Raw genomic sequence first — 144,179 nt, 5'->3', positions numbered from 1 at the left:
GCACTAATGAGAGAAGGGACCTGTGCTGCCGTGACAGAGCGGGTGGATTAATGCTTATGCAGCTGCGAGGGAAGTGGGGAAATAGTTCATTATGGCAGATATATGACATTTAACACTGATTCTCTCTCTAATAATGTGGCATAATAACAAACACTCGAGACCATGGAGGCACCACCTGAGGGACCGCTCGCCTGTGGGGACCGTGGTTTTTTCCTTCAGAGGTATGTGTGCGTTTAAAACTGTGTTCTCTTTTTTTATAAATAGATAAAGGAACATGTTTGTGGCACCTTGTGCATGCTGTTGAATAATATGTTTGGAGCTTCAGACCTAAGGGGTAAAAATGTTTCATGCGGGATACTTATAGTACCCTTTTTTTGGTTCAGCTTAGATTCACACTCATTGATTTTGCAATGCAAACACATGGGTTGGTTATTATGAGGACTTATTTGAATTCCGTTGATCATCCTTCACTAATGCTGTTATTTGTGGCAACATTGCAGTTTAGGGAAAAGTTATATCGTATCACTATTGAGTCTACCTTCATTTGGCTGCCTATCGTACGAAAAAGACGAAAAAAAATCCAGTCAGCAAAACAGACCCCAGCACTACGAAATGACTTTGTAATGTATTTGGGGATAAAATATGCAGTGGGTTCCGCAGAAATATTTATTAAATGTCAAATTGATGATGTCAACCACTCCAGCCCACAGCCTCCCAACGCCACCAGTGCTGACGACGCACAGCCATCCCTCAAAAAGGGCCCCGTAGTTACGCGTGAAGACAAATTATCCTTTCATTTGAAACGGAGTGTTTCCTTAAATACCTACTGTGCTAACTAGGCCCTCATGTTGTGTTTGAGTCTCACTCGTCGCTCTATTAGCGTCCGGGGCCTGGGCGCGGGACTGATCTCACTGAGTGATTAACTAAACCTCGGGGCTGACAGGCCTGCGAGCCTCTGCGGAGGTAGAAGCCGGACTAATGTGGAGCTCTGTTTAACAAGCCCGGTGCAGATAGGAAAGATAAGAATGAGGGAATGCAGACGGGAGGAGGGTGTTACAGAATGATGGTGTGATGTCTGGTTGACTCCACGGGAGAGACTTCTGGGCTGACAGTAGTCAGGCAGACTAATGAGGAGGTCCGGTCTGCTACACGAAAGCTGGAGGAATGTAGCGGTAAACGCTCTGAAGGTTTGAATAGGTTTCAATAATTGGGTTTGAGCAGCCATAGGCAGCACATGTCCAAACTTTTGCAGACTGTTTGAGGGTGCTATTACAGCTTGCAATCTGGCTTGCAAAAATAGACAAGCTCAAACTGTATCTCAACCTATAATAATTCAACCAATTATAAACAAATCAAGCCCAATTCATTATAAAGTATGTTTTGCTACAGTATACAGAGAAAGTGAAATCTTTGCAATGTGCATCAGTTTTCTTGCAGAAAGGTGAAAAGTTGTCTTTTCTTTTTGAAGCTGAAGGAAGATGACAGACTTGGTGCTGAACAATAGCTTCAGACGGCGTGATTATAGTTATTATGGTGGAAGTAAACTGACAGCTATGCTGATGTCCTGGAGGTATTGCAAATGGCTGAAAGTGATATGCAGTAGACAGTCTCTCATGAGGATATCAAATTGTTTGAAAACAGCTTAATTAGCAGCCAGATCTGCTCTCTGGTGTCGACTTCGACGTTCAGGTTTCAAAACATCATGGTCAGGAGAAAAAGTGAGTGTTGTACAGTTGTACAGTTGAATGTAATTCCAATTAGAGCATAAAATGTCTAAATAACTACACTAATAACCTTTGGTTGAAAGTGACGACATATTTCACCTATGTTTTACACCGTCATCTCGATTCTCCGAAAACAGGCTCCATGAAGTCCCTCCTTCCGAAACACTCTGATTGGTCAAGCTGAGCCAGTCTTTTGTGATTGGTCTACAGCTTGGGGGCCATTCAGACGGAACGCATTTTTCCATTCCAATGCGCTACTTTCTAGGGCTGCAACTAACGATTATTTTGATAATTGATTAGTTGGCCGATTATTTTTTCGATTAATCGATTAATCGGATAAATGTAATTACATCTTTTGCTTATAATAAGTAAATCAGATATGGGAAACGTATACACAGCTGAACTCATTAGTCTTCTCCCAAAATGTTGTGAATATCTCCATAATTAATACACCTGGTGAGTTGATTCAGGTGTGTCATATTAGAAGCAACTGACAATAGTCTCTCCCAAACGTGGGAGCGAGGGGAGGGTCGGCCAAGGAAATAAATTTTTTGTGCCATGAAAAGTGAGATATTTGTCATTCAAATGTAGTGAAGTACAGTAAAAAGTAAACAGGAAAAGTAATACTTAAGTACAAATAGTCAAAAAGTGTACTTAAGTACAGTACTCAAGTAAATGTAGGGCTGTGCCGATAAACGATATCATATCGAATCGAGATAGAATGTATTTCAAAAACAATGATAAGCTATTGGCATTTTGACTCGATATGGATTAATCTTACAGTCTAACAGAACGCAGAAATAAACACAACAACAGTCAGTCAGCATGCAGCTTTTAAAATGTGCGTCAAAGTACAAAGTCCATTTCATACTGCACTTGGCAAAGAAAACTCAACATGAGGAGGAAAACATTACTGGAAGCGGAAACAAAGGTGAAACTAACCTCGAGTTGTCATCACGCGGTTTATCAAGTGTCTAATTTTTTTTCGCAATTGCCGGTTAAACAAAACAAACTTGAGGAGCAATTGCAAGCAAGTTACTTCGAAACTCAAGCACAAACGTTTTTATATCCATCGTTAACATATCTGCTAACATGAGCTGGTGCTTATGAAACAAACCAGTGCTGCCCTGTACAGATTAGAGATGTAATGAAGTGAGTTTGTGTGCACATTAAAATATTGAACCTTGTATGTAAGATGCTTGCATGATTAAAGAAATGTACTATAGTTTATGTGAGATGTATTTAAGGTTCACTGAATGCATTGAATGAATCCCACTACTCGAGCAAGACATTATTGCAGCGTTATGCATGTGCGCAGGTGCTGAGCCAATAGCGTTCGAATGTACCAGTAACGGAGCCCTTTCATTGGTTGAATGTACTGAATGAACACTCCCTTTACTTAACGAGTCAACTGAGTCAAAATGAGACTGAATGAACTGGTACATGTTGTTTATGGCCTAATATCCTCTGTGTTGCAGCAGTGCATTAATTTAATTGAATTTTAACTGGTTAAAGGTTAACTTTTGTTAAAAAACTGTATTTAAAACAATCTATTAAATATATATCGAAATAAATATAGTTATCGATCAATATAGGAAAAAACTATCGAGTTTACTTTTTTGCCATATCGCCCAGCCCTAAGTAAATGTACTTCGTTACCCACATAATCTTTAATTTTGTCATTTAAAACACCTCTCCCCTTTAAACTTTAAAACTGCGCAGCTTGAAGAGATGCATGCAGAACACGTCTGACTTTAAAACTGAACAACTTGTGCCGCACGGAGACGCATCCACAGAGAGACACGTCTGACTTTAAAACTGCGTATCTCGCGCTGCACGGAGAGACACGTCTGACTTCAAAACTGAACAACTTGTGCCGCACGGAGACGCATCCACAGAGAGACACGTCTGACTTTAAAACTGCGTACCTCGCGCTGCACGGAGAGACACGTCTGACTTTAAAACTGCGTACCTCGCGCTGCACGGAGAGACACGTGTGACTTTAAAACTGTGCATCTCGCGCTGCACGAAGAGCCGCATCCACGGAGAACCACATCTGACTTTAAAACTGCGCAGCTCATGCTGCACGGAGAGACACATCTAAAACGGTAATTTTAAAAGGGAAGAAGACGCGCTTGATTTGTAACTGCGCAGCTCGCAAGTGACGTCACAGACCAACTAATCGATAATGAAATTCGTTGACAACGAATTTCATTATCGATTATTATCGATTTTATCGATTAGTTGTTGCAGCCCTACTACTTTCCCATTGTATTTCTATGTAAACATGCGTTTGTTTCTATGTAAATCGTTTTTAAGACGCTGTGTCAAGTTGAAAAAAATTCAACTTTTACATGCAGCGCTGCTCATCAATGTCAGTTCCAAAACCAGTGAACCAATCAGAAGAATTTGGAGGCGGGGAAAGCGTTGCAAGCTTCTGTTTACAGTAGTAAGTTGGCATGACAACTATTTAATTTGACGGCAACATGGCAGAGGAGGCGTTCTAGGCTGCGCTTTTTAAAAAAACATATGAGCGCTGTGTCTCGCGTTTTTAGACGCAAAGACGAGTTTTGTCTGAATGGCCCCTTAGTTAAGATATCCCGCCCATTACCCTATCCATGTTCCAGGGGGCAGGGTCAATGTCAATTTTGGGATTCATGATGTTACTAACCCAGGAAAAAGTTTGTTGTAGTCCCAGCGAGCTATTCAATGTTGGTTTTAAAAAGTGATTTTGTGGTAAGGAAAATATATTTTTTATGAACTTTGAGCGTTGCGACTTGGCAGATGTTTGTTTATGCTCAAACAGCTATACTACTCACTAACTAAATTTAAAGAAGTGAAATTCCATCAGACCTCCCCTTTAAAGCAATAAGCCCCAAGAAGTCGTGGTTTACAGTGTTTTTAAGAGTTTTACAACAGATTAGAACAAGACACAACCAATCAGAATCAAGGACCTTACTGTTTTATAAAAAAGGTTCATTTTATCATTTTAATGCTCTCCTTACATTTTGCAATTGTAAGATTATAATACTGATTTATAATTTGAGCTATCGGATCAGATTGTGCTGGAAATATCATTTTGATGTAATTTGACTTTAACAAACGTAAATATAAGTATGTAAACCTTCATCCTGCAATTTAATGTGTCAAACAGAGATGGCGATACGCAAAAGTTACAGATTGCAGTTTTAACTCGGAAAATAAGACACATTGTCAAAAATCTGACGAGAATTCGGCCATAGAAAGTTCTGAGAGTTTCTCATTATCCCATAAAAAAGTTAAAATATAGCGAAGAAACGTAGCAAATGTTAAAATCTATAGCAGAGACCAGTCTCCGTCTGTCAGCTTTGCACTACGAAAACCACTGCAGTGTCTTTGTATGCTCAAGTCAGCATTTTATCAGCCTATTAAAACTACTCCGAGCTGTCACGGCGGAATGCACAGAGTCCCCTTTTTTTCCATTTCTTTGTGGCATGTTCAAGAGATTGCTGGGTACCCTTTTTGTAGGTATGAAGCTATGTCAGAATACTGCGGAAATAAGAGGACTTTGTGCCTTTAAGACGTGCCCGAGATCCTCATTATCCATTGCTAAATTCTGAATTAATAATCTATGAGGCGTTCCATTTCTGACACTCCACTGTCAAAGCGTGCAGCACAGGACAGGTTTTTCCCTGTATTTTTATGATTTCTGAGTTCAGTTTGAGGGCTCGGAGTAAATGAAGAGTGAATTCAGTGTTTTGTTTCTAATATTAGTTTAGCATGAGTTGGCCAAATTAAGACGACTTACCAAGAACATTAACAATGCAAAAAAACAGCGCAAAATGCATTGCAGGGTGTCAAAATGTGTGGAACTGTGTGACCACACCACATTTATTTTCTAACATTTAGAACACGTTTGTTACTTTTAACTGATATTGTTTCTTATACAATTTAGAATTTTTATCATTATATGTAAAGTGGCAATTGTTCCAGAAATTTACTTTTCAACTAAAAACAATCAATACCGTGAAGAAAAATACATTCACCAAGTAGCTTCCTATCTCTTTCTTTTAGACACCAGAGCTTGCTTGCCTTCCCTACATTTTGACAGTTTGGGGGGCAGTTATAAAGAAACTTTCTCTCAAAGGGACATAGCAAATAATTTTTTATACAGTACATGAAACCCAGATCAAGGTTATTTACCAAGGTCATTTAAGAAGAGTCAAATCATTTGTGTTCATTCAATGTCATTTTTTAATGAGAAACCATGACTTGCAAGTAAAAATGACTCACAGAATTTTCCAGATATCTCAATGAACCTATTTAAGTGCTCCTCTATGGTACACATATCCTTGGCTTGGGTAGGCTACACGTATCATTGCAACAGACTATTCCTGTTGAAGCAGCCACTTTTACAGTAGCATACTTTATAAACACATACACATTTCAGAATTTAAATACTAACCAAAAAGGGAAAATCTGTCAGTTTCAGTCACCACGCAATGTAAAAAAATATGATGTGAATTATAAACAGTAAATCATGGCAACATGTTTTACACATCAAAATAATTTAATATTTATTTATTTTTAAAGTTGCAGAAATTCACTAGTCAAGATTTAAAACGGTAACATGAAATTATTTTTTTACATTCACTTTTATTGTATTGAAAAAGAGGAACATGAAAAGACATGTTAAAGTCATATAGGTTTGATGAAGGCCAGATTATTTGTACTTTCATTTGCTTAAAGCGGCAGTCCACAAGTTTTTTGGAGTAAAAATGAGCTAAAACCAATTATTGAGCAAGTACATGAAAGAACGGTGTTTAAAACTGTGTCACTACCCTTGCTGGATTCACCACGGAAAGCTAGTAATAATGGTTTGTAATTTGCCCTGTCGGGTCGACTTTTCCGGAGATCCTTATTTGGTGTCTTTCGTCTGTGCGTCATTTCGTCACATTCGTACACAGAACGAAGAGGATCCGGCTGCTAGCGCGCGCGTGGATGGTGTGAGTGACAGGCGATTTGTAGCGAGTACTCACAACTGTTGGGTAGGAATCGGATTTCATACAACGTTCAGTATTATTTATGGCGGCGTTTAGTACTTTTACTTTTAAACGCCAAGCAGTGTTGACATCTGGGGATTCATCATTTGTGAAAAACAAGAAAGAACGAACTGAATACGGTTTACAAAGAAACAGGGAATGTGATCGGAGTCGTGCGAAAATTAATATTGGCAAGGCATTTCAAAGGTGGCGGGAACTCCATGATCTGAAAGGATTGTAAACGGATGCAGACATGGCTTTATTTCTTCTGAACAGGTAAGACAAATGTTTCATATTTCAATAGATAACACAAAAACCGTAGCGCACTTGTTGTGTTAATATAGACGGGTACAGTTTAATCGGTTGTTCTTTCTCTCTTTATGTTCATTATGATAAATGTAATTTAAACCCTATTCGCCCAGGATTAGTATTATCTGGGGACCTCGTGTGATTTAGAAATTACCTCCCCGCATTTCATTAGCACGGGCAAGTGAAGCCTGTGATTTTACTCAAATTTACGGACTTATATCCCGGATATGATGGCAAGGCTTTGCATATAGTATATATAGTTGTATGATGTACAATGATTTATGACCGTGCCTGTCAGCATTTGAGAGCCGCGTTTGGGGATCTTCTGTCCGGTTCGCGTAACGGGAGTTTCCATGAAATAACAAAATGACCCAGCACCCGAAATAATATCAAAACACTTCAACACAGCCTCCATTTGCGCTATTTGTGTCTGTTTATGTTCTTATTTGTTTCGTGTTATATCATCTGCCATGTTATATGTGTTTATTATGCGCTACTGATGTACAGTGAAGATTCTCACCGCTGCACTGTCACAGGCCACGACTCAAAACATCAGACTCATCCGCGCAGTTGAGCAGTGCCGAATCACAACTCACGTAAAGAAATATCTCCGCACATCACCTGCAGTAGCAATTTACAAACTGAGATGGCGACAAAGAGGCCAAACCTACGGACTGCCTGACTTCAGAAAAGTCACTACCTACACAAAATCCTTTTGGACTTCAGATTGTGGCCAGCAGGAATTAAAATCATGCAACCTGCCACTTTCTTGTCTCAGAACTTGCTGTACCTGGAGCTTTGAAGTTTCCTCAGAAGTGTTAAAGCACAGTTAATTAGCATAATAGAAGCGTTAACAGAGGAAAGCACACAAATCACAACATGCAAACAGGGACAGCCACCAGGGGGAAAAGTTGCAGGTGTAGGCGTAGAAAAAGTAGATCTTTCACCCAAGTTTCGGCAATGTCTCACGCTGTAGGTGAATGTCGAGACATTAAATATGGATGCATACTTTATCAACGCATTGAAAGTTCAAAAGGGAGTCTTCTTCCATGTCTCTTTCATGTCGTCGTGTACATCACCGGTGTATCGCTATCAGACCTGACACGTAAACCTCGCACAATGCAGCCAATTATTTCTTCTCCCTCCGAGAAATATGCTGCAATATTGATGCTGAAGCAGACAAAGACTCCCAGGCTGGCTTTGAAGAACGCTTACGTTTTCCTGTCAGGAGGACCTAAATTAGCAGTTGTTTCCCTAACTTCAGATGAGTGTTCCCGCAGCAAGAAATTTTCCACTCCCACGTCTTTTTGATTTGATTTACTGTGTTCTTTGATAGTGTGTTGAGTTACCCTCACTTGCAAAAAATCCAAATTTGGAGGGATGTTTGCCGCCGTCCCTTGCCTCCTGGTTCATCCTCAACCATCTTCGAGACAAGGAAAGTGGAATATGCAAGAAATTAAGTTCAAAGGTCACTTGAAATGACAAAATATACTGACGGGGCTGCATAATACAGTATGTTTGCATAATATATCCCCAGGGCCTCAATGTGAATTGGTTTCTAAAGCAGGACTATCAATGAGACTCCTTCACCTTTCATTCCATAGCCGTCACTTTGCTCGATGGAAGAGGTTACGTGAGAAATGTTTATTTATTTTTGACTATTCAAAAGTGGCTGTCTTCATTAGGTGATTTGCTCACGTTGAAAGACATCAGTGCAACCTCAGGAGGTCTAAGTACATCTGAAAGACATTCTCTGCCTTCTCATCCCCCTTTGTTGCCCTGCAGGCTTTTGATGAAACTAACATCACACGCACTGTTGTTTTTACTCAAGGAGCACATTGTGGCAGTCATGTCTCTGTACAAACAGGTGCCTTGCTATATATCTTTTATTAGACCTCCAGCTACAGTACACAAATATATAGCGGATTGGGATTTCATGAAGCAATATTGTGACTTTAAAGAGGTTCAGTGAATTTCTAAAGGAGCAACTAGTTTAGTTGCATTTAGACATGAAATAGCACTGAGTTTTGTTTTAGGTTATTTTACTGTAAAAGTACAAGCTTGAGTAAGTGTTTCCAGCATGGGACAGGCAGAATAATTAGAGGGTAAAATACAGTACATGATAATATTGCTCTGTTTGCCCCACCCAACATGAATCATTCAGTAACAGGTTGAGACAAAATGTAAAATGTTCGGGGAGTGAGGATTTAGGCCCTGCTGAGGTGTTTAAGAACAAGCAGGTCTTAATCATGACAATGTCTGGGATGTTAAAAGGAACTCACTGAATATGTAGGGTTTTGTATTAAAACACTGAAAGAGAAAAACATGTAGTGTACAGGTGAATTGTAATAATATTTGTATGTGGAGGGGCTATACTTATTGCCAAAATAAAAAAAGAGAGAAATTATAAAAAATATAGCCAATTTTACTGAACCAATATTTTTATTTTTTTATGTACACTCAGAAATTATGTTTAAAGGTGCTGTGTAATTTTTACCGGCACCTAACGCTGAGGTTGCTTATCGCATCCAACCACTCACTCCACCCCTCCGCCTTCCTTTTCGAAGGACTACGGAAGCCGAGAGAGGATTAAGATGTCGTCACGTTTTTTTTTTTCAAAAGAGATAACGTATTTACGAAACGCGTTCTGTAGAGCAGTTCGTCCGTTTAGGGCTACTGTAGAAACAACATGGCGACAACATTCCTCCAAAAAACTACACGCTGGTCCTTTAAAATAATAGTATGTGCGTGCATGTTATGGAATTTTAACACATTACGAAACATTTTGTGTTCATTTACACAAGGTTGCACAAGGCTGAGTTAAAAGTAACACAAAATGTGTTGACCTTAACTTGACATAGAGATGTGTTTATTATTATTTATTATTGTAATACAAATAAATTAAAATAAGATTTATTTAACAAGATTCAAAGTTTGCATTATTTGTTGTGTATATATATATACATATTATAATATATACTGTGTATATATATATATATATATATATAAAGACATTATTGATATTTTTAATGTATTTGAGATGAAGAGATAAAATATTTATAAAGAAGATATATATTCTGGTAGGATTTGTTGTATTCTAAGATGGTTTACTTATAACACTATTAATCATTTTTATAGTTGAAATATTGTAATAAAATGTTCTGGAAGGGTGATTTACATAAAAACAATGCAATGCAAAACTCTTTGTGGCACAGTTTTGTTTCCCCTGTGAGAGAGTCAACCATTGCTTTAAGCTTTCCAATTTTTCCAGTGTCCCATCAGATTTGGAAATGATAGATGGTCATTAACATACATCTGAGAATCCTAATATCTAACAAAATAAAGCAAATGTGGAAAGCCAAAAGTACAGACAGGTGAGAGGAATCTCAGTAAAACTTCAGATTTGAGAAGGTTCTTATGCCAGCACAGTGAACATGAAAAAATAATTCTGTGAATGTAAAAAGTGCAATAACAAAGACCTGGGCTCATACGTATATGAACTTTATTCACTTTCATGTTTCTTTGTGGGTGTCAGAGGGTTCTCGTTCTCAGCTGTGAAGAATTGACTAAAGTTATATGCTGGATGCAACATGACCCTATTGCTGCTCAGACAGTATTCCTTTCACAAATTAACCCTATCGAGTTTTGTATTCTCAAGAATGTACCAAATCAAGAAAATTAGTCAAAATCTGAAGTGTATTTCTGACAAAGATTGAATGCAGAATGACAATAACCAACTCTGATAGCGCACCAGGAATCATATTGGTGCAGACCATGCCTACGCTATATCACGAGATGATTCAAAAGTCTCAGGAGAGTTAGCTACAGATTGTATCACAGACCATCTCTCCTGCGACCCGTCACAAGCATACCCAGAATATCAAGAGAAATAGCACAGATGATTGCTGGAGATTGTGGCGTGCCTCCTTTGATGGTTTGGAAGCAATGGCTTTAAACCATTTCTATTTCTCATTGCCAAGTATTTTCTGTCGCATTTGTCATGTGAAAACATCTTAGCTCAGGGAATTATATATACAGTATGTATAAAGCAATATCATATGAGAAGCAGTGATGTCAGACTCTGTGTCAGTATGGCTGTGATTCAGCCATAGGCTTTTATACAACAATTCTACCAATTAAAAAAGAAAACCAAGTAGCCTACATTCAGACAAAATTATTTCAGATTTGACCTAGCTCTCGTATGAATGTATGAACATAAATACATGAATACTGTACTGTTCATTGGCTCCAATGCTATTTATTTACATTTGTATGCAGAGATTGTAAACCTACATAATTTATCCATGTCATTCCACACAGGCTTAGAAAATTCATCATTTTAATATTGCAATAACCTCTAACAAGATAAAAATGTGTGTGAGAATTCCCATGTACATTAATCATTTAAGTATTTATTTGTAAAGAATGCCATTAGATAACTAGTGTAAACACTTGAAATGCAAGATGATACTGAAGCCCTGTCTGTGTTAGGAATGCATTTCCAAGTAAGCTCCTCACTACAATACTGTATAAATGTTGTATAGAACCCATAATGAAAGCCATTTAGTTTTTTTTCTGCTTGAATCTCATGGGTATAAAGAAGAGGACAGTTCAGTTCAGTAGCTTATAAACTGTCTTTCAAAAAGTACAGGTCAGAGAAGATATTTGTCCGTCAGTCCCACACTGTAAATTTCAATCATCTCATAGGTATACTTCACATTTCAACCATACTTTGTTTTTGATTAATGCGCCATAACATCTATTAAACCCAATCAATACCATTAATCATGTGACCAAACTATGTATAGATTACGTCTCCTCAGAAGTGTTTTGTCATCTTGAGAATTTTGACTTTTTATACCTGGTACAGACAGCCAATCTGTCAATTATCCATCAGGGAGAAGCAACGGCCTTTGAGGGAATTGTATTGTTTCAAAGATGGATGAGACGTCTGGAGTAGGTACATATGAGCTTTTAAGCACACACAGAGAGAGAGAGAGAGAGAGAGAGAGAGAGAGTATTGAATATTTTTCCTTAGCACATGGTAATTGATCTTCCTAGAGGCCTGATTTATGTACACAAACCATATCGTGTTTACACACCTAAAATACCTCTTGTGCTAGATGGATCTATATAGCTGAATGATATATGACTTGTTAAAACAGGGAGTCAATAAAGTCTGACAAATAAACACACTGATGAATATAGGCAGCAAAAATGAAATGTTAAACAATTCAATCAATCTCAGAACTCAGAAGTCCAAGATACCACCATCATTTTCAATATACCATGTGGAGTAATTGATACCGTGTTGTATGAGATTAGGACCACAGGGAAGAGTTGACAGTCAAATAAAATATCTGACAGCTTGTCTCATTTCATTTTCCTCTCTGTTTTATTTGGTGTAATGAGAACCCCAAAATTCAGACTAGATTGAAATAATCATTTTTTTTCCCACTGGTGGAGGATGCCAGTATTTGGCTGTATTTTTCTTGACAGACACAGCTAGCCTGAAAAGGCAATCTTTTTTTGTTTAACAAAGATAAGTCACTCGAAATCAATTAGGCATGCAAACCTGAGGAAAAACAAAAGCTCCCGTCACTCTCAGTCATGTGCAAACACAATCCATTTTTGAATCAAAGCCTAGTTCTAGGCAGTAAATGTTTTGGGAAATATGTGAATTTCATATGAATGAAATATATTCATATGAATATAAGGATTTGAGTTTGAGTGCATTGCATCAATTTTTTAGAGCTGCACTTCGGTGTGTGTTATGAGCAGATGTAAGGGCAGCATTTCAGGGAAAGGTCAAGCAGATGGGGAAGGTCAAGCACATGAGGACAGCCTGCACACCAATGTACGACACAATTCTGACCACGCTGTGAATCCAGGATAGAGAATATTCACAGCACACTAACTTACACTAACTTACTTTGTGAGCTTCTTGAACATTTTTTAATAAGTTCTCAAATACTTTCTTAAGAACATCTTTTTCGTAAGAATAAGATTACATATCGTCTCTGTCCTTCTGAAACCTTGTATGTGAAAATTCGCTGTTTTTCAGAGAATGGAAAAAAACACTGCTTTTTAAATGATTAAAGTGTTGTCAAAGTTGACAAGCACTTTTTAATACTTTTTATTGGTTAGATATTTGCAAGATGCAAAAAATTCCAAACTGGGTGTGGGAATGACAATAATAATAATCAAGAAAAATGGAGATTTGAGGTTTCAGAAGGACAACAGCGATATACTTGGTCAATGCCTGCTTGTGAAGTAACATTATATGAATCTGTTCAATAAACTTTATTTGTAAAACAAGCGCCTCGCATTCTCATGTTTTCACATTTTAGCATGTAATGTGTTAAACGGCATTAGCCTAACGATCGCATGTTAGCTAAAATGTTCATGTCTAATATATTTATTATAATACTTTTTTGTGTCCTGATGTCATAATATTTGTAATCCTCTCTGTTTCGAGTCACTTTGTTCCAGAATAAATGTAAAAATCAGTTTTTTTTATAATGAAAGCAAAAGAACGATAAACCGTAAAACCTCATTATATATCAATATAAGAAATCCTCAATGAAAAGTAAACAAAAGTAAAATTATGATTCTGGATCAATACGGTATGCATCATTGTATTGTATTGTTTTGTGCTGTAAAAAAAACAAATAATACAAGTAAAAACAACTTAACTTTTGATATTTAAGACAACTGTGAGGCTATCCAATAAGGTGATATTTACCTTGGATTCTTCTTATTTATTTTTAAGTTCTATCTTGAAAAAACATTAAGAACTGTCTTAAGAGTTTTTTTCAATAATACAAAATATTTCTAACTTTGTTTTTAATTAGACTTTACGAAAAAAATATGGCAGTTAAGAAAAATTTTCTTCATAAGAATGTTTTAGGAATCTGGATGAGAATGCTTGAGACCACATTGTTTTGTATCTTTCTTACATTAAAACAAAACTATTTTCAGCGGACATCACCACAGATGGACGCAGTCACACATGCTCATTCGTACCCTCTCCCTGTGACTCTCTCACATACATGTCCTACATCCTTGTTACTCCAGTAACTTCTCAGAAACAAGCCAAGCTGTCATAGTTCACATCACTTTTTTTCTTTTTTATCAGAGAATTTTGAACCAGCACTGTCAGATCCCTAATCCATCACCACACGTTGTTCCACCCCATAGAGGATTTTGGGAACACTTCTTGTTTTTCATTACTTATTTTACACACATCTATTGTATACAGTATAAAAAATGGCACTCAGATGTACTGTACTATATTTAATAAATTACCTCCATGTTTTTATATTTGAAATCGGTCACACTTTTTGAACACAAAAGCGTATTTGAACATGGTTACACTCTATGCAGCAAAAATGTTGAAATGTAAAAAAAATCTGCAAAACAATTTTTAATCTTACATATTAGTCTAAGTGCTTTTTAACGTCTTGATTTAAGGAGGTTTTAAATCAAGTCAAGCCACAACCGTGATTAATGATCATCTCTTTGGTTATGACTGACATATTGAATTTTTTACTCAGCATCATTACTCATGTCTCAAGATATCAAAACAGAAAAAAAACAAAGCCGTTCAAGAAAGACATTTGTATACGATATTAAAAATAAGGACTCATTAAATACTACTTACTTACTTTTGTTGCAGACAGCGAACTTTGTTTTAGGTTAAACTTGCTCTGCATTCACCTTTTCATTACATACATTCCAAGTTTGTATCTTACGGCTGCTCGCTAGCTCATTTGGAAATCAGGACATCATGCATATTTCCATCTCTTTATGCGATGAAAAAAATGTGGATGAGGTAAAATGATATTTGCCTGTGCAGAAATCCCAAGAGATCCTTGCTTGGCTGTAACGCCTGTAAAACATTCCCTTCAAGAGAACGAGGTCCCAGGAGATGTAAGGTATAAACTTCCCTTTGTTCCAGCAAATGTTTCTTTTTGGTTAGGTGAATGTAGTTATATCTCTTTGAATAAAATGGCTTCACACTCCTGCTATAGATGTACTGTTACCTTTTCAACCTGCAGATATACTTCACATTAAAGAACAAAAATTCATGATCCACATCAAGGGAAAGAATAACAACATGTTGTAAGGTGCATTTTTCCTTGGTAGGCGTACCTTACCTTTCATTATATTGAGATATATGAATCTGTTTAATGGTGTCAGCCATTCATGGCCTTTAGATGTCATTTAAAGCCACTCAGTGTCACACATATTTTGTAAGTAATGTGAATGTCATTATTGAATGCTTGAGGGCTGAGTTGTATTTGAGCAGTGGTTTGTGTTTCAGATGGTGACAGATCGGAGCAATCAAATAGCCAATCGGTGCTTTGTTTGTTTATTAAAGCACGGTACTTGCAGTACTGTCACGATGATTTATTTTATTCAGCATGTTAGCATTTTAGCACTTCCGGTTTCATCGCCCAAAAGTTAATGGATTTTGGATGAAATGTCTGAAATAAGGTTAACAAAGCCTCTAAAAAATGTTCATGTTTTATTATATGACATAAAACACACCACTTTTAACCAAGTTGTGAATTTTAACAGCCTTTTTATGTGTTTTAAAAATGACAGTTGCTAACAATGTTGGTAACAACATTGTCAGGGACGTTCAACATCATCACAAGTAAAAAACTCAAAAAGATGGGAATTCATTTATGGAGTAATGGGCTATATGTATGCGTGACTTCCGCGTTTCACGTTCAGAACCCTCAGCAGTTTCTGGTTGGGGAGCCTTAAAGGGGTGATATGACACGGCTAAAACGAATATTATCATTTGTTTTAGATGTAATGCAATGTATATAAGCGATTTAAGGTTCAAAAACGCTGTATTTTCCACATACCGTGCATGTTTGTATCTCCTCTTTGCCCCACCTCTCTGAAACGCGCTGATTTTTTACAAAGCTCATAGCTCTAAAAAAGCGAGGTGTGCTATGATTGGCCAGTTCACCAGTGCGTAGTGATTGGTCAAATACTGCAAGCGTGTGACGGAAATGTAACGCCATATTTGGCGCATCAGGTTCCAAAGCAATTGTACTGACTAGGGATGCTCATATTGACCGTTTAACATTTAACTGATCGTTAAAATTTTGACCGGTTAATACTATCAGGTAAACTATTTAAAAGGTATGTTTATTTTAAGTTTAATAATACGCTATTAAATCGTATTTGTTTTTAGTTTTCTCTATGGTGAAAGAAAAACATGCTAAGCATTAACTCACGGAGCGTGCAGATGCGTGCGAGACTATGTGTAAATGCCCTCCGAAACGTTTTCGAGACGGATTAAAATCCGATCACGCAAGTCACTTGACGAAACAGGACACGTGTAATTCATCTGATTGTTGAGGCTACCTTTGTCAGGGCTTTACTCCTCCAAACGGAGTGCCACTGGCAGCCTTGCTCAAGTTCTTTGTTTTAAATGTAGACACGGGACAATCGCGTTCACAATGAGCTGTGACGTTCTCTGTCTTCCCGGCGTGTCTACGGCTCAGCAAAGCTAATAGCGGAGCTACTGCAAGGGAATTTCGGTGCTAGCCATCAATTTATCCTTTACATAAACTTATCTCATGGATGCTTAGCATCGGCTGCCTGTGCGCTTTGGAGAAGAAATCGGCACGACCAGTGGTTTCCCTGCCTTCTTTTAGACGTGACGTAAAAATACGAATGTGAACTATGAATAAGTAAAAAATAATGTTTGTATTTTGGGTGGTATAGCACATCGGATTGGCTGGTTGGAAGCAAATATGACACGCTTCTCTCTACATTCCCGGGACATCCGTGCCATCTGAAAGGGTGTTTTCTGCCACGGGTCTAATTGTCAACAAGCTCCAGACTGTCACCACAACACGTAAACGTTACTTTATTAAATAAAAACTCCAAGCTTTGGATTGAGGTTGGCCTGCTATTTTTATTTGATGAAAAAACTTTCTGATGGATATAAACTTTGCCGATTCTTCGGTGTTTTCGTTTTGTCATATTTTGTTAATTAATTCATTTTTTTCTTGCCTGTTTATTTTATGCTTTGGATTTATATATTATTTTAGATTTTCTCCATTGTCCAAAACGCCGCAGGTTTGTGAAAATGTGATAATATGTGAATGCAGGTGCTGTTGTTGATGTATTCGTTATGCTGCTGTTTGCATGTTAAAATAAATCTGTGAAAAAAATGTTTGTATATTTAACGTGTCACAGACCCTCCTCAACTGTAGCTGTGTCTCATTTCGAAGTCTGCGTCCTCCGGATGTCGCATGCGAAGGCGTATGCGGTGGACAAACGCGACCTCCGGAGGACACAGCCTTCGAAATGAGACGCAGCATGTATTTTTTTATTTCCAGTTTATTATTAGAATCTTATCGGTTAACGGTTAATGTTCGGATAACGAGTGTCGGTTCTTGGTTAGGGAAATTAACCGAAATGAGCATCTCTATTACTGACAGTACTGACTTGCATATACATTTGGGCGGACTTATTCAACTCATACCACGAACTGACATGGATTTGTGGGGGTGTGGTTACACGAGGCATTTCAGGCAGGTCTGGGTGAGCATTCACTTTTAGACAGAATGCATCTTTTGTTCCGACACTTAAATTTTTTTAATTTTACGTGTCTAATACATTTATGGGCAACTTATAACACACCAAAAACACAGAAAAACATGTTCGCGCCATATGACCCCTTTAACTTTTTTCTCATTTTTCCAATTCTCTCTGCTTTAAGTCTCCCCAACCGGAAACTGAAGAGGGTTCTGAACGTGAAACGCGGAAGTCACGCATGCATAGAGCCCATTACTTATGAGGGAACATGTTTTTAATAATCTTGTTAATAAAGAAGAGTTGTCTGAGGCTTTTTAGTAGTGACGTTTATATAAGTGACCGTAGTGGTCTGTATATAGCCTCATGTTAGCTTTTTACTCCTGTCGATTGTATTAGGTTTCAAAAATAAAAAATATTGTGTTCATTTGTAAAGATTATCTTGAAAAATCGTAAAATTACCTAAAGAAATCCATAGACGTTTAGTTGAGGAAACCAGTGTGACGCTAACTTCCGGGTTAGCCTACAAAAATACATCTTCCCTGCAGCACTCTATAGAGATACAGTCTGCTTTAAATAACATGTTCAAAGTGTAGTTGCTATTTAAAAAAATAAAATAAAATACATCAATTAAATGGGTTAAATTATTCCATATGGAGTGTTCTAAATACAGTTTAATTATTGATGTTTCAACAGTGAATTGAATGATTTTGTTGTGTTATTATTAAAAATAAATGTAATTAAAATATAAAACATTGATATACTGATTTAATTTGTCATGTTAAGTATAAACACTTGTCAACTAATGGCAGTGTTTAGAACTTTAAAGGTGCCAGTGTTGCTATTGTATTTATTGATGATAGTGTCTCGAATCTCTGTTTTGGTCTTTCTCTCCCTCTTTTTTTTTTTAAACGTCCACCCTTTTTTCTCCAGAAGATGCCAATCAATCATTTTACCATTACGCCAGTCAATCTCTGTGTTCAATATTGCAGTGGACCATGTAGGAGCAGCCCAGTCTTTTATTATCACACTCGCTTTGTGTTCAGAGTGCTTTGATACAAAAGCAGAGCTTTGCTCCAATTATATGAAAAAGACCAGAGGACAAACATAAGTGTTCACTTTTCAAACAAGGCAACCGAAAGAGCTTTGAACACTAAATTTGGCAACACTCTTATTTTGTATACTGTATATAGTGGCCATATACACTCACCTAAAGGATTATTAGGAACACCATACTAATACGGTGTTTGACCCCCTTTCGCCTTCAGAACTGCCTTAATTCTACGTGGCATTGATTCAACAAGGTGCTGAAAGCATTCTTTAGAAATGTTGGCCCATATTGATAGGATAGCATCTTGCAGTTGATGGAGATTTGTGGGATGCACATCCAGGGCACGAAGCTCCCGTTCCACCACATCCCAAAGATGTTCTATCGGGTTGAGATCTGGTGACTGTGGGGGCCATTCTAGTACAGTGAACTCATTGTCATGTTCAAGAAACCAATTTGAAATGATTCGAGCTTTGTGACATGGTGCATTATCCTGCTGGAAGTAGCCATTAGAGGATGGGTACATGGTGGTCATAAAGGGATGGACATGGTCAGAAACAATGCTCAGGTAGGCCGTGGCATTTAAACGATGCCCAATTGGCACTAAGGGGCCTAAAGTGTGCCAAGAAAACATCCCCCACACCATTACACCACCACCACCAGCCTGCACAGTGGTAACAAGGCATGATGGATCCATGTTCTCATTCTGTTTACGCCAAATTCTGACTCTACCATTTGAATGTCTCAACAGAAATCGAGACTCATCAGACCAGGCAACATTTTTCCAGTCTTCAACTGTCCAATTTTGGTGAGCTCGTGCAAATTGTAGCCTCTTTTTCCTATTTGTAGTGGAGATGAGTGGTACCCGGTGGGGTCTTCTGCTGTTGTAGCCCATCTGCCTCAAGGTTGTGCGTGTTGTGGCTTCACAAATGCTTTGCTGCATACCTCGGTTGTAACGAGTGGTTATTTCAGTCAAAGTTGCTCTTCTATCAGCTTGAATCAGTCGGCCCATTCTCCTCTGACCTCTAGCATCAACAAGGCATTTTCGCCCACAGGACTGCCGCATACTGGATGTTTTTCCCTTTTCACACCATTCTTTGTAAACCCTAGAAATGGTTGTGCGTGAAAATCCCAGTAACTGAGCAGATTGTGAAATACTCAGACCGGCCCGTCTGGCACCAACAACCATGCCACGCTCAAAATTGCTTAAATCACCTTTCTTTCCCATTCTGACATTCAGTTTGGAGTTCAGGAGATTGTCTTGACCAGGACCACACCCCTAAATGCATTGAAGCAACTGCCATGTGATTGGTTGATTAGATAATTGCATTAATGAGAAATTGAACAGGTGTTCCTAATAATCCTTTAGGTGAGTGTATATGCTATATTTAAAGAAATATATCAAATGCTTTAAATTAGCTGTCTGTTTAATTGGCTGTCTTCTGTTGAATTCCCTCATATAGGCTGTCGAAAGATACTGTGCTGTATGTGCTAAATGAAGATGCTCTACTGAAAATATCCGGTCTCTGAGCTATATATCAAAGCAAGCGAGTACGAGTCGAACAAGTTTTAAGATCAATGTTTGTTTGTTTTCTTATATTTTAAGCATGAACCCCTGAATACCTGATAGGGAGAAATATTTCAGCAACATATGTTGCAAGCGTTACGTTTTTTGATTCATGCCGCTGCTGAACAGCCCTGATGGTTGAAGTACTTATCCACAGGCCTTCGAGCTCTGTGACTCTTTCAGCAGAATTAAGGAACTTTATGTCCACAAAACAAATGGTGGCTTCACCCGGTGACTCCCATGAAAGATGGCAGCTCCAAAGGCATATTTCTTCCAGGCCGAACGTGGTGAATGATGAATGTTAGGCAACAGCGACTTCTGAGCACGTTCTTCCTCCCCGACCAGGGAGATTTTCAGCCGATACTCATCTCAGCCAAGGGGACGCTATGACCATCCGCAAAGGATGAAGATTGTCACCTTTTTGTGTCACCTGCAGGCTCAGGGTAATCCAAAGACAATAACACTCCGGCTGGGCTGTGCAAATAAAGCAGGGTATCAAAACAATGCGAGCATCTTCTTCCAATGTATTGCAGATGACCTTTTCATGGTTTTGTGACCGGATTGCTAGCAAATTATTTAAATGAAAACTGTCAGAAGCATCATACCGCGATTTACACCCGAAGGTCAAATTAGAAAATTAGCAACGTGGTTCTGTGACATCTATATATATATTTTTTTTTATTAAATTCAAAGTTTTCTCTAGCCATCTTCTTCAGGAATTCAAGGACTTCTCTTTTATCTGTATTTGCAAACATCGTGACAACTGTCAATTTGCATTTCAACTAGACATATGCCCGGTTAACCGAAAATATATATCACGTGATTTATGCACAACTTCTGAGTGAAGTATGGTAAAATGCTAAAAGCCAGAGGGCGCTCTCATGCAGAAACTCCAAATACACACTGCAGAAGAAGACCATAACACACGTAGTAGTAGGAAATGCCTAAGGACAAGTTTTTATCACCGATCCTCAATCCTCCTCAGCTATTTTTATGATAAAGTATATTTATAATGATCATGTTTGACGGGTGTTACTTTTTTAAATGCACGTTATAAGCGACTCAAACTTGCACTGCTTTTAGATCGAGCAGCATTTCTACTGATCCCAGAGCCGTGCTTCATGGACAAGCTACGCATCAATAAAATAAACGATACCTTGCATTATCGCAGCCAGCTCGGTTTCAGCAGGATTTGGTGGTAACCGCGGTTATCCGGGCACATGTCTAATTTCAACAGTAATGGTTGCACTAGTAGAATAGAGGGCAGTGACTTTAAATATAAATTATGAAAACAAAGATTTAATATTTTTGATGACAACAACCTAGAATTAAACATATTTAAATAGAAAAAAATAGACAGAATTAAACCTTCTTGGTTTTCAGGACTGTGCTTTAATAGATCGGATTGTTATAGATCCCAGCAGACCTCAGTGGTGAGTTTCGTTCCAAAGGGATCTGCAGGCAGTGACATGGAAGCAGAGGTCCCCTGTTCATGTTGTCATGACAACTCAGAAAGGTCGATATGGACTGGGTTTGCTCATCATGCTGTACTTGTAAAAGCAAGAAAAATAGATTTAAGATCCCTTGAACTGATAAACTTCCTCTAACAATGCAAACTATCTGCTTGAGAATTTGTCCAGTGACAATCTTTCTATGAAATCCCGGCCATTCATCGAGTTTGTGCTCAGATAAACTTCAATTACCTGAAAGCTGGGGAACATGCTGGTCCAGTTTAAAAATACAAAGCATTATCTTTTCTACAATCTATGATGTAGATAAAAGTCTCTGTTGAGTTTTAATTTCATATTTCTAAACGACATTTATTGTATAGACTGGAACTGATTCTGGACCAGTGTTGTTTACGTCTTGAGAAATGCACTGTAAAAAATGTAGTTTTACAGTTACGGTATTTTTGAAATACAGGGAAAAATGTCAAATTACAGAAAGTCAAGTGTAAAACAATATGTAATTTTACTTTACATAAAATGTTATTTTACAATATTTTCCCCAGCTATATTCTAGTTTTTTACAGGGTTTCTTTTACAGTGATGGTCTATACTGTAGCTATATAATGTCCACATTTTTTGAGTCTCATCATATTTTTCCTCTCTGAAAATCAAGCATGCAAAGATCAGGTCAAGTGCAAAATCGCTAAAGCACCTACATATCCAAAACAGCCATCCCTCGTGTTTGAGGCAAACACCAGGGACACATTTCCAGATGGCGGTTTTCACGGTAAACTGGGTTATCCCTTGTTCTTTGTACAACACATTAGTCATGTAACTACATGCTGAGGCAATGACGGACCTGTTATGCATGCATTTTATTCCAAGCACATCCGCTCCTTCAGAGTCCAGACTTTTCAGCGTGCAAGGACTTCATTACGCGCTCCTCTTTGAAGGGCTTCACATAAATCAAACGTCAGGGAGGACTTGAGTGCAAACGGCACGCCTGGGGACAGCTTTGGCTTTTAAATTTGTAGTTTTTGTGGTGACAAAAAGGAAAACAGTTCCACGGGTCAGCTCTTTGTCTCTTTTGGGACAATCAAGAAAGCAAAAACCTGCCATTGCGAAGACAATTTGATCAGTGAACCCGAGCCCCACTCCCTATTACCGACTGGAAATGGCCCGGGTCCCGAGAGACCCAAGGCTCATTGAGCAGCAGAGGTGGATGAAGTAATTATATCTCTAGCTAACCCCCAAATCACTCCTCATTAGCTTGGGCTAGACCTGTGCTTTAGACTCTCGATATGTCACTATTTGCTTTTAACCGTCATAATACTGCCATCCTTGCACTGCAATGCAATCTATTAATTGTGGGTTTTGATGTCGAGGTTGGCTGGTTTTGAGATGAACTGTCTATTTTCTGCAGAGATGTAAAAGGTCTGCTGGGATTTGCTTCGGTTTCCCATCTTGAGTTGTTGGGGACGTCATTGGAGGAGGCTGTGTATGCAGCCATCTGCTATGGCAGGAACCACGTCAAAAAAACATAAATGAGAATGTAAGTGGGTTGTACGAACATGAGGATGGAAGGGTCAGGTGTTTTCTTGCATGTGGAGCAGCCGTGCAGATCTTTTTATCACATCTGTGCTGTGGATTTTACAAGACACACCTGCAGTTCATAAGATGGGTAACCTAAGCCAAAGAGAGAGAAAGCTGAGTAATCGTTCTTAAAGAGATTCTTTCATCATTTACTCATCTTTCCAAATCTGTATGACTTTCTACCGCAGAACACAAGAGAAGATATTCTGAAGAATGTTGATAACCAAACAACATTGCCCCCCATTGACTTCCATTTCATACACACAAAACCACAGAGACATTTCTCAAAGTATCTTCTTTGTGTTCCACTGAAGAAAGATTTTTGAATGGCATGAGGGTAAATAAAAGATGATAGAAGTTTTATTTTTGGGTGAACTGTTCTTTTAGGAAGCCCTGTATACTTTCAATGGGTTTGGGCATTGTAAGTTGTAAAAACTTTGAGCAGTGTAATATGACATTTTCAGACAAACAGGGTTGTCACATTTTTTGTAGTGATCTAAATCCCTGCTATCTTCTAAAGAATCGAAAATAAACGATTTATTAGTGTTCGGTTTAACAGTTTGTGTGGTTGACATTCGTCGTGAAATACATAAATTCTGTTCTTTTTATCTCATCGATGTCATCGCAACACAGAGGAAACAAAACTTATTCTTAGATGTGTAAAGATATTTTGCAACATAAACCAATGTCGGATTAAAGAGTAGCTGCCTTTTAAGCATTAATAGCATTCGACAACATGTTAATACAGTATATAGCCTGTTGTTTCTCACAGTGTGTACGTTTGTTTGCATTTGTTGGCACAGTGAACACGAATGTTGTGATTCTCGGCATTGAAAATCCAGCTGTCAACTGAGAATGTCTGTGTGTGTTGGCATTTGTCAGATCAGTGTGAATTAGCCATGCATAAAAAAGTCTTTTCATGGCAAGATGTTACATTTTTACATCTACATGTAAAAAGGCAATTTACAAAACTCACTGCATGTCATTGGTTATTTAAGCATAAAATGTAATATTGTGGATGTAAATGCACCTACTCCTAAAAGACAAATGACACGTATAAATGTATAACGTGGTAAAAATATTCATCAGTTAAAAACCTAATGCGAGGTTATTGTTACAGGTAGCTATGTCATACTGTCCATTTTGATAGTAAACAGTCAGTTCAAGTCAATTTAAATGTAGAGTATCTGTCCTCTCATCTCACTCTCAAGACTCAATGTACGTCAGTCTGCGAGATGCAACCATCTAGCAAGCAGCTGTCACAGCAGTATGCAGACAACACATCAGAAGCGGAGCGTGTTCCACCTAGTCCTGCACACTAGAAAGCATCAAATCACCAAATAATCATATTTCAAGAGAACTTCACTTATCTCCCTTGACAACTCCTGCTCCGAAATAACATCTCAGTTTGACATATAAATATTCATACATCCCACTTTCTCCAGAAGCGGGAGGACGGTTTCGCACGCAGAACTTCAGTTCGTCGATGAAGACTGCTGTGGCTTCTATTGAAGAATAAAAAACGAGTATTTGTTTTATGTAAGTGCTTTTTGAAAAGTTCATTTACAGTACTGTCTTTTATCTACACAAAGTTTGTTTTATGCGTGGAATCTCAATGCTAAAAAAGATAAGCGCTCTCCTGAGAACGCGCTTCTGCTGATAGTGTACAACTTTCCATTTCTGTCTGCCTTTGCAAGGAGAGAGAAGATCAAGTCAAGGTCACTGTCAGTGTTTTTCATATACGAATAGATGATACATGGCCTCCGGGTTCTTCGGCTCTCTGAGCTGTGTCCGTTCAGAAAGATGAAGACCTGATTAATCGATTCCTCCTCTCAGATCGATACGGTGCAAGTCCTGCTCTTCATCAACGCTGAGGCAATCGTCCCTCAGCGATCATTCAGAGATGTAGAACGTCTTAGCAGCTCACTTCATCTCTCTTCCCGCCTGTCTATCGTTCTCAGAGAATAAAGCGCTTTCTTGCCCCAAACTACAATTAGTGCCTACATGTGTCTGGGCAGCTGCGGAGAGCAGCCAGAGCCCCAGCTGTGCTGATGGGACAGCAGGTGTCCTCCTGGCCTGAGTGAATTATTCAGAGTGCCGGCGCCGTGAGGGCAACCCTGCACATGGTCTCGAAAGTCCACAATTTTTCAAAGGAAGTGATAATATTGAACAGCGGTACTGGAGAACGTACTGTACTCTCTTGTGTAAAAATGAGGCGATCTTCACTTCCTCACAGAAGGACATGGGGAATCTATTGGACAGGGGTGTTATTGATGTTTTATTCATAGCAGAACAGTCTGGTGTCACTGGCTAATCTCAGTCCAGACGTAATGAAGTAGCCGGAATGTGGGAATTGTGATGAGCAGATGGCAGGCAGAGAAAGTTGAAGCCGGTCTGGGAAAATATAGCGCCAAACGAACAATGACATAAAAGAACGCTAATGTAGCTGAGTTAGATTGTGTTTACCTTGGAGAAGAGGGTTGTACAAACATTATGAATTTGGATTAAGACAAATTACATTAAAATATAAATACAATTAAGTGTGAAAACAGTGTAACTAGCAAGCTGATAAATACATGTTAATATAATTACCTCACACTCATGCCATCAGATGTAGCCTATACTATGACTTTTGTTCCTCAGCAAATGTAATATTACATTTAGAAATTCAAAGAATTTTTTTTCAATATAATCTACATAATATTTTAGCTGTATACTCTTAATGCATTTTGCAAAAAATGAATGCAAAAAGTGTGGTCCTTCCGAAACCTTGTATGTCCAAATCATAGACTGTAAAAAAGATAGATAGCGTGACGCCATTTCCTTCCATTGTAATGACTTGAGCGTGAAACATCCCACGATGTGCACTGACATGTTACGCAAAAACGTCAGTTTGGAGCCTGGGCATGCGCAGAAGGTCAGTGGAGCCAGAGTCTGCGCAGTAGTGAGCGTGAAGTGGAGCCCTGTATCAAGGTCCTGCCCATATTCCCTGACAAAGAAATCATGTTACCACACCACTTTTTATAACATCTTATAACTAACTAAAACCAAACTTATAAAAAAACAAACACTTGGACATCCATCAACGTGATAAAAACTAACTAAAATAACAGAAAACATCTTTGAAAAAAAATATTTGAGGTGTAAATGGATTTTATCGTTTGGCTCCTGTCCCATTTGTTTACATGGTGAGGGCGGAGTTTATGACCTGTACTGCAGCCAGCCACCAGGGGATGATCAAAGAGCCGGCAGCTTCGCTTTTCAGGAAGTGTAGGTACGCTGGTCCAAATATTCAGTTTTTCAGGAAATGGAAAAAACACTCTATTTTTAAAATAATTATATATTGTGCTTCAGAAGGACAGCGACAAAATGTAGCATTCACAAACTAAATCATTACCAACCACTAAAGTAGGATCTTGGTGCCAAGCGAAATCTTCTGGTCCATTTGTGCTGTAAATGTTCAACATTCTTAGAACGTTTCCTTCCATACTAATGCAAACCTCAAGGGCTCCACAGAAACGTTGAATGAATGCTGGAGTTGATTTTCTTCTTGCCCTTCACTTTAAGTGCCGTGAACGAACAGTGTTTTAATGAGACAATGTGCCGGGGTCAGGTGCTTATAGCTGTGTACATTCAAGAAGCTTTCATTTGTTGGTTCATTTTCACATAGGCCTAATGGATATTCTATCGAAGGTTAATCGACAGGTTTTGTTATTTATAAACCTGAAAATTAAATACAGTCCCACAAGTTTATTTGTTCTTTGTTACTATGGTAACAAAGGGTCTAACCCAGAGCCGTTGAAAACCTCGCCGCCGTGGTTCATGGAGCGGTCAATAGTTCCAAACAAATCCGTGCTGTCAACCTATTTTAATGGACTTTAGCGGGACAGACAACAGCAACTATATTTGCATAAATTTGGCTTAATATAATAGCAAATTGTATACACCGAATACTACATTGACTACCTTTATAGCAGCATTTTGTCTGGGGAGTAATATGAATATAAGATCTACAAATATGAGATCTATGAATATAAGATCTGTCCGCCAACTCGTTAAAATGTATAAACATGCCGCTATTTCACCAACTGTACAGTAAATGTGTTTGGGAGACATTGAAAAGAATGGGCTTCAGTGCAGTGTTTGGAACTATTGGTCACTCCATGACACAAGTTACTTCCGCATTCCATTCTTTCAACGGACGTCTATGCGAGTGTCGTAACTCTGTTTTTCAACGGCTCTGGTCTAACCAGAGAGTACGTGTGTGGGTGAATTATATTATGTGACATATACATGCAAAATGCATTTCTTTGTTTTAGGAGATTAAAAAGCACATTTGTAGAGTTGTTACCATGGACAATATCACATCATCTTTAAGGGTATAAATGTAATTTTTCTGAGAGTTCATTTAAAGTTATTTTTGGCACACAGAGGTGGTTTTAGTCCATTTCTAATGTATGTGAACAGTTATCATATGCCCACTGGTTATGCCCATGATGTGCATTAAATTAAACATATTTTGTGCCGTAAATGTATAAATCATTTGACGATGTAAAGAACAGACAAAGTAAAGAATAGAAATTCTTGATGGCAATAAATACGGCAGGAAAGAAAATATGTGCTTATTTTTCCAAGCCCACTTGTTTTTATTTTTCCCCCATACCGACCGTATATTTCTAAACTTCACCTCAGTGCAGTCATTCTGAATGAAAACTACTTGCCCGATAGCTTGGCAAAGCACTTTACAACTAGATAGGCACATTTTCTGAAGAATATGTGAGGGGTGATTGCTGTACAAAAATCACCATCACAGTATTGGAATTTTTCTCTGTACTGTGCTATGAGTCAATAGAGTCCACTCCCATGATGTTCCAGCCCAAGACATGTCTGGGACCCCAGGGGGCCTCCACATGGGGCCCTTGAGAAAAGATCTCCATCTTCTATGATATTCTGGTGCCATAAGGCAGAGAAATGCACCCCAGATGATCTGACCGCTTCTCAATGCAAATTAATGGTGGTTATTCATACATCATTAGATTGCTTAGAAAAGTTATGACACATCTCTTCTCAATAAGCTCCTTGATCAGAGGTGTGAATTGCACTGACCAAAATTATAAACGCAGCACTTTTGTTTTTTCCCCCATTTTTCATGAGGTGAACTCAAAGATCTAAGACTTTTTCTATGTACACAAAAGGCCTATTTCTCTCAAATATTGTTCACAAATCTGTCTAAGTCTGTGTTAGTGAGCACTTCTCATTTGCCGAGATAATCCATCCACCTCACAGGTGTGGCATATCAAGATGCTGATTAGACAGCATGATTATTGCACAGGTGTGCCTTAGGCTGGCCACAATAAAAGGCCACTCTAAAATGTGCAGTTTTATCACACAGCACAATGCCACAGATGTCGCAAGTTTTGAGGGAGCGTGCAATTGGCATGCTGACTGCAGGAATGTCCACCAGAGCTGTTGCCCGTGAATTGAATGTTCATTTCTCTACCATAAGCCGTCTCCAAAGGTGTTTCAGAGAATTTGGCAGTACATCCAACCGGCCTCACAACCGCAGACCACGTGTAACCACACCAGCCCAGGACCTCCACATCCAGCATCTTCACCTCCAAGAGAGTCTGAGACCAGCCAACCGGACAGCTGCTGCAACAATCGGTTTGCATAACCAAAGAATTTCTGCACAAACTGTTTGTGGGGCAGTCGTGGCCTAATGGTTAGAGAGTCGGACTCGTGACCAGAAGGTTGCTGGTTCGATTCTCAGAATACTTGCTCCCCGGGTGCTGCAGTGATAGCTGCCCACTGCACCGGGTGTATGTGTGTTCACGACTTGCTGTGCATGTGTTCACTACTCTCTCGGAATGGGTTAAATGCAGAGGTCACATTTCGGGTATGGGTCACCAAATAGGTCACTTTCACTTTCAGAAACCATCTCAGGGAAGCTCATCTGCATGCTCGTTGTCCTCATCGGGGTCTCGACCTGACTGCAGTTCGTCGTCGTAACCGAGCAAATGCTCACATTCGATGGCATCTGGCACTTTGGAGAGGTGTTCTTTTCACGGATGAATCCCGGTTTTCACTGTACAGGGCAGATGGCAGACAGCATGTATGGTGTCGTGTGGGTGAGCCATAACCCTAACCCAGCCATTGAAGAGGAGTGGACCAACATTCCACAGGCCACAATCAACAACCTGATATGCAAAGGAGATGTGTTGCACTGCATGAGGAAAATGGTAGCACACCAGATACTGACTGGTTTTCTGACCTCCCCGGATCCCCCCAATACAGTAAAACTGCACATTTTAGAGTGGCCTTTTATTGTGGCCAGCTTAAGGCACACCTGTGCAATAATCATGCTGTCTAATCAGCATCTTGATATGCCACACCTGTGAGGTGGATGGATTATCTCGGCAAAGGAGAAGTGCTCACTAACACAGAATTAGACAGATTTGTGAACAATATTTGAGAGAAATAGGCCTTTTGTGTACATAGAAAAAGTCTTAGATCTTTGAGTTCAGCTCATGAAAAATGGGGCCAAAAACAAAAGTGTTGCATTTATAATTTTGGTCAGTGTATTTTGTCTTGAAAATGTGAAATTATGAATATTAATAGTGATGTTGTGCAAGCACTACTAATACAGAATCAGGAAACTATGCTTGAATGCTTTTAATTTGACAGTCAATGGGCATTTCTTTAATTCAAGGAGCAATAATGAAAGGAGACATTACTATTAATACAAACAATTTAACATTAGTTTATTTTCCTGCATAATTATCTGACAATGATAAAATGTGAAAGGCAAATTCATTTCAGACAATACGTAATGATGTTTGAAGCTCAATTTGTGTAATGGATAAATTGGAAATATGAATCCGAAAAAATAAATAATTTAATGAATAAATAAATATTTCGAATCTCTTTTCAGTCATTAATAAAACATAACTGACCTTCAGCACACTAACGTTCAAAAGTTATTCATTTCTTATTCATATTTTTTCTAGATTGTAGAATAATAAAAACTCACAAAAAACAATAATGTAATGATGAGAATTATGTTGTGACAAAAAAACTACAACAGAACTTAAAGCTGTTTTATAAAACGGTCAGTTCTGCTCCTTGATTCTGATTGGTTGAGCAGAGTTCTAAGCAGTTATAAAATTCCCTGATTTATAACGGCTGACCGCATTACATAGCCTAAATATCACTTTATTTACTTTATTTTATGAAACCTTGCTACGCATATGGAATAACCGTTTTATAAAAGCAATAAGCCCCGCGAAGCAGTGGGTTACAGTGCATTTTGTAACAGCTAAGGGGGTTTTAGGCACTCCGCTTCGCGTCGTGCCGCAACGACCTTAGCCGTCTAACATATCATCTAACATAAATAGTTCTGCCATGAAACTCTAGACGGCGCAGTCTTAAAGTCTAAACCTATCCGACATAATAACTACTACACGGTGAAGTGATTGGTTCCCTCCGTATCAGCAACCAATGAGCTTGCTGCTCTACGTTTAAATCTCGGCTAGTGATTGTTGCAGCAGTGCAGCACGTTTTCAGAACCCTTACTCATTATTTACTCCAAATCATACATAATTTTTTTTTTTTATTAAATAAAATATTTGTTTTCTAATAAAATATATTGTAGCGAGGAAGCGAGATTATTGTTTATTTGTTTTGATTAGAGTTTATTATTGGAATGATGCCGGTTCCCGCCTCCTTCCTTCCCTACATTGAACTGTATTACATATATTATTTTTTCACAATTATATTTTTGTCTGCAAAAATAATTTAATAATATATAAGCAAATGCCTTCAGATCAAATGATGTTTAAGATCATCAAATACCTTCAAATAAGTCAAGTGATCCTAAACGCTTGAATGATGCAACAAAAATTACATCCAGCAGATGCCATTCTGTCTTAAAATACAAGTAAATATTTAAAGTGTCTCGTCTTGCCTACACAACTTATATAGAAAAAGTTGGGCATCATACACCCATAGCGCACCTGTTTTCTGAATCACTTACCCACACCGTGAGTCTCTCAATGTACATCACTGTGCCCAGTGCCACCTACTCAACATGTTTTGCTCTTTAAAAATGTTGGCCTCTTCTTTCATTCAACACATTTGTTTCCATTCACTCCTCCAACACATAGTTACATTTGCATATGTTCGACGCTGCTGTGAAATACCTGCAAGGGCAAATATGACAAATTAAACTGCAAACCATGATGAATGAACCTCACGGGCAAATACATGGAAAATCTTTCAAAGAGTAAAACGTCGTGGCTTTTTTGTACCTCATTCGTTCCACAGCGTGAGCAAACATGTCGTCTGTTTTTATTACTGTCTGCTGTTGTTTTCGATAGGTTTAGAAGTAGTTCATTTGTCACAGCAGTGTTGACAGTGTTTGTAAGTGACAAAGTGGAGACTAGTGACAAAGTTCAGGCGGGCGGTCGACTTGTAAATGTGACCTGTGATGATGTGCCCTTTCTGCTAGTCCAGGCCTGTCGAAGGTTGGACGTGATTTATTTGGTTCTAGGGGGACAGAAATCTGCCTAGATAACTGTCACTGTCTCTCCGAGAAAAATGCCTGCAGATGAACCAAAGCTATGACGGTCAATGGACTCTTCAGACTGGGTTCACCAGTCGCCTAGTCAGCCTGAAACGCCCGGAGCCTTGCCGTTACAACTGCTGGATTTGACAGAAGTGGTGGATGACAGGGAGGTAAGGATGCTGATCAAATGCTTCGGGTTAAGGTTGATGCCCCTTCAAGAGTGTAAGAAAAAAAGATCAGCTTGTTTATGAGCTCCAAGTATTTTGTTAAAATATTTTGACGGCATTCACTGAAACGGCTCTGTTGGATTACCATGAAAAATATGTACATACTGTATGTATGTTATGTTTACTTAGCATCATTTATTTGTGTTTTAGTTGCCCTGTTTATGTTTCTTAAACAAACACGATAAAAAAACTTTGTCATTTTACTGTTTTATTTGACATAATTTTCATGTATTATAGTATTTTACAAGATTACTTTACAGTGTAAAAGATTGACATTTTGAATTAGGTTCCCAACTCAAATGTTTTAGTTAATCTGACATAAAATGTTTATTTCTCCAAGATATTAAATTAAGTCAGCTCAACAGAAACTCAAGATTAAAACTGTAACCTGTAAATTTATTTTAGTTTTTAGAGTTGTAAATTTAAATATGCTTTTTGACATAAATAAAATGTATCTTCCTGAAAAAACAAAGATTCTTCATGCTTTACACAGATTGACATCCAATGAAATGCACCTACGTAATAAAAATGCCTCTCCCCCAATACAACCTGTTAGTAGTTTCATGAGATTTTTTTGTCTCACCCAAACTTTCGGTTTGAGTGTGTCAACACAGAATAAGAATTTGCACTTTCTAAGCTATTTTATACAGTCTTTCTATATCTAACCACCGTTGCTGAATTTAAGAGTCAGCAGTCCTAAAGAGACTTTAGAGAAGCTTTAACTTCGATTTAAGAAATCGGATGTTTTCTTCCGCAAATGAGTTTAGGGGGTTGCGCGCATCTACGGTTGTACATTCAAACTGCATGATGTGAGGTTTTCAAGAGGCGGGTCAATGGTTTACCACGGTGAATCTCAAGCATGACTGCTCCTCTAGCATGGCCTCCGTTTTCACTCTGCAGTCGGCTTTGGGCAGAAAATTAATTCTTGGCCAGCCTTTTTCCGGGGATGAAAGAGGATCTATCTGAGACTGCCAAGTCAGGCTGACTGGAGTCTTCCGCCCAACACAATAAATGTTTAAGCTGACATAAGCCATTACCTCCCTTAACCACTCGAATGTGCACCAAGCCATGAGGGATTGTGTCATCCACTGATTTGACAACTGGCACCAGAACGGTCCTGTTTTCCAATGATATTGTTGTTGTTCTCCATTGGATCGCCGTAGCCTTGGCATGTCGTGTCATCAAAAGGGATGTTTACAGTAGCCTGTGGGATTTCACCCTGGCTAAAAGTAAGACTCATTAAGCACATGACTCAGTTGAAACAGAACGCGTTTATTAGTCACTCTCTGCCTCTGTATGTCTATCAGCTGTCAAAAATGATGGACTCTAATAGTGGTGTTCACTTACTAAGAGAAACAAACAGAAGTCAGCCTTGAATTGGAAAAGAATATGATGAAGAAACTTCTATGATGGCCCTTTTGTACTACTAGCCTTTTGCAATGCTATTGGCAGTTAACATTTCAAGCTTGCAGAGAGTGAGTAAGACCTCCAATTATGAAGAAATGCATTGATCTTAAGTTGGATAGGACTCAATATTTTCCCCTCTTTATGACCTCCTCAAAACCCTTGAAGTCATTATCAGATTGAGACAAGTTAGTCAAGACTAAAGGGGTTGTGTTGGTATTGGTGTGTTGTGATTGGTGTGTGCCTGCTGTATATTGATTAGGTCTTATTGATCTAAGTGTCTAGTTTACAGCTAAGATGACACAAGTATCCCAAGCTCTGTTTACACCTTGTGTTAAGATCTGTCTCATGTGCTAATAACATGTAGTCAGGTGACATGACCGCTATTTTTAGGGCTGTAACAATATATTGTGGCACAGTAAACTCTTAAAGATAAACACAGCAATGGCATTGAAGAACGTTTTTGGTTCCCCAAAGAATCGTTTATTCAAAGGTTCTAATCAATTCTATATCTAATTTAATTTAAATATGTTTTTATTTTGTGCTTTTACTTCAAGATCTCTTAAAGGGATAGTTCACCCAAAAATGAACATTCTGTCATGAATTACTCATCCTCAAGTTATTCCAAACCTGAATAAATGCCTTTGCTTTGTTGTACACAAAGAAAGGTATTTGGAAAAATGTTAGCAGCTGAGATTTCTGGGGCACTATTGACTACCATAGTAGGAAATATTGTATAGTTGTTTTCTGTTCTGTTGAACACAAACAAAGATATTTTGAAGAATTTAAGAAAAAAAACAGTTCTGGGGCACATTTGACTACCCTTTTTTGAGTACATCAGAAATGTAGAAATATCTTTCTGTATCTTCAACAGAACAAATAAATTTATACAGGTTTGGAAAAACTTGAGTTTGGGTGGAGTATCCCTTTAAGGATTTGCTTTGTTTATTATAATTATTATTTTATACTTTTTATTTTAATTTTATGATAAAATTCAGCTTTATTTTTCAGTGACAGACCAATTTACTTTTTAAACATTTACATACAGAAGGTTTAATTAAAACCTTAAAAAAATTTACACAACAAAAATGTTTTTGAAAATAATTCATGTTATATTAATTTTTTTTGTATACTATAGTATCGTGATGCTAAAACAAATTGTGAGCTTAGTATATCATTGCACTCCTACTATTAACATTCATGACTAAAAGGTTCTCTTTGATCACTTTTGATTAGTCAAAAATATATGCATACTGGTTCTGATTGGATGAGGGGCTGTATGCACAATAATATATATATATATATATATATATATCTGAGATTCGACATAAAAATGTATATTAGATAACTCACAAGTATTGACTACTTTTAGATAATACTATTTTGAATCAAAGGGACTTTGTCTCATTAGACTGTGTTCTAATTTTATGTGAAGCTTGACTGACACAAACAAAAAACAGGATTATTTAAAACAAACAAAAGTGAAGCATCAGTGCATAAACAGCATTACATTATTTAACAAATAATTTTTTATAATGTTCAAATGTTTAGAAATAGCCAGTACTACTTTATAGCAACGTTGATCACATTACAACAATACAAAACTATAATGCTATAAGAAGAAAAAGTAATTCATTGTTTACCTGGGTCTTTAGTCTATGATTAGCTCACCACACCTCTTATTGACAAGTCTTCGGGTTTGAATCGTTCGTTCTTCTTGAATTCCAGTACAGGACCATAGAATGTTGCGCATGCGCGACTGAACGAATCACTCCCTAAGACGACTCGTTCTTCCGAGTACATTAAAGATTGAAGAATCGTTCAAGAACGACCATCACTAGTAAACAGAGCGAACATGAGAGCACCCGACTGCAGACGTCAATAATGCAGCGTAATGGAATAATCTCCCGATCAAACTCCGCTTCCCGAAAGTTATAAACTGCCTCCGGAACCCAGTTAAGGTACAAAAATCTATTCAACAAAAATAGTGATGCACGCAGTGAAGTCTTTTTTCGCTCAGCCGAGCCTTCTCTGTTGCTGTGTGGAGCAGCCTGTGTCAGTCACCTCTTTTACCCCCCACCCCCCCGACTCCTGGATGTCACTCACTCACTCACTCACTCACTCATGCGGGCATGCACTGCGGTCTGATGAGAAAACGCAGCTTTTTGATATAAAGTTTTTCTTGTTCCCGAATACAAATATTTTTTAAAGTATTTGTTCGAAATAAGTATTTGTAAAAAAACACGCTATTTGTGCCTTTCCGAATACCGTATTCGGGTTCGGCGCCACCCCTAATATATATATATATATATCATACTCACATACATTAAATTGACAAATTCACCCAAATCAACTTATGTCGTCTTTACACAGCAAAGGCGGCACAGAAACCGAATCTGAAGCGGCTTAAAACCACGAAAATGAGTATTTACACAGAGCGTTAATGCAGCTCTAAAGCGGCATAAATGCATTTACACAGGAATTAAAATAATGCGAAATAATGCTGAACATAACCACAAAAACACAGAGCGTTAATGCAGCTCTAAAGCGGCATAAATGCATTTACACAGGAATTAAAATAATGCGAAATAATGCTGAACATAACCACAAAAGCACATTTCTAACAATATGCTGATGAAATAATATCTTAAATTAAACAATATAAACTCAAAATATATATATACTGACACTAATAATAACAATGCATACTTTAGGATAAAAGCAATAATAGGCTATAAATGCAACATTTTAAATGATTTTCCTAGCTAACAAACACTCTCAGAAACCGCACCGCATATTGAAAGATGCCAAAAGTTGTTTTAAAGAGCCACAAAGTCACTGTCGACCAGCTAAATGAACAGTTCCGATGTTACAGCAAATGTTACCAGATCGTTTTCGTGTATGAAATACTGTCCTCAATGAGATGCGTCTGGAAATATAATGACAAAATCCTGCATTTCAATCCTAGCCTGACAAGACCCAAATAATTTACGCTCCTAGGGCCGGGCATCTGTGCACAAGCGCTACTGTCCTCACTTTACGATCTGGACCGAAGCACACTTACATTATTATGATTACATTATTATGCGACTGTTTTGAGGTAAACGGTAAGAAAAGCACAAACTCTCTCATCACAACACAATGTTAAGTTTGTGATTTATTAAGTGTTCGACTTCATGCGTGTGTTGCGGAGACCCATCTGCTTAAGTAACACGAGAGCTTTTCAAATAACTCTGCGACACTGCATAATGTCCGACAAACCTAATATTTGAAGCAGTTTGAGACGCACAGTAAAACATGTCTGCATGTGATCGTGTCACACGTACCGGAAGTTTTTTTCCACGAAGGAGAGGAGCTTAAGGAGGAATTTAAACAATGTCATGAGTTCAAATAACAAAATCTGTATGCCGGGCCTGAGTCACAAACAATCATACTCCAAACATTTTTCTAAATTAACTTTAAAATGAAAAGAAACAAAATAAATGTAATTTGCCATTAAAAACTAATCTAAACTATTTTAATGGCTGAAAACGGTCTCAAAATTTACATCCTGCATTCAAACTGTGCCACAACCTGCCTGAGTAAACAAAAATACTCAAAACATTTTTCCTCATTAAATCATTTTATGAAGAAATGAAACTAAAAATTTGTTTGAATTATTAAATAAACCTGTGTTGTTATTATTAGCCTAAAACCAGAGGTGTAAAGAGTACCTGAAAACCATACTTAAGTAAAAGTACAGATACCTTGCAGTGAAATTACTCCATTACAAGTTACAAGTAACCAATTCCAAAACGACTTCAGTAAAAGTCTTCGAGTATCTGATTTTAACAGTACTTGAGTATTTTACTCATACTGAATGTAGGCTCAAAGCAGCACTAGTCCTCAACACTTAAGAGACACGTCAGTGAAAAACTAGAAACAGTTGATTTGTGAGGAATTTATTTTCTTAAATCATAATAAGACTGAACACCTCAAAATTGCAACAAATCATGGTCGACACCATAACCTACGTCATTACAAACACCCTAAGTCTCATTTAAGCTCAAGTGTTCATAATAAACCAAACTCCTTTAAAATGGTCTCTTCAATATAACGGATAAATAGAATAATATTAAGTAGAATTAAAAAGTCAAAGCATTTTTGCACTGGACATGCTGGTTTGGGCCTCATCGCCAGCTGCAGTCAAGTCCTCATTTCACATACACTGTTAGCCCTTACCTGCCATTTCTACAGTAATATATTGGCAACACTGTTGCCTGCTAGTTACTGTAGGTGTTTTACAGTAAACTACTGCAATGGCTGTTTGAAGATACATTATTAAAGAATCTATTAATGCACTTAAGTCACACAGTCTTAGATGAACAAGTGTAAATAACAGAAGAACACAATAAATCTGTCAAGATTTCACCAGAGGAGAATTAAACACAAACATCAATAACATCTTCACATATTACAGACACCACTTTCACTTTATATCTGTCATCTGTGTAAGATCTTATTGAGATTGAACTCGAGTTCATAGTGGTTCAATTATGTTTTAAGTCACCATTATGGCGATCAGTGTTTGCTTTGGATGGACTCTTTGACTTTATTGACTTTCTTGTAGCTTTAAAATGTACATTTATACAATAACACTTAAAGGGACTTTACAGGAACTAAAACTTTATGTTTGCTTAGTAACTGAAGATACATCTGAAAGAATTCAATCATTAAATATTAATAATATAGCATTTAAGATTTATTAAGATATGTTTGGTAAAGTGATTACATGTTATAATGGAAAGATCTCTGTCAGAAAATCTTTCTTTGCAATTGAGACACAATTAGACACTTGACATACAAACCTCATCAATGGTGACAAACAATCATGAATGAATTTTGTACTATGTACCCAGCATGCATTGCAGCATGAAGCTGTTCAGTTGATTGTCACCATTGTTGAGATTCATATGTGGATTGTTCATTTATCTGTGTCCGACTCATTCTATAGGCTAATATTTTGTCTATATAGTGTGAGAGCACTTTTGAAATACTATACATTCTTTTTACTGATTTACATCACTTCATGGCAATAGTCCCACCATATGGTCAAATTTTGAGCAAACATGTTTAGAGCACATTTAGGAAGAGTTAGTTTTAAAAATAAGAGCTTTTGTAGATGTGTGACCTACAGTACCTAGCTGGCAACAGTGTTGCCAATATATTACTGTAGAAATAGGGGGTAAGGGCTAACCGTGTGTAAACCGCCAGCGATTGACATCTACCTGATACTGCACTCATATTCATATAAAGAAGCCATGTTGACAAGTTTTTGTAAGTTAGGGCAAAATCCAAAAGATTGTAGTACCTTCATTGCCCTGTAAGTGGCAATATTAATTATAAGATAGGTGCCATGCAAAATGTAATGTGTAATTGCATTAGTCATTACAAATGTAGTGGAGTAAAGAGTACATATACTTGTTCAAAAATGTAGTTAAGTAGAGAGTAAAAGTTGCTAATATCTTTAATACTCAGTACAACTACAAAGTAGCCAAAAAGATACTTAAGTAAAGTAACTAAGTACATTTACTCCAATACTTTACACCACTGCCTAAAACAAATGTGACTGTGTGTTTTTGGCTTCATCTTCACTCTCTCACTTTCTGCTGACATGACAATGACCTAGTTTAGAGCGGCATTAATGCGCCTTCATTTACACTAAACCTGAGCCGCATCAGAGTCGCCTTTGATACTAGGGTCTGAGGAGGGTCAGAGGCGGCATATTTTAGATCGGCTTTCGTGCGGCATTGCGTCTTTACACAGAAATTTAATCCGCCACAGAGACGCCTTAACTCGCCTGTGTAAAGACGCCTTTAGAGTACATGACGCAATACACCTTGGGTGCTGACGCAATGACTTTGACATTGTCCAAGCTAAACACTGGAAAGACACTCATACAATTCCAAAAGGTCATTGTTATGTTTTACCTACTCCTCCGGCACGCTCATAAACTCCTCTGGGGGTTAATGTGTTGTCCCCTAAGGGATAGTTTTATGATTCTAAAATTTTGAAATGGCTCAGCTTGCCCCTCCCCTGCAGTCCCATCGCTGTTCGCTTTATGCAAATTCTCCCCAAACAAAAATCCAATGAACTATGTCAGCGAGGTAAATCAAGCGGCAGTTTTTATCTCGCTGTCATTACAGATGTGGCAGATGTATAACGAGCCATTAGAATGATAAATTTGATGCAACGTCTCAACACCATTACACAAGCATTATCTTACTGGTGCGACCGTGCCGAGCCAGAAAGCTATTTTGATACAAAAACAGTAAGACTGTGGACTATACAAAGGACAGGGGGTGTGATGAATCAACCCAGTCACAATGCAGTTCGTAGCATAGGCACGAAATCCAGAATCTATTGATTCGTGGACTTTCAATACACAGACAGGATGTGTATCCTGTATTTATAACCTGCTATCAAAAGAAGTCGTACATATTTTAGAAGGTAACTAACCAACACCTTACCCCACCCCAAACCCTAAAATCACAGCCACAAAGGCTAATTTTGTTAAAACACAAGTTTCATGAAGTGGCAAAGCTATGATAAATGGCTACCCTAACCCCGCCCCTAAACCTAACGTCACAGGGGCAAAATCAAATCATAACATAACATACAAATGAGATCGTAGGAATTCACACGAATGAGCCATCTTGTAAAAGAGGTATGAAGTCCCATCAGATTGCGTTGATGTATATTTATACATACAAGATACCGCATATAAAATACGTTAGACAAAGTCATGCTGGGTGACACGAAAGGGGGAAATTCGTGTCCATAAACAAGAATTAATAGATTACAGTTTCCGTGAGACTGTGTTAGATGAATAGACAGCATGTTGTCAAAAGGAATAAAAAGACATTGGATGTTATTATGCCAGTCTAGATACAGTACCAACAGTCTCTGTATGTGTGCTTGTGTGTACATTATGCACTTAAAAGTATTACTTCTTTAGTGGAGACTGCCTATAAACTGTTCATGCTACAAATGCATAATCCATAGGATGTGCTAAAGTAAATTACATACATTAATCACACGACCAAGGGAAAACCAGTCATTTAGGAAATTTCACTTGCAGCAACAAGCTCTTTAGAATCAAAGCCATTACAATGCACCATTAAACTTCCTTCGTGCATAATGTAATTTGGTCTCAAACTTTAATTTTTGTAGTCTAATCTCAGATTATAGGAGTGTTTGAATTTTATCACAAAATACATGATTCGCTGATCAAAATGAATCATTCATCTTGGCTATGGTTCATTCTTACAGGTTCAAAGAAACTTATTAAATGACTTGTCATTGTGACAGATTTATTGAAAACATGCCTCATGTTTTTATGACTCAATAGCCTATGTTAAAGGTACAGTTCACCCAAAAATGAAAATTCTGTCGTTTTTACTTTTGTTTTGTTTTGTTTTGTTAAACACAAAAGATGATGTTTTGAAGAATGTGGAATATCAGAAGTTCTGGGGCACCATTGACTACCTTGGAGGGTTTTCCCCTACTATGGAAGTGAATAGTGCCCCAGAATTGTTTGGTTTCAAACATTCCTCCAAATACCATTATTTGTGTTCAGCAGAACAACAAACTTTATACAGGTTTGGCACAACTTGAGGGTGAGTAAGTGAAGACAGAATTTACATTTCTGGGTGAACTATCCCTTAAAAATAATGCAGTTTTCTTAACCTTTAAAGAATCTTATATAGCATTTTAGTTTAACATCAGTTTACAACCAGTAAACACACTGCATATGAAGCATTTCTGTTTATAATATCTGTTTATAATAAGTCTCATGCAAACATCTGCTAAAATAAAACACAAATGACATCAATGAACACAGTATATCAATAGGGAATATTATGCCCTTTTCATCAACAGACTTTACACAACCCTGGATGGAATTCAATGAATTGCCAGTCAATAATTTAAGAAAAAAAGTCACAAATTAGCAAGTATTGTGCTTACAAACACACTATAGCAGCAGATGGATATTCATGTTAGCCAATTTAAAGAACCAGCAATTACACGTTCATCTGCAAAACACACCAATAATAAGTATTCTATCTTCACACACAGAGTTTGGTGTTTAAGAACGGTCAACTGCTTTTCAGAATGTTAAACTATAATTTTCCCTTGAGGCAAAGAGAAATATTCCCAGCTCACTCCAAATAGCATGTGTAAATGGTTTATGTAATCGAAGCACAAATATTAGTAATATCCTCTCTGTATGCCTCGAGGAAGCGTTTATAGTTCCACAGCGTCAGCACGAGTTTTAATAAAAAATTTGCTCAATCATCAGCGTCCTTCAATACTAAACACATTTTCCTTTGAGCAATATCTCTACATTTCCAGTATATGCCACCCGTTCGCAAATGTATTCATCAAACAATTCATTTGACGCTAAAATACATCTCGTATTTCTTAAAGGCATGGGAAGATCGGATTTAAAGGCTGGTTCAATTATGAAGACTCCAGACGTCGAATGTTTCATCAGGGATGTGTGAAAACGGCCTGGGGAAAAATAGTATATTTTTGTAAAGCATTTAAGTTCTCTTTAAAGTGAATATATGATCAGGTCAATAAATTAAAATCAGTTTCACTGTGAATGAAATAGCATATTATTTGGCATATTACCTGGTATTAGTATACCAGAACAAAATGATTAAATGAAATTGACCCTCAACTAAATAAAACATGTAATGCATTGTTTGTAGTGCTCAACGCAACACACTTTCAGCAATGGACTGTTCAGTTCTTGTCCCTTTAGAGTTTATTTACAACTCTATTCACTGTTTGAAATAGCACCAAAAGGTATAAAAACTAATACATAGCAAGCCAAATTCTGTGCAGAAACATACAAAACACATAATAAGCTTAATTATTTCCACCTAATGACATGTGATATTAATGCACTACTGAGGTCCAGGCTTTGATATTTGGTTAAACACTTTGGCAGAGATCAGGCTCAACGCACAAACACACACATGCACACAGTTGGCGTGCTAAGACTGTACCCTGAAAGGCCATTGGTTGCCTTGGCAACTTGTTTCTTTTGATTTTATTTAGAAAATACTGGTTTGAAACTCTTTCATCAACTTAGAATCCAATGTTTAAAATGCCACCCTTTCCAACAGTACTACATATTTCAAGAAACCAGGGGCATGGCAAACTGGCAAATGCTGTTTGAGTGGATGTGGACTCAATTACCCCTGGGTTCACACAAGTGTGCTTGCAGAGGAACAACATGTGTATCAACATTTCGCCTTGAATTATAAATGTACAGTCAACCTACAGTATATATCCACTGGTTTATACAAACCCTAACAAACACCTATTTCTAGAATGTTATGCTTGTGTGCTGTAATGTTCCACAAATAAGAACTACTTGGTATGATGTTTTAAAAACACAAACATTTCATTTACACATTTGGCAAACGCTTTGGAAAAGCGACTTACATTGCATTATCCTATACATTTGTTTCTAAGTATGTGCAATCCACTGGGATCGAACCCACAACCTTGGCGTTGTTAGCACCATGCTCTTACCACTGAGCTACAGGAAAGCTAAAAACATGAAGGTTATAGCAATGGTTGCTGAGAGTGTTTCAGGCTGAGACTGTAAAGGTGCCCTTTTCTTTATGAAGTCTAAATGGCGTTGGAACAAGAATCTGTTGTATTTCATAGTGAACACAAAAACATTCTGAAGCCACATCATCCTTTCACCTTTTTACTAATCTCAAAGTTTACACTAAACAAACTTGTGACTCTTTTTAAAATGATCTTCAAAACCAAACAGAGCTCACAAAGATCACCACATCTCATTACTGGACCAAATGTGATGCAAATGAACGTTGCATTGATTAAATTATATTTTACTTAAAAGAGATAGATAAACCTGTAGAATCTAATGTTAACATTTGAAAAAAACTATTAAGCTAAATAGAGGACTACATTGAATTTGTGGGATACGTGTACTACAAAAGAGGTCATGAGCTTTGATATTCATACACATCTATTCTGATCAAAGGTCTGAATCATGACCCACACCCACTAAAGAGTCAAATAAAACTCCAATATACAGTACAAGACCAAGAATAAAAGAGGAAGATAAACAAAATGGTGAAATTATACCATTAACAGGGAGAAACAATATTAGCTATACCGTTCACTTATTCTCCTGTGACGTGACTGCGTGAGCGCGTTGTGACACTTTACAGCTGGTCATTATCAACAACAAGCAAACCCGACTTCTCTCTGGCCTTATTTTTTTAATTATGCTTGAAATACATATAAGAAACACTTTAATTTGTTTTGTTATATATCCGTGCAGAAATTTGGTCTAATTTTAAAGGTGTCATGAACTGGCCTTGTTTATTGTTTTACTGTTGTAAGAGGCTACTTATGACGTTCGCGTGGTTTTTACATTCAAACACATCAAAATCAATAAATAATAGGCTATTTTCTACTCTGGTTCTGAGGCCGGCTCGACAAATGCTCTGTTTTAATGGGCGTGCGGCATTGAAGACTTGGAAGTAAACACCCACTGCTATGATTGGATAGCAGTTTGCGTAGTCAACTTAGTTGGAGCCTTTTGTGAATTTGGTTAGACACGTAACGTTAGGTTACACATTAGCCCTATTCACACGGGATTAGTATTATCTGGGACCTCATGTGATTTAGACATGACCTCCCCACATCTGTATTTCATGTGGCGCATTTGCACGGGATAAGTGAAGCCTGTGATTTTACTCAAATTTACTGACTTATTTCTTAGATGTGATAGCAAAGCTTTGCGTATAGTTTGTATAGCCTATAGTTGTATGGTGTATAATGATAAATGACCGTACCTGTCAGCATTTGAGACCCGTGATCGCGAACCGGACAGAAGATCACCGCGATCGTGGGTCTCAAATGTTACAAGAGTTTCCATGATAAATAAACAAACTGGAGACTCCCGGCCAAAACGACAGTGTTTGCAGGTAATGTCATGAACGTGGGTGGTGAGGACAAGGACAGAGGACCCAGACGCAGACAGCGAGTAAGGGGTTAAACAAGGCTTTTTTAATAAATAATAAAACACACAAAACAAAAACCCACGAGGGGGAAAACAAGGGTATAATAAGAACAAAGACTAACTACACTAAACAAGACTAAAAATAACATTAACAAACATATTACACAGGACTAAGCTACACTTAACAGGACAAGAACTCACCCACACAAAACACGACAGAGTACAATGAACCAACACAAGACAGAGAACACAGGGGCATTAAATAAAGGGACAAATCAAAGGGGAACAGGTGTGGGGCATGAACTAATAAACAACCAGTAACGAGAGATACAAAAGGGCGGGAACACAGACAAGGACCGGAGAGAGTAAAAGGCCGACAGGGTCAAAATGACTCTCTCCACATAAAACAAGAGGTTCTATCATGGTTCTGCCACTAGGTCAAGAGAAGCAAGACAAGGTGGGGCAGAACCATGACAAGTAACTTATGGATATGACCCAGCACCCGAAATAATATCAAAACACTTTAAAACAGCCTCCATTATTCACAAATGGTGGATAAAACCTTGAAAATTATATATGAGCCCGCCAAATCACAGAGATGCCGATTCGCACGGGACTAATATTATCACAGGACCTCGGTGTTAGTCAAAATATGGTAGGTCATTTGTGGGGGAATTTTTACTTCACAAACTACAGACATGGCCGATTCGCACGGGATTAAGATCAAAGACAACCTCTGCAATTATTACAAATGACTAGAGGTCCCCAGGTAATACTATCAGGGCATATCAAGCGATCTCTAACAAAGCAATAGTGATGCATAGTACAAATATGTTTTACTCACATAAGATTGCTGCGCCATTCCTATCGGATCCAATATTGACGGCACAGCACAACTTTTTAATTTTAGTCTCTCTGCATATCCAGCGTCGACCTGTGCCTTGTTCACAAAGGAATCCACGGTGAAATGAAGCGAACAAACGCTCAATGTTTTACCCACGTGAGCTGGAACGTCTTTAAAAAAAATCCTATGTCGGAATCCGAAGGAAGGTTATGCAGCGACTGTGTTCATCCACAATCAGGCACTGCACAATAGTTTGCTATTTTGCTTTAACGGCGTGTTTTGCTTGCTCGCTCTATCTGGTTCTGCGCAACTTGTGTTACTTCAGTACTGTCATGTGCAAACCAGTGGGCGGGGATAGAGAAGTAGTTGTTGATATTCTTCTGTGGAGACGGTGTTCAACCTGTCATAAATAGATGTATTCCAGGACCTGGCGTTCACTGGGCCTGGTGTCAATAACAGTTGTAATTTCAGTAACAAGGGCGTTTTTAGTTCTGACACTTACAGGATGTTCGCTTGAATACGATTCCCTCTTATACAACAAAAGCTCGGGTCTTAATTCATGACTCCTTTAAATTCAGCTGTTTAGTAGATTGTGTTCCCTGCCTGTCTAGCAATGTGTGTTTATACATAAAATAAAAATGTTTGTCTTTACAAAAGTTCTGTCGCGTTTCATTAAGTTTATTAAGTTGGCTTGTGCAATTTCGGTTAAACGGATTACAAAAATGTGCACAGGAAGGATTTTGCGAATGAGACAGACTTTAAAATGTCCGACTCCCTGATCAGTGCCCTGACTACTGAACAAGGGAGATGATTGAGACGCACCCTTATATTCTGCCTTCACAGCTGCTAACAATAATTACTGGATTAATCTGTTTGGTGCAGAAAAATGGGCGTGTCAAGAGTAACTGGAGGTTAATCAGGTCTCCAACCTTTTAATGCGACCTTTTTACACTTACTACTGCCAATCAGACTCGTTCAAAATCTGGCGAGCACGTAACATTTGCGACGTACACTAATAAGTTTCACTAATAGGCATCAGAAAATGAGTTGAACAGTTAACAGTAACACTTTCAACCCTAATCCAACCCTAATCAATATTAACAGATTTTTCAGAGAAGCGCTCCTTCACTGTGAATCAAAGTGAACGACTGCATGTTTTACTCGGTTTGCTGAGTTTTGTAATAGACGTGCAGTAAAATCGATGGGGAGATAAGGAGCCAAATTAATTTATTTGGAGCACTTCAGGTTTAAGCGCAATTCAACTTCAAGCAAACAGTTACATGTTTCACAGATAATTTAAAATGACTTTCAATACAACCACTGTAGCGGTCTCTAGAATAACCTTGAGGTAAACAACTGTAGACTTTCTGAACACACCGTAAGTGCAATTATTTCCCGTGACCTTGTTTTTCTCTTTTAAACAACTATATTCTGATTACACGTAGCCGCAGACTGCATGTTGGCGATAGGCACCTGCGGACACATGAAAGCCGGCGTCTTTTCATGTGCAGAGTGGCGTGCAGGGGAATGGCATGGGCGGCGGATAGGATCAAAGGCAGCCGAGTGATTGGCAGAGTTTCCACGGGGCAGTGGCTGATTGAGTCAGTCACAGTCTGCCAATGTGGTGCATATGCCCCAGCTGGAACTCAGGTAAAATAAGCAATCAACAGTACAGGCCCCTCAAGAGCCTCAGGGCGGCAAGTAAGACCGTTTGTGTGTGTGTTTGTGCTTGGAGAGAAGAACAAACGATTGATTTGGTGTTGCTCTCCTAATGAGGAGACATAAACAGGCCAACGCCTGTCGTGTCCTTGCTTTTAACCTTTTCTTCTAAATAGATTATCAACTGCGTGACAGCACGGTGCAGACCGTGAGGTCCCCACCTGGATGTTCGCGGTGTCACAGGCTAGAGAGTTTGGGAGTGCCATGGGACAAAGGGTCTGCTGGTGCTCGGTGGTGCATGCTAGAAATGGACCTTGATGCACAAATGAGAAAGTTGTGGACAGCTTGCTGTGTCGCTATTACGTGGCAGGATTGGTATGTAAGGGACACGGTTCAGCCCTGGAGTTTGGATAGACCCTCAGATAAGCATGGATTGCCACCTCTTGGTTGAACAGTAGGATGCAAAATCAAATACTCTAAGTTCACACACAGAGAGAGAGAGAAAGAGAGAGAGAGAGAGAGAGAGAGAGAGAGAGAGAGAGAGAGAGAGCATGTGTCTGTATGTTTCCCAATTCCGCAAACAACCTTGTTTCCCCTCACCCAAATAAAGTCTATTTATACCATCTGAATAATTTTGACCTTTTACTGAATTGAAGTGTGACTTCCTGCTAAGCGTTGCGTTCCAAAGAAATATTCACGCCGCATGCTGATGAAGTATACCCCTGGCAGGAAGTTAAAAGTGGTTTCGTTCCTTCATGGTACAGTAAGACATGGCTATATCCTAATGTCTCCAGTGAGGATGAAATATTAAACCTCTCGAATTCGGCATGCTGCACCACACGGGACACTTCAGTGCGCTAATGCCCGAGGGATCCATTCATTCAACCAATGAGAGATTCTGTCATTCCACCCTCATTTGAATAATATTAGAGGATAAATTGCTACTATTATGAGCAGAAAACTTTAATAACGTTCTACAATCCAATCACAACTTTGCAGGAGTCGCGTTGGCCGAAAGATGGAAGGCCCATTAAAGAGTTTAAAGTCGGAAGTGTTTCCAACTAGCACGGTAACCTAAGCTGGTCTACCATGCAAATCCCAAAACAAATGGAATCAGGACACAATGTACCAATTAGAGAAGTCAGAAATGTCTTACTCCCCTTCCAATACCCTGAAGAGTTCTTCAAAACCTTATCAAGTGCATGAATAGGCAAATATAACAGATGGTGTAGATGATGCTAATGATGAGCTTGCTAAGTTTCACACATGTAGTTTTTAGGGCTGAGAAAGAACTTAACCTTCTGGGACCTTACACACACACACAAAATTAAGACATTTTATTTTGTGTCTTGTGTAAAAAAGACGGCAAAATATTACGACCAATAAAGCAGGTTTTTTACCATTTTTATTTAGTGCTAGCCCTTAGCCCTCAGTCGAGCCCTCTGTTAAACTGATAAACTGACTTCATAAAAATATACATATACATTGGCAATTTGGCAGTGCCGGCCTTTAATGACTTTAATAAGTTTATCACCAAATTTTTATAGCACAGAAACAAAAAGTTTAACTAAACATGAACCAAATATGAAATGTACTTATCTGAAATATGTGATGCTGGCCCACAAAATCATTCTTAAGTAGCATGGGTATACTTGTAGCAATAGCCAACAATACATTGTATGGTTCAAAATTTTCAATTTTTCTTTTATGCCAAAAATCATTAGGATATCAAGTAAAGATCATGTTCCATGACGATATTTTGTAAATTTCCTTGCGTGAATGATCCTGGAGTGGATCCAGCGAAATCGCTAACAAAAATGTCCGGAAACATGCCTACAAACTTCGCTCGGTGCTGCCCGCTATTTGGGAATTACCCACTCAAGGTATATGTAAAGCTTAGAATTTCCACTTCCAGGTTCATCTACTCTCCACGATGTCATTGCAGAGCTATGCCAATAGAGAGTGTTAAAACAAACCTGTTCTCCTTTGCAACGGCCTGCTACAGCGACTCTGATGGATAACTTTTCAATATTTAGATTTTTTGTACCCTCAGATTCCCGATTTTCAAACAGTTGTATCTCGTCCAAATATTGTCCTATCCTAACAAACCACACATCAATGGAAAACTTATTTATTCAGCTTTCATGTGATGTATAAATCTCAATTTAAAAAATTTGACCCTTATGACTGGTTTCATGGACCAGGGTCACATATATTACTGAATGATTTATTCATGTATTTACCTACTAATTTAATGTAATTTTTATGTAAAAATATATACTCTCTGACTTTGTATATGAGCATGTTTTTAGGGCAGCATAAAGCTATTGCAATATGTCTAAAAACCGAGGAGAGGCACTTGTCACGGCCAAACCCCCAAAACATTTGCTATCTCCTTAAAGATTGTCTCTATGTCCCAATATGTCCTTTTTATGGATGCACCGGGACATAAAACTGTGGCGCGCAAACAAATGTCCTCCACAGAGGACAAAAATAAAGTGCTTCAAAGGAGGTTAACACAGTTTATCAAAGTTTCCAGTATAGACACATGAGGCATCTGATTAATAGAGTTTTGCGTTACGTACGAACAGGTGGAACAGTTAGTGTTATTCATCCATTAGTGGAGGAACCATCCCTTGTGAAATTTGCAACACTGCCCTCACAAATGCTGTCACGTTGCCTGGATATGAAGTGTCGGGAGAATATCAACCACAAACGCTCCAATCTCGTTGGGTAAAACCTCCACCTGTTTCCCGCACCACACGAATGTCTACTCGCATTAAAATGTGCTGTCATGCTGAGGAGAGTAAGCCGGTGATTCTCTGGCATTTAAGAGTAAATAAGAAGAGGTAGAGGGGTGCGTCACCCAAGAACGCGTGGCCTGCTGGAAATTGGTGTCAGTTCCCCAAATTAGCGGCTACGCTGTGAATCCGAGTGGAGTCATTTGAGCTTGATCATTTGTGCCACATGATTTTGTCCTTGCATAATTTCCCGTATTCTGAGCATACGGTATAGAAAAGCAATTTGACATTTCTGGGTCAAAGCCTACTGCCAAAGCTTCTCTTCTTCTTCTTTTTTCCCCTAAAATTGGTACAAGGGGGCAGTGTGGCTCCTGGCACATAGTTATTCGCTTGCAGTGTGCACATGTGTAAGTACAAGCATAGATAAAATACAACATGAATGCCTCTGTGACTTTTTCTGGTGCCTTCAAATGGTCTAAGTGGATTTCATCCTCTGAATCTGGCCGTATCCCCGGCTTTACAGAAAAGCCTACTCAGGGCTGAAAGCCCAGCCTGACCTCTGGAGGCAGGTTGCACTCTGTTTCTGGTGCTAGGAGAATTGATGAAGGGCTTCCAATTTGACAGAGGTAGCATTACTGGACCAGAGCTGCACAGGAGGCTGGGAACCGAGGAAACAAAGAATAGAAGAAAAACAAACCAAATGGAATGTAAAAATGATTTTTAGCACAGATGTCAAAAATGATTTAAGGGCAAGGGGGCTGATTGTCTTATATTAAAAGGAATAGGTCACCAGAAACACTGAAATCTTTATGTTGTTCCAAACCTTTTCCATGCAATTAAAATTTTATAACGGTAAAAACACCTTTCAAACACTTACCTAAAAACACTGCGTTTCCCCTTACATGGATTTTAACATCTTGTTTCTACAGTAGCCCTGAACGGACAAACTGCTTTACAGAGCGTGTTCGTAAATGTGTTAACTCCTTCGGCAAAGAAGCAAAAAAAGTCATGATTCTGTCCTTGTCATGAGTTTTCTAGTCTGTGGACAGAGTTGTGACAGTACCATGTCTTTTGTGCTTGTGTTGTTATGTGTGGAGGACACGTGGCCATTGTGGTTACTGTGTGCTGTGTTACTCCTGTCTCGTGCTTTGGCCCCGCCCCCTCGTTTCCCGGTAATTTTCCCATCAGTGTTTCATTCCCATCACCTGCCTGCCACCTTCCCTTTGTAATTATCCCTTGTTAGTGTTCCCCTTTATTAAGCCCCAGTTCCCTCTGTCCCGTGCTTGTTCGATTTGATGTGTTCGCTGTCTCGTGTCTCCTATATTCCTGCCTAGCTCTAGTAAGTCTGTTAAGATCCTGTTTTTGTTCTTGTTTGCCCCCTTGTGGGAAGTATTTTGTTTTGTGTTTTGTTTCACTTAGTTTTTGCCCCATCGTGGGTTTTTTGTTTGTGTTTATTAATAAAAGTTTTTGTTAACCCTTTAAATACTGTCTGCGTCTGGGTTCAGTCTGCTCCCCCTGACAGATCGAACAAGCCACAAAATGAACCCAGCAGACAACACCTCATCAACAGCCGGGCGAGAGTTGGCTGACCACCAGCATTGGCAAGGGTCCTTTTCCACCACAAGGTGATCGGCCCCTTGAGGCCCGAGCCTCTGTTGCAAGGAGGGGTTTCATTCCAGAGGTCCTTATGGATACCTACTTCATAGCGGGCCTCAATGATCCTCCTCCTATGGCGATGTGGGAGAAGATGATCTGTGGGTCATTCCAGGGTCTGGTGAATGACCTTAGCCAGACCAGGAAGGACGACTCCAGGGCTCCTCCAGCTCTCTAAGGTTCCTGTCTGTCCCCTGTTCCTGAGGACTGTGTCCCGGCTGTCGTGTCCTTGGGGGGGGCTCAGTTCCATCCGTCTCAGGCTCCGCCGATCCTACCAGCCTCCTCGGAAAAAGAGGAGGGAGTCCTGGGGGACTGCATCGGACTCCTCTAATACGGAGCTCGCTGCATCCTCAACTGCATCTCCACTGCTTGCCATGACTCCTGTCCCCCGCTCGAGGAAGAAAAAGCGGAGGAAGGGGTTGCTGACGCCGCCAGCTCCAGGCCCGCCGGCATCAGCTCCAGCTGCGGGTGTCCAGTCCGGTCCAGCCGTGGGCATCCAGTCCAGCCGCAGGCATCTAGGCTGGTCCAGCAGCCGGCATAATGAAACATGACAACATCTTCGTTCTGTGTCAGCCACCATTGTGCTTCGAAAGAGAGTGGTGAGCGGTGGAGTGAGCCATTGGTTGCAATTCGCAACTTCACCACTAGATGCCACAAAATTTTATATACTTCACAGTATGTTTAACTCTTTCCCCGCCATTGACAAGTAATCTTGTCATTTAAAAAAAAACGTTCCCCGCCAAAGACGAGTTATTACGGCAATCGGTGTTTGTACTGTTGTACAGCAGGTGGCGCTATTACACACCTTTGGGTAAAAGTACAGAATCTCTGAACCTAGAACGTATATATCTTATCGGTTTTTAATCATTGTTCTGAGTCTAATCTGGGCGGAATCTTTGACAAAAAATTTTTTTTCATTTTTTCAATTTTTCATTTTTGAAGAAACTTACCCACATCTAAGGAGTGATAAAAAAAGAAAAAATGTAGATAGAAGAATAAGGTTTCTTTTGTTTAAAAGCAGAGACTCTGTTCTTTCATTGGACATATTGTTTGTCCATATATTCGGTACAGAAAATGTACTGTGAGCCATTAAATATTGGTGAAAATTAAAATAAAACGCTGGCGCTGGCTGGCAACTTAAAAAAAAAAAGGCTGGCGGGGAAAGAGTTAAAAGAGTCGGATATATAAACATAAGACAGTATTCTGTATACTGTAAATAATAATTAAGAGTCTTAAGATAAAGTGCTGAGATGACAATTAAAATCCTACCAACTTTACTAAATAGCACACTCATTTATAAATCCATTCGTTTCAATGCAGCATCTTTGAATTTATGTACACATCTAACCGTGTCTTGACTCTAAGTCTATGATCTGTTGAAGTACTGCAGCCGCCAAGTCAAAAGGCCTTGCCACGGCCCTCGTGTTTGGCCTATGATTCAATGCCAAATAAAAGAACGTCCCCAGCCATTCTATATCTGTCACTCGCCATCACTTTATCGCTGGATGCAGACCATGCCTTTTCCTTCATACAAAGGGGATGAAGGCATTAGGCGCTTCTTTTAGAGTTACTACCTTCTCTATCGGTTGCAGATCTATATAAAAAGTATCTCTTGACAAATTCAGGTTTCTCTTATCAGAAAATTGAGGCTGTATTGCTGGGAGCAGACGCAATTGAAGGGACAGCGGCACATTAAATAGGATGTGGTATGGTAAGGGATATAGTGCACATGTGTGTAGTATAATTGACTGACTGGCACCTTTCACAAATAGAGATATGAGGAATGTAGAAACAGGCTGCAATTCTTAGCCCGCTAGCTTCTTACTACCTTAAAGAGGAATATTTTACTGCTCAGATGATCTGAGACATCAGTATTAACTAGTCTTTTATTTTTCTCAATAGTTTCCATTTGCTCTAATTTTATTTTTATAGATTTCTATGAGAAATAATTGAAATTTTAAAGAGATATGTGATTTTTTTCTTTTCAGGATGGATTTAAAAAAAATTAATAGTATTGAAAACATGAATTTCCAGAGAAAGGTGTTTGAATTACTTCAAGAGTCAAATAACACAATTTGCATTCCCTGTTGAAATTCAATGACCCATAATTGATTTCATTGATTCAACATTTAATCAATGTTTTTTAAACAACAGATGCTGATCTAATTTATCTAATTCACAATTAATTGTGTTACATGTTTGCTCTATGATTATTTATTAGTTTAAGTTTTTTTATTGTTTTCTAGCTTATTATAAGGCTGCCAAAACTAATGTGTTAACTTATCTTTCAATAATGTTTAATGTTGTGACATTATTGACATCACTGACCATTTTTGCTATTGGTAATTGTTATCTAGTAGTGTTTTAATGAGGCAGGTTGTATGTTTTCAGTTGTTTTTGGTTTTACGATTGCAAAGATACTTACTCCACATCCTTCCATGGTCCAACAGATATATGGCAGAAGGTAATCCTGCACAGTAGCTGCTCTCCTCAGGAGCTTCCTTTTTAAACATCCTACACAGATCAGCACAAGGTTATTTTGTAGAATCGGCACGCTACATAGAACCCCTGAGTTGCAGCTAAAGATTTGCTGTCATGCATTTACCATACTGTTCACACTCTTTTCTTGCTCATAGGAGGTTATTTTCAAAGGGATAGTGCACCCAAAAATGAACATATTGCTTTTATTTACCCAACTTCATGTCGTTCCAAACCAATTATGTTTTATTTTTATTTTTTTCACAGAAGATAAAGCCAAGCATTTTTATTATGCCAAAGCTGTGAAATCACATTTGATAATTACGCATCATTGACACGTCAAGTTTGATGTCAATAATGTGAAAACATTATGGATTCTCACGTGTCATATTCACACATTAACGAACTAATAGAGAAAGCATTTAGATCGTTTCCATCATTCAGTAATGTTTAACAAAATTTTCAGGCTCCTTTTGATAACAACTCTGTAACTTGAAAGTTTTAGTACAACAAAACTTCTTTACAGTAACTATATTTCTTATAACTTTGAGATTCCCTCTGGAATAATCTGTCCAGTAAAGATTGGTCTGTGGCTTGTATGCATAGCTATCTGTTGCACCCTTGGCTAGCTGCGATAAGGCTTCACTTGCGCCTGTTCTATCTCATGTGTCTTTTATTCACAGTGGACAGCAGCACCTGCAGAAAATACGGTAGAAATCACAAGCCCCATCTCTCTTCAATTGGACTGTGTTTGCTAGAGCATAACCTCCATTAAAAATAACAAGAGAAGAATAGTAATAGCACACCGGCCAGAAACGCAGGAAAACACATGTTTGCGTGATGGGTCAAACTGTTTTACCTCGACAAACCAAATCTTTAGTTTTCACGACTAGAACACTGATTCAATGTCACAGATCTAAATTGTTTTTTTATTTCAGCAGATGTTAAGAGAGGAGGTTTTAAAATAGTACTTTAAAAATCTGTACATCAAACAGCTTTGATGTCTTTAAGATCTTCCTACTGTGCTGCTGTAGAAGCAATTAAATTTCAGGTTAGTCAGATACTTTATCTATAAACATCATTGCGAAATGCTTACACAGAGCTCATGTGTCATTAAAAATCATTTATTACATATTTGTCCAAGATAACTTGTATAAAATAACAGCCATTGAAAATCACAGACCAGGTGTAAATCTGGTACTTGCTGGTGCTATCAAACAGACTGTAAAAAATAAAAAAAACATTGTTGGAGAACTGGGATACTTGACACTGCCATAAAATGGTATCATGATATTTTTCATTATTGCCTATTTGGATAACTAAATGTTTGCAATTTTTCAAACAAAATTTAATATTGCACCGTAATAGAAGCTTTGCTAATCTCTGTGGAGGGATTCTGGCCCACGCTTTGCAGATCTGCTTTAACTCGGACAGATGAGTATTATAACTGCTTATGATTTAACTAAACCCAAAAATCAGTTATATAGTTTTTATATAGAAGGTAACCTACTGCATTAAAAAAAATCAGTTAACTCAACACAAACTCAACTTGAATGCAAAATTTAGCCTTTATATTTAGTAAGAAATATTTTAAGGACAGCATTTAAATATTCATCCATTTCCAGTTTCAAACTTCACAATATTTACACAAATCACGCCAAATTAAACAAAAACAAAAACAATGAGCAAACGTGCAATGTCCATGTAGGAATAAATAAGAATGCTTGTGTAAATAAGTTCTTAGCTGAATTCCAAATGAAGTTCAACAATGTATAGTATGAAGGTATTTCAGTAGCAAAACTTGAGAGCTTGTACATCTTAAATTGAAAACTTGTAAATTAAGTATTTGTACTTGTATGCTAAAATGTACACTCGCAGCCCCAATGTGAAAACCCCTAAAGTAAATATCTGAAGTTGAATGTCGAGATTTGCACCCGTAAACAATAATCACAAATCTGTGTTCTGAGTTTAAAGCTGCAGACAAATAGACCCAAATGTATAAAATGGCATTTGCAAAAATAAATCGACAGGCACACATATGTAGTGCACATTTGTACTTACTCATAGATTCAGATTTGAATTGCAACCACAAACAGGCATCTACAACCTCTCAAGCCTGTCACTGCAGTTTCAAATCTTCCCGCCTTGACTTTTGCTACTACTTTCGCGATAAACCCGTTGCAAAACTAACTTGTGCACTTGAAAGCTCAGAGGCGAGAGAAAGAACGGCATTTGATGACGTCAAGAGGCTGAGCCACACCGCCCCCTAATGGCTGGAAAAATCACAATGAAAGGATCTAGCAAATAATAGTTTAAATAATGTTTAAATAAAACAGTTTTCAACTAAAGCGAAACCATCACACTTATGTATACTATCATGTATAACTATTCCATGACTTATACTATCTTGTATATATATCATTTCGTAATGTATTTTAATGATATCATTCTGTATACTATCGATAATCCGTTGTGTACTATTGTTTGTTTTAAAATATAATGACAGGCTGACTACATTTTCCGTTATGTATACTATAATGTTCATTGATATACTGTATAAAAATGTACATTTACACAGTTCAACATGATTTTATAGCCTAACCCTTGAGAATTATTATTTCTTTAGTTATAATGTATTATTGACCATTATTGCACTTTTAAGCTATTTCTACTTTTTTATATTTTTTGTTATTTTCAATATGTAAAGACATTGAAAATGAACAGAAATTGTATGCAGGACTGTGCAATGCCACCATATACAGTATTGTGGTTGTGGGTTTACCTGGAAGTTTTTTTTCTCATAGAAGGTTTGGATTTTTAACAGATGAGCTTAAACATATCAATATTTAGTGTACAATTTTTTTCTCATGTGATAATTACTAGCCGGTTGTTGTTGCCGAATAAACCTCTTCAGTGTTATACAAGAACTGATTCTGATCATTCTGATATAGGAGCCTTACACAATGACAGGCTGACTGTACATTTTCTGTTTTTAATTTTGATCATTATCATCAGCGAACTTGCTTCAGCTAAGTTAGGTTGTTAATTAGGTTGCTAATTTATACACCACCCTTATCAGGTTCAATATCTTTATTGTCATTCAGTAGCCTATGTACCTGTAAAAAATATATATTTTGCAGATGGGGTAGAAAAGCAATAAATATATATTAAAGGACAAACATAGAACAAAGATATACTGCAGTAAATATAAAAGAGAATAAAATAGAAAAGTTAATTTATAGTCAAAAAGAGGCCGTAAGTAGTATTTCTGTTAAGGAAAATGTATTTATTGATTTAGAGTTTCATCTTAAATTAAGTACTGTATTAGTGATTTAAAAAACTCCTTTCATTGTGATTTTCCCAACCATTAGGGGGCGGTGTGGCTCAGCTACATGACGTCATCAAATGCCGTTCTTTCTCTCGCCTCTGAGCTTTCAAGTGCACAAGATAGTTTTGCAACGGGTTTATCGCAAAAGTAGTAGCAAAAGTCAAGGAGGGAAGATTTGAAACTGCAGTGACAGATTTGAGAAGTTGTAGATGCCTATTTGAGGTTGCACTGAGAATCTGAATCTATGAGTAAGTACAAATGTGCACTACATATGTGTGCCTGTCGATTTATTTTTGCAAATGCCATTTTATACATTTGGGTCTATTTGTCTGCAGCTTTAAACTCAGAACACAGGTTTGTGATTATTGTTTACGGGTGCAAATCTCGACATTCAACTTCAGATATTTACTTTACGGGTTTTCACATTGGGGCTGCGAGTGTACATTTTAGCATACAAGTACAAATACTTAATTTACAAGTTTTCAATTTAAGATGTACAAGCTCTCAAGTTTTGCTACTGAAATACCTTCATATATAGCAGTCACCATCAAAGTTTATGGCAGGTTGGAAGATCCATATGAGGGCAATTCCGTGAAAATGTCAACCTTACCGCGAAAAAATTAAGTTTTTACCAGCGGTTTTCACTATGGTAATAGCACAGATTTTAACATGTGGTGGTTCAAATACCCATGTGAGATCTCTCTTCAAATTTGTAAAGCACTTGTTTTATTTTTAGTGCATGATTTTTCATAGTCAGGTAAGTGCCATTTTCAGGATCGTCACATCCATAACGCTACATATTCCTCATAAATGGACACATGAAAATTAATATAAAGTAACTATTTTATGTTCTATAAAGAGGCATCCCTTCTCCATTCATTGGGTATTATTGCTTCAGGATTGTGCATTTTATTTTATAGAAATCCTACAAAGTTTATCGTCTCCCAAAAACCGCGTCCTTTTTTTGTCACATCCATAACGCATGTTTATTTCCCTTTTTTAAATGGAAATTTTTTTCATAGACTGACATTTTTTGATGTTTAGACTCTGTCAACAAGGGTTCAGTAAAATATAAACAGATGGTTCAATATATTCGTAACAAATTCATTCTCTGAGCATTTTTATGTCACGTCCATAACGCAAAATGTCACATCCATAACGTTGGAATTGCCCATGAGTATCTTTGAGAATAGTGTGTTGAAGAACTTGGTGGCACAAGGGAAATCATAAAATTCCTCCACGGTCTTCACTAATGTCCTAAAATGTGTGAGGTATGGTTTAGATTTGAATGACCTGTTCGTAAACGTGTAAAAATAACTTGTTCTCTTCTGCTTAAGTTATGAATTACTTTACTATTCTTTATGGTTCTTTGAATCTTGTAATATTGCTGACCTGTATGACATGAATCCCAACCTCTCTGCCATTTCTTATTCCATGCTTTTAAAATAAAATGTTTTCCGATATTTTTTCTTCTGATATACTGAGTGAAATATTTATACTTGGTTCATTCATCTTTATTGATTCTTTGGCTATTTTATCTGCTTCCTCATTACCTTGAATTCCCACATGGTACCCACATAAGTCAAATTATTATTCCCACCTGTCGTAGACTGTATAACCGAATCATGATTTCTGTTAAAATGTAATTTCTGTTTGTTTCCAATGAATGTAAACTCACAAGGACTGCCATTGAGTCTGAGAATATTATTATCTTCTCAGGTCTAACTTCATAAACCCACTCTAATGCCATTAGAATTGCTGTCATCTCAGCCGTATATATGGGCCTTCCAGCCTTCCTCACCTCAAGCTGTGTCTCAATCAGCTCCCTTGTTCAGTAGTCAGGGCACTGACCAGGGAGTCAACCATTTTAAGGGCTGTTTCATTCGCAAAATCCTTCCAGTGCATTGAAACGTTCGTTCCCTAAAAATTCCCACAATGCACCGCAAAAACCAAGGAGCATCGATGCTCCCTATGTTCCCTTACCGGAAATCACGTGACAAGTTTTGAAGACGATTAACCAAAATCTCAGGAGCCAACTCAATGAACTTCATGAAATGCGACAGAACTTTTGAAAAGAATGCTTATTTTATGTTATGTATAAACAAACGTTGCTAGACAGGCATGCAACAGTCTACTTGACAGTTAAATTTAATAATCGACCAAATTTGTGCACTGATATGTAACAGAATAATTAAAGTGTTTCTCATGTGTACTTTAACCAGTATTTAAAGGGGTGGTGCAATGGTGTGTCATGCATTCTGACTTCTTTACAATGTTAAACGTGCTGTCTTCTCATGCTTAACATGGTCAACTTGTCAAAAAATGAGTTGGGCGTATTACGTAGTATTTCTGTGCTCGATCGCCCAGCGATCGTACAGGTATCGGAAAGTTTTTTTCGAACATATAAAACTGTTTCGTAACAATTTTTCTTAGTCCCTTATTGGACAGTTCTTCCGGAAAAGAATGCAGCACGCCCACGCGGCAGCAAGGAGAAGGAGCATGCGCAGATGTCACTTTCACTTGTGTGCAGGAGAGAGAGAGAGAGAGAGAGAGCATACATTTGTGAAGTTCAGGTGTTTGTTCACTGCATTTGGGTGATGAATGTTATATAAACGGTGGATATAACGCTGGATTTGGAGATCGTTTGAAACTGATATATGGAGCTGTCCCAGTGCTAAAAGATGCCGGACAAGAACCGCATGCGGTGAGTGAAACTGATGTCTGTGTTTTGTTGGAAATGGGTGCGCACGTGCTTTAGTTCAGCCTAAACACCCCCCCCTCCCCGCTATGCTTTCGGAGAAAATCATACAGCTGTATCTATCTTTTATAAATGTGATCAAACTAAATACTCTTCGAAGATACGAAGTATGCAATACTACTCTATAGGTACTCAAGATTAATATGAGAAAATATGCGGCAGAAACCGCGTGTGTTAGGGCCGCTTTAAAAAGTAAAGTCAGAGAGACGGTTTTGCCCCTTGTTGATTAATAACAGCTGTGCTGTGAAGTATCTCAACACGCTTAAGCTGTCACGTCACAGGAGAATAAGTGAACAGTGTCCCATTGCCCAGACCCATGTACACGATATACTGATTCACGACCTCAGGAACAAGGGAGCTGATCAAGACACATGCTGTGTCCCAATTCGCCAACTATACTATGCACTAAATGTATGTACTGTTTTTGTAATGGAAAAGTATATACATTTTCGTGTGTAGCAAAACAATGTGTGTAATATTGGGACACACTAACAGGAAGCGGAAGTTGCCGTTGTTGCCTAGACAGCATTGTAGCATTAACTGTCATTGTCACACACATCAAAATACAGCCCTTATTTCCATTAAGGTATTTATTCATTCATTATTTCGTATGTAATGTTTACTGTATACTTACGTTGGTTAATCATTCTGCACTTCGAATTTCTACCAGATGTAGTAGACAATCCGGGAATCTTTGGAATGCTATTTTGACCATACTACGATTTGGGACATACTAATTCTACTTTCGAATACTATTAGGACGGATTGTCAGGGATGCGGGCGAGGTGGAAGAACCCAATTGCAGGCAGGCAGAGGTGAAGGGGTTAACAGAGTATTTATTTAAAATAAAGAAACAAAAACACCCACGATGGGAAAAATAGAACTAAGAGTATATATAAAAGGATAAACACAACAACTTCCCTCAAGGGGGGCAAAAACGAGAACTAAATAATAAAACAAACTCACGACACAACGTCCAGGGGCAGGGAAAGGAAAACCAAAAAAAAGCAAACAAGACAAGGTAAATACTCAACACGATAAACGCACAAGCACAAGGGACACGGGACACGTATACAATACAATCCACGAGCACAGGACAAAGAAACATGAGGGCATTTATAGGAGAGACAAACGAGGGATAATGACACAGGGCAGGTGAGAAACATTAGACACGGCAGGGAAGCAATACATGAAACGAGAGGGCGGGGCCAATGACGAGACACGAGAAAACACATGAGAAGTAAAAAACATAAACAACTCATGGCTTTCTCACATAAAACCTAAGGGCTCCGTCCCGATCCTGCCACATGACTAGAAATACAGAACCAAGAATGCAGGACCGTGACACGGATAGTATGCTGATTGGAACACAGGGATAGAATGCAGCCCGTTACCTACTTCTTCTACATCACAGGATGACTTATTCAGAACTTCTTACACCCCTAGTCCCTCTAGTGGTGAGGAAGTGACAGTTCAATCAATAGAAAAAAACTCAGCCTGCCAGGTTTGTGACTGTTATAGAATGAACTGCTCTTCAAAGGTCCTGTCGCCGTATTTTTATTCGATTCAAGTCAGGACTTTGACTGCCCCAACCTTTAATTTTGTTTGTTTTCAGATGACAAATTGATTCTGTGTTATGAATCATTACTAACTCATTACTAATGAATCATTATCACTAACTTAAGTTCTTACACAGTTCTTATATTTTAGAATTGCTCAATTCAATTTTATTTTCAGTTGTGCATTGTAAGGCAAAGCAATTTACACATTTTAGTAAAGCAATTTTTTAATTATTATTTAAATAATATAAAATAATAAATAACAATAATAAAATATTAGTAAAATAACAATAAAATAAATTAATCAATGTCAAAATATTTAATATAAAATAATATTTTAAAAATCCTATTACATTGTTACCACCATGTTTTATGTATTATGTTCTAACAGTACATTGTTTACAGTATATACATATCAATTATAAATACAGGAAGCTATAAAAAAAACTTGCATCCTTCAAAATGTTTCATTTTTGCTTATCTATCCATAAAAATTCTAAACATGCGATGAGCGGTGATGTTTCTCTTGGTAGGCAGTGGTTTCCACTTTACTACTCTTCCATGAAATCAATTTTTGCTCAGTCTTTTTTTTTATTACGTCTGCAGTTCTTTGGGAGTTTTTTTTCCAGGATCTTTTGAAACCTCCCAGATGGAATGCAGCTTTGAAATTTTGGCTGTTTGGCCAATGGCCACTTCTGGGAAAATGCACTTTTAGTCTAGAGTCCAAAAACAATAGAAATGGCTTTGGTACATTTTGTACCAAAGAAAATGTATTGCTCGGAGGTAACTCTTTCATAACTTGATGGGGTTACGAGTTGTGCTTCGTTTAGATATAAATTTCCTCCTTAAATTAGGAAATACAAAAAGTTATACAACTGCTGGCATGAGTATGGACATTTAAGAGCATGAGTTAAAATAAACAGATTCTTTAGCTACAAACATCTGGTTTTGAGAAATGTAATATCACCAATAAGCTTGAATTTTGATTGCAGACTTAATTTAGTCAAATCTGACCACAATGTTGAGATCTCATCTGAAAATTCAGTGGAGACATAGTCACAGTCAAAAGACAAGTCTTTTTGTCGGACAAAACAGTAAAGACGTAGGAGACATAAGCAAAAATGTTCATTTATTAGTGTTTAGAAAAAAATTAAGATATTACAAAGATCTCTAAACATTTTGTAGCCGTTTCAGAATGTTCTTTAACTGTGGCTCTGTTTCCTGTACCAGGCAACTTGTGGTGACAACCTCTTTTGAATATGACTCAATATGCAGTATATGCAATTTAAATACAACAGGACTGCTTGTGTTTAGTCTCATAAATCTAATTACCAAACTATATGTTTGCTGATTTAAAGTATTACAATATTTTCTGTTTTCTCAGGTTTCCCTTGTCTAATATAACATTTTATTTGATCATACACTGTATTGGTGTGAGCGTATGATCAAATATAAGACTGTACTTTTTAAGGTACAATAGCCATCACTGGGGCGGTAGCCTTTTAAAAGTTCCTTTCTGTACTTCTACAGGTACAAAACATAAAATACTGTATCTTTTTGGCTACATGTACCCCTAAACTATTGTGTACCTAAGGGTACATTTAAATATTTTGTTTCCCCTATATTTAACTTTAAAGGTACACAATAGGTCTTTGGGGTACAAAAGATACAACATTTTATGTTTTGTACAAAAAGAAACCCTTAAGGGTACCACCCCCTAGATAAGGTACAATTTTGTACTTTTCAATGACAGTGTACGAAATCATTTGGCAAGAGAATGATGTAATAAAAATGGAAATCATGAAGAAGCACTTTTTTGACACTATGATAATAATTTCATGCTACAAATTCCTTCCCTTTTTCAAAATAAGCAACATACTGAAGCTCCAAATATGTATTTGTACACTCTGTAATGAAATGCTCTTATTAATGTATTCATTTTTCTATGTTATATAACAAAAATTTGAGCCAAGTAGCATTTCAACTGATAAAACTTAGACTTAAATAAATAAATACATAAATTAATCAATAAAATAAGTAAAAGTTATTTGTGAGAAAATGTCTAGCATCCTCTTGCATTTTAATACACTTTTTAAAGCCACTGTAAGATTTACTCATGCATTATAACTTAGATAAAGCATCTGGGTTATGACAATTTGTGAGGACAGGAGTGAAAAAGATATGGAAGCTGTATACAGGATTTCTACAGCAATAAAGCACTTTTACTATTCTGCACACATTGTGTGATTGTTTACTTGCACAATATTTTAGAAGAAAAACATACCAAAAATGCTAAAAAAAAGTTTGATTAGCACTATATAATGCCACAATGTCCTTCTGCATTTATTGAGCGCATTCTCTGGTATGGAATGCAAAACCACATTTCGTTTTCATTCTTCTGGTTGTCATTAAATGATAACCTGTTTATTACTCAATTCAATCTCCTCTGATGCTTATGATAATTTTGCAAGGTTTTATGTGGCCTTGAGAAGTTATATATCACAGTCATTGTAACACACCCCTTCATTAGCGTTTACAGCTGTGGTACTATAAACGTGTGGCCCTATTCATCATTGTTATGATGACATGTCAGCAGGAGAGCACTGCTGATGCTGAAAGGCTCTTGTAAAAGATCGCTGGCTTTCAATGGCTACCGGTTATGGAACTTTAATTGCCTGATTGTCCATGGCAAGAATGGCCTGCTGTCTTCTGAATGGATAGCCAATAAGGCAAAGATGGTCCCCGGGGGCATAACAATACCTATTAGCACCTTTTTGTACCAGGCCTTATTGTCCCCTACCTTTTTTGCATTAGAGTTGTGAGCTCAAACTAAAATAAAAACTTTGTAAGTTTATGATAACAAAAGTTTGGCCATTGTTTAGTGAAAGCCGTGATGGAGACAGACATATTAGAACTCTTAATTGTTTTCGTCCTCCAATTATTTCCCTTCAAAGTCACTGTTGTCCTGGATTAAAAGATGTTTTCAAAGTTTATTGAATGGAATCTATAGAAGGTTTGCCAAACCTATTGTGAAATATGAATATTGGTCCATTTAAATTATTTAAGATGATCTGCATAACTGCCTAATTTCCAAAAATTGAAATCTGTCTTAAATCTACACGCTTGATAAAGTTTTTTCAGATATTTTTTAGGGAATTTCTGGAAGCAAATATCATGTTTGTTTCAATTTTGCTATTGTGGACATCATTCACCTCACATTATAGTCACTCACATTTATTGTCTTTGGGGTGGCGGTACTTGTCATAATTATTCAATATGAAGAATTAGTGTTTGATCTCATCGACAGTGAGGCACAGAGTGAACAGTAAGGCACCAAGTATACACTGGTATAAAAAACCTTCTATTTAAAGTATTTAAAAACTTCTTCATATTAATGTGAATGACAGTCAGGAATCAACATGCACTTTCATTATACGGAACGTTTTGAGATTTTTTTAAACAACTCCCTTTAGTGTTATTTGAAGCAATAGGAGTTTCAAAAGACTTGGGCGTGGGTAGATAATGAGAATCTTTTAGTTTAAAGCAGAAGGTGAAGGCGCGTCTTACATACTTGAGAATCACACTAAAACTTGTTTAAGATGCTACCTTACCTGTCTATATACCGTACTGTATTGTACGGCTTTTGCATCAGCCATTAAAGGTACAGTGCGGGATGTTTTGTATGATCTATTAACAGAAATGCAATATAACATACAAAACTGTGTCTTTAGATGTGTATAAAAACCTTACGTAATGAAAAGTTATGTTTTTATTACCTTAGAATAAACCAGTTGTATCTACATAGGAAGCGGGCCTATCTACATGGAATTTGTTATGTTGCGCAGCCATGTTTTGTACAGTAAGCTCTAACGGACAAACAGCTCTACAGAGCGCGTTTCGTATATGTTGGTCTTCGTGTGTGTTTTTAGACGCAGCTTGCGTCATCACTGAGTTGAAGACGCACATAGTAGTAAGTCGTAGTACGGAGAGGAGGAGGAGTTGTCGTCGTCTAGCTGAAGCAATTGATTGTTCTGTCTTAGAAGTTTTGATAAAATGGAGGACCATGCGTATTGTGCACAAGCGCCGACAGAGCGTGAATCTCCGTCGTCAAAGAAGCGCAAACGTGATGCTGCCAGACGAATTAGAGACAAACGGCGGCAGAAATCCAGGATAAACATCGGTGTATCTATTACCAGATGGAAGGCACTGTTGAAAGGCAAATGTTTTCAAGGCGACGCCGAAGTTGCCTGTTTTCTGCTAGACTGGTAAGATAATTCAACATTTTCAATGTTTCCACTTTTTCAATGTTTACCAAACAACTGTTTTGTTGAAACGGTAATGTTAGCATTTTATACAAATGGCCATATAACCTCCGAATAATAATGTTTTTCCATCCCTGCGGTACGAACTCCGGTTGTTACTGACTTTACAAAGGGGGAGACAAACGTCTACTAACTTACACCTAACTGCCTATGTCGCTGTCAGATCAAACGCTTTGAACAGCGTTGCTATTTAAGATTAGCTAACTTTAGTTACTTCACTACTCTCAGCGTGTACTAGATAGCACGCAAGAAATATATCTAATTATAGAATTGTAACAGTAACTTTCGCAATAGAATACATGTTAAATAAATAATTACGTTAATATATTGCCTTACCTGCTTGTATCACTGCTATCCGCTGTCTCGGTAGACGACATCTTTTTTTACTGTTGCGGCCTCCGTCGTAATTCGAAAGGGAGGGGTGGGCAAATGACTCAGAGATTCGTTGCAAAACTATAATACAAAGCTAGTGGCCGCTGATTTTCAAGAACTGCGCCTTTAAGAACCCATATCAGATACATGTAAATAAACACAAACAATGAAATAATTTACAGTCATTTTTACAGTCACATTCATTTGATATTTAACTTTAAAAATATCTAAATTAACAATCACAACATTCTTTTTCAACAAGACCTGGATTCAAGGACTGAAAACTGTAGAAGGGCCAAAAATATTAATTGAACTGGCCATAGCAAAGACAGACTAAAAATATGGCAATGAACTTTGATTTTAAGGTGTGATTATGGCATTATGAAGAGGAACTCCCCGCCTTCCTCAGTAATTAACTGAGTAATTGCCCTAATGATAAAATCAGTGTGGGGTTAATGTTGGATTCAGTACCTCTGGTCAGCAAACCAGATCCCATCACATTTCCTTTGAGAAACAAAAGACCGAAAAGAAAAGGGGCCCGTTCCAGTCAACTCACTGATGCTTTATTCCAATATCATGTGATTTCAGCATCAATAGCAATCTGGTCTTACACAAAGGACCTTGTCACAGAAATATATTTGCATAAAAATTACCGTTTGAGAAGAAGGTCAGACTAAGTCCAATTCGATGCTCAATTCAAGCCAATTTACTGCCTGACAAGATATGGAGATACATTAAACATTACTACAAAAATGACGAATGCAAGTTGTCACACTTTAAAAGCAAACACAAGCTACAAAACTACTAGAAACAAATATTTCCGCTGTTTACTGCCTGGAGAAAAAACTGCAGTTATAAGAGCAGGTTATCCTCTTGTAGTTGGGGCATGTTGTCACACTACAGTACATGGGATAAGTTGTCACAATACCTTTGTTTTGGCCATTAACTATTGCAATTGATATATTTTGTAAAAACAGGTGTGACAAGTGAAGAAAAACCCAACCCAACCCTAAACCCATATTAAGTATACAGGGTATGTGTAGCTACCAGTATTTTGCTGGGTACGTATGTAATTGCACATACTTTAAAATAAAGTGCCACAAAATGATCTACAATGATTAACTAATAGTAAACTCTGTTTACATTAGCTCAGAATCTCAGGTCACTCCATTCACCAATGAACTGCAGGAAAAGAGAGTCACGACGTGAGCAGTATTCAATGAGGACACTAGGCACTCAGACATCACTCACATATCTCACAGACGGCTGTGCAGCATTAGGACTGGCATACCAACTGATAGTGTGTGATGTCCCTCAGTCATCATTACAAAAGACAAATGACTACACAAGCTCTCAGCAAGTATCAAGAGAGACGAGATGTACCAGTATGCATCATCGTTTCTGACAATGAAATCAAAGGCACAGAGATTCAATGAAAGCGTGTTGTGGGGCACAGCAAAGATTGAAGTTGTAAAATGACGTGCTACTACAGTAGAATTTCAATAAAATGGCACCACATTGCATTTTTAAACCTCGTGATTATGCTAGCTCGCCCGCAACTCTATTTCGACAGCATATGCTTTGCATGGGATTCTGGCATATGTCGCATGATTAATGTTGTCCTTTCGGCGACAATGAAATTCGTCCCTATTTCCAATTCTTACATCAGACCGGGCTCGCCCTCCCGAGTCACTGCCACCCGAACATGCCAATTCTCCCATTAAAAGTGAAGTGCCAATGCACCAAAAGTACATCTAAATTGACAATGACTCGCCTCTAACTGCCGTTTGCCGTTTGATAAGTTTCACTTTCACAAACTTGTATGAAATTATTGACAAAAGATGAATACAGGTCTCAAAAAAACAGCAAGTATAATAAGACCCCTTAGGAGATCCAGTATTGTCCAATGCTCGTCTGTGTAGACTAACAACTAGGGGTAAGGCACAACACAATCCCAATGTTTTTCTCCAAGCGAACCCAATCACGCTCTTAGTGGAGAGAAAAAAATCACCACCAGCCATTGCCAAAGCTCGTAATTACAGAAGACAGTAAACACTGTCAGTCTGCATCCATCTGGGTTCAGCCAGTCCAACACCCAATGTGGTGCTAGACTTTAATTAATACGAATGTTTGCTACATTTTTTATGAAATCGACTGTTCTGAGAGAGCTCGACAGCATTGCGGGAAGGATTAGATGTTTGCCCTTGAGGGGAGATACTCTGGGTTGTTCTGATCTAGGTGAGGTGTGACACAACAGCCGATGGATCTGTTATCGGTGACCCAGCTTTGAAAACTCTCAGATGTATGTGGCGAGAGGTGGGGGAATACTTTAGCGTGAAGGCAGAGAGGGACAGCCGAGGGAGAGAGCAACCGTGATGCAATAAAAGGAGAAAAAGGGGTTGAGGAAGAGTAATAGAATAAAAGGCCAGATAGAGCAAAGCGATAGAAGGGCAAAAGAAAAGAGCTGTCTCGCTTGAACGAGGGAAAGCGAACAGGCAAAGCTACTAAAAAGGAGCATCGCAGAGGGCAGAGCCGGAAGCTCTGAGGAAAAGGGAGCAAATGGTTTTGGCTAAAGAGAACAGACATCAAAGGGGAGAGGAGCAGCCAAGGAGGCGAGCGAGCCCTGAAAGTTAGTTAGATTGTAGGCCGACGCGGCAGAGATATGGAAGCTGGCAGCTTTCGGCCGCTGCTTGCCAATGGTGAGTACACTGTTCCTTCTGAGACACAGCTGAGGACAGCAGTTAGAGCCCTGCATTTAATCAATACATTATGCACTTACATAAGTCCATAAAATTTTATGTAGGCAACTAAATTTTATGGGCTTGCGCAACATTTTTTCTTTTTTTTAATTTAGACGTTCGTTACGGTTTCAAAAGCAGCATGTCATTTATGAAGTCATTTTGATCAAGTCGTTTATTACATTTACATTTAGTCATTTAGCAGATGCTTTTATCCAAAGCGACTTACAAACGAGTTAAACAATAGAAGCAATTGGAACAACAAGAGGACAACAAAAAGCATAAGTGCAATAAAACTGGTCTCCTATAGCCTACCACAGTATACAAAGCTAAGGATTTTTTTTTTAAGGATAGAAAGAGTAGAAAAGAAATAGAAGTCAGTACTAATTGGTCAGATGTGTTTTCAGCCGATTCTCAAAGATGGCTACAGAATCTGCTGATCTTGTAGCAGCGGGCAGATCATTCCACAAATGTGGATATTACTATCTTTAGAAAATTAAAATGAGTCTAAACATACTTAAAGGGAGAGTACACCCTAAAATATATATATATATATTGTCATTTATTCACTTTAATGTCATTTAAAATCTGTATATGACTCTTTTTTTCACAAAAAAAGATATTTTAAGAAATGTTTTGTTTTGTGTCCATAGGCTAATGGAAGTCAATGGGGTCCCAATGTTGTTTGGTCACAAACGTTCTTCAAAATATCTTCTTGTGTACTGCTGAAAAATGAAAGTCATACCAGTTTGAAATGACATGAGGGTAAGTAAATGATGAAAGAATTTCATTTTTTCCTACGTTGCAGCAAAGCCACTTTTTTATGCAATACGTGAATGGGAGTAAATCAAACGCATTAACTGGACCAGCCTAAAAACAATTTCATGATCCCATCTGTGTCATATTTTATTACTCATTTGAAGTATACAGTTGGAAACTATAATCTAGACCAATATTTTTTTTTAGATTTCTACCTTTCCATATTGAGGTAGATAGGTGCTGTACTGGCATGACTAGAAATATCTGCCCGGGGCTGTTATTTATACACTGGCTGCCTTTAAAGGGACTCTGACCTAACACAGGCTTTCGCACCCACATAGCAAAAAGTCAAACTCTGCTTCTGCAATAACCACACAGGGATTGTGCGTGTTAGATGTACACAAATTCTATATATTGCTGTGAGTCGCCTAAGGCGTGGAACTGCAGCTTTAACATGTTGTCTTTTATTGCTACTCATGCAAATATATTTAAGCGATTGCTGCAGTCATGTCTCCTGAAAAACAGTTCCAAAACAATTTAGAGCCTGAGGTCAAATCTATTGTTGCACAAAGAATGCTTTCCACCTCGGTAATGAAGTATTACCAAGCTATTATTCCATGCAGAGTTAGCTCTCAGGGTTGTTTTCGTCCATTGTGAGAATTAACATAATCATATTTTTCAGATCCATAGTTCACATAATGGCAATTATGCTAAGTAAGGAAGACACAACATTCTATCAGTTACTTTTGACTGCCTAAAACAAATAATTCATTGTAAAACACTTTCTAGTTCTCCCCTGCAGTGATGTCCCAATTCACTGAACATGTTCAATGTATTACAGTTTGTGCTCGAGACTGGGAAAACTTCGGGAAAATTAACAAGAAATTTACATAAATTTCTGTCAGAGATCCAGGTTTCACACCGAGCCTGTATTAAGCATCTTTTCAACTCCATTTAAATGGTAACTGGTTTGGTACAATCAGAACAGATTTTTTAATTATTTGTACTCTTCATCTTCAAAAAAAATGAATCACATTTGTACCAAAGAACAGAAACAACAAAATTAAGAAGAACACTCAATAATAAAACTAAAACTATAATCAAAATGACTATGCTGTCTGTTTTTTGTGATATACAACCCTGACTTTATATTCTGAATTTAGATTAATTCACTAAACAGCTTCTTCACATTGTAAATCCACCATGAAATTTTAGCAATGGTATAATGACCAAATCAATACATTTCTCTTTCTTTTATTAGATTAGAATACAACCAAAAACACAAATGGAATTGAACCCTAATTTCTAATCTTACAACACAGTCTCTACAAAAAAAGTTCAAGATTTGCCAACCTGATCACATGGGAATTTTTGGCTAATTTGTATGAAGTCGTACAAAAACATACAATTATCGGAAAAAAGCAATACTGAAGATATCCTCACCGAACCCCACCCCAAAACTTAACCGTCAGTGGTGCGAAAGCAAAACGCACTAAACCGTACAAATAAGATCGTAGGAATTCATACGAATTCCTCACCTCATAAAATAGTTAAGAATTCCAGTGAAATTGCGTTGGATGTGCTTAGTGCCAGGGAAGGTCACACTAAATACTGACTTTTGGCTGAAGACCTTTGCCCCTTTTTTGTTCTGATTTTTTTGGTACATTTTATGTTTATATTTCCTGTATAGTTTCTTCTTGTAGGAGACCAAAAAATAAACAACATGCTAAAACAACAAAAACTTTTGCATAGTATTGTTTTGTCCATATAATGTATCATAATGTACGGATTTCGGAAATCGTAATATAATTGAGCATACATCTACATGCAATGCAGTGCAACTGGAACCCATCTGAAACCAGCTGCGGCCTGCGGGGTTTGAATTGTGCTCAACTCTAGATTTTCGCTGAATCGCATAAATTTTCTAAATCAGAAGCTTTCTTGAAAACACAACGTGAAGGGCACGTGGCATGCCGCTACATTAGGTTCTGATGGCTGTGATGAACAGTCGCACGAGGAAGCTAATTTCCCTGCCGTATCAACAACAACCTAATGTGAATTCAAAAGGCTCCTCACACAGTAAGGTCTTAAAATGCATTATATATGCTCGCGTAGATTTAATTGAAACTGAAAATGTTATGTTCCACTCCAGTACCCTCTTAATAAGCAGGCAATAACCTACCAATGTTGTTGCACTATTACAAGCCCCCACTGCCCCGGCCTCGGTTGGTCGGACAGATAAGACAGCGAGGGGAGGCTCTCATCCCTACCTGGGTGAAGCTACACGAGGAGGCTAAAGTCCAGCACTAATTATTGCAGCTTTACCCTCATCCGGCAGAGCAATTCATCAATATACAGCCAATCTGCTGTGCACTGTACAAGCAAGGCATTAGGCATTTTCCTGGCATTTCCAGCCACCTAAGAGAGGCTAAGCAGAAGGTGGTGAAAAACTGCGTAGTCATCATGAAATGGGATTGTGTGCGTTTTCGGCCGCAAGAAATAGAGAAGCACATCAGTAATTGTCACATATTTATAAGGGCCGCACCGCCACAAGCAGTGATGTAAAATGCATGAATTCAGAACTTGGCCCTTGCCGGAATGCGAATGGGGGGACTGGGGGACGACTGGGGCACACCTATGAGGGAATGTGAAGTAATTTGTGCCATTTTGTCAGCTAATCTGAAGCCTACACCACTCTGACAGAAAGTATGACGGGGGCCAAAGAGAGTTCGGCGCGGCTGCAAGGTCATGAAAACCTCTGAAAGCTCCAAACCCCTCAAAGACAGAAATATAATTAATAAATGAATTCCTATTCAAAATTTATCCGCCCCGAGCGTAGTTTGACCTTACGCGATTCGCAGAAAAGGTCTATTTTAATTATGATAATAAATGTGGCATTCCAAAACCAATTGGCTGTCTCTGAGGATTCACATGGCCTATTTGATTGTTTCTCCCATGTCTCCACTTTCAATTATTGTTAAGTATAATAATTTAGTGTTATGCAGCTGCGTTGCCTGGAGCGGCAATACGTTTTGCTTTCTATGTGTTGCATTATCACAAATTACTTTTTTAGCGGTTTCCCAAGTATACTGGAGAGAAGTGTTCATGAATATAACACTACGCAATATCTAATAAAATAAGCCTTAACATTTTCAATGTTGTGGTGATGAAATCAGAAGTCAAGACCTGGTATACCGTGGTGCATTAAAGCACCTGTGTGATAAGAAACACTAACTGATCTACAGATCGACAGCACTGTATGTTTTATATGGATTTCTCAGTCGCTTTCATTCCTTTGCAAGCTACACGAGTACTCAGGAGATCTGGGATCGCCAGCTATCCATGTCACTCAAAGGAGAGCCCAAAATAGGCCAACATCGCCGCAGTGACCTTGATTGATAAGGCTACGGGCGTCCGCTGCATATGAATGCTCAGTAATAAGGTTTAATGCTTGACTTTTATTAGATTTTTTAAACTGGCATAAATATCACCATGCAGAATGCATTTTACGATTCATTTGCTGATTAATAAACATCTAATGCCTGGGGACTGTAGCCAACCATAATGATTGTCCACTGGCTTGGGGTAAATAAGACTTTGATGCTGCCCGAGACTGACAGCAGAACTGTGGGAATTCAATCAACAACATTAAATCCAAGTTATTTTCGTTCAAGCTGGCTTATGTGACTGTCTCACCAAGCATGTTTTTGAAAGGAAGCAGGCGTCCCTTACGTCAAGGATCTAATTATAACTCCCTTATTTGGAAAATATGAAATATCAGAACATCTAGGCTGCAATAAATAATTTAAATATCCATGGGTGATAGGCAAAGAGCCTTAATAAAATAACCACAATGGGATATAATAAACCATAAAAAGCATTTTGTTTTCTCTAAGGCACCATATTTCTTATTACAGTTAGACACATCGTTTTTTATGCCAGGCAAGCGAAATGTAAAGGCCATGGTGACTTCAATATTGAATAACTTGTCAATAGCCACAATCCTCTGAAGGTTTATGATTGGCTGTTAGTAAAACATTAGTCAGGTGTTCCTAACCCATTCCATTATTGACGACAATGAATAGTTCCCTTGCGGCCCACAAACTCCCACGAACAAACCGAAGCTTGAAAAATCCAGATGTTTGTCGATAAGTGTCACTCGCGCAAATGTTAAGAGACCCAATGGTACATTAAACAAAATGTCAAAGAAGCTTTGTGGGATTCCCTCACTGGCATTGCTTATATTTGTTATTTGCACATGTCTTTCGCTTCGCTTTAGGGTGCGAATACTCTAAGCTCAGTTCCTCCTTAAAGATTTTGTCAGTATAATAAGGACCTTGTCACTCTGGCAAAGGACCACCATTAGAGTAACATAAGAACGATCTGCTTTTACTTCTAATTTAAGTGAAGATCAACAGAGCGTTTCTGACACTAAAGTGAAATTAGTCACCAGATGGCACTACCAGTCTTTGAAGACATTGAATTCTAAACAAACGTTTGCAAATGAATCATTTGTTAAGCTATTTCCTAGCATATTGGTAGTTGATCAAGATACAGTACTTTAGCTCTGGCAGTGAAGAAGGGGTAATGTACCAGCAGTGCCCCCTTGTGATAGAGACTTGGAATTCCTGGAAACATTGCTCCTGGTAGAGCATTGTCTAGGCAGCGCAAAGGTCAAGGGTTTGATTCCCAGTCAACGCAGTTGGTGATAATAAAGTATACATTGAATGCGCTGTACTGTAAGTTGCTTTAGATAAAAGTGTCTGCCACATGCATATATGTAAATGCAGTTATGGATTAATACATGCTGAAAAAATATGTCTCATTGTTAGTTTATGTTAGTTAATGCATCCTAATGTTAATAAATGCAACTTATTGTAAAGTGTTACCAAATAGAGTGCCAGGTGTATTTTTGTCAACCCAGAATCATGGCAAAGCGTGTAATAGACATGCTGGTTCACTTGAAAATGCTCAGTTCTTTGCACTTGTAAAATTTAAACGATTTGATAAATACATGTTATTTGTACTTATATATAAAATAATAGTTATTTAAGTGCACTTAACCCCACTCCAACCCTAAACCTACCTACCTCCTGACGATTAAAAAAGACGCAGCAAGCAAAAAGAAGTCAGCCACGGGCATTTCGGCCACCACCAAACTTTCAACAACTCTTTCAAACTTTACTAAAAAGTGTTTCCTGGTAGATAATTACTCCGTGAATGAATCCTTATCCACGTTTTTAGAAATTTGTGCCCATGTTGCATTATTTGCGAGATTTATATGTGCGATGACATCTTACGTCCCTGCCAAAGTATAGGCTATAATCGCTTTTAGCAACTTGTTAGCGACGGCCTCTTTTAAGACACATAAGCTTTAAAAAATATCCAATTAAAACATGAAAATATTTAGGGGTTTGTTAAACACAGACCTTAATTCAGGCAATTTACCAGAAACCCATTCATAGAACCCATACACTTTGGGGTGAACCGAAAGTCCTAAAATGCCAACTTGCTTCTGGGGTTTGCGTACAAAAAAATATGCCATCCCAGTTGTACTCAAATATCATGAATTGCAAGCTCATTTCCATTGATCTCTTTTCTATTGAAAAATGTCTTTGGTATTGTTTGTGTGTGCAATTTAAAAGAACCGCATCCAACTACACTGTGCATACATAGTTTTTCCAACAAATGTTGATAGCCTTTCACCCTTATAGGGTAGCTGTTCATTTGTTTCTCAAGTGTGTCTCTAACCAGCTGACAAATGTTTGTGTTCATGCGGGAGGCTCTCCGAAGTTGCAGGCAGGCTGTCTTTGCGCAATCTAAGACCTGTGCAAAGCCACCTGTCTATGCTTACAGGACTGCGCTTAACAGGCTTTTCCGGTGACATATCGTCAATTCAAGCAGAGCAAGGCAGACTTTCAATGACAGCAGCAGCGGCAAAAGCAAGCAGGAGATGGACAATGCCCTCACGCGAATTACAAAACCCAGCGCTCACAGTCAGGAGGCTAATTTTAGCTTTACTGGGGTCGAGAAGCACTGCTCACCTTCCTGTCACAGTTTGTTCCTCAGGCTTAAAAATGTACCGGAGGACAGGCATATGTCAGGGCTTGTGTGAAGCCAGTCAGATGGAGGTGTCGTGGGTCATGCGCAACAAGTTGTGTAGGGTGACAGAGTTTTACTCTTGGGCATGCTGCTTTGTTGCTGCGAGCGTGTGACAAAATGTTTGTTGTCACAATGCTGCTATGGTATTGATTACTGAGTAGAATGAGGGCAAAGGTGCCGGCTATTGAATTCTGAGGTGCGCTTCTAGTCTCCGAATGGTCATTGTGCCGGTTGTTCCATATTGCGAAATTGCTGCTTGGGCATAAATGAGATGTTTCAGATAAAAAGTGGTGCTGGTTTGTTTAGCAATATTGGAAAGCTTCTGGTTATATAAATTTAATACAAAATGGAAAGTTCCAGTTAGACTTTAACTGTCTATCAGTCCAGTGTAGTACAGTAATGTTTTGTCTCTCAAAGGGACAGTTGACCCAAAAATGAAAATTCTGTCATCATTTGTCATTTCGAACCTGTATGGTGCTCTTTCTTTTGCAGAACACAAAAGAAGATATTTTGAAGAATGTTGGTAACCGAACAACGGCGGTACCCATTGACTTCTACTGTATATAGACACAAAACCACTGCAAGTCGATGGGAGCACAATCTTTTTTTGTGTTCTGCAGGAGAAAGAAAGTCATACAGGTTTGACATGACAAGAGGGGGAGTAATCGATGACAGAATGTTCATTTTAGGGTGAAGTATCCCTTTAAGGGTTTAAACGTTTGAAATTCATCAACGTGTGTTCTGTCTCATGGTAGTAAAATATACAGTAAGTTACAAATGAATTCACTGTATCTGCTAAAAGGTACACTAGTAAGTAAATGGACTGAAAGCCACAAAACACCATTTTCACAATTTTATGTTCTCGATCCCAGAAGAATACTGTACCTCAGTTATTTCCTAATACAGTGTGTATTTATAGCCAGAGAAAACCCACTCTTTGTATCATCTTTCTCACAGACTCCCATCCCGTCCCAGTGATACTGTGGTTGCAATCAGTGTTGCCCTGAGCAACGATAATTATGAGCATATGAGCTAGAGATACCCGTTCTACATCAGTCACATTCGAGGAGAGAACAAAATACATCGCAGTGTCTCAATAAAGCGAGCTCCGAGTCCCATAAACAACCAGAGTGTTTTTTCCTCTTACTAGAAGGAAAGTGAGAAATCTGGGACGCCGGTTTGCCCCACGCAGCTGCACCTGCAGTCATGATAACCCTGATTCTTCCCAGCACAACACCACCTGCCTATCCTTCCCAGCAGTGGGCACTCTTTTTATTCTTTTGTAGAAAATAAACGCCCCTCCAGGGTATTTTTCGCTTGAACTTGTGTCTGCTATCATCAGTCAGCCCCAGAAGTGGGAACAGGTTCTATATGCATCAAATCAAGTCACAGTGATTTCTTGTGCCTGATGATGGGTACGAAACTTTGAAGACTGCTTTTCTTTGCTGTTTATAAAGCTGTGAGTCAAAACGGAATACAGACATCATGTACTACAAGTATACATGTACTAAAAATGTACCCAAGCACTGGGACGGTCCCCTTTAAAAAGACCCTTAAACGGGCACACATATTGTATATACATATGGTACTAACCTGTGAAGTATTATATGTACACTTTGGTACCAATATGTACCTCTTACGTATTAATATGCACTCTTTAGGTGCAAAGGTGGACTCTTGAAGGGGTTCAGTACCCCAGTGACAGCTTGGGTACTTTTTTTGGCACAGTACTGTATGTTTTTTTCTCTTTTCATACATTTCTGGGAAGCTACATTGTTAAAATAAACCTTTATTCTCTGTCAAGGCATAGCAGAAATGTTTTAATACATATACAGCAGACACATGTATATTGCTTTTATCTTTATCAGATACATGTATATTGCTTTCATATTTAAATCTCCCATTCACACATATGTGCATGTGCTGACTCATTTATTTCATTATCATTTTCTCACTAAGATATTAAACCCACTGAAAGATCATTAGCAGCTCAGTCTTCTGACCTACTTCCATACTCACCCCCGGTGCTGAATGAGATCATCTCCATTATAGCTCATTATTTTCATCTGGGGCATAAGGATTGATTAAACACATACCTCATAAAGTGTGTGGTCAGTACTACTGTACTTACCGCATACAATTAGTATTGATCCAGTGGGGTATGATGAGACAATGAAAGATAAGCTAAAGCTTTGCATAAGACAGATATTCCATTAGCTGCAGAGTATGAAGGGAATTCTATATGTCTTGATTGCACAGTGGTTCACACACAGACTGATGTTTCACATTAAGGATTTATCACCTGCTGGCCTTCCTTAAAACATGCTGAGAGAACCTCTGAAAAAAAATAGATTGTGAAGAGAGACCCCTGGTGGCTAAGCGAAAAGAGCTTTTGTGTGCATACTTGCAGGCAATTCTAAATATGACATAAAATAGAATACTGTTTCTACTACCAATTGATATTATTTATTGACTGTCACTTAAGTATGAAAGGTGTCACTTAAGTATGAAAGATCCTCAGAAAAAAACACCTCATTTTGATATAATCATTATAGATTACAGCCAGTGTTTTTTTTTTTTTAAGTGGTTTTGTGTTTGTGTAGCAAATGTTTGGATCGAACCTAAGCAGGAAATCGTTTCTGTCAGTACAAGAACACTGCAAAAAAACATATTTTTTCTAAGACAAATATCCAAAAATTCTTAAAGATACATTTGCTGAGAAGAAGTCTTGTTTTTTTAACTTTCCAAAATTAAAGGGATACTCCACCCAAAAATGAAAAATCTGTCATGGATTACTCACTCTCAAGTAGTTCCAAACCATAAATTTCTTTGTTCTTTTGAACAAAATGATATTTACTAGAATCTTAGCAACTGAGATATCTGGGGTAGTCAAAAAAAATGGCTGCCCCAGAACGGTTTGTTTTCCTAAATTCTTTCAAATATATTATTTTGTGTTTAACAGAACAAAAAATATATACAATAAATTTTCCTTTGGTGGTCAGTGGTGCCCCAGAAATGTCAGTTGCTAACATCTTTCCAAACATCTTTTTGTGTGTACAACAAAACAAAGACATTTCTACAGGCTTGGAACAACTTGAGGATGAGTAATTCATAACAGAATTTTCATTTTTGAGTGGACTATCCCTTTAAGTGAGTTTATGCTTAAAACAAGCTGAAATATCTGCCAATGGGGTAAGCGAAATAAACTTGATATTTTTACCTGTTTTGAGCATGAAGACTTCATTTTGATATTTTTTCAGAAAACAAGACTAAAAAATGTATGCCATTTTATGTCATCTCGATTCAGGAATGTTTAGACATTTGTACTGCAAAACACTTAAGACAATCATTTTGTGCAGTGAAGACCCTCGCTCACTGGTTGAAACCACAAAAACTTGTTTCAAAAAATGAATAAAAACAAAAGCACTATTCAAGCAAGATGGGGAGTTTTTTAGCCTTTGGATCACAACCTCAACAGGAAGTGAGTGGCAGGTATTTCCAGGGGCCCGTTCTTCATACCTTGCTAACTCAGTTAGCTGGATTTGATTGTTGACGATTTCGCATGATCTTGGTTTGTTCGGTTCTTAGACGCTCATAGTGGACTTGTTGTCTTAGCAACAGGTCCGTTAGCTTAAACCTGCTCGGGAGCAGGCTTATTTCATGTAAACAGGATAAGATGGCAGCCATGACGCAGTCAAGTTGGCTTCATTCATACAAAAGCAACTTGTTGCGGAAGGTATAGGATTAATAGAAAGAGATTTGCGAATTTAACATGTACAGTAATTATCGCGATGCTTTCCTTTTAGAACAATATTTATTATAATATAATATAATATATTCAGAACAATTTTTATTTACTGTGAAAAGTCTTCGGTGAGGACTGAAATAAATGAATGAATGGATAAATAAATATAATATTGTTTTTTCTTGTGAAGGAGATATTTGCCATATTAATTTGTTGGACCTTCATATTAAATATATATAAAAGCACAGACAGTGCATTGTCTTGGTTCTGCCACAAGACCAAGAAAGACATTACAAGAGAGGCAGAACCATGACGGAACCCCATGTTTCATGTGGCGAGGGGTAATTTTGGCCCTTATGGCCTTCCATACACCCTCTCCGATCTCGTCTCTGTTCCCGCCCTCTCGTCTCCTCCTTATTGCTCGTTTATGGTTTCATGCCCTTCACCTGTTCCCCTCTTGATTTATCCCCTTTATAATGCCCTTGTGTTTTCTGTCCTGGGCTGGTTCATTTTGATTCGTGTGGTCCCTGTGTCTTGTCAAGTTTAGTCTAGTGTAGTCATTTTGTAAATTATGTCAAGTGTTAACTGTAGTTCTTGTGTAAGTTTAGTTAGTCTTAGACCTGTTTTGTTATGTTACTCCCTCGTGGGTTTTTTGGTTTTGTCCTTATTTATTAAACGTCTTGTTAACCCCTTACCTGCTGTCTGCACCTGGGTCCTCTGTCCTTGTGTCTCACCACGTTTCATGACAGAGCATATTTATATATGATGCAGGGAATTTATAAAAAATTCAGTCTGTCCTGCCATTTGCAAATTTGTGGTATTTCAGTCTCTTAAGACCCCAGCTTAATAAATATTATATAAGGGAACTAAAGATTCTGCAGTCCTGATCATGGCAATGAGCATTATGTGTGATTGATGCCATAGACTGCATCATAGGCCTCTGAGGCCTCAGGTTATTTTCTGAAAATAAATTATAATATTTGCAGGTAATTTTAAGAGTATTAAGCAAAAAGGAATTTAATCAATAAGGAAGCTGACTGATTAAATCTCTTAGATGGTGTGTGACCTAATGTGCACCTAGTATCACCAGCACTGAAGCAAAATGACCTGAATCTGCATCAGTCAACAATCTTCAGTCACATTTATGATGGGACGGTGTTTGCAGACACCATTCCCTGACCCAAACCTGTTACACTGCAGCTCTAGCCAGGACAGGAGCATGAAATGACCTTTGGGCAACTGATAGGAATGAAGGATTTCAGTGTATAAAAAGTCTAAGGAATGAACCTGACAGGGCCTGTATGTTGCATGTGCTACACTACATCATCAAAAAAAAGAGGAGACCTGTGATTGAGGTGCAGACTGATGATGATCTCCAAACCACTACACTTAGACTGAGCTTCATGAGATGTAACTTTTGGAATACCATTTCTTTATTATTCTTAAATAAAAAATAAAAACACAAACATGCTTAGGCCCACATGCATTTTATTTTTAATGATATTCATATCAATAATATTTTTGCATATATGCAACATTTAAAGATTTTTTAAAGTTTATACATGGATGCGCCTTGTGCCTTTTGTGGAGAGAAATCAATAATTCACAATACATTAAAAGCAATAAAATAGCACAACAATATCATATTTTCTTCATCTCTGGACCAGCAGATGTAAAAGCCTTTCAGATGATGTGGACTCCTGCAACTGCTACTGAGTTTATCCAATTTAAGAAATGTTATTGAAATGGACAGTCCTCCAGACACTTTCCTCAGTATCCTATGCAGTGAATACTGATGGGTATAAAACACTTTATTTTGTGGGAGGAAAACACCATCTCATTGCAATTAACCACCAAAATAGAGAATGTATTAAAAAAGAACAAAAAGTTAATTTATCAGTTATACAACTTCAGTTTACAACTGCTTTAAAATGTAATAAATATCTCTGAAATATCTCTGAAAGTTATCTGCTGTGCATCGTTTGAAGTATTCCTGACATTTTAAAAAGGTTTTAAAATTTGTCATAACCTTCAAGCAGCTCTAAAAAATATGGACGTTACTGACATAACAACCAGCCAATAGCAGCACTGCTGATCACTGTTTCTTCTATCGATATATGCTGCCTTTCCAAACAGTGCGTAAGCGTGCAATGATCCCAGACAATTAAATCCAGATATACTAATCATCATCATCAAGTGTGTTCGAAGAACCGAATTATCCAGATCATGATTAGCGGGATTAGGTCATCTCGGATGTTTCATTTGATTTTAGGGTGCGTTTACATTTGGCATTAACATGCGATCTCGGTGATTCGAACAAGCAGATCGGATCTTCAGACAATCAGGACACAGCGTGTTTACACTTGTCAACAAGTGGCTTCCACATCTGGATAACTGATCGGATCTCTATAGTTTCCCGCCCATTATTTTAATAAGCCTGCAATTTAAAAATAGCCCCGGTGCGGGGAGATTTCACACAACACGTATAACGGGGAAGATGAGCATGTTACAGATTTGATACGCAGCCACACTCAAAAAAATGATTCTTGTCAGTAATTCATATTAGGCAAATAATTTAAATAAAATATATTTAAAAAAGTATAAAATACATATTATTCTTTTGATTTACGTTTACACGACATGAATATAATGCATTCAAGATCAATGTGATGAAATTACATACACTTTACTTGATTCGTTGCCGTAAGGCGCAAATGTAGATGCTGCGCATGCGCCTTAGAGTAAAAATGACTGATGGCGGAAGCACGTTGTTGAGCAGGTTTCTTTTGGAGGGAAGCTGAGCTGTCGAAAGCACGTTGCTTACTCGGCATATTACGAAAGGTAGGATATCTTTAAAAAAATTTAGGCTTCAACAACTGTCTAAATGATAAAGCTTTGCCAAATAAGAGACATCGTTTTGCCATCACTGTACTTCACACGAATTAAAATAATAGTTTTGCCATCACATAAGTTACTTTATGCGAATAAACTTGATGTTTTCCTTCTTCTGGTTTAAAACGAGTGTTCTTTTTAATACGTGTTGTCGATTGACTGTTTGCATTTTGCATCTAACAGATTACGCATGCATGCATGATTTAAAAAAATACCGAAAATAACAGCTTCATTATGTCGACATTCATTGGCATTATGGCAAAACATTGGAATAACACGATAAATCGATCGTATATAAGTATGCTATATTCTTTACACTTAATGCAGAAACATTCCACAAACACATCTAATCAAGCATTTATACGTTATCCACCTGCACACGTGTAAATGATGTCAATGAAATGGAACATGCATGCAGAGTTATAATTGCTTTACACAAAGTCTAACTAAATGTCATCTTTACTATTTCAGAGACCTCTAAAAATTATATTTTCCAGCGTATTTTTAAGTCTGGTTTGAGAAAATCATTCAATTAAGGTATGTGTGTTTTTTTGTAATTAATTGTAATTGTAATTCAGTGTGTTGATTTCAGTTGTTGATGTATTGATGTATTTTTGTACTTGCAGGCGAGTTCTGGGAATGTGGCAAAAAGTCTGTGGCACAGAGCTAACTGATGCTTATCCACTGTATGATTATATGGTAGGAGGACGACCAATGGTTACCCTGAAGACGAATGGTAACCCTGAAGAGGCACATTCTCCTATAAGGTAAAGCGTTTATGTGCTAGCGTTTAAGTGTTTATTTAGTACAGTAACAATGGAAAAACTGTGTTCATTTGTTTTTCAACTTTGTTCCCTCTCTTTTAGAAAAGAAAAGAAAAATGTCAAGTCCAGTGATTCTGAGGATTGTTTTTGGTGGGCAGGATGATGCAAGAAAACTTGTACTCAAGAAAGGAATCCCAATGTCTGTCGATGACCTTGTCCATGACATAATCACAGTTTTTGGGGTGAAGCAAAAGTTCAGGCTGCAGTACAAAGATAAGGACTTTGGAAATGAATATGTGAATCTCATGTCTACCAGTGAAATTGAAGACAGGGATACCCTGAAACTGATTTTTCTATCGACCGAAGACTCTAATTCCAGCATGCAAGAGACTGAGCCTGCTTTACCTTACTGCTCCACCACACCTTCACCCAGTGGATTTAGTACAGCTACCTGTGATACTGCTGACGTGAGAGATGTAAGCCCCTCTTCTATTGACCCAGCCCAAGAAGTCAACTTGTATGATGACTAGGTATGCAGCAGTGCTGATACTGACGTAGTTTCGTCAAGAACCTGTTCTTGGCCTTTTTTTAGTTCTTATGTTCTGGTAATATTCTGCTTTGTTGTGTCAAAACAGAGTAAGGAAACTTTGCTACTGCACCTAAAATAAGAACGCCTTGAAGGGTTGGCTCAGGAAATCTTTAGGTATGTTGCATACCTAACTAAGAGCTTGTTTAGGCAGATAAAGCAGCAAGTTTAAATGTTAAAAATGTGTTACTGTAAACTGTCAAGTTAGAAATGTGTTCCTTTTTATTTTTTATATATATTTGTACATTTTATGTTCTTTAAGTGACTTGATTGTTTATTGAAATACACTGTACTGAGCAGGGATAACTTAGTTACCTTGAAAATGGTAAAAGATTTTTTTGGGGGGGAAATTCTGTGAGATCGGGTTGGAAAAACACAGTACTGTGGACTTTATGCATGTCTGGTCTCTTATGTTCTCAGCTTTGTTCATTTTAGCATCTGAACATGGTTGTTGTGAGAGAGACTGGGTTACCAGGTATTAAGATGGATGTTACTTTGACTCATGGAGAAATTGCAACAATAAATGCTTGTTAATTAAAATATGTTTTTGACCATTTATTTAATAGTATTAAAGATGTATAATAGTTATATAAAGCAAGTAACAAGAAGTTATTTAAAAAGAGTAAAGATTATGCATAACACAATCTTAAATCGCACTTTATTTGTTCACATAAAATATATTTAATTTGTTCACGTAAACTGAACGTGATTGTAAAGCTTAAACAAAAATGTAACATTTTACGTTGGATTTATGTGACTAAATTGGATGGAAAATTGACATGTAATTGAAATACATAAATTTTAACTTTTGGGGTTAAATATTTTTTTGAGTGCATGTTGAGATCGAGGCAGCTGTGGGAAGTAAACCGCGGTTAAAACGATTAATGATCTTATATGTGAAAGTATAAGCAGAGGACGTTTGCAAAATGACAAGCTTTTGTACTTGAGCTGTGGCGGGTTTCACTAGCGCGCGCACACACACACAGACTCTAACGGTGTTTTTAAACACATCATTTGTTTATTCATGTCACAGACACATAAAATAATCACATAAGTAGGCCAAAGTTCCTATGATCAAAAGCGACCACTTACATCGTTCTCGTCTATTTGGGTTGGTTCGGCTGAAAGTGACAGCGCGTCGTTTCTTTGGTCTGCGCCCTAAATAGCGTGCTTACTGACATCAGCTATTAGCAACACTATACAATCTTGTTTCTGTGTGTAAATGATATACGGTGTATTCAGAGCTCCGTTTCAAGCTGCCCGTCTGCCGCTTAATCTGTCTTCCGGGACGGTACTTTCGAGTCAAATCTGTGGGCGTGGCTTGTTGGTTTTGACTAAATCTTTGGTGTTTCAAGTCTTACGAAACCTTACTCTAACCATCTAAACTACCTATGATTGTTAAAATTGATGAAAAAACACGTTTGGGTGATGACATCAGACTCGAAACACCAAGGATTTATTGAGAGCCGTACGAGACACAAGCGGCAGCAGCCCTCAGGGAACCGGAGAGTTGATTACGCCGTATAGGCTACAGTAAACACACACGCGTATGTTAGAAACAAGCTGGTATAGTGTTGCCATTCGTGTCTGTGACATGAAAATAAACAAATGATGCGTTTTAAGCTGGCGCTGTGTGTGCGAGTCAACGCCATTCATGGCAGTCACAAATACAGTGATACAGCTGAAGTGGTCAAGTAAAACATCTCGTGTGATTTGACATAAATCCTCTGTAGGTTAAAGTATCCATGATAATTTCGTGGGAAGATGAACGACTGCAACGTTCGGGAGCAAGAGTAAACTTTCCGCTGCATTTGTCAGCTGCTCCGCAGTCTGAGAGGCTTCGGACAGACGAGAGAATAATGATACCGGGCGGGGTTTTCTGTGAAATTGTACCGGTAAATGTAGATAAACTGTCTGGATTCCGTTTACATTACACTGACATCCGATCACAATGCGTCCTCGACTACCTCTGGATCAGGACACGCTGATCGGATGACATTCCGATCAGAAGCGCGTTTACACTTGTCTTTTCAATGTGTATTAGTGGTGGGCGGATCGATCCTGATGTATCGATACTTTCGATACGTTGTATCGAAAAGGAACGATCCTAACATAAAAATATCGATACTTATGTGATTTTAGTTTTCACTACTGATTTTATTTATTTACTAATGTAGCTAATAATTGTATAATGAAGAAAAACTATTTCCCATACACCCAGTTTTGCACACGTTGCTCCTCCCTGCCCTGCTGTGTTTTGTAGTCCGCTATCACGTGACTCAGCAGCGCCAAGCGCAAGCACGCAGACTCTGCTGCAGCGAGCGAAAAGAAGAGGAGCATCGTGTGGAGTTTTATCACCTCGGTGAATAAAAACACTGCGAAATGCGATGTATGGCAGTGGGCCTTTGTGGGTAAAAAGCCAAAGATTGAAAGTACTTTATTGTTTGAGACACAAAGTAAATAAAGTGCTTAAATAATAGTGTGCACTTTGTTTATAAATTCACTTAAAAAAAGTGTAATGAAAGGGAAACATGTTAATTTGTTCTATTATTTTGTCTAAACATAACACTGAACAAAAACGGAAAAGCAGTTTTAAAATCTTTGTTCTTGAGTAATAATTTTGTGCACTTTGGTTTTTTTAAAGCTAGAGTAGTACTGGGATAACGAGAAATTGTTTTGTTATATATCATTTTTCTGTTCTGTTAATCTGTTATTGTTACTATTTTCCAGTAATAATTTGGTGCAAAGTTCATGTTTGCAAATTCGATTACAGGAATAAATAACTAAATAAATAGATTTATTTGGTTTAAATGATGTCCAGTGTTTTAACATCTACATGATGAATTAGCCTACAGGCACATTAAGAGCACAAATCACAAAATATATTAGTGGTCATGAAAATGTATTCAGATTTAGCATAATAATGATGCATTCATCTGATCAATCATGACATTTCATTTACAGGAAAGTAAATGTAAGTTCAAGTGAATGCTTTTTAAAAGTAAAAAGTATTGGTATCGAAATCGGCAATACTGGCCCTGCATTTACTTGGTATCGGATCGATACTAAATTTTACAGTATCGCCCACCACTAATGTGTATGTGGACAACATCCAGATACAGGTCGCATGTTAATGCCAAATATAAACGATGTAGTAAGCGACGTACGAAGAACGGGCCCCAGGACTGCACAAGCAAGTCTGTTTAACAACGGTAACAGAATTATTAGAGATTATTATTAATTATTATTAGAGACCTTTTTGAATCTGTTGTGGCAATGGATGTAAATGATGTTTTTTTGTGTGTCCACAAGAGGGCAGACTAACTGCACCATTTAAAACTAAACTGATTTGTGCTGAGGAATCTGCCTTGCATATCCTGAACCTAATGAAACCAAACAAGCTTTTTTATGTCAGTCTGTGGACAACATTTGTGAAAAAGGCAAAAGGAAAAGAACTAAATAATCCAAGATGTACTACTGTGACTGAGTCTTGAAACAGAGCAGCTATACGATTTATGTAACCAGCCATTTGCCAAAACATGCTATGGTTTCAACAGCTCAAATGTCTACAACAAAGGACACATTTGAGCAACAAAAGTAGCCACAGCTTCAAGTTCTAAAAGTGATGATTTACCTCCACTTATGACCACAACCTTTATTGTTTCTCGCTAGGGCCAAAAAAAGATTTGAAAAAATGAATTACCATAGTTTCCAAAATAAAGAAAATTATATGATTCATGTTGACTAATGCTGTTGTTGTCATCCTGTCTCTTAATAAAGCTTAATTGTTGCCAAGACAATACTGCCACAGTTTCACTGACAGGAAATCTGTTGCTGAATGAATGCTGGATTTGAAACGTTAAGTATAAGGAGATTTATGAAGAGTCATGTCCTGCATATAATTCTCCATTAACATCTATGCTTGTTAAGTTGTCTGTGGGTGTGAAAGTAGTTCAGTTCATTACAGCGGAAGTCCCTCAGAGACATCTGGATCATGTGAAAAGCTAGGTCTTCATTCACTGCTCTCATGCTGTCCATTAGCATCAACACACTCCCTGTAAATCATCTCCTTTCAGATGTTATAATAACATGGAATATAGATGAGTATACGGAACCGTTCTGATATGTTTCATATCTATCAATCTATTTATCTATCCGCCCATCCCTCTAATGTCTGTGTGTACATAATAAACCTTTAGCTCATGAATAGTTCAGTCAGTGCATACAAATGTCCACTATACAATACTGAGCAATGAAATCATTTAAAAATTAACTATTATAAATGTATAACAAAGAAATTACATACACACAATAGCCTTGGAAAGGCACTGTTATCAGTTTAGTCTAACAGCTATGGAGTTGGCACACTGCCTCACTTCATGCTTTGTCATGCTGTCGTCTCAGTGTTCTTCTGTAACGGATTTATAAGACTTCCTCTCACACCATCTAAATATAATCCAATTTAATGTCTTTTTGTCAAATCAAGAATTCAGATTTAATTTTTTTAACACTGTTAAAACTGTACTGAACAATACTGATTTATAACAAGTTTGTTTCAGGTTGAAAGAAATGAAGAGTTTATTTGCAAAAACAGATAACTCAGTTTAAAAAAATCAAAGATCATGTTTTTTACTGTGCATAATAAAAATCAAACTGCATTTGGGTTGTTTTGATGAAGTAGCCTAATAATAACAAAAAAATACACAATAAATGATTCAAAGTTCCTTTGTGTTCTAATGCACGCAATGTGTTGTCTCTGGCTTTAACATGTTTAATGTAGCTCTGCCCCTTTTAAATATTGAAGACATCACTGGCAGTGTGGCATGCAACAGGATTTTACTTTTTAATTAAAGTTACACTCTAAAAAATCCTGGGTTATTTTTTCTACCCAAATACTGGGTTGAGCCATTTGGGTCATTTTGGGGGGTTATTTTGTCAGTCCTGTGTAGTTTTTGTAGTTCTGTGTAACCCAAACGCTGGGTTATACTCTAGGTCATTTTCGCGGAGAGTTGAATTAATGCAGCCCCTCCCCCACCCAGACGCAGTAACCCAGCTCATTGGGTCAAATCAACTCGGCGCACCGCAGCTCGAGCTGTCTGAATTCGAGGTGGAAGTTAAAGGCGATAGGCAGAAAAGCTGCATATTATTTCCTTTATTTAGTCACTAAATGTATTTTTAAGAGTTATTTAGACGAGAATGTATGTGTTTAAAGTTCAAATCTGTAGTCGGTTAATAAGATAGCGTCTGTTTAAAGTTCCAGTCAGTGAAATCTAACAGCGAGGTTGCGAATTATATGCGAGGGGACCCCGCGGTGTATGTAGATAGAAATAGCTCGTTCTAAGGTAAGAAAATCTTAACGCTTCATTGTGTAAGCTCTTTATACACCTCTGAAGACTAAGTTGTGTTCACTGTAAAAAATGACACAGCTATTTACTTTAAAAAATTAAGGTAACAGTATTACACAAAATATTTTTAAGTACTTTAAAGCATATTTTTAACGCAATATTCCACGAATAAATCAAGTAAAATTACCTAAAATATTTAAGCACGTCACATGATAAACTTAAAAAAATCAAGAAGAAATACTAATTTGAGCATTGGAGATAACTTCTTGCTCTTTTTTAACTTCAGTTTAACATTTATTATTGTTTTTAACATATATGATGTACAAGTAAGCTGAGAGTTGACTCAGTACTGACATTAGCAGCATTATTGTTCACTGAGTGAAAAAACAAACAGCTTGAGCTCTCCCACAACCTAAGCACAGCAAGCACCACTCTTCTGAAAGATGGTAACCACGAAACTCAGAAATACAAACAGAATATCTTCTAAATCTTAAAGACAACTGAACAATAAACACTATCAAGTCTTTCATTTTATTCTAAAGCACATAAAAGAGCACTTTTTCACAAAAATGACTCTCCTAATGCTGTCGCATGCAGAGCATGCTGGGAACTCTAAATTCACTGCTCAGTTAGGGAAATTAACTTAAATAATTCATGTAGTTCCACCACAAAATAATTAAATAAAGATCCTTTATCCAATTTTAAGAGGGTTGAACATGATAAAATTAAGTTGAATTCACTCAATTATTTGTGCATTTAGAATTCCTATTTCTATCATTTTAACTTAAATTTTGGTTAAACAAACAAGGACACAATTGTATTAAGTCAAGTTTACTCAATTAATTTCATGAAATCTACTACCACACAGAATCATTTTTTACAGTGTATATTATATTGCATTTCTATCAATAGATCCTCCAAAAATTTACACCGCTTGGATGTTTTCGGAGGCGTGAGCTTCAGGGAACCACCGGCTTCAGGGAACCACCGAGTGCTCAGCGCTCATGTATCCCACCTATGCAACCTCACCTCGCAAGTCCTTCTGAAATTCACCGCTGGCTCTGGTATCTGTAACGTTAGCAGTTAAGCTAGTTTTGAAATAGTATTAATTTTGGGCATATATCTAACAGTCAATATTTGGTTTCATAAATCTATTCTTTGTTTTTTTGCAAATCGTTTTTGACTGAGGGCAAAGTTAAGTTCATTAACTTTATATTTTTTGTTTAACTTTTTACCGCTGACTTTTTTTGCACATATGTTGCCTGAATCATTTGAAGTTTATGACTTGTGTGTAATGTACTAAAAATAATTAGAAAAAATAAGCTAATACAATGTTGATCATTTGTTTATCATGTGATTTATTTAACTTTAAAATATTATTTTAAAAGGAATAAAAAAAAACATCTGAAAACATACACTGTAAAAAATTGTTCCGTAAAATAACGGTAAAATGCTGGCAGCAGAGACGCCAGTAAATTACCGTTTTTTTACGGTACTCATGCTGTTAAATTATTTTACGGTAAATTACTGTAAAAACGAAATACAGTGCATTGCTGTTTTTCCCGTATTTAACGGTAAAATGCTGGCAGCAGAGACGCCAGTAAATTACCGTTTTTTTACGGTACTCATGCTGTTAAATTATTTTACGGTATATTGCTGTAAGAATTAACGACAGTACATAGCTGTTTTTTAACTTCATCTTTATTGCACAATATTGTCCTTTGGGCTACACATGTCTTTTTAACATAAAATATCTATAATAAAAAAATATTAATACAATTATAAGCAAATGTTTTAGAAAGGACATAAACAACTTTTTTTATTTAAGAGCAGCAACACAAAAAAAGAATGACTCAAGTACCAAGCAACCAAGTCAAGTTTTTCAGTAGCAAAACAAATAATTGAAACTTACAAATAACAACAATGGCAATAAAACAGGTTAAATAACAGAGGCTACCCCCTTTAAACTTGACATATTTAAAACATGAGAGTACATTTATTAAGAGTCTTATGAGATACTGAAGGTGCTGGCATTCAAAAATGTAATTAGGAACTATCCATCAGCCATCTGTTGCAGATGACCATAACGTTGGTTGCTTGTTTTTTTCCCTGATGTACTCCATGGAACACTGTAAAACAGCAGAAACAAAAAAAATATCAAATTAAATTTAATCAACATTTAGATAAGCATTGACACTAAACACTAAATATGCAGCGATATAAGGCTCAAATATGTCGGAAATGAGACGAGAATAAATGGCTAATTTTCCATGTGACCAATATCAGTATTATACGGAGCCCTTTTGAGGACATGGTGGTGGAAAAAAAATGAGAGGGAAGAGAAAAATATTTTTTAAAGCTTTTGCGTTCCCTCGCAAAGATATTTGCGTTATCTCGCAAACACTTCATGTTTAATGTCCCGCTGGCAGAATTTAAGACTAGCTCCATAGGCTACATAAACATTAATCTATAGTCGCAGATTCTCGGACCAATAACTCGTGAGCTAAACGTTCTTATAACACAAATTACACCTCATTCTATGTAACGTAAACAATGAACTTTAACTTAATTTTCCACAAATCGAGCCTCTTATTGATCTCAGGCGGGAGCTGGCTGAGACAATACCGAAGGGATCGTCTGCAAAGTGCAAAACACGAATATCATTAGGCTACTAATAATAGTCATTAACTTCAGTGTTACATACTGTAGTATAACTAAAACCAGTTTAAATTCAGCAGGAGAGCATTAATGTGTAAACAGAATTTGGTGAGACTTCACTGTGTAACATTTAAGTTATTAATTACTATTTTAGTAGTAACGCTTTTCGGATTTACAGTCACTTTGCAGACGGTTCCTTTGGACTTGTCCATGTCGCCTGCTCAGATGATATCAATTTATATTCTCGTTTTGAGGAAGACTGGGATGTAGATCCTAATCTAAAGAATTGTGTGTTATTTGTGTTATAACAACGTTTAGCTCAGGAGTTATTGGGAATCTACTATAAACCGCTCCATTGTTAATGTACGGAGCGGGACAACAGGACGTTTGAATGTTTTGCAAGATAACGCAAAAGCATTAAAAATATGTTTCTCTTCCCTCTCATTTTTTTCCACCACCATGTCTAATCATTACGCAAGTGATGCTAAATCAATCCGTATTTGCTAAACACTCAAACTATCAGTTTGCTTTCCTTTCAAACATAAGCCACATTTAAACGGAAAATCATCGCAATTTCAAACATTACGTTTAGTGGTGATTTGCAGCTACTGTTATTAGCATTAGCAACAGACTGTTTAAGATTACTAACGTTAGCCAGTTTGCAATAACCACAGTTTTGAAAGTTCAGAGGTGACAAAACAAGCCGATAAAACTTGGGGTCTGTAAAATGCAATAAATATGAACATTTGGGTTATATCTCGGAGATGACGAGCCCTTTTTAAATCGCGTAAGTTACTTACTAACTACAGCTTGTTAGGCAGCAATTTCAAACATTACTTGATAATACTTCCTTTCTGAACCACATACTCTCGATAAAAGTAAAAAAAATGCTTTATTTATTGTGTAATTTGAACGTGCAAATGCAGGTTGGCGCAGATAAAGCGCTACGGATGGTCCGTCCTCGCGTGGGTCCTCTTCGGGCAGAAAAGTCTGACATTTGTGGGAAAACTCCAACTGGCCAAAAGTACCTGACTGAAAATGATTCGGGACGCTAAAGAATTGTGAACTTACTGAACTGACGAAACAATCACGAACTTTCACAAAACTAATTCTCATGCTCCAGAAAAATACTGCATTGTACTGTTATTTACCCTCTGATATTTTCCTATGCTAAAAGGATATGCAAAAATATTCAGTTGACATTAACTGTTCTTCAATTTAGAAACAAATGTAAAAAATAGGATTTGTGGTAACTTTCACGATTTTGTATGTTTTTTTTTCAAGTCCACAACACTGTAAACCCCAACTGAATCAACATAAAATTGCATGTTTAACCATATGAATAATAATTTAAACCTAAACAGTGTGATAGAAGTCAAAGTAAAAAAAAATTGCTAACAAAATAAATATTTATTGTAGGACTGAGTAATACAATAAGTAAATATAAAAAACATTTTTTTTGCAGTATTTCAGTCTGTGTACCACATGTGTAGCCTATATATAGTCCCTATATGTCTGATTGTGCCTGTTGGGTTTCTGCGTATACTTGATGGCTGATTTGATCGTATTTATGCTTGTGCTTGGTAATCAAGGGATCAATGTTTGTGAAATGCCAATTGTGTGTAATGAGCTGGAGTGCAAAAAAGTCTGCCATTTTATCATTTTTAAGACCGCATGTCCACTGGGATGGACCTTAAATAAATAAAATCCTGTGTTGTACAACTCTAAAATATCTTTAGATTTTTTTTAAAAACATAACATAATCAAATAAAATATAACAGGGGCAAGACAATGAGGTTACCATTAACTTGGTAAACAATCTGTGAGGTATTATTAAAATGATAGAAACATGAAGTTTTATTGGTCTAAACCAAAAAAGACATAATGTCCATTCTTATTGAAGTAGGGTCTGAAGGGGTTAACACAGCCCACAATGCATTGCATACAGTACAACAGTAGATTACTGTTGACAGATGGCTGTTGACAGTATATTACTGTTTTAACAAAAAACGGTATGTTACTGTCAGAATTTGGCTGTTTTTTAACAGCAATTTTTTACAGTGTAACCCATTAATGAAATCAAATTAACCCAGTATTTTTGTAAGAAATAACCAATTTTGGGTCAAAAAACAACCCATTTCCTGGGTTAAAATTAATAACACAACTTCTTGGGTAGTTTAACCCCAAATGTGTTCTGTCCTATATTTTCCCAGCAGCTGGGTTAAAAACAACCCAAGTTGGGTTGCTTTTAACCCAGTGTTTTTTAGTGTATATGCACGGTTTCACAGGCAAGGTTTAAGACTAGTCCCAGAACAAAAGGGAAAGTTTGAGCTGTCTTAACTAAAAGTAATTCTTACATTTTAAAATATGTCAGAGCCATTGTTTTGTCTCAGGATGCAAACCACTGATGTTTTTATCTAAGGCGTTTTAAGAAACGTGACTTAAATATCCTAATTTAACTAAGGCATATCCTGTCTTAAGCTACGCCTTGTCTGTGAAACCGGGTGATAAAGTATTATAAATATTTGTATGTTTTATAAATATATTATAAATATTATACAATTGCCTTATTTGTGCTTTTTTAGTCCTTTTCGATATAGTAATTGGACACAAGCTGAACGTAGTAAAAACCGTATATGAAGTATCTTTTAAATAGCATTTGTGGACATTATTGCATGTTTTCACAGTTGCAATGTAAAATGTATTGTGCACATTCATAGCAGTCAATATCAAATACAAAGAAATAGCTTAAACGTAAAACAAAAATGTTTTCCACACTGTATTATGGTGCCATCTGTTGCCATTATTTAGTATGCTGTTATTAATAAATATTAATTTGAAAGTCATTGGTACACTGTTATAAGTATAGCCTATATTTATGTTGTTTGTTATGGAAATCAGCACATTTTAAAGTAAATTCTAAAATGATGAAAATGCAGTCAAGCAGATACAAGCAAGGGCCATATAACGGCGTACATCTCCAAGGCATCCCTTTTATCTTACGTGGGTGTAAAACTGGGCCCTTCCTCCTTTCATTACATTACACCCAATGAGCTTCAATAAACACTGCATTCCCTGATTCGCTGGTGATCTTTTGGGATTTATGCCAACATATAATCAGAGACTGCATGCAAAGTGACAAAAGAGGGGAATCTAATGGCTGGAAGAGTGGGTTAATTACAGGGGGGGGGTGCATACTTGTCGCAGGGGACAACCCAGAGTGAAAAGAGAAAGTGGGAGGCATTTAAACAGTTTCATATCCATCCCAATGGGTGAGAATCGTGATGGGAACAACCTTTAAAACAGCGCCATTGCTAATCTTTTATTGCATAAGGACAGATGGGTTAAGCAGCTCTTTGTGCAGAATGTACCTTTTGTATCTCACCTTCAACACCATGAGTGCTATTATTGCACTTGCTCTCGATAAAATAATAATGAGTTTCAACATGAACATCTGTTTTGGATGTGCACATCTGAATAGTTATTGGCAAGTTAAGCACTCAGAGTTCAACTGCATAACAATTTGCATGAAAAACTTCAGATAAGTTCTTTTTTTGTCAACCATGGATCTGCGGTACTGTTAGGGGGCAGCATAACAGAATAAAGAATTGGGGTAAACAATTGAATGTACATGGACTTACATGATTTATATAATGCATTACAATTATATTATGTAATTGGTCATCTAAATGGTTGAAACACAGCGCCAGGTGCTGCATAAAGTCCAGGTAGGATAGAAGATGTGCAAATTCTCAATAGCTTACGTGGCAAAATATACATTCACCATACGTATTTACATTGACATTAATGCATTTGGCAGACGCATTTATACAAAGCGACCTACATTGCATTATACTATACATTTGTTTGTAATTATGTATGTAAATGTTTGAGTGCTACAAATTTTTAATTATTATTCTCCCAAAAGAGCATTTAACAACCTTCATCACATAAAGGCTTTTACTGAGATTTGAAAGCTTGGTTAATCCACCTTTGAAGCTGCTTAAACCGGGATGACGTTCCCTCTGATCAGAAACAGAATTTATGTGGCTGAGTGCTACTCTACTTACAGACTTTGACTAAAATGCTGCATTCATTGTCTGCAGCCAACACGTAAGCTACTGTACTGTTTCAGGTCTCCTAGGGCTACGTATTTAAGAGATTTAAATACAATTCGTGGCTGGGTTAAGGGAACATTCAGTAACAAGGATATAATGTAGAAAAATAAATTTTAATACTGGTGATGTAAGAGTTTGTCAATGACAAAATCTGACACCTAAACATAATGCATATGAGTGATGACTGAGCTTCATGTGTAGGCCTTATTCTGATGTAGTGGTCCAGGAATTCCCTGTGAAATGAAAACTGAAGCCTAAAATTTAAATTTAGCCTTAAGGATATCTACTGTATAAGGATATCTATAAACTAGTGTGCTCCAAAACATTAACAAAATGTGCACTTTGAAGATATAAACATTTAAAACTTACAGTCACTCACTTCCACCTATTAAGATCAACATTTTTTTATGACATCATCTTGCACTTCAGCTTTTTCTGACCGATCAAATGCTTTCAAGAATCAGGCCACCATCGCGCAGAACCGTTCTAAGCACATTCACCTTTAAGCATTATTTACTATGTGCGAATTTATTGATATTCGAAACCAGGGATTACATACTGGGCAAGTGGGGCCTGTGCCTGTTTGGCAGGGGACTCCATAATGCTTAACACTAGGACTCTTGGCACATCGTTGGACCTGACCAGTAGGGCCCTGGGCCCCCTCAGCGCATAAATCTGTCATCTACTGTTTTGAAGCCAAATTGCCCCTGTTGTTTACAACAAGTTAGTAGGGATCCACAAGGGGCACGAGGGGAACGAAGGGATGGCAGGGCTCCAAAAGACATGTGGCCAGAAGCCTCGCATGACCATGAATTGGCCTTGCTCATAATCAGCCTTGCAAATATTTAATTACAAGTAGTCAACAGCATTGTAAAGCTCAAGTTATACTCGTGCGTAGGACCGCGTAGCCTACGCAGAGCCGCGTACCCTTAACTCTAGTAAAAACATTTCCATAATTAGAGCTCGACCGATATGGGGTTTTTAATATCCAATGCCGATACTAAAAAATCACTGTGGTCTATTACCCGATAAGAGCCCGATATAACACAAATGCAATTACAGTTAATGAGTAGATACAGTTAATGAATACATACAGAAATTGCTGAAACTGAGTGAACAATTATTGTGTATTATGTGGCTAGTTAGTAGCATGTAGCTGAGCATTAAAACCTGAGTTGAATGACATTGCGTTGAAGGAGCTGTGTGTAATTGTTTCTGGAGGATCTGGAGGTGTATAAAGATCTTACATAATGAAGCGTTATATTTTTTTATTACCTTAGAAAGTAGGTTATTTCTATCTACATACACCGCTGTCTTACATGGAATTCGGCATGTTGTTTCTACATTAGCCCTAAACAGACAAACTGCTCTACAGAGCGCATTTTGTAAATACGTTATCTCATTCGGCTAAGAAGCGAAAACGTGACTACATCATCATTCTGTCAGCCAACATAGTGCTTCGAAAGGGAGAGGCATTGTCAAAAAAAGTGAGCCGTTGGTTGCAATTCGAAACCTAGATGCTGCTAAATTTCACACTGGAACTTCAATGTCTGTGGCTAAATATGAATAAAATATACAAGAATTTAAATGTGTTTACTGTGGTCATTACATCAAATGTTGGCCTTTTTGAAGCAAAAAATGCTAGCGGCTGAAGAGAAAAAAATATTATCTGATTGATTTTATTTTTGGCATTGGCTGACACATTTTTACAAATATCGATATTCCGGCCCCGGTGATATATCGGGGTCTATCACTACTCATAATGTAAAAAACATGATGCCAGTAACAAGTGAGGAAATGCTAAAGGTGGTCTGACTGAAAGAGCGAAAACTAATTACAAAGCTTTATTGTCAAAGACGTTTCCTTACGGATTAGTCATTCAATGAGTACAAAATATAGCAGGACCTAGAGATTGGGACTAATTCAAACATGGATGTCGTGTATTGAATAAACCAACCCACAAAAGGCCCAACATCCTTGAGGACCAACATGGGTGTCTCTTCAGGATAGCACAAAAAAAGCACAAAAAACAACATTAAAACCAATATTATTTATATAGTTACACATTTTTTACACTTATTTTGAAAAAATATTTAATTTTCACAATTATTCAAGTATTAAAATGTTTTTTCTTCAGAGTGCAGTGTTGCATGACTGAGGTGCCTAGATGATTCACATGTGCCTGTACGTATTCATCCAGCATGCGCTATTTTGAGGACATAATTTCCTTCCAGTGGAGAGCGGAGAAGGATGAATACTCAAGCAGCCAGACTACAGCTCATTCTCAGATAAGAGCCATCAAATGAGGGCGGCATGTTCCCCCATTCTAAACCCAGCAAGGATTTACCACAGCGAGGGAGAACACAGAGAGAGCCGGATGAAAAGAAGACTTTTATGTCTACTCCGGCTCGAATCAGTGTCCCTGTCCCTCTCCTCAGAAGAACCCATTACCTCAGCCAAAAGCAACATAGATAGAACATAGTCCTCAAATTTCACCTCAGCCTAACACAAACAGAACAAGGCTTCGACAGCGTGAAACCTCACAACAAAACATGACATTGAAAACCCCCAACAGAACAAAACGACTGGCATAATGCACTCTGAATCTCCAGAGAAACCAGTGTGTTGACAAAGCCTCTCCCCTCTCGCCTCATCTCTCCCTCCTTTCCCTGTTCCTCGCTTCCTCACGCTTTCACATCGATGAACACGCTGTGTGATGATTGCTACATGTGGGCAACAGTAGATATCTCCACACAAGAACGGAGACGCAAACCCCGTCGTAGAAAAGAGGCTTCTCCTGGCACAACTATAGAGCTGCCGCCTGTAACACCAGTGCACTTGAAAGGTAAAGACTCCATATTCATATACCTGATCGATTGTTGCATAAGTTGCCGTTCACGGTGGCTTTGTGTGTCTAGGATGTTTGTCATGGTGTGTAGCTCTTACCACCTGCCTTTCATGTGTGGAGAAGAGGTATAAAAAAGACAAACAGATCACGGTTTTGTTTTATTACTCTTTAACAATCATAAAATATGTGTGATGTGTCACTTTGTTGCTTGTGAATGTTTTTATGTAACACGTGTTTTTACTGTACGTAAATAATAGAGGGTTTTTGAACTATTCAGAAAGAATGCAAAAAAGACCATTGAAATGTACATTTTGTTGTTGTTTATTAGTTATATAGATGTAGTTTCTATATAAAAATGTATACACACTTATTTTGTAAACTACAAGGACAATATTGCCTGACATGTACAATGAAAACTGTTTGTGTTTGTTGAAGGGATTGGGCAGCTAATCCGTCTCTCCAGCAGTAACTGTGAGGGCTTTGTAGGTTCTTAAATGTCAGCGAGGGGAAGTATAGCAGAGATGAGGAGAAACTTTGAAACACCCACACTCACCACCCACAGCTCTTTTTGAGACATACTGGAGATATGTGTTGATTTTGCTGTACATACAGCACATAGCATCTTTACTGCAATCCTGTATGTGATACAATCATAACTAGAGATGCACCGATACTAAATTTCTCCACCGATAACCGATTATTCAGAGTGATATCTGCCGATGATGTCTCTTAACATTTTCTATATGCAGAGCACAAATTCATTGCATTTTCGTCTTTTGATTGACAGGATGTGATACCAGATAGTGTGAAAATTTTGCTTTTATCAACCGATACCGATTACTGGCCGATATATCGGTGCATCTCTGATCATAACTAATGCAATGTACAGTCTCGTGTGCAGTTCAAATACAATGCACATAACATACGCAAACCATAGGAGAATGTGCCGGACTTTATTCATACTATATTTTCTATTTAATTAAATTATGTTGGGTATGTGTAACACTTGATAACCATCAATAAACTATCCATCACTAACATTAACAGACGTTATAAAACTTTCCAAGGTCATTAGCCTAATATACATTCTGATAGAAGATAAACCATCCATTTTCCATACATATCCATATGGGAATGTACTTGAATGTGCTGATTACATCATTATGTAATGTTTATTAATAACTACAAAATGACTACAGTTATTATAAATTGTTACCTATATTTACCAAAATTAAACCTTTTTATCCAAGTAAAAAATAGTGCACTAAAATACAATTTATTTAATTACACTTCCATAAGTGGAGTTAAAGTTCTCTATTTTCACACATTTTGAGTTTGTAAGTTTGTACTCAAAGGGATAGTTCACCCAAAAATGAAAATTCTGTCATTATCTACTCACCGTCAGATTGTTCCAAACCTGTAAACATGTCTTTGTTCTGCTAAACACAAATGAAGATATTTGAAAGAATGTCAGTAACCAAACAAATCTCATCCCCTATTGACTCCCACAGTATTTTCCCTACTATGGCAGTAAATGGGGGGTGAGATCTGTTATACAATTATACAGGTTTGGAACAACCTAATCCAATCAATTTTCATTTTTGGGTGAACTATCCCTTTAATATACAAAAATATAGTCTTTAGTGACTTCTATACATGGTATCTCAAAATAGCACACTTGAGTTCACCTATCTTCTTAAGTTTATCTTAAAATTACTCAAGACTAATGTGTGTGAAAATATAGCTCTTTAAATACATATGAGTGTATTTTAGTTCACTTTTTTCACCTGGTTATACTTCGAGCTAATAGTGTTAGCGAGGAGCATTTGAGCTTATTCATTTTAAAATGTGACCGTGGCATTTGAGAATAGGAATGACAAGGCCATCACTGTTAGAGGTAACTTGCCCTATAACTGTCTACACATAAAAGATTCATCCAATTTGTCAGTATCTTGCCCATTTGGTACAACTTTTTTTAAACAGGTGTCTCAGCCCCAGGTTTAATAATGAGACATCACAGACCATACAGTAGGATATGTTGGCAATAACACAAACTGTATTAAGTAATTTGTAGTAGCAAACAGGTATGAAACAGCATGCTGCGTGAGGATATCTAAATAAAGAAACAGTGACCTTAACTTTGCCGTTTTGTTGGGCTGAGAGTGATTTGAGGAGACACTAGACTTCAACTTACATAGGTAAAAGACTTTGGTGAGGAAAGGACATTGACCAAAATAGAAGCGAAAGCACCGTTGGTGTGCTGTACACCTGATGTTACCTTGCGCCTGTCGTGCCAAAGTGTGAAACAGGGTGTACATGAATGCTCAGGGGCACGTGCCGCACCTGGAACAGCAGCTAACGCCACATTCTCACAAACCCCTTGGAGATGTTTTCTGTTGTCAGACTATGTCCTGCAACAGTATTAAATGAGCTTTAGGTGGTAAGTTCTCTTAGTGTTTATCTGTTTTGATGGTTAGAGAGCTCTTGAGCAATTTTTATCGGTCAGGCTGAAAAGGATGTGAAACCAGGTGAAATTACATTGGCTTTCAGACCAGCTTTTAATAGCAAAACCACCAAACTTTCTTTGTTTTCTTGTTTCTTAGAATGTTTTAAGTACTGATTGAGAATATTGAACCACAAGCTCAGGGCAATTCATAACTATTTTTCGAGGTATCTAATTCATATAAATTCGTCACAATGTACCGGTATTGACAATAACTGATTGTCGATATCATGTTAATACTGTACATATGATGCATGACGCTGTAATTTTGATTGTACAAAATCAACACCTCGATATAGCTACGTTTTCCTGTGAGAGATTGGAATATTGATGGTTAAATGTTTAAAAGCTCCTCTGAAGTTAAATATATACCACGCCGACACAGAACTACACAACTCTTTTAAGATCAGTTAAAGCAAATGCATCACTTTTTTAACATGTATCACTGAAGTTAAAAACAGCATAGAAATTAAAAATAGCCAAAGCAAAGGTAGAAGATCAGATGGCATAACGCATTGATAGTGGGTAGAGAAGTCTCAGCTGGAAATCTGACATCTCACTGAGCTCCATCAGACAGTGACTCTACGGGGACCTTCACATGATTCACTGATGATGAGGGTGTGGTGTACCTTTCATGTACGTTTTATCTACAATTTGTCCACCATCAATCACAAATATTTACAATCATTATAGACATCAATATTGAATAGAGAGTATATTGGGAGTCTTCATTCTGAGGCAAATAAGATTGCATTTATATGTGAGGTAGGATCACACCTTTAGAGTTAAGAAATACCAAGCCCTAAAGACAGCTAGAATATTATATCGCAAAAATAGGACGGAGGTTGTCGTTTTATATTCGAGGGGTATCTCATGGATGGTTTTATAAGGATGAGCTATAAGAGTATCTTTTATTTAGCAGACTCCCTGTAGCTCCATTTGTTCTGCATGGCCGCATAGAACATGAACTGGCTTCTCTCTGACTAGATGGATTTGTCAGGGCGTTTTATAAATAGCATAGCACGTGGTCTGATCTGGTGCAGGAGAATGAAATATCAGCCTCAGGCATTCAGTGCACCACAAAAATATTCCCATCTTCAGAGGACTTGGATTGTTTTGAATAACTGCAATTAGATTCAATTTCATAATCTTCATTTCGCTTAACTAGATGTAAGTTTAAACAACATAAATGCAGGGCATGTACTTTATTTATATTTCTCTTTTTCATCCAGCCTGAAAAAGACATGGAAGCCCTTTTATTCTTTGTTTTAGTTTATTTTAACTTCTCACTAATATAGAATGCATTCCACTTGAATTAAGTTTACTATTTATTCATTTGTCAAAACAATGCAGCCATTAAAATTATGTACAAATGCTTAGATGTTAACTTTATCCTATTTATAAACAACACAGACTGCATATCGTCGCTGTCGGGCAAAATGCTTCTATCTCCAAAACTTCCACTTTACAAAAATGAAAAAAAAACTGTGTTGTCAAAGTTGACAAACTCTTCTTTTGAATACTTTTTATTGGTTAAATGTTTCCTAAACTGCACAAACAAACAATGGGATCTCATGAGAATTCGTATGTATTTTGCGTAAAAAATGTGGTTCTACAAAACGTATATTTACCAATGTTTGTACAACTACTGACGTATTTACAGCATCTATCGCACAATACTGACGTTATTTACATATGAACAACTTACAAATAAATCCATATGCATATCGTTATCGCTACTATTTATTTTATTATATTGTATTTATTTGTCATAGGCCTATCAATGGCATTATGTTTTCCATTGCATTTAAAGTTTACTCGTTTACTCATTATGAAATGAATTTGGTTCTGTATGATTTCTGCTGCCAACTCGTTTAGAAGAAACAAGACTTTAAACTCTTAAAATGAATAACGTTTCTGCAATTGTTTAACCATTACTTGTCATGTAATCTTTGCTTTGCTTGCCATGGAACACATATTTTCTCCAACATGCTGTGACTGACCGTAGAACCACAAATTCTATCAGAACCACTACCGTCAAAGATTTTGGCAATATTTAAGACAAAGAACAATGGTAATATTTAAGGTTGGCGGAATGAAACTGTTCTGGGCAAATTCTCTGCCTGTCCAAGCAGTCTTGCATGAACAGAGCAGGAGTGCAGCAATTATAATATCCCCCACCTGGGGAACTAGAACAGTTATTTAAGCAAAATATTTGAATAACAGAGATATACAGTACATGCCTTACACGATAGTGATATGCAAATTATACTTAAATGATATGACAGAAGAGAATTCATACCTGTCAGAAGGGAAGATACATAGAAATGCATAAAATTAAAGGTATACATATTTTTAAGAAATAGTTTATGGTTAGATTTTGAGGTATGAGTAGGATTTGCGACTATAAAATATATTTTTAATGGTATATTGTTACTAAAATGATAATTTTCCTGGATATTTCAGTCTATTACATTTCATATCTTTTTATATTCGCTATTAGGCTAAAGGTTTAAGTTTGGGGTTTGGTTAAGGGGCCTAAAAATATAAATCGCTTATCGATAAAATTATTGAAACGCACTGATACAAATATCTTAATGAGATGCAAGCTTTGTAAAATTTGTTTTTTTAGCTAAAAAAACACAAAGCGATTTTACGTTTTGTATGTTGTAATACGTCCAAGCATCAATAAAAACGTATAAAAAAGCACGTTTTGTGCTTGTAAACTTTACGTACAAATACCTACGTATAAACAATGAGATCAGGCTGGACAAACGTAAAGGGTGACCAATAGTAATGATTTATGAACAAAATAAAAATCATGAAAAATGTAAATGAAAGGTTTGTGAATCTTTGTCATTTACTTCTGTTAAAGCTTTTTTGTGAAGAAAATGAAAATCGATGGGTGAAAAAGTATATAAACAAATATAAATAGTTTGTTCCAACTTTTATTTATTCTGTTTTATTTCTTCTGCACAAAAATGTTGTTCATCAGTCAAACACACAGGACATAATTAATGAATCCACTTAATTTCCAATTGGAAAAAAGAGTAACACAAGCAATGACAACAATAAAAAAAGAATGTGATACTTGACCTAGAAAACTTCCTCTGATGACACAAGCAAATGCAAAGCTGACTTTAATGAACCAGCGCAGTGTTCCACCTCAAGGATTAAATCGGAATATACGTCCCCTCTGGTATACTGTACTTGGTTGCCATGTCTTGTGCTTTTTGATGTTTCCCATCAAAGCTGGAAATAAAGCAAGGTCTTATTTGTTAGTTTCCATAGAGCAATTTTTGATCCCTCAGCACATTTCATATAATATTCCTAATTAAAGTACTAAATATAAAAGTAATAGGTTGCATCTAATTTGCTGGTTGACTTCTTGTAAACTGCAGTAACATTGAAAGGTGGGGATTTGTAATAATGGAAAAATGGGTAATGTTCCTTTCGAGGGCCGTTGGACTAAATTTGCTTTGAACTGCAGGTGCAATAACAAAAGCAAAATAATGTGGGTGTTGGTCCAAACGTTTGTATCCCATCATGTGAAAAGGTGGCATCTGGCATCTTAGTAATTGAGAACCATGGGAATAGTGATTAATGAAATATGCCTACAGAGGAGTGGTATATATGTGTAACTCTTTATCATTTTCACAGGCAAACCAACCCTAGAGCTCATTTATTACAGTGTATTCTTACTGTACAGTCAACTGGACGAAATTTCACAGCAGGAAAATTCAGTAAGTATTTATTTGACTTATTGTTTATGCCCTCTTTCTCTCTCTTTCCCTCTCTCTCTCTCTCTCTCTCTCTCTCTCTCTCACTACTTTGGGCACAGCTACTTCCTGATTAATTCTTCTATGATGTAAATGTACATGCAGAATTCATGATATTGTCTTGTGTGAGGACCAGGTGCACTGTTGCATTTCAATGATTCACATTTAGCAGGAATATTCATTTTCTCAATATGGTGAATCCAGATAATTACTGAACATTGCAATGGTGTGCTCTATAACGCAGGTTCATGGTAATGTCTGTAAGAATTAGCCCAATGTAATCAGACAGTCTATTATGCTCACTTGAGCTGTTATTATAGAAGTATGTTCTAAAAATAAATCAACATAGCTATTGTACATTAAGCATAATTGACTGTCACTGATACGCAGGTAAAAATAGTGCACTAAAGTACACTTTATGTAAATACACTTCCATAATTGTACTTAAAATGCTCTATTTTCACACATTAAGTTTGTACTTGATGAACTAAAAATAGTTTTTAGCACTTCTATTCATGGTGTCTCAAAATAGTAGTTTTGAAGTTTACCTTGAGAAGTACTAAAGACAATTATTTTGTATATTAAGTACAAATTACAGGATGTTTGAAAATAGGTCACTTTCAATACATTTAAGTGTACTTGATTTTTTTTAATGTATTTTAAACTTGATTTTGTCTTTTTCCCATGTATTCAGGGCCATGAAAACTAGACTAGGGTGCCTGTCTAACAAGTCTGACTCATGCAGCGATTTTTCAGAATTCCTACCCCCTCAAGAGAGGTCCACAAGGTACTTAAAGTAAGTAGTAAATATGATTTTTCATTGAACACAAATTAAAAATATTGCTGCTTAATGCGCCTTTTAATGTATCCATCTCAGGCTGTCCAATGATGAAGTGACCAGATGGGCGGAGTCATTTGATGCTCTGCTGTCCAATAAATGTAAGTCATGTTAATGACATGTTAATAATGATCATATCTGTAGGTGTAAATCTGTGGTTCTTGGCTGTGTTTATTTAAAAAGAATATTGCACAATTTTAGTACTGATAAGTAGGATATAATGGTTTTGAACGCATTCAAAACTTTTGTTTCTGGCCAGTTAATTTACTTGATTTCTATCTAACTAGCCATCTAGTTTTGCCATAATATGGTTCACCAGCAACTTATGTAAGAAGCTCTCCATATTAATGTGAAGGACGCCATTTCCCTGTGAGTCACGCGTTTGGCTGCGACTTCTCTTGTCAGTTGCTCACAAAATGACAGGCATTATTTTCTCGGGCTCAAATCCAGCACAAATTAGAACAGGCTGTGTGTCTTTTCCTGAATCGTATAGCTTTGACACCCCAGATGCACCACAAATAGCTGCTCTCTGTGCTGCGAGCAGAAGATGAAGTTCACACTGAAGACCGTGTGAAATCTGTTCACATTTGAATAATCAAATTTGAACTCATTGAGATATGCTTTATTAGTGGTGCTAACTCAAGCATTACTAATACAAGTTTAAGGTTGGGGATGTAAAATTTGGCATGTAACTTTCTACACACCAAATGAGAACAATACCTCAAATTGTGTGGCTTGTTGAGTAAAGGTGAATAATTATTCATGTGTCATTTGCGGTTCGGGTCGGCAAATAATACACGGGGGCGGAACACGGATCCAGTAGCCAAGACTATTTCGACTTGCCTCAGCTGATTCGAAGCTGCTTTTACATGGTCCTGTTCTTATTCGTGTTCAAGCTCTGTCTGAGGAGCTGGTTTCTAATTGAAACGTGCTTTGCTGCGTTGAGCATGGAGAGGCTCAGAGATTACATATTTTTGTTGGCTAACCCGGAAGTAAGTACCTCACTGATTCCCTTGACCGAAAGCCTATGCATTTTTCGCATAGACTTTTGAAAGATCGTAAAAATAAGCTCTGTGATTAACAAAGGTTTATGATGATTACACGTTTTGTCGATCAAGTTAATCTTTACAAATTAACAACATTTGGTACTTTTGAAGCCGATATACAATCGGCAAAAGTAAAAAGCTAACATGATGCTATTAAAGAACTACACTTAAAGTGGAGGTAACATGCTATGGCATGCATTCAGACTTCTTTACACTGTTGAACGTGCTGGCTTCTCATGCTTAACATCGTCAACGAGTTGGACGTATGACGTAGTATTTCTGTGCTTGATACACTCCCCCAGCACTCCAGCTTGTTTCAGAAAGTTTTTTAAAAGACTTTACGAAACAGGGATCCTATTCCTTTTATTGGGAAATTCTCCTGGAAAAGCACAGCAAGGCGAAAGAAAGAGCCCGCCCACACTCTTTCAAACTTTATTAAAAATGTGTTCCCTGGTAAGTATTACTCCCTGAATGAATCCGCATCTACGTTTTAAGAGATTTGTGCCCATGTTGCATCATTTGTTAGCTTTAAATGCGCAATGACGTCTAACGTCCCCGCTAAAGGAGGTAGTCGCATTTAGCAACTTGTTAGCAACCGCCGTTTTCAAGACACAATAAGGCTTTAAAAAAATCACAAGTGGTTTATAATTGGTGTGTTTTATGTCATAGAATAAAACGTGAAAATATTTAGAGGTTTTGTTTACCACAGACCTTATTTCGGGTGATTTACCATTAAAAAAACACATAACCCTCGCTTCCGGGTTTTTTATACAAAAATATGTCATCTCTGAGCCTCTCCATACCATAGTAGCTAATTGCGTGCAACTGATGGACAGCTATAGTGAGGACTCGGTAGGCATACTCTTATCACAATTTAAATAAACGTTTTAGCTCATCATGCTCCTGGTCCCTTTTCTGCATCAAGCTTTATTTAGCCTTGATGGCAGCTTAGCCTTTAGCGGCTTTGGTATAATTCTACAGAAAAAAGGTAAGGGAAACTATTGTTAATATCACATGAACAGTATAGGCTAGACTATTTTTAACTAATTTTGCATAAATCAAAACACATTTCATAAATCACTAATCAAATATAGAATAGCTACTATTAGCTAACAACATTTTAGTGGATTCACTCTTGGTTGTCTCTCCTGAAACTCTGCCAAATTGAGTTACTACATGTTTAAAACTGCATTAACTAGGAATTCCTTGTTGCGTGAGAAAATAAATGGTTTTGTCTACATCATTTAGATATAATGCGGAAGCGGTTCGGGTCGCAGCATTTTTGTCAAACAGGTAGGGTCGGGTACGGAATTAAATTAGTGCTGCTGTCGGATGTCGGGTGTTCTTTTAATTACTGCGGGTTTATCAAACAGGACCCATGCAGGACTCTGGCGCAAATACCTAAAGGAACAGTTCACCTAAAAATGAAAATTCTGTCTTAATTTAAAATTTCTTTGTTCTGATGAACACAGAGAAATATATTTGGAAGAATGCTTATAACCAAACAGTTCTTTGCCACCATTGACTACCATAGTAGGAAAAATACCTTTATAAATCTATTTGTTCTGTTGAACACAAAAGAAGATATTTTCTGAGGGCACTTTTGAGTACCATTGTAATTGTTCCTACTATATGATAGTCAATGGTGGCCAAGAACTCATTCACAGCCAAATGGGCAAAGATTCTATTCACAATAAATTGATTCAATGAATTGATTTTATGCAACAACGCACCAGACATACAGAGACCTGAGGGTTGAATACCCTAGAAACACCTATAGCCACCCACCACCCACAACAACCTTATTTTATGGTGGTGACTATTGCATGGGCTTCTACAATTTCTTTGGAAAATGCAAAATGTAGTAAATGCAATAGCAAATGAGAGGGCATGCATTAGTGTTTCAACCACAAGTAATTCATCATTCTTTAACAAGATGGATAATTCTCATTTGCATGTTTTAGTACAATCTGCTTTTCACAGTGATATTAGGGGTTAAAGTTTCTCTAATACACATACATCGTTGTACCTGGTTTCAATATCAATCAATGTATACCTGGTGTAATCCATTGCCTTACTGCTTTAAAACTAGGCAACAAGTTCATTAGCCAAACGGTCAACTATGTTTAGCTGCCGAGCAATGTAGCAACTTGGTTGCATTATTCTAAAACATGCACTATTGTTTAAAATCTGCTGTTTCAGGAAGCAAAGCCTGTATAACCCCTCTATTTTAGAGTGCATAATCTCTTATTGTGTCCTATAAGGCACAGGATACATACAGAGGAAATTCAGTCTTGGGGAAAATAAAACGGCCACACTAAAGAAGAACATTTAGTTCTCCTTTGAAGGCAGGGGAACATTTTGCTTCTGTACCCCTTGATTGTCCTTTCATTGAATTTCCAGAGAAGCACTATTGTCTCATTTACCCGCTCTGCCATTTGTATGGACTTTAATTGTATTCATGCGAGGGCTACCCTTGCACAAAAAGCATAGAGAATAAATAATATGTGCCTTTATCCTCGCTGCCACAAAAGAGCACTGGATGATCGAAAAATCATGAACGTGTACTTTCAAATAAGGGATGAGACAATGAGATGTAAAGACGGATGATGCAAAGATGATGAAAAGAAAAACAAACTTGTTCTTTCTCACTTTGAACAAACATCCTCCTAATGAAAGTAGAGCTAGAGTGAAATAACAAACCCTCTGACAATTCCATTTCAAAACATTTCTTTTTATAAATACTAGGAAGCATTTCCTGTGAACGGTGTGGTTTACATGTGCCATATAACACAAAAAAAGCTAATTACCATATTAAAGGGGTCATATGACAGGGCTAAAACGAATATTATCATTTGTTTTAGATGTAATGCAATGTGTATACATGATTTAAGGTTCAAAAACGCTGTATTTTCCACATACCGTGCATGTTTGTATCTCCTCTTTGCCCCGCCTCTCTGAAACGCGCAGATTTTTTACAAAGCTCATCCCTCTGAAAAGCGAGGTGTGCTATGATTGGCCAGTTAACCAGTGCATAGTGATTGGTCGAATACTGCAAGCATGTGACAGAAATATATAACCATATATAACCTATAACATAATATATAACATAATATAACCTATAACTCTTACCATATTTGGAACATCAGGGTCCAAAGCAATTGTACTGACAGGTACGCCCACCTTACTTGCGTATACATTTGGGCGGTCTTAGTCAAATCATACCATGAACTGATGTAGATTTGTGGGGGTGTGGTTACATGATGCGTTTCAGGCAGGTCTGGGTGAGCATTCGTTTTTAGATAGAATGCATCTTTTGTTTCCGACACTTTAATTTTTGCAATTTTAACTGTCTAATACATATGCATGAGCAACTTATAACACACCAAAGACACAGAAAAACACGTATTCGCGCCATATGATCCCTTTAAGGTGTTTGATCATAACCATATTCATCTTTATTTGACAGATGGTATGACGGCCTTCAGAACCTTCCTCAAAACAGAGTTTAGTGATGAAAACATTGAGTTCTGGTTGGCTTGCGAAGATTATAAAAAGATCAAATCCTCTGCTAAGATGATGTCTAAGGCCAACAAGATCTACAAGGAATTTATTGATGTTCATGCACCCAGAGAGGTATGTCTTATAAAACCATAGCAACAACACCAGAACACACAGTCCTTCTCTCATTCTCTCATTCATCAAAGCCAATATACATTCTGATGCCAAAGAACAAAACAAGTATACAGTATACTGTAAAAAATACAGTATATACTGTAAATATGCAAACTACAGCGAACAAGTGACCAAGCTATTGTCCTGTCTACCCTTTTTATTAGAATAAATGCATCACAGAGCCATGATTTATTGACTCAAAACCAACAAACAATCCAAACCCGAATAAAATTTGTATACTGTAATTTTGTATAAATGCAACTAATTTGTAGTGCATGACGTTATATAGTAATGTCAAGGTTGTGGGTTGGATTCCAAGAGCTGCCTACGCTCAGGGTTCTTCGTTAGCTTCAAACCTAGTCTCTTGTTTAGCATGACCTTCAGATCCTTTATGATTCACCGCTTGTTGTTTGGGAAATAGCACTGGCCCTAAGTATCCTCATGTGGCCCACAGAAGGTTTGGCATAAGTTTGTTGAGCTTGGTAAAGACATTTAAGAAGGCTTCCTTGATCACTTTTGGATTTGGATGGATTTGGATTCAATTTATTGTCATTGCACATGTACAAGGCAACGAAATGTGACTTCTGCATTTAACCCATCCAGAGAGTAGTGAACACACGTACCCCCGGAGCAGTGGGCAGCTATCACTACAGCGCCCGGGGAGCAAGTAGGGGTAAGGTGCCTTGCTCAAGGGCACCTCAGTTGTTACCCGCCGGCCCTGGGAATCGAACCGGCAACCTTCTGGTCATGAGTCCGACTCTCTAACCATTAGGCCACAACTGCCCCTTTTGTCTTTCTCAATTATTTAATGCGTAACTAGTGACAGACAGCCATTTGGTTTTATGAGGGTATATATTAGGGGTGTTACAATATACCAGCATTGACCATAACTGTGATATAACAAAAACAATTATCAATATAACGTTAATTCTACCGGAATATCGTAAATAATTCAGCATCTTTTTGTCTTTAGCTACAAACTCTCTCTCTCTCTCTTTGCTCCCCTATATTTGTATTTTGAATGCGAGTCATTGACAAAAAAAAAAAAATCAAATTTGAATTTAAATGATCAGCATTTTTATCATTTGAATAGATATCGTGATAACATTGTTTCGTAAATTTATTTAGGTCACGATAGTCGTGCGTGGCTGCCCTAGTACACAGACTTAGCTTAAACATTGTGCAGTACTGATTTTAACAATAGTTTCTATAGCTAATGTCAAAATTGTGGGTTCTATTCCTAGGAAATGCATATATTTATGAAATGTACAGCTTGAATACATTGTCACTTTGGATACAAGCTTCTAGCAAATGCATAAATGTTCGAAATGTTTGATAATTGTCTTTTCTCAACACAATGTCGTAGAAAATCATAGCTATTTTACGAGGTGGCTCATTTGTATGAACGTACAATCTTAGCATACGTTTTACTACAATTTACTACATTGACGTTAGGTTAAGGGTTGGGGCAGGGGGAGGGGCTTCTTGTTTTTTTCTAATAATCATACGTTTTTGTACAATTGACATTGTACAAATTCATTCAAATTAGCAACCTCGTACAATAGTAACAAATTCCTGTGAGATCAGGTTGATTCTCTTTTAACTTGTATAAATCTGCAGGTGAACATAGACCACAGGACCAGGGAGGAGACCAAACAGAAGCTTCTGGAGCCAACATCCAACAGTCTGAATGAAGTCCAAGCAAAAGTATACAGCCTCATGGAGAAAGACTCCTTTCCTCGGTTTATACGATCAAAGATCTATCAGGACTTGCTGAACAGAACACAGATGCACTGTCAGAGGAAATCGGTTTAAAAGTCTTTAATAGAAGACCATTTTGCTTGCAGGGTTAAATGATATTGAGACAAAACAACATATTTTAATTCTAATATAGCATAGTCTGGGTGTTTACAATAAAATTAGATACTGTATGAGTATTCGGAAAAACAGACTAGCGCTAGTTTGTGCATCTAAACATGACCCTGTACTGTGCCTAGTTTTATTCGTAACGTGACTGACTATATTCTCTCCCTTTCAATTGTGATAGAATTGTCAATGTTTTTTTCTGAATGCTGACAAGCATGTGAATGCATATTCAGTCTCTACATGGATGTTGTGGTAGAGAATACTTTATTTTTCATATCTTCAATGTAACATATTTATACTGAATTGTGACTTTCAACCCAAGACATGCCTACTGTATTACTGCATGCTGCCTTACACACACAGTCCACACATGGCTCTGACTGGCTGAGATTTGTGATTGTGTCGCATCACGTTTGTCGTTTCAAGGCTGGTTACAACACAGTGTAAATCCAAAAACATCTAAAAAAGAAACATCTAAAAAAGAAATAAACACACACACACACGTTGGGTTACAACACAAACCCAAAATATGCATTTTTAAATCAACTTGATTTAGTTTGATATATAAGATGTTTATCTCATTGGGACAAAAATGTCCCAACAAGGTTTACCAGAAAACACACAAACGAAGTACATGCACACAAACACAAAAATTCAGGGGGACATATTTCAATTATTTTTCAGAATGTGGCATCATGTAATTTTTGTTTGATTTGTTGTTTATTTTATTGTTTATTTAATTTTATTGTTTTTCGTGTTGATGTTCTTATGGTTTACAATGACATGTTTGGCAGTGGTTAGTACTAGATCAAGTAAAGCATGTCAGTTCTCTCACACAGTGTTGCTTTGTCTAGTTTGTGGTCCAGATCTTACTTTTCAAGCTACATGGAATATTTTTTTAATGAAAAATACTGTACCAGCCCAATGTGGGTCACTAATCTTTCTAGCAGACAATGTTAAACCATCTCTACTTCTTTCATAACAAAAAAGCTTTCCACATGTTTTGCAGTAACTGTATTTCCCTTTCTGTCGGTCTCTCGACGTTGTGTCGAACCTTTAGAAAAGGCCAATGAAAATTGGCGGATGAAATTTGCATGCCAGGCTCCTCCCCGGATGTCCGGGTATAAGAGGGAAGCCGGCGTGCTCATTCATTCACCTTTTGTTCTTCAGAGCCTACGCATCTGATGAGCTTCTCTACGATCTTTGGTGATCATTTTTCTGCTGGAATCTACGACGTGGACAGCGGACGGTCCCTTCCTGCAGTGACTCTCCCCTGGGCGTCTCGGCAGTTCCGGAGGTGTTCGAGCAAATTTCCTTTCTAAAAGAGCAAATTTCTCCAGCGTGGCATGTCCCGCTGTTCTCATGGGTGCAACACACTCATCGAGGAGGGGGACGGACACAATGCCTGCTTCCAGTACGCTGGGGCAGACGTTGTGGATACGTCCTGCCCGCACTGCGGGCGGTGACGATTCAGACGTTGCGTCACAGGTGGCTGTGTTCCCACGGGACTCAGCCACCACCTCGTTTGCTCCCCGTTCCGTGGCGGCAGGACTACGGCCCTGCCGTCCGCTATGGCAAGCAGCGAGGGTGAGATGAGGATTACTGTGAGCGATAATCCGCCAGCCACGGCTCACGGACCGTTCACACCTCGTTTCGCTCGTCTGACCGTTCCCCCAAAAAGACGGTCCGCCGTCTTATTCCTCAATCACGTATTCGGACACGATGCGTGATGATGAGATGTCTCTTGCAGCATCGGGGGGTGACGTACTGCCATCCGACTCCGACGATTCCTCGGGCTCCCTCCCTCGGGGGGTCGAGCCCAGGAAAAAGCGGATGTCGAAATGTCAGCCATGCTTTCCCGGGCCGCCGTGAGTGTTGGGTTGCAGTGCCCGCACTGCCTCTCCCGGCGCTCGCGGCTGGCTACATGGCGCCTCGGGTTTGAGCGCGGCTCCAAGCCGCGCCCGCCCCCAGTGCCGTGTTTACCGGAAGTGCATGAGGAACTTTGCAAGACCTGGAACGCCCCTTCCGGCACGTTTCACGTCAAACAAAGTTCTGTCACCCTCTCTTCCCTCGAGGTTGAGACAGCTGGAGGATGCGTCGGTGTCCCCAGGTGGAGTTGCCGCCGCGGTGCACTCGTGCCCGTAGGTGGCGGCCACCGGGGGGGGCTCGACCTAGACTCCCGTCCAAAGCATGTGGTGTCTCGGCATCTCTGGTGTCGAGAGCTTACATTGCGGCGGACCAAGCTGCCTCCTCTCTCCACGCTATGGCTCCTGCCAGGCCAGGGCGTTGAGAGAGCTCCACGAGGGTAAGACCGACCCAGCGCTTATGCAGGAACTCCGCGCCGTCACCGACCTCGCTCTACGGGCGACCAAGGTGACCACGGGGGCCCTGGGTCGGACGATGTCCACACTTGTGGTCCATGAGAAACTCCTCTGGCCGATACTTGCGCAGATGAGTAACGCTGAGAAGGTCCGCTTTCTCGACGTACCCGTCTCGCAAGGGGGGGCTGGTTGGTGTTACTGCGGAGGGTTCTCGACAGTAAAAAGCAGTCCTCCGTGCCGCAACTCGGCCGCCTCGGCCGTCGAGTCCCGTGCACTGTCTGCTTCCCAGCAGCCCTGGTCCTCTTCAACGCCCTCCAGTGACCTGGAGGAGACAGCGAAGAGGAGACCATCGCCCCATCAGCAGCCGCGGGCAGCGGCTGTCATGGGATCACCTCAGGGGGATCGAGGCTACCATTGGGCCCGACCCCAGCCACAGCGCTGGTAGGTCGGATAGGGACGGTTCCTGCCCCGTCCCTCCATCTGCTGGCCCCCTCTGGGGGGCTGGCGCCCACTTACTCTCAAAAAGGAGAGTTTCCTCTCTCTCTGGGTTATCACAGCCGCTCTCACCCTCTGCACGACGGTGAACGGCAAACTCGACGTTGCGTCATGGCGAAGCGCAATGTCGAGTATAAACACCAGCCCTCAGCACTCTCAGTCAGACAGTGCGTTGAGCTGCGCAGTCGCCAGGCAGGAAAAACAGCAGAGCCGATCTCCTCCCCGGGGGACCTCCCCCGGCAAGGAATCCGTACTGCTAGCCATCGAACCACCCTCCGGGGGGACGATGAAAAAGATCGTACCTTTAGTCCCCGTCTCATTTCTGGGAGCCTGTCCGGCTTCCCAGACTGTCAGGCTGGCTAGGGAAGACGATCCGTCTCGGCTACGCGATCCAGTCGCCTCACGCCCGTCAAGTTTCAGGGCATCCGATATACCTCAGTCAGAGGCTAGGATGTTCCCGTACTTCGGGCCGAGGTCGCCACCCTTCTGGTGAAGGGAGTGATCGAGCCCGTCTCACCAGCCGAGATGTTCAACGGGTTTTACAGCCTGTACTTCATTGTCCCCAAGAAAGGCGGAGGGTTGCGCCCTATCTTGGGTCTGTGTGTTCTGAACAGGCACCTACACAATAGCTGCCTTTCAGGTTGATCACGCAGAAGCGCATCCTGACGTCCGTCAGGTGTCAGGACTGGTTCATGGCAATCGACCTGAAGGACGTGTACTTCATGTCTCGATCCTCCCTCGACATCGGCCGTTCCGACGGTTCGCGTTCGAGGGATGGGCATATCAGTACAGGGTCCTCCCCTTCGGTCTGTCCCTGTCTCCACGATTCTTTACGAAGGTCGTGGAAGCCGCCCTCCTTCCCCTTAGGGAAGGAGGTGTGCGGGTACTAAACTATCTCGACGACTGGCTCAGTTTGGCGCACTCTCGAGATCTGTTGTGTACACACAGGGACCTGGTGCTCCGGCACCTAGATTGGTGGGGCTACAGGAGCAAGCTCTCCCCGGTGCAGAGCGTCCTCTTTCTCGGTATGGAACTCGACTCTGTCCTCATGAGCGGCCCCGCTCACCCCCCGCGGGGGGCGCGAGACCCGCGACGAGGAAGCCCGCACCCACGCAGCCTCCCAGAGGCAGTGCGACTGACTAGCGCGCCCGATCAGTGTTGAACTGCCTGAAGCTCTCAGACAGTCAACGGTCCCCCTGAAACAATTTCAGGCTCCTGGGATACATGGCATTCTCGGCGGGGGAGGACCCCCTCGGGTCGATGCACATACGACCGCTCCAACACTGGCTACAGAGTCAAGTTCCTTGGAGAGCGGCACACCGGCAGCAGGCGTACGGTCATCACGCTTTTCTGCCGACACACCCTAACCCCATGGTCTCCATGACCTTCTTGCGGACAGGGGTCCCCTTTCGGATGCCTCCCTGCAGGGTTGGGGTGCCGTGTGCAACGGGCAAGCAGTGTCGGGGCGGTGGACGGGCCCCCGCCTGCGTTGGCATTTCAACAGCCTAGAGTTGTTGGTTGTGCTACTTGCATTGAGGAGGCTACTACCTCTCGTGCAGGGCAAGCACGTGCTGGTCCGGTCGGACAGCACACCTGCTGTGGCGTAAATCATTGGATTCGCTCACGGCAACTAACATGACTCGCCCGGCGCCTCCTCCTCTGGAGTCAGCAGGTGATCAGTTCCCTGCGAGCCACACACATCCCAGGCGTCGTGAACCAGACAGCCGATGCGCTCTCTCGTCAGTCGACGCCTCGCGGAGAGTGGCGACTCCATCCCCGCGCAGCCGGCTCATTTGGGAGAGGTTCGGCCAGGCACAGGTGGTCCTGTTGCCTCCCCGGACTCCACCCATTGTCCGCTTTGGTACTCCCTGTCCGAGGCAACCCTTGGCACGGATGCCCTTGCGCACAGCTGGCCGCGGGACAAGCGGAAGTACGCTTCCCCCCAGTGAGCCTCAGTGCACAGGTCCTGTGCAAGGCCAGGGAAGAGGAGCATCAAGTGGTACTAGTTACGCCCCTTTTGGCCTAACCAGGACTTGGTTCTCGGAGCTAAGGCTCTGACAACAACTCCCCCCTGGCCGCTCCCCCTGGTGGACTGCTTCCCCAGGGGAAGAGGCACGTTACGGCATCCCAGGCAAAACCTGCTCTCCATGTCTTGATGGGACGAGGAGATCCTGAGTGACCCACCCCCGGTCTGGTTGGGACGTCACTCAGGCTAGGGCTTCAGCCACTGGGCGGCTATACGCCCATAGGTGGCCCCTCTTCTCATCCTGGGGCTCTTCTCGGCGAGAAGACCCACGGAGTTGCTCGGTCGGGTACGAGCTGTCCCTTCCTCAAGAGAGACTGGGGAGTAACCTCTCCCCCTCCACACTGGGAATGTATGTAGCCGCTATGGCCGCTCATCATGACCCAAGTGCTGGGTAGCCTCTGGGACAGCACGACCTGGTCATTAGGTTCCTAAGGGGCGCGAGAGGGTGACCACCTTATCTGCGCCCCGTACCCTCTTGCGACCTAGGTGGCGGGCCTCAAGAGGCCCCGCCCCCTTCGAGCCTCTGCGGGTTGCCGCTCTTTCTCAGTCTTGATAAAGACGGCTTTCCGCATGGCGCTCACCTCCAAGAGGGTAGGGGATCTGCAAGCACCCTCCGTGTCCACAGATTGCCTAGAACTTAGGGCCAGGATTCTCACGTTATCTTGAGACCCCGCCCTGGCTACGTGCCCAAAGTTCCCACCACTCTCCCGAGAGACCAGGTGGTGAACCTGCAGGCGCTCCCCACCGGGGAGGAAGACCCAACCCCATCCGTGTTGTGTCCAGGACGCGCACTGCGCCTCTACTTGGACCACACGCAGAGCTTCAGAAGCTCTGAACAGCTCTTTGTCTGTTTTGGAGATCAGCAGAAGGGGAGGGCTGTCTCCAAACAGAGGCTGGCGCACTGGATCGTGGATGCCCTCGTTAGGGCATACCGATCTCATTTCGCCCCTGCCCGTTAGGAGTGAGCACACTCCTCATGGGCACTGGCTCAGGGCGCCGCTCTGGCAGGCATCTGCAGAGCTGGGGATAAACTAGTCAGAAGTTGATAGGTTCTCAAGAGCGAACCCCTATCTGTCGGCTCGACACAACGTCTCGTTCCCTCCATCAGGGAACTGAGGTTACATCCGTAACCAAGACGATATTATACTGTATAATAATATTCATTGTAAAATGTTTTTTTAAAAATTGATTATGTTACTAAAATTATTTTAAAAATGCATATTGCATATAATATACTGACAATATTTTTAAAGCTCTTGAGAAGGGTACAATGTTACATTTTAAATAATATGTATTCAGTACCTCAGCTTCTGGACTATGGAGTTTGCAATAGCAAGTTCATGAGTATGGTCTGCCAAAAAAAGCAGCACGGATGATAAATGCGTGACAAATGAAGAAACCAAACAATACTTTATATTATAACATTTATGTGGCAAAGTCACACCATGACCAAAGACAGATTACAAACGTTATAGAATCTTATCAACACACACAGATGTGGAGCCTGTGGTTCATTTTATTTCCTCCGAGGGTAATAGCCCAGACGGAATAATTAGATCTTCCAGCCCTGTAGATCAATGCTTCCCGAGCACAGTTTAAGTTAGAGAGAACATCTGTGTGCCAGGGGCAAAGTCCTCCCTGGAGGTACAGCAAATAGAATCACAGACACATGCCCCCCTATCAAAGCTACACTGTTATCATGAAAGAAACCATTCAGGTAGAAGTTCAGGTTCATTACAGCGTCAAGAGGGAATTACTACACTGTATTAATATGAATTTAGCCTCTAATACTGGACAACGTGCGAAGTCAATTTTATGGCCATCTATTCCAAATAATTTTGTCAAATAAAAATCTTAAACCAACATTAACATTTATTCATTTGGCAGACGGTTTTATCCAAAGCGACTTACAAGTAGGAGAGTATATAAACATTTTGTCAACACGCTAAACAGTACCGTTAGTTTACAAGGCCATGCTACTAGGAGGATTAAAGCTGGAGTAAGCAAAGGAGAGAATGAACAACAAGATATATATATACAGTACATATACACTCACCTAAAGGATTATTAGGAACACCTGTTCAATTTCTCATTAATGCAATTATCTAATCAACCAATCACATGGCAGTTGCTTCAATGCATTTAGGGGTGTGGTCCTGGTCAAGACAATCTCCTGAACTCCAAACTGAATGTCAGAATGGGAAAGAAAGGTGATTTAAGCAATTTTGAGCGTGGCATGGTTGTTGGTGCCAGACGGGCCGGTCTGAGTATTTCACAATCTGCTCAGTTACTGGGATTTTCACGCACAACCATTTCTAGGGTTTACAAAGAATGGTGTGAAAAGGGAAAAACATCCAGTATGCGGCAGTCCTGTGGGCGAAAATGCCTTGTTGATGCTAGAGGTCAGAGGAGAATGGGCCGACTGATTCAAGCTGATAGAAGAGCAACTTTGACTGAAATAACCACTCGTTACAACCGAGGTATGCAGCAAAGCATTTGTGAAGCCACAACACGCACAACCTTGAGGCAGATGGGCTACAACAGCAGAAGACCCCACCGGGTACCACTCATCTCCACTACAAATAGGAAAAAGAGGCTACAATTTGCACGAGCTCACCAAAATTGGACAGTTGAAGACTGGAAAAATGTTGCCTGGTCTGATGAGTCTCGATTTCTGTTGAGACATTCAAATGGTAGAGTCAGAATTTGGCGTAAACAGAATGAGAACATGGATCCATCATGCCTTGTTACCACTGTGCAGGCTGGTGGTGGTGGTGTAATGGTGTGGGGGATGTTTTCTTGGCACACTTTAGGCCCCTTAGTGCCAATTGGGCATCGTTTAAATGCCACGGCCTACCTGAGCATTGTTTCTGACCATGTCCATCCCTTTATGACCACCATGTACCCATCCTCTAATGGCTACTTCCAGCAGGATAATGCACCATGTCACAAAGCTCGAATCATTTCAAATTGGTTTCTTGAACATGACAATGAGTTCACTGTACTAGAATGGCCCCCACAGTCACCAGATCTCAACCCGATAGAACATCTTTGGGATGTGGTGGAACGGGAGCTTCGTGCCCTGGATGTGCATCCCACAAATCTCCATCAACTGCAAGATGCTATCCTATCAATATGGGCCAACATTTCTAAAGAATGCTTTCAGCACCTTGTTGAATCAATGCCACGTAGAATTAAGGCAGTTCTGAAGGCGAAAGGGGGTCAAACACCGTATTAGTATGGTGTTCCTAATAATCCTTTAGGTGAGTGTATATATATATATATATTATTCATTTTTTTAGACACAAGACAGACAGTTATTGGTCAGTCAAATAAATGCGGAACATTTGATTTTTTTTAAGTTGTGAAGGATGCTGCAGTTCAGGTGGAGGCTGGCAGTTCATTCCACAAACGAATGAGTAACGTTTTTTGCGATTTGGTGCCCCGCTGTGATGGAACAACCAGGCGTCGCACATTTTCAGACCGAAGGTGACGGGAGGGGATGTAGACCTGAAGCAGCGAGTTAAGGTAAAGGGGCGAATTTGACGTTATCTTTCTGAAGGCAGTGTCAGCAATTTAAACTTGATGTGGACGGCAACTGTCAGACAAAGTACCCATGTAACACCCCTCCTGATTTCACTTCACTGGCTGCCAGTTGCCGCCTGCATCAAGATCTCTGACACTTGCCTTCAGAACGATAACTGCAATTTCGCCCCTTTACCTTAACTCACTGCTCCAGGTACACATCCCCTCCCATCATCTTTGTTCTGAAAATGAGCATTGCCTGATATTCAATTACAGCGAGGCACCAAATCACTTGCAAAAACCTTTACTCATTCGGTTCCCCTGTGGTGGAATGAACTGCCGGCCTCCACCCGAAGTGCAGCATCCTTCACAACTTTCAAAAAACAACTCAAAACATACCTGTTCCACATTTATTTAACTAACCAATAACTGTCTATGTCTTGTGTCTAATTTAAAAAAATCTTGTTGTTCATTCTCCTCCTTGCTCCAGTTTTAATCCTCCTAGTAGCATGGCCTTGTAAACTAACGGTACTGTTTAGCGTGTTGACAAAATGTTATATGCTCTCCTACTTGTAAGTCGCTTGACTCGCTTGGGATAAAAGCGTCTGCCAAATGAATAGAAGTAAATGTAAATACAACCTGAGGGGGTATTACACACAAACATCATACAAGCCCTCTCAACATCACTTTTGGCCACTGCTACTGTATATACCTGTGCTGCTAACACCTGGCTTTTTCCCTCAACATCATAAATGTTGTCATTTTACCAGAATGGTACTGTACCAGTAGATGTTTGTCTCTTATGGTTTACCAACACCCATCAAGAATCCATGATGTACTTTTCTTCAAAGACACATCTAAACACACACACAGTTTTTAAAGATGTGCTATAGGCGTATTATAATCATTTTCTAATATAGTCGTTTTCTAAATAGTAGTGCCAGGAATCATCAAAGTCCTGCCCTTTACCAATAATAAGATGATGTTGTATTCCCGTACAAGCCCACAGTCATTGAGTTTCAGGGTTAATTCACAGCACTTCGTGACCATTAGAGTTGACATCAACCTCGAGCAGGAGATTTACACTCTGCTGTCAATGTGCGTAGTCTTTTTCTCTCTCACATATTGCCAGGAAACAAGCTGGAAATCTTAGTGGGTTAGGGGTTTTCCGGCATTTTGGGATTTTAATGGATTTACAAAATTTCCATAATTTGTATTTGGTTTAACATATAATAGTTGTATGTTGTACAATATTTTTACTTATTAAATGTATGGCTCTGTGGACTGCCTATTTCTGATAACGATTCCATGCTTTTTAAAGGCATAGTTTGCCAGAAATCATAATTTGTGATTATGTCTGTAAAATCCAGGCTAAAGTCTCAAAATCGAATTATTAGATAAGAAACATCACAGTCATAGCCATAAAATCACAAAAATAGGCATTGTGTGTTTTTTGCTGTAAATGATAGATTATATGAGGAATTCTCATTTATAACACTGAAATGGATTGATTATTTTATTGACCCTTTTTACTACAAAAAAATGAAAGTGGGCTCCTAAAGATGGTCTTACTGTCACGGATTGGCAGAAGAACCCAAATGCAGGCAGCAGTGAAGGGGTTAACAAAGAATATATTTATTAAACAAATAGACAAAACAAAAACCCACGATGGGGTAAATCAAGAAAACAGGAAAAACTCAAACAGACCATAGACTGACTAAAACTGGACTAAACTCAGAAACACTTGACAAACTATAACAAACCACTAAAAGACTTACTTGACAAGACTCAGAATTTTAACCAGCACACATGGGACCAACAGAAACAAGAACAACGAACGAGCACAGGACAAAGAAACAAGAGGGTATATATAGGGAAGACAAACCAGGGATAATGACACGGGACAGGTGTGGGTAATTAAACACTCAGGGGAAGATGACAAGGAAACGAGAGGAATGGGGCCAATGACAAGACACTGGAGAGAACGTATATATATGTTTCTCTCCACACATAACCTAAGGACTCTGCCCCGATCCCATCACACGACTAGAATTTCATAAACAAGACGGTGGGACCGTGACACTTACTCAGTTAATATTAACTGTATATTTTCACAAAATGTACAGTTAATATTAACTGTATATTTTCACAAAATGTACTTTATGTTATGTTGATTGATTTTTGTATAGAGAGCCAATAAAAGTTAAAACAATGACTTCAGCTGGGGTTTCACAGGCAGGATCACATTTATTCATCCCATGTCACTCAAAACTGCATATGACTCTTACGTCTGGAACACAAAAGAAGACATTTTGAGAATGTCTCAGTTTGTCCACAAAATGAAAGTCAATGGGGTCCAATGTTGTTCGATTGTCAACATTCTTCGAAAAATCTTCTATATTTTGTGTTCTGCAGAAGAAGGCCATATAGTACAGGTTTGGGATGAAATGGTGGTGAGTAAATGGTGAAGGGTGAAACTTTTTCTCTCTTTAAACACAATGAACTATTAAATTAAACCATTTTCAGCTTTATTTTCATTTTTGTATTTATCCTGCTATATTGCTATGTGAGTCAATTGCTCTAAAATTGAAAGAATCACCTTAAACACACAATATGGCCATGAATTATGGATAAACAACAAAATGAGCAACATTCCAGAAAACAATTATCCTTTGTTCAAGGTTAGTGTAACAGAAATAAATCATTCTTATCAAGAATTCTGTCATTTGAAGGGCACAGAACTCATGGTCTAAAGAAGAAGGCTTGCAAAATAATAATTTTACAGCGATAGTACCATAAATGTGACTGTACACTGTCAGAAAGATATACAAAAGCTGTCACTTGGACGGTACCCTTTTAAAAAGTACATATTAAGTACAACTAGTACATATTAAGAACTTCCCAGTGAAAACTTTTGTACCTTTTTCCTGACGGTAATGCTGTGATGTGTGTCTCCTTTTATTTTGTCTTCTTTTTATTATAAAAACAGGATGGTTTCCCACATACAATATCCTGAAAAATCCACAATGGAAAAATAATATAGCCCTTATAAAAGTGATTTATGCAGTTTGATCATTATAAAGTATGAAAACTCTTCCATTCATTTTAACATTAAACTCAGTAGAGGCATGTGTGTAATTTGCGGGTGGGACATGTCCCCACCACTTTTTGGGCAAATTTAAGAAATGGTTGCGGAAGGTGTGTATTGTTTAGGGGCCATTATCATCTAAAACTCGTGGAAAACGCAGGATGGATGCACCGCTTTCTCACCATCTCCTGTTGCTCACACTCGTAAATTATATTTGTGCAAGACAGAGAGCCGCGACTTCAGAAACGCAGCCAGTATAAAAATGCATGCTTCATCCGCACTCGCGGTGCTTGCTTGTGCATCCAGTGTCCAAGCCCAAAAACGTGGCTACACATAGGCTACTAATGAACAAGTGACATTTTTAGTCATATATAGTAATAAACTGTTTTTAAGTGTAAGGCACCGCAACCACATAGGCTACTGTGAGGGCTGGAATAGAAAAGAGGAGTAGCCAATGGACGGACCGCCTACTATGATAAATGAAGAGTTCCAAACAGTGGCGGCTGGCCAATAGAGGGCGCTAGGGCGCCGCCCTCCCTGAGCTACACACAGAAAACAATTAGATATTTTTTTTAAACGTACATTTGCGTAATGTAATGTTATAGATTATCATCTGTGGAAAATATATGCTTTCATCATCAAAATATGGCCTCTCTGCCTGTCTGCGAGTCTCAATTTCAGCTGAGGGGCGATCGAGAAATCGCCCACAGGAGGCGGGTCTTTGTAGAATTTAGTCAAATCCTGATTCAAGAGAGACATACAGTATTTAAGACGTGACATAAAATGTACCCAATCAGCGTCCAAAAATCTTATCTGAAATGGGCGATTTTTCTGTCGCGCCAAACTGCTAAAATCAGGGCTGGCCTGTAGTGGCGCAATTTCTAATTGTGTGACAATGGTGGGCTCAGGTAATTCCGGACACGAACCTAACCCTGTAAAATCCCTACTCCGATGAACGTTTGAGAAGAGAATTTTGGCAGAAAAACTGAAGGTAAAGGAGCTGGGTCCAGATCAGCCTGACCTCTTAATCAGACAGCAGACAAGCAAAAAAGGGAAGAAGTACAGGCGAAACTTCTCTTCCCGTCGGTACACGGAATAAACAGGTAACTAGATGTTCTTTAACTTTGTTGGTTGCTGAAATTGTTTGCTGTGCCAGTGTTGTGCCGAATTTGGACTCCCCGCCAGATTACGACTGCCCTCGTTGATTTTGCTGGGGATTGGCTAATCCTAACCCCTCCCCCACACCTAATCCTAACACCTAGGGGCGGTTTCCCGGACAAGGATTATTTTAAATCAGGACTAAGGTTTAGTTAAATTAGGATATTTAAGTAAATCTAAAAAACTTATTTTACAAACAACTTTACAGGCTTGCATCTTGAATCGCACTCATATATTTTAAGTGCAAGTTGTTTTCGATCAAGACACCTCTAACATTTAAATTAGTCTAGGACTAGGTTTAAGCACTGTTCGGGAAACCGCCCCATAATGTTTAGTGGGGAATGTACTGGATTACTTTTGTGTCAATAAAAATGAACGCAAACTTTTATAAAACGAACAAAAATATACAATGAGAAAGAAAAAAAAAAACACTTTGATAAACTCAATTGCAAGAATGTGACATGATTTTCAAATAAACTGCTATTTTTTTAACAATTTTCTAAATTTCGTTTTTGCCAATTATAGTTTTGAATTCGCTGCTAGATTTTTCATTTGCGCTTTTCGAGTTTTCGTTTACGCTTCTCAAGTTTTCGTTCGCCTTTGTGGCACAAATCTCACGTGTGGGCGGGATTTATGGCCACTTTACTCTCATTGGTTAGTGAGATTTGGATTGACAGCTCCCTGACCAGGAAGTCGATACTGAAGACAGTGCAGTGGATTAGAGAGCAATCTGTTTGTGGTTTTCTGTATTGTATTGTTTTAGTGTTTGTACTTAAATTACTTTATTATTTTGTTAGTATATTAGCAGGGTTGCCAACTTTCACCCACTTAAAAGTGGGACACGCTTCCAGGCTCTATCACGCCATAACAACAAGCCAACGTCGAGCAAATACAGGATAGCTAACCATATTCACATGCAACTTTACGTGGGTTTAGAGGCCGTCAAAACAGCAGACTATAATTTATAATTACAATGATATCAGGAAAACGAGATGCCTAGTGAGTTTTGAGGAGATATACAATAAAGTGTTATGCTTCCAGTTCATATTTATATTTTATAGATTATAATCGTGGTGGCATTTTATATATTGTTTATATCTTTAAATGTTTGTATATATTTTAAGAAGTCTCTGTTCTGTTTTTCTTTAACCTGTTTTATGTAGGTGTGTAAATACATAATGAAATTGTTATTTGCAAGAGGCAGACTAAATTAATAAAACATTCTAAAGGCCTCTAATTGTGTCACCTTATGAATTTGTTTTGTTGTAGCTTTAAAAAACATAAATGTCATTTGAATGTATTGGTACTGTTTTATGAGGTGTACTTTTTGTGAATGTAAAGAAAGGGGTATAATACTGTACATTCACCATGAGTTTAAAAAGAAAGATACAGTACTTGACTTATGAGTGGACTTAATTCTTTAAAAGGAGACTGTATGCAAGAGCGACATCGTCATCCTCCTCCTCAGCTGGACACAAGTCACCCTCAGGCACATTTATGTAACCGAGATAATAAAATCGCTAAAAGTTTCTCTGTACAGTAACTATGCAGCAATGTTTTCATTTAGCACGTTAATTTCTCACAACCCAATAATCTGTAACATGTCTTTATTGGATGTTATAATGCAAGTTGTTCTTTCCTTTTTAAGAAAATTATCTTAATAGACCATAAAATAATACCTGATAAAAAAATATAAAGCACACAATGAACGAGCTAAGTAAAGACACAATTGCTACTGTACAGGAATAAAACTTTTAGCGATTTTCTTTATTATCTGAATTACATTCATTTACCTGAGGGTGAGGAGGATGCTTGGATCCACACCGCGCATGACTTACCAACAGTGTTGGGTGTAACTAGTTACTAAGTAATTAGTTACTGTAATTTAATTACTTTTCCCTTGAAAAAGTAAAGTAAGGGATTACTCTTATTTTTCTGTAATTTAATTACAGTTACTTTTGATGTAATTAAACTAAATACTTTGTGTAATTTATGTGTGTTCAATAGTGGAATTGACAAAAATTCAAAGTCTAACTTTAAAATCCGTGCTTTAATGTATAATTCTCACATTTGTAATACTTTGGTCAGTTAATAAGAGTACTTTATGTAGTTTAATAATATTTATTTGCATGAATTAAAAGAGCCGTTTCATGTCTATACTTCAATCACTTAACTAATCAAGGTTGATGTAGGATATAGAAAGTAATTAGTAATAAGTAACTAAATACTTTTTGGAGAGAGTAATTTGTACAGTAAAGTAATTACACTATTTAATATGTAATTAGTAACTAGTAAATAATTACTTTTTCAGAGTAACTTACCCAACACGGCTTACCAACTTCAAATACCAATTACTAATATACTAACTAAATAAGAAAGTAGTTGTAAGTACAAACAATAAAGATAACAGCATGCAGATCGTTCTCTAAAATTCGTTGCACTGTACTGTCTTCAGTATCGACTTCCTTGTCAGGGAGCTATCAATCAAAAACTCAACTAGCCAATCAGCGTAAAGCGGCCATAAGTCCCGCCTATACATGAGATTTGTGCCAGAGAGGCGAACGAAAACTTGAGAAGCGTAAACGAAAAAATGAGATAACTCCGTTTTTAAATTTAGTTTTTAAATAAAATGTTTTTTTATTGTGCATTCCAGTTAATATCAATCAAACTGCAGCTGGTTTGTTTTTATTTAAGCCATAATAACAAAAAATACAGCTAACTAACACAATGAAACACAATAAAAACATGATAACATAATAAAAAACATGATTTTTGAAATATTTTAAAAACGGAGTTATCTCATTTTGGAACCAAACTCTTCAAATATCCCCGACAAGTTATTACAGAAACAATTTATTGAAGTATATTCATCTCTGTCCCCACCACTTTTCAAAACAAACTTACGCCACTGAGTAGAGGTGCCCTAAGGTAATATTGAGTGACAGTGTCGTAGAAGATGCTTTTAGCAAACCCCTGTTCCATTCAATTTCACCATTCCCATTTCCTGCTCTCAGAAGGCATCAATGCCGCCCCCCTGCCATCTCTATAAAGAAGTCTGAAAAAAGATTGTAGCGTGCTCCAGCCAAGGAGACTTCTCTGCAGTGGTGTAATTGCCCTTAGTGAGGCATATTATCTGTAAGAAGACAAAAGCTGTGCATGAAGAGAACAACAATCTTATTTTCCCCTCCGCATGTCTTCCTAATCTCTAAAAAATGGCTTTCATGCAGTCAGTGAATGCCTTACATCAGAGCACAGACGCAAAGATCTCAAAACCAAATGCTGCGGAAGTTCCCTCGTCCTTACACAAGCAGGTTTTATACTCTAAGTCAATATACTGCAAGTCATGATGGGCGAGAAGGGCCTTTTTTAACATCATTTGTTAAGGGTTCAAGGTGGGATTTCCCTCAGGTACTATCATTCTGGTATATTAAACCTTTATCAAGTTAGGCACGCCTGTCCTGTCTCTGATTCGGCTTTGCGGGTCAATGAAGCGTGACGTTGAAAGCCGAGTTATGACACAACAAACAATTGAAGCTTAATATACAGTGTGGTCCGGAGACTAAATTTATTACAAACGTTTTCATTAAAATTGTATCAGCAAAACAGTTTTTTAATTTCACAATTGTTTAGATTATTAGATTAGATTATTAGATTATTAATGTTATAAAAGCATGATTTAAGAATAAAAGATCATATTGTGTGCTTCTATGGAAAGTTAATGGCAGTGTCACAAATGAGTATAAATTTAAATACTGACCTAAATCCAAAATACTGTATCTTCATTTTATTTCATCCTAAAAAATAGTCTAAATTAAAAATTGTATCTAAAAATGTAATCTTGTATTTTAAATATTGGACCCCATTGTACAGTGTATAAAGTATATTTTGAACACTCAATGCACGCAGACATCTCCAGTTAATATGTCTAGTCCTTTCTGTGACTATCAAAAACCCCAAACTAATACTGAAACAGAACAAATTGTGCTGACACATGACTCAACGCTTCTTTTTTAAGATAGCTTTCTTTAAATTTAACTGTACATTGCATTGTGCTACCTAATCTTATTATCTGATCAACATCTCTGAGATATTTATTGATGTGTTTCATTCTAGCAATAACTATGTTCGTAGAGTGTGAGAAATATCGGATGAACCGGAACACCAAAATAAAAACATTTTAATTTAGTTTGACCAATAAACTCTCCTGTATCTCCTTTCGCAATCACATAAATCTACAGCTCAGTTTATTTGAGTGGAGGAGTGAACTGCATGATGATTGGCTGAGGCAAGCGATGACGCTATGCCTCCTGCTCTATATAAACTCTCCGTTCCCTTGTTGCAGACAGACTGCTGATATATTTTTCCTAGAGACCACACTGCGTAATGGATATTTACCTCCCTGCTGGTTTTAAAATGTGCCGAGGAATAGCAGAGCTGTCAAACACCTGCCTGGAAAGGTATGACGCTCATCCTGTCATTCAGAATTCATTGTCTTTTCTTTATAATTAAATGCAGTGTTATTTAAATAGCTAAACATAAAGCATGACAGCACTGAATCATATCAGTGAAGTGTTTAGTGTCATATCAGTGTTTTAAATCCTATTGCAGCAGTTTTATACAATGTATATATTAAGAATCTACTGTGTATTAAAGAAATGTTTTGCTAACATCAGGGCAAAAAGGATAAAGGCATGCGTGGGTGGCGTTCTGCAGAGGCAGGACTGGAACATCCTATGCTATTGCTACAAATATAGAAAACCAAGGTCAGTATTTACCTGCATTGTTTTATAACACATTTTTATTTCGTTACGCGTTGAACACAGCTAATGTGTTTCTCCTCTGACTGGCTGTCATCTTTGCAGGTTGACCTTGGAGGAATGTTTGTCGTGGAAAGAATCTCTTGGGAAGCTGCTATCAAACAAACGTAAGGAAGAACACAGCAGTTTAATTATTTCAGATTGATGTCACGGGATATGTAAAGCAAATTGTGTGAAATTAAATGGACTAAAGTGTCCTAGATGTAATGAGGTATAAAGCAGCTTTGGTAATGACATTAGAGCTAAAGGTGCCACAAAAAGAGCATCCGTGATTTGATTTAATTGAATTGAAATTGATGAATTGAAAGTGACCTATTAGTCAGATATGGTGACCTCTGCATTTAACCCATCCAGAGTAGTGAACACACGCACAGCAAGTGGTGAACACGCGTACACCCGGAGCAGTGGGCAGCTATCACTGTAGCGCCCGGGGAGCAAGTAGGGGTAAGGTGCCTTGCTCAAGGCACTCAGTCGTTGCTCAGTCCTTGCTCAGTCATTACCCGCCGGCCCTGGGAATCGAACCTGTCACCAACTGTCTAACCATTAGGCCACAACTGCCCACATATTGGTCTGATCTGCGTGGGGTACTTTAATCTGATGAGACACGTTACACAACTAATCCTTTCTCTCTAACCACATTTTTCTCTCTCTGTTGTAGATGGATTGTATGCTTTTAGAGCATTCCTAAAATCTGAATTTAGTGAAGAGAACCTTGCATTCTACCTGGCCTGTGAAGACTACAAAAACACAAAGTCAACCGCCAAGTTGCCATGCAAAGCCACGAGGATATATGAGGAGTTTATCGGAAGTGAAGCTCCCAGAGAGGTAAAGATTTGATGCATATCACTTTCACTTCACTGTTATTGTGGATATTTGAATTCACTTCCGGTTTACTTTCAGGTTAACATCGACTATGAGACTCGAGACATCACTCAAGCCAATCTGAATAGCCCCACCGCATCCTGCTTCGATATGGCTCAGTACCGCATCTACATTCTCATGGAAAAGGATTGTTACCCACGATTCCTCCGATCTGCCGCATACCGCAACCTGGTCAACCAACTCACGACAAAGAGCGCCAAGGCGAGAAGCAAAAAGGCCCCGACAACTCGAACGCCATGTGAGGAAGATAAACCAAAATGAAATAAGGCAGATTCAGGGGAAGTTGTTCTACAAAAGATGGAAGCTCAAACGAGAAAGGACCAGTGTGGATCCTAAAAAGGCTGTTTGTGGCAGGCTGAGAGCCCTGAGATGAAGCTAGATGGGTGTCATTTATGAATTGCATAAAGGACTGCATTCCAAGACCCCTTTAGTCAAAAAGAACCCCTTAGTCGAATAGAGGGAATGACAGGAACTGTGTCAGCAGCACATCTGAACTTTACTGAAGTATGCATTGGCCAGTGAGCACATAGCATACTTCAATCTGAAAAAGAAACGTACAGTATGTTGTGATGTTAAACGAATTACGCGTTTGACTATTTAATGTGTTAATTAATTTAATTTATTTGTCTTTTTTGTAAAAAAAATGGAATTTACAAAACAGTACTGCCAGTACCATGGTATTCAATTGCCATGTTATTTACTTGATACTCCAAAGTATTTCAAATAAAACCATGATATTGTCATCATGTAAAAGTAAACATGATATTACTATGGTACCTATGGTACCATATAAAAAAAACATACAGTGTGTAATTCCATGTTTTTTCTAAGTGACAATCTATACTGCTACAAGCCATCATTTTAGAATGTTCAAAGTTTGTGTGTAACTATTATTAAATGAATGTGAATAAAACTTTTTCATTAAAGGAATATGCTTTGACATCTTGTTTTGTCTTTTAAACTAGTTAAGCAAAAACAGCATAAAAGCAGGCTGATACACCCATGATTCATATTCAACACAATTCTAAATGGCCTATTTGTTCTTGTTAAATGCTTTTTTTGTTTTTCCCAAAGATTGAATCACAGACACTCCGCCATGAAGTAAACATGCTTGTTATGCACATGACAGGCCAGACTTAAGCGAGCTTGTGTTTCATATTTAACCATCAATGCCCACAAGCAACAAGCAGCCCGAAGTGTAGGTTTACACAGTCGCCAAGGCAACCGTTTGGGCCAAGTTTCCAAAGCGGTTCACATGATTCCCTCATCTCAAGCTATCTTTACTGCCAACAATACTGAGAAAGTGCATCACCCAATCAGAAAATGAAATACTTCAGAAAAGAGGAACTACATTCGATAAGGGGTTATCGTCTTTGAATGTGTGTTTGCTTATACATGATGGAATAAGTAAGGGTGCAATTTATCTTAAATTGTCTGAGGGCCACCGTTATGATATTTGACAAGACGTCACAGTTTGGATTTGTAAATCACGTCATGGCCACATACAACTGAACACTGTCCATCTCTAGACAGTAATCGCATGAATATCATTATTAATCCACAAAAGCAATCGCAATTTGTAGATTAAATTCTAGATTAGTACATTCACAGAGGGTGAATATTTTAATTTCATTAGCTAAATAGGGGCTAGAAGATGGTCTATTAGATATACACCATGCAGTAGGCTACACAGTCTGCCCAGCTCACCATAGGAAAAAGGCCTATGGCTTGTATTTACTGTATTTGGACTCACTATTTTATCCATTTCATGCCTAAAGTTCTGATGCTCTTGTTTATTAAAGAGGGGCTACATTTACTTAAATTTATGCTGTAATTCAATCTCAGAGAATGACTTTTATTATTAGAAGATTAAAAGCATGGACTAAAGTTATGCATGAGTGTAACATCAGGGTATAGGGGTTTACATTTCACAAGCAAGTTAATTGAAATAAAAAGCCCAATGACTTCAACACAATATTTAAAGCAGATTTTTATTGACAGAAGAATAAACATTTAATTATCTTCAGTCTAACAATATTCTTGTCTCACCACAGAAGTATAGCGCGGCTCTGTCTTTAGATATAACAATCAAAAGCCCCGAGTTTCAGTCCTTACATCATGGTCTGTTGATTTAGATGTGTCAAATCAATCGAAAATCACGAAAATATAAGTTTACTCTCAAATCTGTACGTTTTTAAATAAAAAATTAAAATAAATAAACCGCTAAACTAATGTGTTAGTGGGTGAGGTAAAACGAAATGACCGTTAATTTTTAAATAACGGGAGTGCGCGGAATGCACGTGCTCGAATGCGCACACGCATAGTGTACAGTGGTTCTCAACCTTTTTTGAGTATTGTACCCCATCATATCTCAAACCACTGGCGGATCTAGGGGTGGGGCCAGAGGGGAACTGGAGCAAGTGGTAAGCAGCAGTGGAGGGGCAGTTTCAATCTTATTTGCCCCTGAAGGGAGATACCCCTTGCGCGGTGACGTCATGCATGTTGACGTCGTGCATGTGGACGTCACGCATGCTTTAGCGCGCATGCGCCTTATCGTTTTGTGGTCAAGCATTTGTTACTGCGCATGTGTGTCCTGTTTACCTTACGCGGTGATGTTTTCACGTATTTTTATGTCATGAATGTGTAAACTCAGACCTTGGATATTATGTCCGACCTCAATGCATTCCTGTCAATCACGCGTCGTCAAGGCATATTAAAGATAGCCAAAACGATATGATTTTAATTTATTAATAAAGGTTACAGAAGAGACTTTATTCATGTCATTTCGTGCTGTAAAAACGTTTACTTCTGTGTTTGAGGTCGGGACTTCCCGAAATCCGAGTTGTCTTGAACACAGCGCACACGCGCGAAGTACCCCAATTCGTTATTAAAGTGCGTTTTAGGCAAGGCAATTCATACACATGCACAAGGGCAATTCAAAGTGCTTTACATAAAATGATTGACAAAGAGAAATAGACGTATCGTTAAAATGGAAATTATTTAAGATCATAAATAAAACTAGATTTTAAGAAACAATAAAACATCAATAAAATTGATTAGAAATATGAGTATATATAAAAAGAATAAGAACAAAAGAAAAAGAAATTAGAAATAGAAGTGCAGTTGATGTAAACCAGCACAGTGCTCAGGTTGTAAATGCACAGCTAAATAAGTGTTTTTAATCTGGATTTAAAAGGCTCCTGTTTGTGAACGTCTGATGTCTTCTGGAAGCAGATTCCAGCTACGGGTGGCGTAATGGCTAAACGCTGACTCGCCTTGTTTTGAGTGAACCCTAACTGACTTGATCCTAATGATCTGAGAAGTCTGTTTGGTTTATATTTAATAAGCATATCTGAAATGTATTTAGGTCCTAGACCATTGAGTGATTTATAGACAATTAATAATACTTTGAAGTTGATTCTGAAAGTAACTGGTAACCAGTGTAAGGAGGATTGGAGTGATATGCTCAGATTTTTTGGTTCTGGTCAGAATCCTGGAAGCAGTGTTCTGTATGAGCTGCAGCTGTCTGGTGGTCTTTTTGGGAAGACCTGTAAGGAGGCCATTACAGTAATCCACCCTGCTGGTGATGAAAGCATTAACTAGTTTCTCTAAATCTTGCTTTTGAGACAAAACATCTGATTCTGGCTATGTTTCTGAGGTGGTAGTACGCTAATTTGCTTATTGCTTTTGTCATTGAAAAATTCAATGTTTGTTTTTGTATTGATTTAATACCAAGCAACAGAACACCACATGCAAACATATTTGACAAGTAGGACATATTTAGTTTAACTTTTTCATTACTTTGTTGACTTTGTTTACAACACTGACTTGCTATCAACACAAACACTCCACAGTTATCTGAACTTGTGTTGTCTGGTGTCTGGGAATGCCCCGAGATATATCTATATATTTACATTTAGATTTCAACTTCAACTTCATTTATTTATATAGCACATTAAATGCATTGTATTGCCCCCCAAAAATTTAGCAGACACTTTTAACCAAAGTGACTTACAAAGAGCTCAGGGAGCAATAAAGCGATATATATATACATATACACACATTAATGAAGTAAAATCATCAAAAGCTGGTAAGGCCTACAATGCTTGTGGCTGCTGCTTACTGTATTTTCATCACAGCTGCACTTCCTCCATGTCCCAGGATTTACGTGTTGTGCTAGTCGTCTTAAAAGTATAATATTAAATGAAACATAACATAATACTAAATAATAAAAACGTTTAAAAAATGTAAAAGCTCTGATATTTTAAAGCCTTCATTTGTTTAAGTGCTTTTTTAAAACATATTTAAAAGGAAACCATGCCATTTAAAATGTGAACGCGTATCACAAAATGCCATAACCTTTTTAATGACATCCTCTGTGACTTTGACAAAGTCAGCACTGTAATAAAAATCGGTAAACAAAAAGACACAATTGTAAAGACACCATAAATATGCTCATTCACTTAGTACCATTGAAATCGAATCCGATCCCTGTGTTGTTTGAACACGTTCGTATACGGAAGTAAACAAACTTCGTCTGTAAGTCGCATGCGGTTTAAAGGCATGCAGTACGTCACGTTGCGCATGCGCACTTATACATGCATGACGTCGAAATGCATGACGTCACCGCGCTACAGTCTGCAGCGGGGACTACTGTTTAGGGGTAAATGTTTCGTAAGACTTTCGTAAGGACGTCACTTCCTGTTTGCTGAGAGCGCGTGGTTTGAGTCGGAGCTCTTTCAAACTTATTCTTAATACATCGTTTATTCTTGTTATATCTTAAGACTTTGTTTTAAATTGTTATTCACCGAGGGTAAAACATATCCTTAAGTATATCCCATACCAAAAATCGTCCTTAAACGCACCGATATTTATTTTTATCGGATCACTCGCTATTAGCCTCAGGCTGTTAGCATTCCCAGCCTGCTTACTGCTTAACACACTGTTCTCATTATTACATCACAATGGCTAATGTTTCAGATGTGTTTGTACCTCTGAGTGCAGATGAGGAAACGTTCGCACTTCAGTCGGAATTGGAGGCTGTGGAGAAGCAGATCCAGGATCTACTAGAGAAGCAGACACGGCTGCGAGAACGTAAACGGCCTGGAAACATCCGAGCTGACGCTCGCAAATCCGCGGTAAGTTTTCATCGCGATTTTAATACTCCTTCCACTTCTACTCCGCGTGTTTCTCTGCACAGAGCCCAGGCTTCGAGAACACGTTCAGCCCAAATGAACTTACTCCTGCACCGGCACACCCACGGCGAAAGGCGCGAGCCAGGACTGGAGCGATGACCAACCCCGCCACCGGTCTTCGAGATCCCGACCAGGAACCCTTTGCCGCCCTCTGCGAGACGGAATGCAACGCTGTGGTCATCGGAGACTCAATCGTCCGGAATACGCGCTTCCTCCACTAAAGGTAAGGTGCGCACTCATTGTTTTCCTGGCGCCCGTGTTCTTGATGTCTCTGCGCAGGTACCTGCGATCCTGAAGGACGATGCTAACGTCGGAGCTGTCGTGCTGCACGCGGGGGTGAATGACGTCAGGATGAGGCAGTCGGAGATCCTGAAGAGGGACTTCAGGAGTCTGATCGAGACGGTACGCAACGCATCGCCCACGGCGAGGATCATCGTATCAGGGCCGCTTCCTACCTACCGACGAGGGAATGAAAAGTTCAGTAGACTATTTGCTCTAAATAAATGGTTGATGTCATGGTGTATTGAACAGAAGCTGCTCTTTGTTGATAATTTTGATCTGTTCTGGGAGCGACCTAGGCTCTTCCGCCCTGACGGCCTGCACCCCAGCAGCATCGGAGCGGTTCTTCTGTCTGACAACATCTCAAAGACGCTACGCACCGCTTGACTACGTCTCCCAGCGGTAAGTCAAAACTTTAACCATAGTCTGTGTTCCTCCCACTCATCTGTTATAAATGTTACTGCTTCCAAATGCATAGAGACTGTGTCTGTCCCCCGAATAATACTACAAAATAACAAAATAGCCAAATCTCAGAGAAAAAATCTAATCGTGATTAAACCTGAGGACAATGTAATAAACGACCAAAACAAACTCATAAAGTTCGGCCTACTAAATATTAGATCACTAAATTCAAAAGCAGTTATTGTAAATGAAATGATCACAGACAACAATTTTGATATGCTTTGCCTTACCGAAACCTGGCTTAAACCAAATGATTATTACGGTCTAAATGAGTGTACACCACCAAGCTACTGTTATATGCATGAGCTAGTGCTGTAGTACTCGAGTCCGGCTCGAGACGTTTTTTTATCGTCTCGGACTTGTCTTGGACTCGTTGGTATTTGAACTCGGACTTGTCTCGGACTTGGTCATTGGTCTCGCAAATGTTCTAGTCGGTCTCGTCCGAGTCCAGCGATATATGTTTTATTTTCTCCTTCAAAACAAAACATTGATAGAGCAATATTCTTGTGATCCGAAAACTAATGATCCGAAAACTGTTGCCGACTCTCGACTCTAGAACGAGAGCTGCGCGTGCTCATAATTCTCTTTTCACACAGCAGTTCAGTTCAGTGTGTGCTGTTGTTGTAATTAAATAACTCCGGTATATTGGTTCAAGTCCACGGGACTGTCATGCACGCCAGAAAGTGAATAACTGAATTAATTTGTGGATGATATTAAGTGTTTACGGGAGACGCTAAACGGGAACGATTCAGCTGAACTGGTTCGACCGGTTCACTAAAAAGAAAGAACCGGTTCGAATGAATGAATCGTCCGCGGCGTAGTGATGGGAATTATGATTCATTTGANTTTCTGCCTAGACTATCTGCACTTACATGAAGAAAGAACTACAAACAAGTCTGGGGAAACGTTACAGAGTATTTCAACGCATAGTGTGCACACAGAAGTGACATGAGACCAGAGGTGGACAGTAGTGAAAGTCGCGGTACAAAGGTGCTCAAGCGTGGAACAGATCGTGCAGTGTCGTCGCTAAACAGAATTGTCTACTACGTCATTATGCGCATGCGTGAACGGATCGTGCAGGCATCCCGGATCGTGCAGTGTCGTCGCTAAACAGAATTGTCTACTACGTCATTATGCGCATGCGTGAACGGATCGTGCAGGCATCCCGGATCGTGTACCGACAACGTCACCGCGCTACAGTCTGCAGCGGGGACTACTTGCCTGAAGGGCCCCTGAAGTGCCCCTGTACTCTCAGGGCCTCTGTAGCCTACACCTGATATGCGTTAAATTTGGTCGATCGGATCACAAGTGGACGACGCTAACACAGGTGTAAACGGGGTGTGAAACGTTTTGAGCTTGTCGTCTTTCTATAACTTCCAGAAGAAGTCGAAAACACATTCGACCGGATTGTGTTTGTGGTGTTAACGTTAGACGCTCATCTGGTTGAAGGTGTTCGAGCAGCCACAAAAGACCGCCTACTCTCCGCGCGCTAGCCAGACAGGATTTAAACTCTACCGGCTAAAGACCTAAAAGGTTGGTTTAAAGACAAAAAACGTACAAGCACAAATGTTTTCTCACCGTTCCAGACTTCTAACACACTGTTCGAGGCGGCCTCGTGGGTATCAAAGCAGAAATAAAAACCCCTGCTTTATGTTTTTTCAGTATGTTTATATCCGGTCACGTTCATATGTAAACTGCCTGCGCTTATTTCGTACACTAGATCTAACAATTTCTGCATACAGCTTCTTAATAGTGCTTATGTTTGTGGTGGTTGCTGTCACTTAAGTTCTCTTTGTCTACCGTTAGAAAGCTAGTCAGCTCAGGGCTCACCTCTCTCTCCCTTTCTTTCCGTGTCTTCTTGTGCTTGAAGGGACAAATACACACAGAACTATGTCAAAAATTATGGAAGCATATTGGTTGCTATTTTCAATTTGAAATGCAATATGCAAAATGGCAATGCAGTATGTAAAATGACAATGCAATTGTGTATTTAAATATACATTTTAAATAACATATGTGCAACATTAAGTGCAAAATAAAAATAAAATTTCAATTACATCAATTACATTTGTCAGTTCCTACACTAGTTTTAATGTGTTATTTAAATGGGTATTTTTAACGCTCTTTAAATTGCAAAATGAAAATGAAAATGCATTCCCGGATTGATTATATATGTTTAAAATAGTCAAGCAAAACTAGCCAAATGAAAATTCAAATGTTATTTTCCCCAAATGCATTAATATTAACAGGTAGAACAGATTGCATTTTCATTTACACAGCGCGTTGGGTGTTGCAAAATTCAATGTGGATTTGAAAATGCATTTCGAGCTGGCCACGCCCCCTCCCCGGTGCAGCGTCATTGTGTGAAAGCGGAGCCAGCATCGCTCGTTACCTGTGTTGTTTTGAGGTGTTGAAAACACGTAGGACTGCAGAGATGCTAAAAGCGTTAAATCGCTTGCACATACACGTTTTCATAATAAACACATTCAGTATTTGTTGTCTTAAACCCTATTCGCACGGGATTAGAATTATCTGGGGACCTCTGGTCATTTGTAATAATTGCAGAGATTGTCTGTGATCATGTTGCGCATTCGCACTGGATAAGTGAACTCTGTGATTTTACTCGAATTTACTGACTTATCTCCCGGAAATGACGTGAAGGCGCTTCCCTCTTTCTAAACATAAACTCACGAAAGAGAGTTTAACACGGATGCGCTGTCTGACAAGAGATTCACCGAGGCAGCCTTTAGCCCGTTACTGTACACACCAGACTGGACCTCGCGTTGCGTTTTGCCGCGTCCCACAGTTTAGAAGCTATCTATCTTCATTGAACATGTCAAAGCAACTGTTTCAAATCGCGCTTAAGTGGTTTAAAAGCCTGTACACGAATAAGAGCGTGACAAAGGATGTCAAGACAAACAGATGCTGCGTTAATTGCGTTAAATATTTTTCACGCGTTAATTTGAAGTAATTAATCGCATGCAGTTTTTGTGTGCAATGTTTCCGTAACTTCAGGAATCGAGTTACAGAGGATCTGTATGAGGCGCCGTATAGGGTTTAAATCAATTTGCGCTTATGAATACATATATATAAAAGCGTGCATACACACATATACATTGCTCACATATACATGTGTACTATTGGATGTTCAAGCAAACACATATGAAAAACATGTGCTCACTAATGTGAAATCCATACCAATACATCTTATGTTAGTAATGCATGCATGTACACTTTTTCGCGCATACATATAAACTCGATGCGTGCAAACACACCTATACAATACTCGCACATACATACAAACTCTGCGTACATACACATCTATGAAACACTCGCACATTATATTATTTTGCATTTTGATTATTGCATTTGATTATATCTGTCACACTCTTATATTTACATTTTTTCCCCTAACATCTGGTTAAAGACGGGGTAACCAATTTCCGAATTACGCTTTAGACAACTGAGTCGGGCCGAGTACCAAAACAACCTTCAGGGCTTGACATTAAGCATTGTCATGTGGTTGTCCTTCGGACAAGTAAATTTGTCATTCACTTGTCCGACTACAAAAATTACTTGTCCAAAGATTAAAAAAAATGATATTTCACTTGAATTATAATATAATATAATCAATATAATTGTTTCGGATTTAGATTGGTCAAGTTTGCTTCCCAGCATTTTAACTAGTGTCCGCTTTGGCTGCCTGAATTTGGTTATAGGCCGTTACTCTCCGTGACTGCTATAAAACAAAGGCAAGCAGTAATTATTATTAGTGTTAAGGCTGTAAGTTAACTTCTTTTGCACATAGCACTGGTGCTAGAGAGGTTTAAAGTTTGGTAGCAAAGGCAGAAATGTGCAAGTGTAGTTCATTATGAATAGGCAGATAACTGACAAAAGACAACATACAGATGGATAAATTAGTGCCATATCATTTTTAGATTACCTAAATTTGTTTTAATATTTCTAAGTTCTGTGTTTTTCCTTTACTATACAATAGTGGTATATTTGTCCACATAAATTACTGTAGGATACTATAGTGTTTACTATAGTAAACTGCAGTAAAATTCTTACTATATTGTTTTTGAACTTTACTATAATATACAGTGTTTATCAATTTACTGCAAGGGCACTTCAATTTTCAATAGCAAATACTATAGTACTATAGTACAGTATTTTTTGTCTGAATGTTCAATTTAACGGGACTTTTATTTTGACGGGTCTTCGGGAAGACGCTTGTTTGCAGATAGCTTCACTCAAACAGTAAAACGATCGTAAAATAAACTCTCAGAGCAACTCTGGAGGTGAAGTTCATGTGTTCATATCCTCATACAGTGCAGACGCAGATAAATCCTCGACCACTTGTGTTGTATGTTAAACTGTGCACATAATTCACTCAGACACGCAGAACAGCCAGGTGACATTTAAATAACAGGATTCTGCGTCCGCGTGGACTCAGTGCGGTGCGCATTGATTATTGTCACACACAAACATGCACAACCACGACAAACACGCAGCTCTGAGTTTGTCTAATGCACATATTCTTATTATTCTACATATATGTCACACTGTTTTTTTTCAAGTTACTTGTCCGGTCGGGCAAGTAAAATTCTCTCTCACTTGCCCATACAAAACATTCACTTGTCCCGGACAAGCGTTAATGTTGAGCCCTGAACCTTGTAGCCAATCAGCAGTAAGGTGCACAGTGCACAGGATGGACATTAGCCAAGCCGAGCGCTGACAAAAGCGAAAGATGAGGTTAGGGGTGTGTTTGTTTTGGTGATTTGAACATCAACAACGGCTAAGAGAAATCAGACAACCCGCCTTTAATGTTTGTCAGCAATGCCTAATATATTTCAAAACAGAGAGAGCAGGGTTAAATTAATTAGCTGGAATGTAAAAGGTTTGAACAATAGCGTGAAAAGTGTGAGGGTTTTTTCCAACTTGATAAAGTTCAAGGCCAACATATGTTTTTTGCAGGAAACCCATCTTAAGAACTCCAGTCATAAAAGCTTGATGAGGTCATGGGTGGGGCAGGTGTTTCACTCGGATTCAATTTTAAAGCCAGGGGCACAGCCATATTAATTAACAAGAATACTCCATTTAATCCCACTAAAACTATTTCAGATCCTAATGGTAGATATGTGATCGTCTCAGGCAGTCTTTACGATACTCAAGTTGTTCTAGCAAGAGTCTATGCACCCAACTGGGATAATCCAGACTTTTTTATAAAACTATTTTCTAAATTCCCAGACCTGAACTCTTACCAGTTACTCATGGGAGGCGACATTAATTGTATTTTGAATACTGCTTTGGATAGGTCATCATTAAAATCAGCTCTTTTATCTCAATCTGCCAAAACAGTTAATTATTTTTTGGAATCGTATGGTTTATCTGACATGGCGTTTTTTGAATCCCACTTCTAAAACATTTTCTTTTTATTCCCCGGTACACCATACTTATTCACGTATCGATTATTTTATCATTGACAGTAAACTTATTCCACTAAGTCTTCTTCTTACGATAATATAATTATTTCTGACCATGCCCCAGTAATTGTTGAACTGGCTCTCCCTGGTTGTTGCATGACTCCTCGTGTTTGGAGAATGAACACGTTACATCTATCAGATAGTCATTTTGTTGAATTTATTTCTGAAAAGATCTCCACTTTTCTTGAGATTAACTTTACAGAAGATATCTCTATGTTTACCCTTTGGGAAGCATTTAAAGCTTATATGCGCGGAGAAATAATTTCCCATTCTACTTTCATCAAAAAAATGCGTAATAAAAAGCTCTTTGAGCTTTCTGCACAAATTGGCAAACTGGACCAGAAATACGCACAACACCCAACCCAATCATTATATAATGAGAGAGCCTTTTTACAATCTGAATATAATCTTCTTTCCACTAACCATGCTGAGCAGCTACTATTAAAGTCACGACACCACTTCCATGAGTTTGGTGACAAACCAGGGAAAGCGCTTGCATTACAATTTAGACTCCAATCTGCAAAAAGTTTCATCACCCAAATCCAGACACCTTTAGGAAATATTGTATCAGACCCCCAAGTAATTAATAACCAGTTTAAAATGTTTTACTCTTCTTTGTATCAGTCAAACTCCCTCAAAGATTCTAGTCTTTTTGACAATTTTTTTTTAAATCTTGACATTCCAGTCAAAAGCCGAATTACTGTAGATGGACCTATTAGTCTAAATGAAATTCAGCATGCTATTGCACAGATGCAGAGTGCAAAATCGCCGGGGCCAGATGGTTTCCCCAGAGTTTTTAAAAAGTTTTCTCCCCAGCTTTCCCCATTACTACTTTCGGTCTTTGAGGAATCCTTAAATAAAGGTAGCCTTCCTTACTCTATGTGTCAGGCATCAATTTCATTGATTTTGAAAACTAACAAAAACCCCTTAGAATGTGAATCATATCGTCCAATCTCCTTCTTAACGTAGATGTAAAGATCCTGGCTAAGGTTCTCTCCCTAAGGTTAGAAACTGTTATTCAGGATGTCATTCATTCTGACCAAACTGGTTTTATAAAAAATAGACGAGGCTTTTTTAACTTAGAAGGCTGATAAATATAATTTATACCTGGTATGACTCATTTGTAGCAGACGGCCTTGTATCCCTAGACGCAGAGAAGGCTTTCGACCGCATCGAGTGGGATTATTTGTTTTATACGTTAAAAAAATGTGGGTTCGGTGATAAATTTGTTTCTTGGGTAAAACTTTTATACTCTTCCCCTATGGCATCTATAACTTCAAATGGCATTAATTCTGAATATTTTTCTCTCCAACGTGGGACAAGACAAGGTTGCCCCCTGTCACCACTTTTGTTCGCTATAGCCATTGAGCCTCTCGAAATTTCTTTTCGTACTAATTGTAATATAAGTGGTATTGTTAGAGCTGGAAAAGAACAGAAAATGTCCCTCTATGCTGACGATGTGATATTATACGTATCAAATCCAAAAGCCTGTTTTCCCCATGTTTTGAGTACTCCACTCAACTCAACTTTATTTATATAGTGCTTTTACAATTTTCATTGTTACAAAGCAGCTGCACATGAGACACATTGACTACAAGCAAAACAATCAAAGTTGTACCTGCAAAAACAAGAAAAGGTTGAAACACAGAAGACAGACACACCCGCACACAAAACACTCCACACACACAACACGCACCAACACACACAGACACAGAGACACACACACACACGGATGCGCACGCACACACACACACACACACACACACACACACACACACACGTACGTACACAGACAAGTACGCACACACACACACACGCTCAGTGAGAGCACACATTTAGGATAAAGGAGAGAGAAGCACAGGTCAAATATAACAGACTAATAAATTCCTATATGCAATATTAATTAAGTAAAACTTTAAGATTCTAAAGCAGCCCCCCCGGTC

General features: G+C 38.5%; 2 protein-coding genes and 1 long non-coding RNA gene across 4 annotated transcripts; all 3 read left to right on the top strand.

Annotated features, from left to right (window-relative positions):
* Positions 1–82,352: 82,352 nt before the first annotated feature.
* On the top strand, positions 82,353–83,779 carry LOC130557214 (uncharacterized). The gene is made up of 4 exons (XR_008963282.1): positions 82,353–82,425; positions 82,948–83,013; positions 83,103–83,243; positions 83,343–83,779. It is a non-coding gene; the product is annotated as an uncharacterized LOC130557214 (long non-coding RNA).
* Positions 83,780–98,565: 14,786 nt separating this feature from the next.
* On the top strand, positions 98,566–113,338 carry rgs8 (regulator of G protein signaling 8). Of its 2 annotated transcripts, none has more exons than XM_057338929.1 (6): positions 98,566–98,792; positions 104,959–105,041; positions 105,772–105,864; positions 105,955–106,016; positions 110,431–110,597; positions 112,257–113,338. In XM_057338929.1, the coding sequence occupies exons 3-6, from the start codon at positions 105,776–105,778 to the stop codon at positions 112,449–112,451; spliced, it is 513 nt and encodes a 170-aa protein (XP_057194912.1). In that variant the 5' UTR covers positions 98,566–98,792; positions 104,959–105,041; positions 105,772–105,775; the 3' UTR covers positions 112,452–113,338. The 2 variants fall into 2 exon arrangements, with proteins under 2 accessions (XP_057194912.1, XP_057194911.1); XM_057338928.1 differs by having other exon boundaries at positions 98,569–98,792; positions 105,772–105,873.
* A 16,103-nt stretch (positions 113,339–129,441) lies between these two features.
* rgs16 (regulator of G protein signaling 16) lies at positions 129,442–131,740 on the top strand. Its single transcript, XM_057338015.1, has 5 exons — positions 129,442–129,572; positions 129,789–129,878; positions 129,978–130,039; positions 130,591–130,757; positions 130,833–131,740. Exons 1-5 carry the CDS (start codon positions 129,499–129,501, stop codon positions 131,073–131,075), a joined length of 636 nt encoding a protein of 211 aa, XP_057193998.1. The 5' UTR covers positions 129,442–129,498; the 3' UTR covers positions 131,076–131,740.
* Positions 131,741–144,179: the final 12,439 nt, after the last annotated feature.

The sequence above is a fragment of the Triplophysa rosa genome, linkage group LG7 (assembly GCF_024868665.1).
Source record: "Triplophysa rosa linkage group LG7, Trosa_1v2, whole genome shotgun sequence".
NCBI lineage: Eukaryota > Metazoa > Chordata > Actinopteri > Cypriniformes > Nemacheilidae > Triplophysa > Triplophysa rosa.
This window is presented reverse-complemented; position numbering and strand designations above follow the sequence as displayed.

Excerpts from the sequence above, each read along its gene's own strand:
- rgs8 (XM_057338928.1), top strand. The coding sequence starts at position 105,776 with ATGAAAACTAGACTAGGGTGCCTGTCTAACAAGTCTGACTCATGCAGC. Across the intron at positions 106,017-110,430 it reads TGCTCTGCTGTCCAATAAAT|ATGGTATGACGGCCTTCAGA; the intron begins GTAAGTCATGTT and ends TTTATTTGACAG. Across the intron at positions 110,598-112,256 it reads ATGTTCATGCACCCAGAGAG|GTGAACATAGACCACAGGAC; the intron begins GTATGTCTTATA and ends ATAAATCTGCAG.
- rgs16 (XM_057338015.1), top strand. The coding sequence starts at position 129,499 with ATGGATATTTACCTCCCTGCTGGTTTTAAAATGTGCCGAGGAATAGCA. Across the intron at positions 130,040-130,590 it reads GAAGCTGCTATCAAACAAAC|ATGGATTGTATGCTTTTAGA; the intron begins GTAAGGAAGAAC and ends TCTCTGTTGTAG. Across the intron at positions 130,758-130,832 it reads GAAGTGAAGCTCCCAGAGAG|GTTAACATCGACTATGAGAC; the intron begins GTAAAGATTTGA and ends GTTTACTTTCAG.